This window comes from Myotis daubentonii, chromosome 1, assembly GCF_963259705.1.
Source record: "Myotis daubentonii chromosome 1, mMyoDau2.1, whole genome shotgun sequence".
NCBI lineage: Eukaryota > Metazoa > Chordata > Mammalia > Chiroptera > Vespertilionidae > Myotis > Myotis daubentonii.
In genome coordinates, this window is record NC_081840.1 from 77420771 (window position 1) to 77542666 (window position 121896).

Below are 121896 nucleotides of genomic sequence, written 5' to 3' on the forward strand. Positions count from 1 at the left end.
GAAGAAGAAGAGGAAGAAGAAGAACTTCAAATAAATAACAGAGCAATTAAATATCAAAATTCTGGTTCTGATTTTCTTTAGACTGAGTGTTGCTGTTTTTTTCTCATAATATAGAGGCCCCATGCATGAATTCGTTCATGGGTGGAGTCTGGCCCACCCACCTGACCGGAGCCAATCAGTGGAAGGGCCAGCCAGTGGAAGGGCCGTTGGGCAGCTGACCAGCTGCCCCCCCCCCCGCCCCGGTCGAACTCCTAGTTGAACTCCAGGTTGAGCAGGCAATTTGCATATTAGCTTTTTATTATATAGAATTAAAGTTTTGAGAAATGATTAAAATAAAGAATTGGGCAAAAGGAGGGAGGAATGGAGGGACAGAGGAAGGGAGAGAGGGAGGTATAGGAGAGAGAGAGAGAGAGAGAGAAGAAGAAAGAAAAAGAAAGCTTACAGAGAAAACTGAAGTCATTACATTAGTTTCGCCTATACCATTTTTCCCACCTATACCATTCTCCTCTCCAAGATCACGTCTTTACAAAAACTATTTACTAAATTACTGTCCTAACTTCTTTTTTCCTTTGGAGTTACAGCCAAACTTTTATTCTCTGAAGCAAAAGCCAAAAGGCATTGATAAACATTTTAAAGCAAGACATAATCAATGGCCCATCTCGCCTACCATTTCCTGTTCTGACAGTGATGTCACCGAGAACAGCTGGTACCCAACTTTCAGATCAGAACAAGACACTCACCCTGTAGAAGAGAGCTGCCACCATGGTGTGCCAGGGTGTGCTGTGGGCATTCGTGGTCTACACCTGCCTTGGTAAGGAACACATATTTGCTATTCAAGTACCCAGTAGGATTGGAAAGTAGGAGAAAAGATTAAAAACACAGGGATCTTACCGCCTCATTGATACCAGCTATTGGAAGCGAATAAGATGATGGATTTTGCCTGAAGTTTGGATCAAGAGGAAAGGTGGGGGGGGATGGGAACCAGCTGTGAGTCTGCCTGCTTTATCTCTCTGGTCCATTCCCAGTGCAGCCCTTTCTGTCCTCTTTCCCACAGGATTCAGCGTGGCCCAGAAGGTGACTCAGCGTCAACCAGAAATGTCTGTGCAGGAGGCAGAGACTGCGACACTGGCCTGCACATATGACACTAGTCAGAGTGATTATTATTTGTTCTGGTACAAACAACCTCCCAGCGGGGAGCTGATTTTCATTATCCACCAAGAAGCTTTTAAGCAACAAAATGCAACGGAAAATCGCTTCTCTGTGAACTTCCAGAAAGCAACCAAAAACTTCAGCCTCAGGATCTCAGACTGCCAGCTGGAGGATGCTGCAGTGTATTTCTGTGTTCTCAGTGAGGCACAGTGAGATGAGTGACAGGTAGAGGCTTACAGAAACCTCAGACCTCAGTGCCTGTGTCAGGGTTTGGGGAGGGGAGGTTAGAGTAATAGGAATATAGATAGAATATCATTGACTTCTCTGTTGAAAAGAAATACTAATCTATCTGACTATGGGAAACACAGAAAGGACATCTATAAGCTATAGTCCTCAAGATAATAATAAAAATAGTGAATGTAAGCAATGATGTATAGTTTTGCAAAGGACGTTCACATGTGTTTATTTCATTTAACCCTCACAACTCTGTGTGTTGCATAGGACATGTCAGTTCGTTAGTGTCACTGCTGACCAGTGATTCTCAGAGTTTGAACTAAAGCTATATTCTAGAATCGTGTCTTTATCTTTTCACTCTAATTATTATCTTTCTGCATGTTTCACAGTCACAATAAAGTCACCATATCCAAAATTGAAATTGCTATCTTCCCCACAATCTTATTTTTTCTTTATTTGTCCCTCTTCAGCCTCACTCAGAATTCAGGAGCACAATAAAATTCAACTGTTGCTGAGTTTTGAGAATTTCCCCACTCTCTACCATCCAACCCAGGTTATCTGATTTTTTGGTACACATCTTATCTCTTTCTAATTTCAAACAATGTGAAAATATCATATCTGTCACACTGTCTCCCAATTGATCTATCAGTCACTTTTCCTGACTTTAATTTCACCCACTATATCTTAAATTTTCTTAATGCACCATTTGTTTGACCTAAGAAGATGAGGAAAAATAAAGAACAACTGTCAAATAGTATTTTGGGTGCTGCTAGGACTCATCCCCAAAACAGTTAACTTCTGGTAATGCTAAAATTGCTTCTGATTGAAGCAACCATTTAAATGAACCAGGTCTAAAGATGGGGCCAAACAGCTGCCATCACCAGAGTCACCACCTCGAATCCTCTGAGAAATGGGGAGGGATGTCTGGCCCTGGAGAGGATCCCACCTTGCTTATGTTAAGGGGGTGGGGGGAAAATTTAAAGGGGAAAATAATACCAACATTTCTTTTTATGTCCACAATCCCCACCACCACCACCACCAAATACATAGTTTTTACTGTTAGGACCCCATGTGGAGCATTTAATTCCACCTGTCCACATTGAGTGAGTGGTAGATTTGGATAAGATACTCCATGGCTGAAATAGTTGTCTGATGAGTGGTTTCCAGATCTGAGGTTGGAGATATGTTTAGCCGGAGTGGTGGAAGTTACTGATGTTGGGAAAGACCCAGGGAAACCAAAGGCAGATTACTAAATAATGACAGAAAAATAAGCTTTCACAGAAGTAACTTGTCATCCTGTCATCCCTCAATTATTAGTATTGGCACAGGGGATAGAGCTGGTGACATGCAAAGGACCTTCTGGATTTCCTGTACTTCTCCACATCTTCTTTGAGAGTTTCTCTACTTCTATCATAGCCCATGCCCTCATAACTTTGGGCCATCTTCTTAGTCCCCTTGAACAACTTGAAGCCATCTGCAACACTCCCCTTTAGTTTCACATGTTGCAGACCAAGGGCAAGGTATACCTCCACAGTTCCCCAAATCCCATGCACTCCCACCACTCATTTGAAACACACCCTTTCGGACCTAGACTCCTAGAACACCATACCCTAGCCCAGGCTCAGTACCCTAGCTCTTGCTCCCCTGGAAAAGGGGATTAGAAACCAAACTCAGTGCAAGTATCACCTCTCACACAAGTCAGATAACTCTGGGCCATTCATGTTTTACCCTCTCGTTTACCCTCCAGGTTCTATTGGTCACCAAGACTTACAGATTCAGACCAGAGATGAAATTTCATACCAAAGCTTGTTTCTTCTTCTCATTCTTACTTTTAGTGCCTTCCTATAGCTCCTTTAATTTAAATTAATAAAGAATCATCCATCTAGTCTCACTGTCCTCAGTTTTGCCCCATTTCAAACATTGCTTTCCACAGCCACCTAAGTGACCATCTTACAATAGGAATCAGATTGTGTCCATTCCCCATTCAATAAAGACCCATTTCCCACAGAAGGAACCTGTGATTATTCAGAATGTAAGTCCTGTCAAAGCAGAGACCACTCAAAGGTTACAAACTTGTAGTTATGAGATGAATAAGTTCTGGGGGTCTAATGTACAGAATGGTGGTTATAGTTAACTAGAGGCCTGGTGAACGAAATGAAATTCATGCATGGCGGGGAGGCCCACAGCCTGGCCAGCACCCTCTTGCAATCCAGGACCCCTCCAGGGATGTCAGACTGCCAGTTTAGGCCATGGGATCAGGACTAAACTGGCAGTCAGACATCCCTCTCACAATCCGGGACTGCTGGCTCCTAACCACTCACCTGCCTGATTGCCCCTAACCACTCTGCCTGCCTGACTCATTGCCCCTAACCACTCGCCTGCCCATCTGATCACCCCTAACCACTCACCTGCCTGTCTGATCGCCCCTAGCCACTCTGCCTGCCTGCCTGCCTCATTATCCCTAACCACTCACCTGCCTGCCTGATCGCCCCTAACTGCCTCTGCCTGCCTGTCTCATTGCCCCTAACAATTCACCTGCTTGCCTGCCTGATGGCCCCTAACCACTCGCCTGCCTGTCTGATCGCCCCTAACCACCTCTGCTTTGGCCCCCGCTGCGGCTTTGTCTGGAAGAACATTCATAATGACATCCTACATCTCAAATATTCTCACTACAAATAAGAAAGGATACTTATATGAAGTGATAGAGGTGCTAGCATTTTGGTGGTCATCATTCTGAAATATATAAATGTATCAAGTCAACGTGTTCTACCCTTAAACTTACACAATATTATATGTCACTTATATCTCAAAAAAGCTGGTGCAAGCAAAGACCACTGCTCTACCCCAGCACCTACCATGCCCGACAAGGTAAATGATCAAGAGCTACCGATTGGGATTAATTAGTGCTCTGCTGAGCAATTCAGCCTCATTTGCTGCCGCACTCCCATTGCCCTCCCTCTGTTTGCTTCCATCATCTCAGCGCATGAAATTGTTTCCTGCCTCTCTGCCTTTGTGGACACAGCTCCCTTAGCATGGAACGCCCTTATCCACTCATCCGCTTCACTGTTGTTCAAGTTGTACTCAAGTTTCTGTTCTGCTCTGAATCCCTGTCCTGACCCTCTTGCCCAGGTAGACATGACCACTTTCTCTTTAACTTTAACGAAAACTCACAGCATATTCTTAATATAGCAAACCTAACACTTTATGGAATTTCTTGTATGTATTTAATGTGTATTTCTGTACCTGTATTTTTCACTGTATCCCCACTAAAACGCAAGCTGTCATCATCAAGGACTAAGTTTTATTCATTTATTGAATTGCTATTGATCAACAGTGCCTATAACATTCCTTAATTCACAGCTATGAATTTTTTAAGTTTTTTGAATAAAAATTAGTTGGTGACATTTTCCTCATTAAACATGATAAAATAAAAATTGATAACTTTTTTAAGTTGCCATACCTACAGCTATATTAAGTAGGAATTCTGGACAAACTCAGAGGAAAAAGAGACTATAAGGTGTATAGATAATTAATAGTAATGACAATATTATATTGGTAATAATAATAATAGTAGCAGTAGCTCATATAGTATTGAGTATGTAGAGGTGCTCCACATTTTGATAGGTGCATGGCATGCAATTTCATTTAGTAGTGTCAAGAAAACTAAGCTGTAGGTACTACTGACACTTATCTCATTTTATATGAAGAACTTAAAGCTCAAAGAGGTTAACTTGCCTAGGTTCACACATGGTATGTATGACTCATTAATCAATGGACATTTTTCTCCATTAAAGAGTGGCAAAATGCTACACACACTCAGTTCCATTAATTTGTTAGATATATAGATAGATTATGAAAAAAAAAGACATGCATGCAAATAATACTGTACTGAGCATATACCTGCTGTCACTTTTTCTAGGGTAGTAATTTCATACTACCTAATTTCATTTATCTTTGTTAATGAAGTTTAAAGTAAGATTAACACTGTTACCACATAGGAAATTTTTGCCTTTTAACATTAATTTATAATTTTTTGGTTTGTGAATATTTAATATTTTAACCTTCTCCAATGAATTTTTCAAAATAACACTTCAAATTTAAAATACAGTTTTTAGCAGAGGTGCAACTAAATGTTCCAAGTGTTACACTATGTAACAGGAGTTTAAAAGAGTTTCCTAACCTTTCCAAATTATCACAAGAAAATTATTTTGGAGCAAACTTCTTAAACATTATTTTTTATGTGGCTAGGTATTGCTATGAATGCTCTTTTCCAATTTTTTTCTCCAGCAAAAACGAATATATTCTGAATACTTTCCCACATAAATGAATAATTGTCTATAGCATGAGTTCCCGGAACTAAAAGTTTACATCTTTGGAATATACATTGGCTTATTCAATCAATATTTTTTTTGCAGGTGAGAATGATATGTACATTGTTACCAAACTGGGATTATTATAAGTAAAACTGAGAAAGAAAAAATGCTTTTACATAAATCTGTATGCAAGTAAGAGAGAGCCCAGATCAAAGTAACTAAAGCAAATTATATATATATATATATGGCTAGCTTTAAAAAATTGAAAAAAAAAACACAGATTACTTTTTTAGAAAGGGCTGGATGGATCCAAATGCTTAAATAAAGTCACTAATAGCATGTCTATCAGTGGTCCTCCTTTACCCTATTTTGGCTTCATTCTGAAGCACACTCTGGCCAACTCGAGGACAAACACACCACGGGAGCCTCAAGCTCATATCCTTCTGTTTTAGTGTCCTATAGCTGCTGTCACAAAGAACACAAATTTAGCAGCTTACACAATACTTATGTATCATTTTGTCTTCTGGAGGTCAGAAGCCTCACTGAACTAAAATCAAGACGTTGGCAAGGCTTCGTTCTTTCTGGAAGCTCTAAAGGAGGCCAACCGAATGTCCCACTCTTCTAACTTCTGAGGCTGCTGCACTCATCAGCTCATGGCACTCTTCCACCTTCAAAACCAGCAATCCCATCACTCTAACCTTTGCTACCATTGTCACATCTTCTTCTCTGACTCTCTTGACCCTTCTGCTTCCCTCTTACAAGGACCCTTTTGATTACCTTGGGCTCACCAGATATTCCAGCATAACCTCCCCATCTCGATATCCTCCATTTAAACAGATCTGCAAGATCCCTTTGCCCTGTAGGGTAACATATTAGCAGGTTCTGGGATTAGGGCGTAGGCCTCTTTGAGGGACCAGCATTCTGCCTATTATACCTGCCAATTTAACAACTCCAACAGAAGAAACAGGCTTCTTTCCCCATGGTTCCAGAAAACATCCTGAGGCTCACTTTGCTTGGTCTGACTTGTTCAGGTCTGGGGTTTGGGAAAAAGTGGTTACTTAAGGCAAAACCATGATGTTATTAGGAGAGGAATGAATAAATGCATATAGGAAAAAAACAGATGATCCCAATATTATTAATTTCCTTTCAAACTTCTTTTGCCATCAAAAGTAGTGATAAATCCACATATTAATTCCCTGTGGATATTTTGCTTCTTACTAATATGCTTTGCTAACATATATATCCTGCTTTGGTTGTTAATAAAACTGGCAGCATGGAGCTTTAATGCACCCTCTCTCTTAAGCTCCTTGTCTCACTTCCCTGGCAGCCTTATCCTCTCCACACCAGGAATCAGCACTTTTCGTTGACTACAGCAACAGAAGTTTAAATCTCTTTTGACAGAAGAAAACAATTTCAGCTTAATGGGGAGGCTGATAACCTCCTTCACAGCTTCTCGGAATTATACTGTTTGATAGTTTCTTGCATAGAACATCTGCAAATTCAGAAAGGTGAGTGCTATCAGATCTAAAAGTCTCTTGTTCTATCTTTCTTCATTTAGATTCAAATTAAAAACAAAAAAAAAACACCTGAGAAGCTACATGAATTTCAATGATGGATATTTTCCACCAGTCTGTAGAAGATACAAATTTAAAGAATGATTACAGGATTGAATATAAACACACATTGACAGTAATTCATTCAGCATTGTCATGAAAACATGTTCATGTTCATAAACTAACCAGTGTATTATATTAATGGCAGTCAGAATTTGGAAAACGATAAAACCTTCACACATTTTAAGATGACTTCTAAAATATTTTATAATTACTTTAAATATTTAAATAGCTGTAAAGTCTATAAATTCCACTGTATTATAAATATTGACATTTTCAAATAAAAGTCATATAATAGCTTTTAAATATATGCAATGAAATCTTAATATCAAAGTGATTTGATACCCACCAACATCCTATTAACAATGGAAGACTTTATATTGCTTCTTTCTTTCCTTAAAATCACATTTGATTCAACTTCTCCTACAGAATTTAACATAATATATTTTTTCTTTTAAAATATTTTGTTTTTATTTATTTATCCTCACCCAAGAATATTTTTAAATTGATTTTTAGAGAAAGAGGGAGGAGAAGAAGGAGAAGGAGGAGGAGAGGAAGAAGATTTTTAAGGTTTTTAACATAAAAGGCAAACATTTTTTGGAAATTAATTTCTTAGTAATTTGACCAGGGTCAAATCTATAATGCTTTCATAAAAGGAGGCTTTCCTGGCACCAATAAAAAGGTACTCTTTTTCCCAATACCTGAGAGGTTTTTAAACCTCTGCTACAAAAAAATATAATTCCTTCTTCTAAAAAGTTGGAGAACAGCTGTGAAATGAGAGATAGGAATTGAGAACCACAGTCAAGTTCCCAGGCAGATAATTTTTAGGGAAGAATACATAGAGAAGTTGAGGACCTATACATTTATTCCCTTAAGTCACTCTTAAAGATGAAGAAAGTCTGTCAAAGGTAGCATTAAGTTCTGTCTTACTGGAAATGACCTCACTAACTTATCCTGATATCCTGGGTACAAAAGCTCATATTGACTCATGTAGGGCATGCCAGGAGTACACATCATTAAATAATTTTTTTAAAATGACTTCTTCTAAAAATTATCCAGGATTTTTCTACCTTCCTAGCCACCTCTATTTTCTTGTCTCTTTGGAGGCTATACCTCCTCTACCAATTTCTTGAGTTCTGGGGTCTCTAATTCCTCTTTTATGCTACACAGATTCTAGGCTATCTCATCAACTCCTAAACTTCAAACACCATTTAACTTTTTAACTTTTCTACAGTGACAAATTTTGTACCTCTAGTCAAGACCCTTCTTAGTTCAGAACCACCTGGATGCTTCAACCTTAATATGCCCCAAACTGAGCTCATGGTCTCACTACTCTATGGTTCCTCCAGTGAAGGAAGCCATCATCCCATCCAAGGAATTTTCCTCATTGTAGCCAGAGTTATCATTTAAAAATGCAAATGTGATAATCTTACTCTTTTGCCAAAGTACAAAATACAAAATCATTACCAAGGCTAATAAAGCCTTCCTTACTCTGGCTTACTTCTCTGGCCTCATCTCCCATATCTCACCTTCACTCATAATTTCTCCGGTTTGCCCTTCGAGGTCCTCTCTCCATCCTTCAGCACCCTGCTCTGTGCCCCAGAATGTACCAATTGGGAATGTACCAATGAGCTCTCTTGCCTTTTGGTTATTAGTTGGTTTTGGCCCAAGGGGAGCACCTGCAGAGATCAGAGGGAAGGAGGAGCTCAGGTCAAAGAATATATTTTCCCCTCGCTTCCTCCCTGTGAGATTAACATAGGCTGACATTGACCCTCTATCACATGGTCAGCTCTTTAAGACAGACTCTCCAAGTGGTCTTTCTACCTCCAGTAATCACTCTCTCCCTCCTCTTTTAGGCCTGGAGTGATGCTATTCCCAGAGTACAGCACTATTCCTTATTTGTTCCCCACACCTTGTTTATACTTTATAATTAGTGCCCTATTTAACTTTCCTCAAATTTTCCATTTTTTTGTGTACATAAGTTTCCTGCTAGAACCCTGAATGATACTGTCTGCTTTTAGATCCATAAGTGTCAGTTTTTATTTAAATGTTATTTCTTCAGGGAGGTCTTTTCTAGCCCCCTATATTTAGGTATTACTCCTTGCTAAGCTTCCTTCAGTACCCTGTATTTCTCCTGTCTCAACATCCTCTGCACTCAGTGATGCTCATTGAATGAGTGTTGATGTTGCCTTCCCTAAGAGGCTGCACGTTCCACAACATCAGAGATTGAGTCTGTCTTACTCATTGCCGTAAGACTGACTCAGAGTTCAACCTGAGATCTGAAACATAATTGACTCTCAATAGTTATTTTTTAAAAAATTCATAATGAGCCGAAGCTGGTTTGGCTCAGTGGATGGAGCGTCGGCCTGCGGACTGGAGGGTCCCAGGTTCAATTCCGGTCGGGGGCATGTGCCTGGGTTGCAGGCATATCCCCAGTGGGGGATGTGCAGGAGGCAGCTGATCAATGTTTCTCTCTCATCGATGTTTCTGACTCTCTGTCTCTCTCCCTTCCTCTCTGTAAAAAATCAATAAAATATATTTTAAAAAAAAAATTCATAATGAATGGATGAATGAGTCAACTATTATTCAAAAAATATTGCATGCAAAAATATAAAGCAAAATTTGTTGAAAATGCAAGAATAATTTGACAATATGTTAATTATGGGATAGCTTAATATCTATTTCACAAAGAGAGAAAGAAAAAAAGGGAGATGAAAAATAGCCTATATACAGCTATGGAACATTTACCAAGACATGAGCATGTATTATGACTCAAAGGAACAATTAGAAAGATTCATAAAAGCCACATTCTCTGAACATAATGCAATAAAGCTAAATAATTAATAATTAAAAGATAGCTAGTAAATGAATGACAAGGAAATTAACCACTAAGTAATTTCCAGGTCGGAGAACTAAAAGTTAAAACTCTAAGCCATTAAAAATTAACACTAATGACAGCAGTACATATAAAAATCTATACATTTATTCAAATCAACATTCATAAAAAAGTAAAACCTTTAATACATTTATTAATAAAGAGTATAATAAAGAAGACAAATCAAGAAATTTTTTAAGTTAAGCAAAATAAATGAAAGAAGAGAAAAATCTAAAAGTAAAAGTAGAAATTAATTTAAAAATAAAACAAAAATTAGACTTTATAAATAGATCCAAAAGTTCTATAAAATCTGTGAAACAAAGAGAAAACACAAATACACATACACATTAAGAATGAAAATGGTGTTATAATCCCATCTAAGGAAGATATTTGTAAAATCATCAGTTAATACTTTGTATAAAGAGATCTTGATGAAATTAATGATTTTTAGAAATATGTAACCTTTACATTTGAACTTTTAAAGTTTCTAAAATTTTATATTATTTTATCATTCCAAAACTCCATCAAATCATAAGGAAAAAGTTTCCTGAATTCTGCCTCTCCCACCTTCTCCACTTACCCAGCACACAGATACTACACATATACCAAGTACTTTATCTCAACTCTCCTATGTTCCATCTTAAAAACCAAGTTCCATTCCACTGTTTGGGCTGAATTGTGTCCCCTCAAAATTCATATGTTGAGGCCTTAATTTCCAACACCTCAGAAGGCGACTGCATTTGAATATAGGGCTTTTAAATTAAAATGAGGTCATTGGGTGGGTGGGCCCTAATCCAATCAGACCAGTGTCCTTATAAAAAGAGGAGATTAGGACACAGAGAGACTCCAGAGGTGCTCAAGCACAAAGAAAAGACCATGCAAGGACACGATGAGAAGGCTGCCACCTGCAAGCCAAGGAAAGAGGCTCGAATAGAAATCACACCTTCTGATACCTTGATCTTGGACTTCTGGCCTCCAGAACTGTGAGAAATAAATTGCCGTTGTTTTAGCCACCCAGTCTGTGTTATGGAAGCCCTACTTTATTTTTAACAAACAAATGCACCTATCTTATGTCTATCATATGCTACATACTGGGAAATCAAGACTGCTAGGAGAAAGTCCCTGTTTTTAGGTAATTCACAGTCTAGAGCAGTGGTTCTCAACCTTCCTAATGCTGCGACCCTTTAATACAGTTCCTCATGTTGTGGTGACCCCCCAACCATAAAATTATTTCTGTTGCTACTTCATAACTGTAATTTTGCTACTGTTGTGAATCGTAATGTAAATATCTGATATGCAGGATGTATTTAGGCGACCCCTGTGAAAGGGTTGTTCAACCCCCAAAGGGGTCACGACCCACAGGTTGAGAACCATTGGTCTAGAGGGATGAATATATGTGTACACTGATGATAATACTGTGTGGCACATATGATAACGCATAATAATATCTGTCATACATTGAATTTCTGCTCTGTGTCAAGCACTTTCCATTTATCTAAAATTCTGTTCTTTGTCTCCAGCTCTCACTTGGCCATTTTCACTTAATACATCACTATCATTTCAATTTCAAAAACTTTCCTATTCAGGTTCCTTTCTATACTTTCCAGTTTCTGTAAATAGCACCATATTCTTCCTTTATTCAGGCTTGAAAATTAGAGCTTACAGTCAGGCACCAATTCTTGTCAGATTTTTTTTTTCTTTTAAGTGCTCTCAGATTCATCTTTTATTTAGCATTCCCATGACCAATACCTTATTTAAGTCTTTTGATTCCTCTCAATTCCTCTTGCAAGTTGAAAGGCATGTTCTCCTTGCTCTCTGTTATTGAATTTTTCTTTCTTGACCTTCTCCCCTGACCTACCAAATCCCATTCTCATCCTCTCTCTCTCCCTCCTGAATTTATATAGACCCTATTACCCCCCCAAAACAGATGCATCTTTTTTATTTCATTGTTAACTTTTGCTCTATAGATGTTATTTTAATCTTCCTAACTAACTTATAACTCCATTAAAACCAAGACTTAATCTTGTGAAATTATTTAATATTCGCACCCCATCATTCATTACATCACTTGATACTTGGTGGGTGCTTGGTATTTTTTTACTATAATGTATTTTACTTCTTCTATTATCTTATTTTTTTTCCCCTCAAGTGTTGTCAAGGAGAAAAATCAGCTTTGGGTCATTCTATTAGTTATGGAGAGTTCATGCAGGAAAAGGAATTTCAGAGGGAACTTGCTTGAGACAATAGGAATTTTTAAAGATTGAGAAGTTATATGAATAAAGTTGTCACACATTTGCTGCAGTGAGTGTAATGGCTGGAATATTACTGCCCCCAAATCTTAAATAGAAGCCTGTTAACACCCACACAGAAAAACCCAGGACTGGCCAATGCCCAGTAGTTAGTTGTGTTGAATCCCACTCCATTCTGTACCAGCTTCATGATCTTGTTTATTATTTAATCCCTATAAGCCCCAGTTTCCTCTTCTGTAAAATATAGATGTTCTGATAATTAATGGGATTATTCATTCATTTAGCACAGTGCTTGGCCTATAATGCAGCTCCATACATATTAGGTATTGTTACCATATTTTGTTTCTGTTTTTTTCTACAACTTTTTGAGAGGTAAGTGAGGAACTGAAGAAGCTATAATGGTGTCCTCCAAGAATTAACATGGTACAGAAAAAATACACTGCTTGTGGGAAGGAAACATGGTTCATAAATATACCCAGTTCATCAGAAGTAGCTACTCATGTTTGGGGGAGTCCTAAAGAAATACAAACCTTCTTAACCTCCCAACTTTCCGCCACTAATAGTTCACACACTGAGACAGCAATACTGTGCTGGGCACCTTCCATTTTGTCCACTCAAAACAGCAACTCCCTCCTTGTAAAATATAAACTCTAACCATGTGGTCCAAATGCAGGGGCTGCCATCTTCCTTATGTAGCCAACTTAGACCTCCTGACTGAACCAGGGATAGACGCCTGACCCAGCTGAGTGGATCATGTCACGTACACCCTGCTGCAGTCACAAATTGACCCCCTGGAGGAAAACCTGTCAACATAAGCAAAGCCTGAGCTCAGCATCCTTAAATTTGGAATGGGAAAGAGGGGTCCTTGTCCTTCTTTAGTTGCTGCACTGTGAAATAATCTCCAGAAAATGTTTGCAATCGTGTCTCCTGCTTTGTGGTGTCAATAAATGAAACTGATATACAGAGAGAAGTGGAATGAAAGAAGAGTCCTTACAGAATTCAGTTCCCTGGCACTCTGGATACCAGATGCCCATGTGCACTTCTGCACTTGCCAAGATCATAGGAGCCAATGCATTTCTCTTGTTGCCTTATGTGAATTACATTTTTGTCACTTGACACATGTCCTGACAAAATCAATGAGATTTGAAAAATTAATTTGCTAAGAAATTTTTAGAAGCACTTTGCTGGTTTACAAAAAGAAATTCTACTTGTGTACACAATTTTATGGATTACTTTCTCAGTAATTCCTCTAAATTACCTGAAGGGGGCACAGTTTCCATTCACAAGAAAAAAAAAACACCTTCTGAACAAAGAATTAAAAACAACAACAACAAAAGAGAGGAACTGAATAAATTGCCTGAAGTGATTCTAATTGGTTAGAGCAATCTATTAAACTCATACTTCTATAAAGAAAGAAAAAACTACCCTATTTTAAGACCCCTGGCTAGCTTTCACGGCACCTAAATCTGAGTCTTCAGTGAATTGAACAGAAAAAAGAAAAAAAGTAAAGAAGCTATTAGCAGCGATTCTGTGGTTTCAGCTAGACTGTGAGTTGAAGGTTTATTGGAAAGGAATCCAAAAGGATAACGGAATTGCCCTACAACGTCCTAAGGTTGAGACAAGGTTCAGTGAGACTAATCTGAGGTTCCCTGCGGAGGAACCGAATTATAAGGATAATCAGAACTCCTTCTGAAATGTTCTTTACGGACAGGGTAAGCAGAGAGGTGAAAGTGGAGCAAAGCCCTGCATCCTCGAGCTCCACACACTCTGTGCTGCAATCATTCAAGCACTTCAGACCGACTGCATGTTACAAACAGGATTTGAGGAAAAGCCTGGGATTTCTGCTTCTATTGGTCTCAAGTGGAATAGTGAAGAAGGAGGGACAATTACAGCCTCTCTTTATACCAAAGCCCATCACAGCCTCGTGCACATCACAGCCTCCCAACAAGGCCTCTCTGCCACCCACTTCTGTGCAGAGCACGCCCAGCGATCTCCACTCGCTTTGGGTCTCTACCCAGACCTGCAGCTGCAGCTCCCGGCCGCCCCTGCTGTGGGGACTACAGCTGTGAGCTTATTTACTTCCTGAAAGGAAAATTCTGAAATGAATGAGAAAACATGGGGTATTTTTAACTTTTATTTTCTTTACTGTAGACATTTTCTTTTTCTTTTTTTAAAATATATTTTATTGATTTTTTACAGAGAAGAAGGGAGAAGGAGAGGGATACAGAGTTAGAAACATCAATGAGAGAGAAACATCGATTCAGCTGCCTCTTGCACGTCCCCTACTGGGGATGTACCCGCAACTCAGGTACATGCCCTTGACTGGAATCGAATCAGGGACCCTTCAGTCCACAGGCCGACACTCTATCCGCTGAGCCAAACCAGTTAGGGCTGTAGACATTTTCTTAAAAGAAAAACAGATCCTGGGGAGGAGGAGGGGATCTTACACACGTCTTTCCTGAGAATATGTGCTCTCATTCTTTACTGCCTCATAGTCAAAACCCGTTAGTCTTCCACTACAGAACGATTTTACATTTAGTGCAACTGTCACAAATAATTCGAATGAAATATGGAACCGTTATTTGTTTTGTATATAAATATCACATTTACCAATGGTGGGAAAAAAGAATAAATGCTTTATAAAGAATATTCTGAGAGGCTCCTTACCAACCAAGTTTTTCCTGCAAAAAAAATATTGATTGCAGAAGTCAGGTAATATTCACCTTATCTTGAGATCTATTTAGCATAACGTGTGGAGATTCTTATTGAGGGGCTTCAAAAGTAAATAAAAAGGTTAATCAAAAACACCTGAACCCAAGTCTATTGAATGAAATGCATATGGCTGATCTATGAACCTAGGATACAAAGACTCTCATGTCTCTTTTATTTTTCATACTAAATTGTTAGACCTGCCAAATGAACAGGAAGGTCATTATTTCTTTCCTGAAGCCTTCTCCACACCTGCCCTTGACCTCGCTAAGAATCTGGGAGACCTCAGTAGTGTGGAAAGGAGTGGACCTCCCAAGCAGTGGACCTCCCAGTTAACTTTGGCCTTGTTTCTGGCTTACACCAGTCTCCCCCATATCTGAGAGGGAATACTGGACATGCTGATCCAAACCCTGAATGGTGACCCAGCCTCCTTTGGGTCAGCTTGGCCAAAGATGCCTCATGCCTGGGCTCCCCAGGCTGCAGAACTCCCTGTTGCTCATCTTCCTCATAGGCGTGCTTGGCCATCACCAGAGCCCCAGAAAACCAGAGAATGCTGGGTTCAGAGTGCTTCTTGCATTCATATCATTGGCCTACACAACATCCTTTTTTTTTTTTTTTTAATCTTCTGGGACCCAGACCTAAGTGATAAATACCTTTTGTTTTGTATGTCTCAGTCCCAAAGGGTCTGACTACACTCGCTTCCTCTAGAGTGGCTGTAGGGTTCTATGCTGACTCGCTCAAGGAAAGATACTCTTGGTAACCCCTGAGGATCCTGCAGCCTTTCTCTAATCAAGGCTACCATCAGTGACTCAGTGTGTTTATCCCCAAGTGAGATCCTCCAATTGACATATGCCAGTTTTCTGAGAGGCCAACCAAAATGGCTCCATAGTGTCAACGGAATGCTGGTCAGTGAATCTACATGGTTTTCTGGGATTTTCTTACGGTAATACCTAGAACTAACTCAAACATTATCACTGGTAGGCATCCGGCCATACACTTTGGTGAAACAAGTAAATTAAGTACAATCTAATATAATGAAGTAAAATTACATATTAAGTTCTAATCTCCCAGCTAAGACACAAGTGACAACAGTTTAATGACAAAGAAAATAGTATCTACTTTGGTGTAACCTAATTTTATCTTCTTCTAGGTCCTGCTGTGTCTCTTTTTGTCTTACAATATTCTTGTCCCAAAACAGTTTGCAATGAGAGGTCGCCCACTGGTTCAAGTACCCTTGTGAAACTCCAGACTCTTTCTGGTATTTGCTTATACATTTTTTCAAAGTCATAGTATTAATTCTTTATTGTTTTGGAGGATTTGCTTCCTTCTAATTACTCTGCAAAAATGTCCATGCCGGCATTTCTTACCGCCCAGAATGGTGCCACTGCTCCACACCTCTGCTCCTCCCTCTGCCACAGGCTGCGTCCTGAGTTTGCTGGTTTGCTCTGCTCCTCTCTTCTCTGTTGTGGCCATGCTGCCAGTGGGAGGGGTTCTTTACTAATTGAAATCCAATCTGAAATGAGATCCCTCCATTATATAGAATTATAAATCCCATCAGTAAAAACCTCCCAGGCCATGAAAACGGAGGGATTTTACATTTTGGCCATTGCAAACGCAATAGTGTTTGTATCTGTAACTTGCAACCCATTTTCTTCATCATTCAGGAATGTATGAAGAACAATGTATGGCTACAAAGAAATAAAATAGAGATTTGATTATATTGTACATTTTATTTGAAATTACAGTCCCTGAATAAAAATTTTAAGATGGAGTGTCCAACACAGCAGGACTACCTGGTCCAAAGGCATCAGTGCTCTCACCTCTCTGTTCTTTCCTTATATTTTCTCATTTAAACTTTATAGCAAAAGTACATGATGTGTGTGTGTGTGTGTGTGTGTGTGTGTGTGTGTGTGTGTGTGTGTGAGAGGCTCCACCTGGTTGATAAATACAAAGTAATAGACCCAGTTTAATGACTGGTGATAGGAGGAATACACTACAGGAGAAGAAGTTTTTTATTAAAATGTTCCCTTTTCATTTCAAATTCATAAATGTGGAAGCCTCACCAATGATTCTGTTTCTTCGACTGTGCTGCGAGTTGCAAAGATACGAGGGGCACCCATTCAGCTCAAGAACCTTATAGATACTGTGAGAAAAGAAATAAAGTCAGAAATTGATGCACAAATTCCTTATCTCTCACGTTTCACTGTGGCTATGACATCAAGAGGGAATGCAGAACAGGAAACAGAAAGGACACAATTATCTTCCAAAATTACTCAAGTAGCATTTTAAATAGATTCCTGTGAAAGAGCCAGGAGAGAGCTCTAACAGCTGATTTGTTAGCTTTTTAAAGGGAGGGACTGAATAAGAGGGCCATAATTTTGAGGGATAAAAGAAAAATGAAAGAATATAAGAAGCTTGAGCATGGTAGTGTCTCATCTCAGAGCAGCTGAAGCTGAGAAAAAGGGAGCTCTGTGTAAACACCAGCAGTGACTGTCTGTGAACATAGAACCTATTGTATTCTCTCCTCCACTGTGTTCACATCTGTGGAATGAGGTCAGGAGCTGAGCAACTTTCTCAGCCCAAGGAGTGATTCTGGGAAAATAAAATGCTCACTAAAGGTCCGAGTCAACAAAACTGTGCTGAAACAACTATCTAAACTTAGTTATTTTTTTGCCACTCGATCACTAGCAATTATGATCCAACATCCTGATGAGGCCCTTTTCATGCAGTCTCAAGCTCCTAACTTTATAGGCATGCCTCCTCAAGAACTTTCAGGGTGAAATCTCAGGAAAATTTAATCTTTGGGTCATACCAAGATCATACCAAGACTTGAGTAAATAGTAGAACTGACCAAATATTTTATTATTCTGTCAGTTCCCTCTTCCTTCCCCTCCATTTTTGTTAGCTTTTATTTATACTAAATTGTGAAATTTACTTAAACTTTGCCCTTTTTAGGCTAGATTAGAATAAACTTCACTGTCAGAAAAATCATCTTATTAGAAATACCAAATTGAACTTCATGTAAAAATAATTGAAGACAGGTTTTCCTGTTCTACCAGTGAGATGGGCAAGCTCTAATCAGCACCCAAGGAAACCAGTTTCATAAGATTTTCCTCCCAAACTTCTAGAAAAATAATAGTTTTTGTTCAATTAAGTCTTTTAAGTAAAAATATTCCAGAAATTATAATGTAATAGGAAGCTGGTCTTGACATATCACATTCAGGTCTTCCTAAGTAACAACACATTAAAAAAATATATTTCTCCAGTTGCCCCAGAGTTTTCACAGGCTACTTGGCAGTCACAGCAATTTGCTGGCCTGTTAAGGAAGATCAGCAGCAGACCAAAAGCTCCTGACACCACTCAAAACCTACAGCACTGACTGTAAGAACTTCCATATGCAGACAAAATAAAATTTGACGTGAAAAACTGACTTAGTTCCACCTTCCTTTGAGTCAAGCAGAAATTCCACTCTTGCCGATTAGGCTAAAAGAACTTTTAGTATAAATATTTATAATGTATCTTAAATTTCAATTTTCCTGAATTGTTAGCAAAGCAAGCTTCCTCGTTAATAACTGCTTGGCAGGAAATTTTTATTTTGCATTGATGAACTTGATCTCTATATTGTTACATAATCAAACAACAGAGTTTTCTACCAGATTTCCTATAACTTTTCTTTAGCATTTAATAACATATCACCACACTCTGATCTCAGTGTTGAATCATTTCACAAAGAAACCATTCATAAGATGAAAAAAAAAATCATTGCTCAATCCAATTGAATTTACTGAAGGAACAAATACCCTCTTGCCTCTTAGTACAAAGGACTCAGATTCTGAAGATTAACTTTTGGGTTTCTTAAGGTCAAGAATATAAGCAAACTCCAAAACAAATGAATATGACTCAGACATTTTAAAGAAATCTATTAATTTGAAATTTAAAACAAAAAGCTAAGTTCCTCTCACCTCCCTTACTAACTCCTTCCCAATTTAAGAGTGCATATATTTTTATTTTCCTTAGAATCACTTACATTCACTAAAACTGTGTCATTGAATGTTATACTAAAAGATGCAATCCAGGAATTCAAAATGGAACCAGCTGCTTTTAAGGGTATGGTGGTGTGATAAGAAAATATTGCCAGAGATAACAATTTCCAACATGCCAGAGCATGCTAAGCCAAGTATGTTCACCCCAGTGGGGCCTTCATGAACATTTCCAGTGATGTTAATCCTAGCTTCCATTAGTTGCTGCCAATGACCAGACCTTCTGCTAACAAGAATTTCTGCAAAATACTCAGAATTTCATCCTAACACTCAGTTGCCAGTTTTACTTATTGTAAGGACTAGGAAAGGAGAAACTTCTCAGTTATGCTATTTATGTCCCAAAAACAGCATTTAAGACTAATATTCTCTTCTAAATATACCTATCACTGTGTCTCAGAAGTTTTGGTGTGAATTATTCTTTTTCTTTACTTTCGGCATTCTTGGCTATTTTTTCTTTTGACTTTATCTCTGCCCATATTTATATAGAAATGAATTCCTTCATTTTAAAAGAGTTAATATTTTCACCTTTTTATATTTTGTGTTAATTACATTATGATCAAAGAATGTGCCTATAAAAGCTCTACTTTTCAAAAAAATTTTAAGATTTACCTTGAGGCTGAATATATAATCATAATTAACTTTCCTTGAAAGCTATGCATTTATATATGTGTGTGTACTTATGGGTCTATGTACTCAATTTTCTTCTATTGTACCATTAAATTCTTCTATGTCTTTGTTCCTTGCTTTGTTTTCAATTAAATCTGTTACATTCTGAAAGAGGACTATTGAAATCTTCCCTTTATTTTATTACGTTCTTCTTGCAAATTGTTTTTATTTCATTTATTTAGCTTCAGGGTTTGGGGCACGTATGATTTAGGGCACCTCTCTCCATAAAGTCTGTCTTTTTAGCATAATGTCCATGAAATCATCCATTTTTTCTAGATTTTAATTATTACATAATGTCCTTCTTCATCTGGTGTGGTACAACCTGCTAGCTTTTCCTCAATATCCATTGTGCTCTCTTTTCCTCTTTTATTCTGCTTTAGAATAAAATTTGTGTTTCCAAGACTTCCTTGCAGCTAGGTATTGGCAGGAATTGAGTTCTGGTCAATGAAATGTAGGTGTAGATATCATGTGGCAGCTTCTAGGAATTTCTCTAAGACACGGCATGCAAACGCTTCACTCTCTCCCAGCCACCTGATTCTCAACTCCTTTTTTTCTTGAATATTGATCCTCTAAGATTCAACCATGCCCTTCACTTTGTCTGTGCACCATGCACCTTCCTTAATGAGGTTTTCTTGTCAGGCACAGCAATTCTCAATTTGCAACTACTTTTCATAGCCTCCTTCAGGCAAGCAAAATATTTTCAGGTATTTTTGGAAGACAGTATTTAAATTGACCATAATGCTATTTCACCTTTACTGTGGCTGAAAATATGTTGAAGTTCATCATTTTGAAAAGCTGGATCCTCTCAGAATTCCAGACAGAAAATGAACAAAAGTTCTTTGACTTGGATAAGCAAACTATCTTTACCATCAGCATTACTAGCTTGGGATTTTAGATTCAAGATTCATAATTTAAAAAACTGCCCTGAGCCCAGCCAATGTGGATCAGTGGTTTAGCATCATCTATGAAATAGGAGGTCATGATTTGATTCCTGGTCAGGGCACAGGCCCAGGTTGTGAGCTCAATCCTACGTTGGAATATACAGAAGGCAGCCGAACAATGATTCTCTCTCATCATTGATATTTCTGCCTATCTCTCCTTTTCCCTTCCTCTCTGAAATATATATATATCTCACAGTAAAAACAAAATAAAACAAACACAAAAACCTGCCTTGAATCCTCAGGCTCTCTCTTAGCACACATATGATTGGGTGCTTGGTCCTTATACCTCAAAAATGCTTTATTGTTAGGATGTTTTCTCTTCTTAAGACTTTTTAAATCTATTTTGAAACATGAAGTCAAGAGTTTTAATCTTTGGTCTCATCAGATTTTTTTCAATCTCCCTTTTTTGGATCAATAAGATTCACCCCTAGAATTTAAGGCAAAAAGATTACAGGGGGGAAATTAATTTTAAAGAAGGAAAATATGTCAGATGATATTTGAAATGGTTATCTCACTGCATATAGAATTGGAGATTCTAATAATATAATAACAGGAAAACTAGATGTCAGAAGGAATTCCTTGACATTCAAACTCCTCTACTATGAGCTCAATGTCCTCAGGCAAATTACATAATGTACCTAAGCCTCATTTTTCTCATTGCCAAAGTTCTTATGACATTTAAAATAAAATAGAAAATATGTCATGTACCATTATAGCACACATACCAAACCTAAAACAGTGTTTATTGGAGGAAACTCACAAAGACAAGGGAAGGAGCAGTTGTATAATTTCCCCAGCGGCAGCAGCACGCACACCCACGTTTTGGGATATCACACAGCAATCTAGCAGGGCCAATGTCAGAGCCTAAGAAAGAGATCCTAGTTTTGAGCCATGGAGCTTTTAAACTGCATTATTGAGAAGCACCAGGCCTTACATTGGCAGAGGGACTGGGCTCCAGACCATGTAATTATAGTAAAGTGATGGAACCTGTGGCCACCTCAGCACTCTTCCAAAATTGATTGCCCTAAGCTCTAGGCCAGCGGTTCTCAACCTGTGGGTCACGACCCTTTGGTGGTCCAACGACCCTTTCACAGGGGTCGCCTAAGACCATCCTGCATATCACATATTTACATTATGATTCATAACAGTAGCAACATTACAGTTATGAAGTAGCAACGAAAATAATTTTATGGTTGGGTCACAACATGAGGAACTGTATTTAAAGGGCCAGAAGGTGTAGAACCACTACACTAGACTAAACTTTACAGGAAGCCAACTTTCTCCCTAGAAGGCCAGCCTGCAGGGAATCAATTATGCTTACCTCTGTGAAATCCACAAGCATAGTGCCTGGTTCATTGTTGGTGTAGATGTAAAATGAATGTGTATGGCCATAGAGGCAATGTGTTCAAAACCTTTGTGATGCAAGAAGTATGCTTGTTCTCAGATAAAATAATTTTTTTTCAACACATGTTTATTGAGTGTCCATTCTGTGTCAGGCTCTGTACTAGGCATTTGAGATACATGTGTTAACAAAATGCACAAAGATATCAGATTTACACAGCCAGTCGGAGAAAGACAAATATCACATGATCTCACTCATTTGTGGAATATAGTGAACAACATAAACTGATGAACAAAAATAGATCCAGAGACACAGAAGCACTGAACATACTGTCAAACCTCAGAGGAAAGGTAGGGGAGGATGAAGGGGTGGAGTAAGAGATCAACCAAAGGACTTGTATGCATGCATATAAGCATAACCAATGGACACAGATAGTAGGGGGGTGAGGGCATGTGCTGGGGGGTGGGTGGGAGTGGCCGGGGAGAGGTCAATTGGCGGGGGGGGAAGGAGACATATGTAATACTTTAAACAATAACGAATTTAAATTTAAAAAAGAATTAAACTTAATAAGTAATTTATATAATATGTTAGAAGATAAATCTGTGGAGACAAGTATCAAGCAGGATAAGAGGAATAGGAAGTTCTGGGTAGGGCCACAGGAGAACGGATCCCCTTGTGAATTTAGTTAAGATGGTCAGAGTAGGTTATCCCCTAATAATACTTGAGCAAACACTTGAAGAAGATGAGGGAGAGAACCTTGAGGCTTATGTGGGACAAGAACTTTTCAGGCAGAGGAGAGTCCAGTCCTGAGTGAAGAGGTGCCCACCATGTCCAAAAACTGGGTGAAATGAAGAGCCACAGAAGGGTTTTGAGACAGGAATGTTATAATCTGACTTCCATGTAAAAGTCTCACTCTTGCTGCTGTGTTGAGAATAGTCTACAGGCGGTCAAGATGAAATCAGGGAAGATTGTTGTATTAACATCCAAACTGATGTTGCCTGATGTTCCTCGGAGTTCAAAACCTTCCTCCACAAAAAGAACTCATGCTTGAGCAGCTGTTGTTTCTGCTTCGGCTGATGGGCAGATGGAGACACATCTAATGGCTTTTACAAATCTTCTGACTGCAGATGACCTATAAGTTTGTGAGAAAAAGATAAGAGGGAGATACAAGATTTCAGAGACAAGGTTCATTGTGAAGGCATCTCCCTGAAGACGAATATTTGAGCTTCTTCTGTTGTGTAAGATCCTTAATCAAAGTTAGGTGTGCATGTTAAGGACTTTACAAAATTGCCCTGTGGTGATGAGAATAATATGCAACTCAGAGCAGAGGGACAATAAAAATGCAACATGCCTCAGTGAATGGCTGCGAAATGAGGATCTCCACTGTCAGGCTCTTCTGAGCAGGGTTGAGTAAACAAATGGAGAAGCATGCTCCCGAGTTTCTAGGAGAAATAGGCTTGTAGCAGGACTGTTTTATAATTTTCAGGGCCCAGTGAAAAATGAAAATGTAATGCCTGCTGTTCAAAACGTATTAAGAATTTAAAAGTGGCTATAGCAGAGTATTCAACTAAGCATGGGACCTTCTGAGCATGCAGTTCCGTGAAACTGGAGAGATTTCACATCCACAAAGCTGGCCCTGATATTTAGCTTGAAATTGCATTACTCAAAAATTGTCCAGATATAGATGTTACAGACCAGCATGGGAAGTGTCTTGCATTAATTTGATAAGACTTCAACCTATTAAATTGTAGAGTGGAGAGTGAGGACAAACTAACTGTGCCACTTGGTATGGCACATCACATCCACCTTCTGGTGAGATTCCCCATCCTCTTAGTATCCAAATACTAAATGTAAAGCCATTAGCTAATACCCCAGCAGTGGCAGAGATGTAGCTACTAGAAGAGATCTATTGAGGGGAAAAATCAATAAATATATATGTGTGTGTGTGTGTGCATATATATATATATATATCCTATCTAATAAAAGAGAAACATGGTAATTGGCATACGACCGCTACCATTCCCATTGGCTAATCAGTGAGATATGCAAATTAACTGCCAGCCAAGATGGTGGCCGGCAGCCAGGCAGCTTGAAACTAACATGAGGCTTGCTTGCTTCAGTGATGGAGGACTCCAACGTTCCCCACCTGTCGCTGCAGGCCTCTGAGCTGGCAGTTTGAAACATAGTTACAAAAACAGAAGCTAAACAAAACCCCAGAAACCAGCCTTCAGCTAGCCAAGATCTCAAACCTGGAGTTGATACAGAGTTTCGATTGTAGAACCTAAACAAACCAGATACCTGCTTTCAGGAGTGGAGGCCTAAGAGTTGGAGCCTCAGAGCTAAAGCTGGCTCAGAATAAAAAAAGAAAAAAAAGAAAAAAAGGAGAAGTTGGGAGCTTCAGTCCCAGCCTGAAAACAGCCCTCAGCCCCTCACCCAGACTGGCCAGGCACCCCACTGGGTTCCCCCACCCTGAACGGTGTGTGACCAGCTGCAAACAGCCATCATCCCCTCACCCAGGCTGGCCAGGCACCCCAATGGGGACCCCCACCCTGATCCAGGACACCCTTCAGGGCAAACCAGCCAGCCCCCACCCATGCACCAGGCCTCTATTCTATATAGTAAAAGGGTAATGTGCCTCCCAGCACCGGGATCAGCGGAGCCGCGAGGTCTCCTGGCACCGGGATCAGCATGACAGGGGCAGCGCCCAAACCCCCTGATTGCCCTGCAGCTCTGTGTGTGACAAGAGGCGGGGCCCCAACCCCCTGATCGGCCCTGCTCTGTGCCTGATAGGGGGCAGCTCCACAACCTCCTGATGGCCCTGTGGCTCTGTGTGCGACAGGGTGTGGTGCCCCAACCCCCCCACCCCACGGGCCCTGCTCTGTGTGTGACAGGGTAGAGTCATAACCTCCCCATCGGCCCTGCCCTGAGTGTGAGAGTGGCTGCGCCCCAACCCCCTGATAGGCCCTGCTCTGTGGGTGATAGAGGGCGGCGCCCCAACCCCTTGATTGGCCCTGCTCTGTGCATGACAGGGGGGAGCTCCCGAACCCCCTGATGGACCCTGCTCTGTGTGTGACAGGGGGGAACTCCCCAACCCCCTGATCGGCCCTGCTCTGTTAGTGACAGGGGGTGGCACCGCAACCACCCCATCGACCCTGCCTTGAGTGTGACAGGGGGCGGTGCCCCAACCCCCCAATGGGCCCTACCCTGAGTGTGACTGAGGGTGGCATCGCAACCTCCCAATCTGCCCTGCTCTGTGCATGACAGGGGGCGGCGCCCCAATTCCCCAATCGGCCCTGCTCTGAGCCCTACCAGGGGCTGCACCTAGGGATTAGGCCTGCCCTCTGCCACCCAGGAGCAGGCCTAAGCCAGCAGGTCCTTATCTCCCGAGGGGTCCCAGACTGTGAGAGGACACAAGCCAGGCTGAGGGACCCCACCTCCCCCCCCGAGTGCACAAATTTTTGTGCACCAGGCCTCTAGTTTATATATATATATATATATATATATATATATATATATATATATACACATATATATGTATATATACATATACACACACACACACACACACACATATATATGAAACATATAAATTGACCGTACCTTTGCTACACTCACCAGCCAATCAGGAGTGAATATACAAATTAACCCGCCAAAGATGGCAGGTTAATTTGCATACGTAGGCGCTGAGCAGAGAGCAGAGCAGGAGAGCCAGCAGCTTGGGGGGACGTGGCTCCCTCAGTCGCTCCCAGCAGCACTGGGAGCACCAGGAATTCTGGGAACAGTTCTGATGGCAGCCCCAGGACCGGAAGCAGAAGCCCAGAGCACGGGGAGTACCAGGAATGCTGGGAATCATAGTTCCAGTGGCAGACAGATCTTCTCCAGCCATGGGCAAACTACAGCCTGCGGGCCGGATCCTGCCCGTTTGAAATGAATAAAACTAAAAAAAAAAAAAAAAAAAAGACCGTACCCTTTTATGTAATAATGTTTACTTTGATTTTATATTAGTTCACACAAACACTCCATCCATGCTTTTGTTCTGGCCCTCCGGTCCAGTTTAAGAACCCATTGTGGCCCTCAAGCCAAAAAGTTTGCCCACCCCTGTTCTAGACACTAAGTGAGCCTGGAGCAAGTTACTGTTGTGGTGGGGGATGGAGGGAAAGCAAAGGTGAGAGACATAAATAAAATCAGAGTGTCTAGGAAAAATTAAAGGGAAGATATCCTAAAACTTCCAGGAAATCTTCACCAATGAAGCAAAGGAAAAAAATGCCTCTATTATTCTGTGAGCAACAAACCAAACTGGGTTTTGGGTCTCAGACAATTCGCTCATATGATTGCAAAGACAGACAGAAACTCTCGGATTGGAGAGGGCTCCCCTGGGGGCTCCCAGATTGGAGAGTATATATATATTTTCAAACGAAAACGAAATAAGAGGCTGTTTTACCATGTTTTACCATGCATTTTTTACAACTTTACAGTGAGAAGCATTCATTTTCTTTCCCATAGATGCATAGGTGCTGTCTAGGCCTGATAATATTTAGAGTTCTCCCTTATTAGGAAAATTTTACCATCATTATATAGTATTATATAGCATAGCCAACCTGGACTTTTTGCTGAAAGCCTTGGTTGTCTTCGCTTCTAAGGCAAGGGGCAAAAATATAGAGAAATAACCCTTAGAAGATCATATGTTCTCGTTAAATAAATTCCCAGGCTTTGAGATCAAATACTTCATTTACTGATTGATTTATTCATTTCTATATGATGTCATTCATTTATTCAACAAATATTAAACTTCTATTATTTGACAGACTTGTAAAGTGTCTGAAACTTAGTGAATATCTATTGAGTAAACACTAAACTACACATACAAAACCGATACACAGGGCTTGTGACTCAGGGAATGGAGAGACAGATCTAGTGTTGAATCCTGGCTTCACCACTTTTGAGTGGTGTGTGGCCCTGGACAATTCATTTAACCCCTCTGCTCATCAGTTCCCTCATCTATAAAATGGAGATATTAATAGTATTAACACCTATTTTTATAGTCATGTAGATTAATGTATGCAAGGCCTCTGGTACAATGTCCAGCAATTAGTATGCCTCAATAAATACCAGCTATCATCATCATCATCATCATCATCATCATCAATCATCATTAATTTCTATTGATTTAACTAGACACAGAAAGGGCAGGATGTGTCTCACAAACCAGAACTTCCCTTTTCTTGCCACTAATTCAATAAGAATTATGAGAAATGGTCAAAGTTTACCCCCTAGCCCAAAGTAGTATGCCACTGTTTTTGCTTTGTTTCTCCCTCCATTGCAGAAGCACTTGTGTATCTTGCCATATCTAAGATGAGAAAGATTTCTATATGGAATCACAGTACTTGTGTCTACCACAAAAGGCCTAGTAGATTTAGTGAATCTCACATCAGAAAAAAACTAAAAGAATAACTCCCAAAACCAAGAGGGGGATTGTGTAATCACTGGTACAAGTTACAGCCTCAACCCTCACATGTGTTGTGTGGCACTTCCAAGGCAGGACAGGTCTTGCAAGACAACCAGCCCAAGCCAGGGAAAATGCTGCTCACCACAGTCCCAGGCCTGGAGCAGCCTGGGCATTGTTACTCCCTGGTGAGCAAAATAATAGTTGAAAATTCTGGCTGCTTTTACCATTTCTCTTACCTCTCATTTTACTAATTGAAGTCAATGATGTTTCTAGTCACTCTAATAAAAGCCTTGGTTTTTCAGGGAGAACCACTGGAGACTTGGAAAGCCAGACAGTGGGCCATGTCACCCTCCTTTAAGGGCTGCACCTGAGGCTGAGCTACTCAAACAAATTGTCCAGATACAGGTGTTACAGACAAGTGCATAGGAAGCATTTTGCAACAGAAGCATGTGTCTCTCTTCTTACTTTGATATGTTCAATCTCCAAAAAAAAATCTTTAAAGTCTCTTATCTCTGAGGCATAAAGAAAAATGAAAATAAAGATCACAAAGGTTTTCAGGCCCATCATATTAGGAGTAAGACCTCCTTTCACCTGCAGAAACTCTCCATCCAAGCACCAGGCACAACTATGTACGTCTGTGTTCCTAATGACACAGTGAGAAAGACTAAAGAAAAACTGGGAATAAATCTAATGACACAGGAGGCGCTGGGTGGGAGCCAGCATGGGTGAGCAGTTTCTCCTCTTAAGACAGAGGCCTGTCATTTGGGAGCATTTCTGGGAGGGTGGACAAACTTTATCATTGGCGGTCTCAGGGTTAAGGAGCATTGTGAGATTGTATCTTGGAAATGGGGAAAGGAAAGATTCATCAAAACCCTGTCCATGTCAGGCAGGAAACAAATTGTCCTGTAATTATAGCTCATTGATTGAACCTACAAGCCTAGTAATACAGTAAAAGAATGCTTTGTCGTCAGTTATTTTAAAATATGTGCCATGTGATTATACTGATAATACCTTTATAATTAAACTTCTTATAAATCAATAATAAAAAGATTAATATCCCTGAGGGGAAATAGGCAATTCAAAAAAAAAAGTACAAGTGGACAGTCAATTTATAGAGGTATATGAAGTCTTTAGCAATCAAAGAAACATGAAAAATAACAATGTCATTCATTTTTAACATCTATAAAAATAGTGAAAGTTTTACAGAGAGAAAGAGAGAGAGAGAGAGAGAGAGAGAGAGAGAGAGAGAGAGAGAGAATCATGGAATTCTTTCTCGTTCTTTTTCTGTTATTCCAAAGACTTCCCCTGAGCACCTCCTAAATGGGCACCACTAGTCCTGCACCACTCACTATTTAACCAGAAATACAAACTGCAAATATCCAACTCTTACGCTCAATCACATGTACTTTAAGTACTAGCTTATATACTTGAAGAACAAAGTTTCCAGTTCTGAGAAACTAGATAAAATGATGCCAGAGATGAGGAAGAAACCAAGGGGAGAAAACAAGCAATCAAGAAAACCAGAACAGTGTTAAATGTACAAAACATCTTGCAAAAAGGATGACTTTAATGCCATTGCACCAAATCTTTAAGTCCAGGTGAAAAGGGGGTGAAAGTATCATTGGAATTACCCTCTCCTAGAAGAACCAAAATATATCTTGCTTCACTACTATTTTTAGTAGAAAGTTTTGCAAAAGTGAAATATAGCAATAACAGGAGCAATGAAACAATAGACAGTTCCTGTACTATAATGCTAAATTTTCAAAATTTGAATGCTAAAACCTTTACTAATATAATTACATTTTGGATAAAATTTCAGATTTGTTCTTGATTCCTGAAGTTAATTCTATTTTGTTGATCTTCAGATTCAGCTTTAGCTTTAGCCAAATATTGACTTTAACACCTCAACATTGGGCATTTGGTCAAAATGTGTTTCCAGTGACCATATTTTAAGGAAACAATTAGATCTATGAACAAGGTTTATGAAAGCATATATTTATCACAACATTGTTTATTAAAATTAGAAAAAAAATAGAAACAACTGTCTAAAATACTGACATGGTGTGATTTCTAAGTTCTAGCTGTAGTTAGTCTCCCTTAGAATATGTGTCCTAGAGATAACAGACTTATTAAGGATATAGCAACTTGCCTTGTACAAAAGGACTAATTTACACCCAAAGTGTCTCTTACGGATGAAGACACTAGTGAGGACAAAGAGCAGATTTTGGAGTGCCAGAAGACTATTTTATAGCCTTTCCATTAACTTGCCACACAGGGGTACTGTTCATCAACAGTCATAATTTATGCATGAATTCTGAGCACAACTGTTGTTACTGTAGAAAATCAGTCAAAGCACCAGGGAGTTTCCCCCATTAGTCATGATGGTGTATGGGGAGGTTCTTACACCAAGTGTGCCAAGAGCTAGAAAGATGAATGAACAAGACCCACGTGCAGGGAAAGCTAGAAAAATGAATGGACAGGGCCTGAGTGTGCCAAAAGCTAGAAAGATGAATGGGCAGGACCCAAGTGCCAAAACCTAGAAAGATGAATGGACAGGACCCCAGTGCCAAAGGCTAGAAAGATGAATGAACAACCACCACCCCCCATCCCCCAAGACATCAAAAGCTAATGAGGTAATTGGGGGAAATGAAAAGCCCTCCCCTCCTTACCCTTATAAGAACCCAGGGCTTGAGCAGGAAGGAGGAATGGTCTTTGAGATGGGAGTCCACCATTCTCCCAGAACTCAGCACCCCTTCCTTTTGCACCAGCACCTGTCTCACGAGTTTGGCTTTCCTCGTAGCAGGCAACTGAACCTGTTTTCAGCTACACCATGACCCTTTTGTACCTTTACTTTGACAATGATCTCTCCCTCACTAAAATGAACACTTCTCTAGGCTCTCTAACTCTGATCTTAATGTTTGGTAAGTACATTTTACTTAAATGTTTTTTACTATTTAAAAATAATGAAAACATTCTCCAAAAAGTGCAACTCTGGTCAAACCCATAAAACAAGCAATTTTTTTCCCTACAGGAGGAACCAGTGACAATTCAGTCAAACAGACAGGTCAAGTTATTGTCTCAGAAGGAGGACATGTGACTATGAGTTGCTCATAGATGTCCACCAGGTACCCTACTCTTTCCTGGTATGTCCAATGCCCCAACAAAGCTCTGCAGTTTCTCCAGAGCAAAACAATGGAAAACAGCAAAAACTTTGGAGCCAGAAATGTGAAAGACAAAACTCCCCTATTGTGAAATCCTCAGTCCAGGTATCAGACTCGGCATATATTACTGTCTTCTGAGAGACTCAGTGCCTTGGACATGGGGAAGCTGTACAAAAACCTCAAGGGCCCAAGTGAGGTATGTAGCGAGACTGGGAACCTCAAGTTGAGGAGCACTGTTCTCTCTCACAGACAGCTTATTGGAACATTGCTAGGAAAAAAAAAAAAACAGAAGAAAAAAAAATCAGCTACAACTGCCTCTAATTCCAGGGGTGCAGGAGTTCTTTGACTGAAAATGGGTTAAGGGGGAAAGGTCTCAGATAATGTGCCTGCTCTCAGTTAGGTCAGGTCTCTCCTGTCCTTGAAGCTTCCTTGCATAATGTTTAGGAATTATATTCTAATGACTTGAATGCCAGTCCTGGCTCTATTAGTTATAAGCTATGTAAATTTATTACATTGATTGATGTCTAAGAGATTTAGTTTTTTCACCTGTGAAATAGAAATAAAAATATATTTCTATTTTTTTATTCCACAGAATATAGCATGGAGATAAAGTGTGAAAAAGTAGGCTAAAAGGGACAGATTAGCTCTCAAAGCATCATTTGGAACTAGCAAATCCCATCTTAGCAGTTCTGCCCTCTAATAGCAATCTCTCTGCCTAATCCTGCCCATTTCAACAGTGCTTTCCAACCCACTAGTTTATCCCACCACCCCATTCTAACCTCACATCAGCCCCAGTCCATTACGATCAATGTGACATTTTTTTTTTCTCATTGACCCCTTTCTGAAGGTCCCAATTAAAAAACTGAGTGGAGTATTTTTAAATAGACTAGAGGCCCGGTGCACAAAAATTTGTGCACTCAGAGGGGGGTCCCTCAGCCCAGCCTGTGCCCTTTCACAGTCTGGGACAACAAAGTTTCAATTATAGAAGGTAAATAAACCTGGGGATGACCACCTGCTGGCTTAGGCCCACTCCCTGGGGATTTGGCCTAAGCTGGCCATCAGACTTCCCTCTGGCATCCCCCCTCGGGGGATGTCCACTTGCCAGCAGGGAGCAGACCTAAGCTTCAGTTGGACATCCTTAGAGCTGCTGAGGAGGCGGGAGGGGCTCCCACCACCACTGCTGTACTGGCAGTCATCAGTCTGGCTTGTGGCTGAGCAGAGCTTCCCCTGTGGGATTGCACTGACCACCATTGCACTCCTGCATTGAGCGTCTGCCCCCTGGTGGTCAGTGTGTGTCATAGTGACCAGTCATTCCCAGTTGTTCTGCTGTTAGGGTCAGTTTGCATATTACCCTTTTATTATATAGGATAGAAGCCTGGTGAATGGGTGGGGGCCAGCTGGTTTGCCCTGAAAGGTTCCCTGATCAGGGTGGGGGGTCCCGCTGGGGTGCCTGGCCAGCCTGGGTGAGGGGATGAGGGCTGTTTTCAGGCTGGCCAAGCCCCCCCAGAAACAGAAGCTCCCAGCCTCTCCTTTTTTTCTTTTTTTTCTTTTTATTCTGGGATTTATTTACCTTCTATAATTGAAACTTTGTTGCTTTGAGAGGAGCTCAGAGTCAGCCAGGGTGGGCGGGAGGGAAGCCTCCTGATCGGTTCAGCTCCGTGGCCACAGCCGGCTGAACGCAGGTATCTGGGGTTTATTTACCTTCTATAATTGAAGCTTTGTTGCTTTGAGTGGAGCTCAGAGCTGCTGCGACAGGTGGGAAGCTTGGCTTTCGCCATCATTGGGGCAACCATGCCTCCTGCTTGCTCCAGCTCTGTGGCTGCTGGCCACCATCTTGGTTGGGTTAATTTGCATATAGTCGCTCTGCTTGGCTGGTGGGCATGGCTTAAGGCATAGCAAAGGTATGGTCAATTTGCATGTTTGTCTTTTATTAGGATAGATAGATAGATAGATAGATAGATAGATAGATAGATAGATAGATAGATAGATAGATAGATATAGATAATGAAATATCACTCTCTTCCTTAGGGTGGAAGAATTTTGTAATTCACAGAAATTACAATATTTATGACCTCATGCCACTAATTTTTGTGAAGTTATCTCTGCTTTATACATTCAAAATAATACATTTTGAATCAAAACAGTCAATATGGTGTTTACCTTTTCTTTTTTAAGGAAATAGAAATATCAGTATTCCAAGTTCTCTCAAATCAGGCTGCTTTCTTTTTTTCCACCTTCATATGGAGATAAAATAAGACAAAAAATAAGAAATGATCGCTTCTCGGCTTTTTGGCTAAGATCAAGTGTAGTAAAAAATAAGAAATGCCCTATATAATATTAAAAAGACAACATAAGCTATTTAGTTTATTCCCCAAACTGTCATTGATCATCTGAAAACTGAGGGATTTGGCCAAGACCAACACTTTGATAGGATGAATCCTATCTAATAATAGACAAAGATTGAAATTAACCATACCTCCGATACGCCTCCCATTGGCTAATCAGCAAGCTATGCAAATTTACCACCAACAAAGATAGCGGCTAATTTGCATACTGCAGGCAGATGCCCCTGTGCTGCCCAAAGCGAGATCCTGGCCTGCCTTGTCTTGGGCGGGGTGGGTGGGGTGGGCAGGGAGGGCAGGGTGAGCGGCAGCGTGATCCATGAGAGGGCACAGGTTGGGCTGAGGGACCCCCCTTCCCTGCCAGTGCACAATTTTTTGTGCACGGGCCTTCTAGTAGAAAATAAAGATGTAAAAAAAAATACATACATACATACATACATACATACATAAGTAAATAAAATTATTATGTCCTCCTGAGAAAAGACCAGACTCCACAAATGAATGAGTTAGAGATCTAATGTACAGGTATGATGACTACAAGTTATGATACAGTATTGAACACCAGAAACAGGCTGAGAGGTAGATTTCACATGCACTCATCACCAGAAAAAGAGTAGTAACTATGTGAGATGATGTGCTAATTATCTTGACTGTACTAATCATTTCATCATGAATATGTATATCAAATCATCATATGGTGCACTTTAAATATATGCACTTTTTATTTTAAAATATATAAAGAAAGAAAGGGGGGAAAGGGTAATAACTGAACCTACCCGGAGGATTGCTGTGAGAGCTAAGAGATAATGTATTTCCCAATACTCAATTAATGATAGCTTTTAATTTGAAAAAAGAAAAGACAAGACTTACCAAACTCCTGATTTAAGAAAGGAATTTAACACATCCTCTTATTTCCTCATTTTACTGAGGTTGGAATAGTAGAGGGAAGTGAAAGTAGTAACTAAGCAGACATGTCACATAATTGAGAACTGATAAGAAATACCACAAATCTCAGAGCTAAGCCATTGGGGTTGACCTCCGGTGATAGCATGAGGAACACCTTGGAGTACCCAACAATAAAATAACCATTTTCCTCATCATACCATGAGATACCAAGCTGACTTGTTTCTTATAAATTTACTAGTGGCCTGGTGCATGGATTAGTGCACATTGAAAGGAAATTAATTAGAAAAAGTATTTTAATATCGCTATTTGCCCTTTCACGATAAAAAAGTGTCAACCAAATTCACAATCAACAATGACAGATCGAAACACATGCGTGTGATTAGCACCAGCAAGAGCTTTATATACATAGATAAACTTTCTTAATTAGACCTGCTTTCTGAGTTAGCTAAACTTTTTCCAGCCCAGTGAAGCACCCCAACTTCTCTTTTAGGTAATTTTTAACAACACAGCAGTAAATATCTACAAGAAGCAGATTATTATTGTAAATCACACAGGGAAAACAAAGGGTAAACTATTTAACTGCAGCAGTGTTTGACTATATTCTGCACAGTGAGAAAACCGGAAGTCATTTTCAAGATCCACCATTTCTTACTTTTTAGTCAGGTCAAGTTTCTAAGCTTTCTAAAACTCTGTTTTCCAGCTAATGAAAAGAAAATAGGATTCCACTGAGTCTCCTATCTACCTACACCAGAACTTCTGTGAGGGTCAAATGAGATAAGGCACAGAAAAAGGCTTCACAGACATTTGATTAAAATGTAAAATGTTTGCACCTGGCTATAAAGCAAGTCATGTTTCTGGGCTGAAGAAACTGCAAGGAGGCCAGTCATTGCTAGGGAGAGGAAGCCAGGCATTGCTGCGTGACATCATTACCCAGTGCCCACAGCAACCATTTCTGGGCTACGCTGGGCTGTGGGCCGCATTTTGCGCCATGAGGTCTCAGCAGCATTGGCTGTGATTTGGTGGGCTGTCGCTCTGGGGTGGTGGCAGGACCTGTGTACCACTTGAGTGGAGCTCAGAGCTGCTGCGACAGTTGGGAAGCTTGGCTTTCTCCATCATTGGGGCAACCATGCCTCCTGCTTGCTCCAGCTCTGTGGCTGCTGGCCACCATCTTGGTTGGGTTAATTTGCATATAGTCGCTCTGCTTGGCTGGTGGGCATGGCTTAAGGCATAGCAAAGGTATGGTCAATTTGCATGTTTGTCTTTTATTAGGATAGATAGATAGATAGATAGATAGATAGATAGATAGATAGATAGATAGATAGATGGAAATGCATCGCATCTCGCTCCTGCCATCCCCAACACTCAGTAGAGACTACAATACTTAGAAGTTATACACAACGGCCATAACTGCTGCATGTCTGTTCATAACAAACAAACCATAGCATATTTATACTGTATCACATCGAGTGCTTATAGAAATCCATTTATATATTGCTTGTATAAAATCTTTTTTTGTAAAAAATATTTAAAGAAAGTATAAAAAACATGTGCAGTGGAAAGCCCTGCCAGGACAACCAGTCTGTACACATTCAGTGAGTATGTGCTTTGGAAGGGCGCCTGTGCCTCGTGCCCACAGCAACTCCAGCAGGGCCAGTGAGGGTGCACCCCGGCTGCCACTCCAGGCAGGACTGAGCTGGACCATGGTGGGCGGGTACAGCAGGGCCTGGCACTGTGCCCTTCTCCAGCCTTGTATCAGGGTCAGGGTCAGGGTCAGGGCTGACATATTGCAGTTTCACTCTGAGTTCCATACTCAGCCTAATTTTGGTTGCAACTCATGGCTTTTCCTGGCTGCTTGGAGGTCCTTTGGGTGGGTGCCCTGGTGAAGAAGCCAGAGAAGCGCCCACAGCTGCCTGGTTGGGTGTCTCTCCAGCCAGAGCCTCTGCTCTGCCTCCTGCAAGCCTGGCCCCAGGCAGAACAGGCCCCCCTCAGGACTACTTTAGTCTCAGCACTTGGTCCTGGGTTTCATCAGCCTGGGTTTCTTCCCCTGGTGTGGCTGATCTGAGTTTCACAAAAAAGCCCGGCTGATGCTGGCTGTGCTGAGCCTCATTGAAGACTTTTTCATAAAGAAGAGCAGCAAGGAAGAGCCCTCTGGGACCCTCCTCCTCCTCCTCCTCCCTCTCCTCATCTCTTCCTCCTCCTCTTCCTGCTCCCAGCCCATGGTCACTTCTTCTCCAGCTGCTCCAGCAGTGGGCTGCCTTCTGAGTCGGGGGTCTTAACGCTGTAGTTCCTGACGATGCAGGTGGGGCGATGCCGGCTGAGCATCAGGATGAGCTGCTGCCACTCCCGCCTCAGCTCCTCCATCTGGGTGTTCAGCTCCGCATTCATGAGCTCCAGCCACTCAGATTCCCGCTGCAGAAACTCCTTCCGCTCCTTCTTCTTGTCCAGCATGGGGCTGCCGCCACTTTGTTCTTTTCCCAGCGCCTTTTCCTCCGCACTACTTGTAAAATGCCAATCACATAAAATTTTCATGATGATTCAATGTTATATCAAATATATATCCAGGGATCTAAGTCTTAATATTTAGTGCCCATCCACTCCTTCTCAGCTCTTAATAATAAGATTTTAATTCTCTATTCATTAAAAAAACAACTATTCAATATATGAAAAGCTTTTTTCAAATTGATTTTTAGATAGAGAGTGGAATGAAGAAAGAAAGTGAAACATCGATTTGCTGTTCCACTTATTTATGCATTCATTGGCTCCCCCGAGCCTGCAGGCCTGGGGAAAGGACCAAGAGGCCAGTCCAATGGCAGCATGGCTCCAGTCCCCCAGAGCCTGCAGCCCAGGGAAGGAACCAAGATTCACCAATGGCAGCATGGCTCCGGGGAACCAGAGCCTGTGGGCTAGAAGGAGGGACCAAGAGTCCAGTTCGATGGCAGCATGGCGGGTTTCCTAGAACCTGTGAGCCTTGGGGGGGGGGGGGGCGGGGGGGGGGGGACGGGGAGGTGCTCCATGCACTTCATGGTGACCCGTCATTTGGTTGTTTTAGTCGTGATGCCTCTTGGTCTTTTATTATTATGATTTTAAAGTTATAAAAATATTATAATGAATAATGTATGTTTTATATAATATATATCATATTATGAGTCAGAAAATGAGTGAAAGTGTTCAGCAGAGTGATCAACCCAGCCTAGAGTTTAGGAGAACCTGGAAAAGAGGAGTATGGTGAGTATTTCAAGAGCTGAAAAAAGGCAAGCTGGTTGGAGCTCAGGGAGATAGATTGCAGGTCAGATAATGCAAGGCTTCATAAGTCATTTTAGGAATTTCAGTATTTAGCCTAAGAATAATGAATGTTTTAAAATGGCTTTAAGCTAAAAAAATAGCATCTTTAGAATTGTGCTTTTGAAAGTTGTGACTTCAGAGCCAAGACGCAAATAGTGCTGGGACAACTGGATATTTACATTCAAAAAATTTAATTTGGACTCCTACCTCAAATCACTCATACACACAAAAATAACTAAAAGTGGGTCATAGACCTAAATGGATAAACAAAAAATGCAGTATGGCCATACAATAAAATATTATCTACACTAATAAAAGAGAAAAATGGTAATTGGCGTACGGCGATACCGTTTTCATTGGCTAATCAGGGCTATATGCAAATTAACTGCCAACTAAGATTGGCAGTTAACTGCCAACAAGATGGCGGTTAATTTGCATATGTAGACACAATGCAGGGAGGCGAAAGGGAAAGCAGGAAGAAGCCCCCTGCCACTGACAGTGATCAGAAACCCAGGGGGGAGCTAAGAGCTGGGGGGCAGGTGCCTTTGCCGCCCTGGCCAGTGATAGCAGGAAGTAGGGGTGGAGCCAGCGATGGGAGCTGGGCACGGTCGAAGCTGGCAGTCCCAGGAGCTAGGGGTCCCTTGCCTGGGCCTAAAGCAGAGCCCACGATCGTGGGGCCACTGCAGGTCCCCACTGCCCGGGCTGGACACCTAGGCCAGAGGCATTAGACCTGGGCAGGGGCAGAGCCTGCAACCGCAGGGAGCTGGGGGTCCCCTGCCCAGGTCTGACACCTCTGCTGGAGGCCTCAGGCCTGGTCAAGGGGCCGATCCGGTGATTGGTGATCGGAGGGTGATGAGGGTCAACTCCTCTGGCCGAGGCATCAGGCCTGGGTCGGGGGCGGAGCCGGGGATTGGGGGGATATGATGGTCCCCTTGCCCAGGCCTGAAGCCTGGGTCAGAGGCGTCAGGCTTGGGTGGGGGGTGGAGCAAGCAATCAGAGGGAGATGGGGGTCCCCTGCTCAGGTATGAATCCTGGGCCAGAGGCCTCAGGCCTGGGCGGGGGCCAGAGCCAGTGATTGGGGGGAGATGGGGGTCCCCTGTCCAAGCCTGACACCTCTGGCGGAGGCATCAGGCCTGGGCAAGGGGCCGATCAGGCGATCGGAGGGTGATGGGGGTCAACGCCTGAGGGCTCCCAGTATGTGAGAGGGGGCAGGCTGGGCTGAGGGACACTCTCCCCCCCCCACACACACACCCAGTGCACGAATTTCGTGCACCGGGCCCCTAGTCTTAATAATAAAAGTTTAATATGCCAGACGACCTTCCGGACATAGCCAGGGCTGTGAGGGAAGCCCGGGTCCCAGGTGCCAGAAGGAAGCCAGTGCTGGCAGCCAGGGGAAGGAAGGCCTACTCTTGCACAAATTTCGTGCATTGGGCTTCTCGTTCAGTCATAAAAAGGAATGAAATACTGATACACATTACAACATGGATGAATCTTGAAGCATGCTAAGTAAAAGAAGCCAGGCACAACATGCCCATATTACATATTCCACTTATGAAAATGCAGGTAAATGATTGCCATGGGCCAGGAAGAAGGAATGAGTGTATTGCTTAATGGGGCAGGGTTTCTTTGGGGGATGATGAAAAAAAACAGTGGTGATTGTTGCACAGCAATGTGAATGTACTGCAAGCTAGTGAATTGTACACTTTAAATTGGTTCAAATAGTAAATTTTATGTTTTGTGAATAGTACCTAAAAAAAACAACCAAAATATCTAAATATGATTGTAGTTCATTGAATAAGAAGCTCTAAAGCAAATTAAATTTTTACTGTTCCATTGTAAACTATTCCAGTAAGAATATGAAAGATGGAGTTATCTCAGTAAACCTAGCAGCACAGGGAAGTACACTAACTCTGATTCTAACTAAAAATTATAAATATATGGACTGACTCATAGACAAAAGGGATTAGCAAAGATAGCATAAGCCTTTAAAGAAAAACATTAAAAAGTAAAAACCCAGAATGAAGTTAAAGCTTGAAGAAAATAGTAAGTGCATCATAATGGACTTTTAGAAGTTTGGAGAGAAGGGTAGGAGCAAAGGAGAAGGTTGATTCACATATTAAACAAAATAGAATAATGTTGACAGATAATAGAGAAAAGGTAGAGTGTCTGAACTCCTGTTTTCATTCCCTATTCTCTATCAAGCAGAATATTGCAAATTGAAAAAAAATGAAGAAATTGAAAATTATAAGTAAAGAGATACCAAGAGAAGTCTTAGAAGTTTGCAATATAATTAAGTCTTCTGGATCATTTAAATTCATTTCCAAACAAAAATAATTTACAGGCATGATTTGAGATGCATCGGGTAAAATTTTTGAAAACCTAAGGGGAATGAAGGAAATCCCAAACCTATAAACAAGCAAGACATGGACTGATGTCCAACAAAGTTTTAGAACATATTGTTAACAGATAATGTGTGTTCTCTTAGAAAATAAGTGATCAGTATGAACTAGAATACCTTTACTAAAGGTATTTTTTTAAAAGATTGCTAAATTCAAGGCATGTATATTTATTTAAATTATCTCAAATGTTTACAAGACATTTGACTATTTTGTTTCTCATTAAAAAGTAATAATACCACATATTCGTTGAGTGATATATTTATCACAGGAACTATTGTCTATCAATAATAATAACGACCAACATTTATCAAGTGCTTAACATACAGGATGGTGCAAAAGTGGGTTTACAGTTGTTTGCATGAAAAATAATAGAATAATTAATAAATAATAATACAAAAATAAACTCTGGCATACTCACAATTGTAAACCTACTTTTGCTCTACCCTATATATACAAAGTATTGTTCTAAGTGCATCCAATAACCTAATCTATTTGATCATCACCACAATCTCATAAGTACAATTATTAGCCCCAAGGAAACTGAGGTACAAAGAAATGAACAAGAGAACAGAGTAAGAGGAGCGCTGGCATACAGGTACAGATAGACAAGCCCAAAGCCTGCATTCTTAACCACTATACTTCGGTAACTCCCAAAGTTATCCATAATCCTCACCACAAAACCACAAGTTTGATAGGCATTATCACCATTTTACAGTAAATTGAGGATTGGAGTATTGTGGTAACTTCTCAAAACCCAGTATCTAGGAAGTGGCAGGGCTATGCCTCAAACTTGTCTATTTGTCTCCAAACCATAGTCATGTTTCACTTTGTCCTTCTGCATAATGCTACATTCATGGCTCCTCAGCTGAAAGAATATCCATATACAAAAATTCAATTTAGAAAACTGTTTCTACTGCTTATCACACAATTTTACCCTTCATTCTGACCTGTTCGCATAAGATATGCCCATCAGATGTGCAAATAGCATAATGTTGAGATAGGTAGCTAATATGTTCAAGCATATTGGACAGACTGAAACAGCAAAAAATGAAGTTTAGTGGGGATATATATATATTTCTGCACATTGTATTATAAAAATCATTTGTGAGATATAGAACAAAGAATTGTGGACTTACAGGTTTTGTGTGTGTGTGTGTGTGTGTGTGTGTGTGTGTGTGTGTGTGTGTGTGAAAAATATTCTGGCATGTAACTCGCTCAAGGAAAAGGAGATTTGCTGGAAGGATATAGATGAGTCACATAAATCCATCTGCAACGAATATAGCAGACCTCCCAAGAAAAAGGAAATCTCAACTGGCTATTTTTTCTAAACCCATTTCTCTCTGAACATATAACAAGTTCTCCTCTTGGGAGACCAGATTTCACTGTTAGCCTATTTATTTCTATTCCACAACAACTCGAGTTTGAACATATGCTGTTTCATTTGCCAAGAGATGACCATGGTTCAAACCCCATAGGGTTTTATAGCTTTAGTTACAAATACTGTCTAACTACTGTTTTTATATCCCTTGTCCAAATTAAATAAGCACAATATTTACCCAGACCCAATTACAGTCAGGGAAAGGAGGTCATTTGGTACAAACATGACCTCTGTATTCATCTCTTATGTGTAGGTCATATGGGCTTAAAGGAGTCTCAAAAGTGGAAAATGACTACAAGCTCAAAATAATTCAACAACATGGAGGAACCAAGATGGTGGCATAGGTAAACACCTGAACTTTCTGCCTCACACAACCACATCAAAACTGCAACTAAAAGACAAAACAGATATCATCCAGAACCATGGGAAGGCTGACTGAGTGGAAATTATACAATTAGAAGGAAAGAGAAAAGTGCACTGAGACTGGGAGGAGGTGTGGAAGTGTGGAGGTACTGAGACGCATGCAGAAACTGGCTGGCAACTGGATACGCTGTTGTCTTTTTCAATCGGGAGGGAGATACAAGTTCCTGACTGCTCTGAACTCCAGTTCCGGGTGAGACTCTGGGGACCCAGACTCACATGGGGGAAACTGGACTGTCTGGCATCAGGCTGGAACATGAGGGTGGCTTGCTCTCAGAGGTGCTCCCAGCGATCATTGTCCCTGCACAGGCCTGCGAGACAGAGACCCAGGGACCCATCTGGGGCAGGGCCGATGGGAAACCATTGCTGTTTGCACTGCCCCGTGATTCCCTGAGTCCACGCCCCACCCAATTTACAACCCCATCCAAGCTGTGCACAGAGGCTTTTGCATATAAATGGCCTGGCCTTTTGCAACCTAACCTAACAAACTGAAGCTGGGTCAAAAAACCCCAGAGCTTCCAAAAGAAAGCCTAAGGCTCATTAGCAGCCTGCATTACTTCACAGCTGTGCCTCATCTGGGCACCTCCAAACCCCAAACAAAGAGGATGAATCTGCAGATCTCTTTGTAGCTCCTGCTGGGTGACCTCAGGCAGTGCCTGACTTTGCACTTCCTTGGAGGTCCAAGAGCCAGTATACCCAGTGGGTCAAAGTGAGACCACACCAGATTACAACTCTTCAGATCCATAAGAGATACACTCAGTGGGTAGACTCAATGAGCACCAAAGCCCCACTGAAGCAAGTCTTGCCCCATAAGGGTGTCTCCAGCACAGAAGTTCTCCCATTGTAGACACAACTGGTCCTCACAGCCAGTTGGTCTGGAAGTCAATTCCTCCCAGTGATACCAACAGCAATCAAGACTTAACTACAACAAGACTGTGCACAAAGCCCACAAAGGGGTGCACCAAGAGTGTCCACCTCAGGTAACTGGGGAGGCTGAGCCACTGGGCCCTATAGGACACATAGCACACAAAGCCACTCTATCAACACAGGGAAGCAGCCAAAATGTGGAGACAAAGAAACATGTCACAAATGAAAGAAATGGAGGAAAGCAAACTACTGGATATAGAGTTCAAAACCATGGTTATAAGGTTACTAAAGAATCTTCTAGAAACCTCCAAGAAATTTAGTGAGACCCTCAAGGATATGAAAAAGGACCAATTAGAAATTAAGCATACACTGACTGAAATAAAGAATAATATACAGAGATCTAACAGCAGATGAGAGGACTCCAAGAATCAAGTCAAAGATTTGAAATATGAAGAAGCAAAAAACACCCAACCAGAAAAGCAAAAAGTAAAAAGAATACAAAAATATGAAGATAATATAAGGAGCTTCTGGGACAACATCCGAATTATAAGGGTGCCAGAAGAAGAGAGAGAGCAAGATATTGAAAACCTATTTGAAGAAATAATGACAGAAAACTTCCTCTACCTGGTGAAAGAAATAGACTTACAAGTTCAGGAAGCACAGAGAACCCCAAACAAAAGGAATCCAAAGAGGACCACACCAAGACACATCATAATTAAAATGCCAAGGGCAAAAGACAAAGAGAGAATCTTAAAAGCAGCAAGAGAAAAACAGTTAGTTACCTACAAGGGAGTACCCATATGACTGTCAGCTGATTTCTCAACAGAAACTATGCAGGCCAGAAAGGAGTGGCAAGAAACATTCAAAGTGATGAATAGCAAGAACTTACAACCAAGATTACTCTACCCAGAAAAGCTATCATTCAGTCTTAAAGGTCAGATAAAGAGCTTCACAGATAAGAACAAGCTAAAGGAGTTCATCACCACCAAACCGGTATTATATGAAATGCTGAAGGATATCCTTTAAGACGAGGAAGAAGAAGAAAAAGGTAAAGATAAAAATTATGAACAACAAAGTGACAACAAATACACATCTATCAACAAGTGAATTTAAAAATCAAGTGAATAAATAATCTGATGAACAGAATAAACTGGTGAATATAATAGAATCAGGGGCATAGAAAGGGAGTGGACTGACAATTCTCAGGGGGAAGAGGGTGTGGGGGTTTGGGGGTGTGGGAAGAGACTGGACAAAAATTGAACACCTATGGACGAGGACAATGGGGAGTGTAAGGGCACGGGGTGGGGTGGGAACCAGGTGGAGGGGAGCTATGGAGAAAAAAAAAGAGGAACAACTGTAATAATCTGAAGAATAAAGACTCATTTTTTAATAAATAAATAAATAATTCAACAACATGATGAAATCACTGAAACAGTCACAGGTAACAATCATAGATGTGTGGAAACCAGAAGAATTAAGAACCTTTGAGACATGTCTGAAGAGATATGGACAAATGTAACAAGTCCAGAAAAGAAAGATAAGACTGGGGAAGGAGTCTGAAATAATATCATGTGGAGAAACAGGGATGTCATGTGAAGAAACCAGAGATATTTATAAGAAATGCCTTTTTTAAAACAGAGAACAAAACTGCCCTTGGGTTTCCAGAAAGATACAGTGTGAAATGCACAGCTTGTCACCAACTCTGCTTGACCTAGCATAACTGGCTGAAGTCTAAGGATCATGGGGCTTCTATTCCCCACTTAACCCCACTCCCAGGATTCCTAGTTGCTACTTTTGATTCTAGATTTATCTTGGGGTTTTTTTTCATCAGAGTATTTGACCTACATAACAAATGGTTCTGTATCTTGCCACTAGGTGGCAATGTGGGCATTTTATTTAAAAGATCAGCCAGTTCCCTGTGCAGGCAGCCTTAGGATAAATGCATTAAAACTAATGCAAACGTGTGCATTTGTGCTGCCTCTGATGGGCTGGAAATCCCGTTTGATTTGTAAAGTAAACACCGAGGAGTTATAATAATAAAAGACTCCTTTGACAAACTAACGTATATTTCAAATCCTCTCACAGAGACCTGTGTGAGCCTCAGCTACAATAACAATGACGAAGACTTGGCAAATTTTGGTGGCTATTCTGTGGCTTCAGTTAAGCTGTAAGTTGGGGGTTTTCTGATTATGGGAACAAGAAGACTAAAGGGATACGTTTTCAAGACTCTGAGGCGGGAGGTAAGGGACTCCAAGAAGCTAAACTTTAGTGCGCTCTGGGAAATGGGTAAAGGAAAGAAATTTGTAGAAATTTTGCAATAATGGTAATATTCTGTGCTTGACCATGTCTTTGAGAACAGGGGTCAATGGCAAAAATGGAGTGGAGCAGAGTCCCCAGCACCTGAGTGCCCAGGAAGGAGAAGTTATCACAATCAATTGCAGTTACTCCATAGGCATGACCACCTTACACTGGATGCGACAGAATCCTGGAGGAGGCATCGTCTCCTTGTTTATACTGAGCTTAGAGATGAAGAAGAAAGGAAGAATAAGTGCCACAATAAACACAAAGGAGAGTCGCAGCGCCCTGCACATCTCAGCCGCCCAGCCCAGAGACTCTGCCGTCTATCTCTGTGCTGTGGAGACACAGTGCTCCCCAAGCATCTGGAGGCCGTACCCAAACTCTGAAGCTGAGACATCATTTCTTCTCATTCTTGTCTTTCCAGACTTGTCTGCCTCTTTCCTTGGACAGATGATGTAAGTTTGTTAGGTTTATTAAAAGTTAAGATGTTCTCCCTGTGGGCCACCTATAATCTCTAAAGCATTATCACCACTATATTCTAATAAGTGTATCAGGATATACTAATATACTATGTTAAAATACATAGATTCTGGAGCTTAATTGCCAGAATATAAAAATCCTGGTTCTGCCATTTATTAATTGGATAATCTTCTCCACGTTACTTAATTTCTCAGTTTTTCCTCAACTATGAAAAAGGGAACCATGTTGATCACAGTACCTAACTCCTAGAGGGGCTTACATGAGATAATATATGTGAAGTGCTTCAAACAGGCCCCAGCACATGGTCAGTCTATTATTAGTACAGGCTTATATGCAACATGAATTTGTTAATACTCACCTATAGGTTAATATTTCAAATCTTTGGAGAAATAAATGGAACATAAATAACAAGCACCTAAAATAACTTTATTTTCCAAATTCTTTCCTCATTTCCAGAAGTAGTTGGCCTTTGCAATTGTATGGGCAAAAGCATCGAGTGTATTCAGAAAACCTGGAAGAAGGATGACTCTGTGGTTTGGTTTGTGGCGTGGAGATGAAAGGCTGGTAAGTGTGGTCCTGGGGAAGCTCAATGACTTCTGCAGAAAAAAACAAAATACAGCTTCTAAGTGTCTCACACAGAGATCCCTAATGGAAAACTGCAGTTATAAAAACTTATGAAACAAACTCTCAAACACAGTGGTTCTAAATCATTGATTCTCTACCTTTATAACACCAGGGACTCTTTATATTATCATTCCCACCACAATGAAATTCTTAATGTTGAAACGTAAGTATTATTACTATCATTGATCTTGTTAGTTGACAAAATAAATTGTACATATTAACTTATAATTAAGTCTTTTTCTTTTAAAATCAAAGTTTTTTGTAGAACTACTACCTGCACATATCTAAAAAGTATTTACAATAGTGTTACAAAGGCCTGTTTCCCTCATCAGCTGCACCACCCCCTCAAAAAAAAAAAAACAGCAATACTATGCTCTATCCCCACCTTCCAATCCAACTCCATGTTAGCAATTTCTAAATAATATGCTTATAACCTTGATTTATCAATAGTAGATATTATCTATTTACTTCCTTTTATGGTAGTATACTAGCACTCTCACCTTCCCAGTATAGTTATATCACAATATGGGATTAAGATGATAATCAGTACATATATGATTACAACCTTGTGAATATGTCACTGAATAGCTAAAATGAATGCGATGAATACAGTTCCTCTATGTTACAACTCATTTATTTAACAACTGCCTCAGTTTCTCATTTATTTTATATCAATTTTCTTGAGTTCTTCAATAGGTTTTTATAAAAATTTGTTAATAATTTCCCCCAAATGCATCAAACATATCTAGTATCATTGTTTTTCTTTTTTCTCTACAGAGTCCTTGTTCCTTGGCCTCTATCCTTTGCCCCATGTGCACTAATTGCTCTTGCAAATGCTATTCTAGGACTTTTTTACTTAACTTACCTTGTTAACTATATTGCATCTTGTAACTCACATATCTTCATTTCTTGGTTTATTCCTTTTTTTTTCTTTGCTACATTCTCCAAAACCTTCATAGTAAAGGATATTTGGGATTTTTTTCATGTCTGAAAATATTTTTATTCTACCCTCACACGTGGCTGATATTTTAACTGGATATAAAATTATAGGTTGAAATTCCTTCAGTATTTACAGTGTTTAGGATTTTATTTATAATGGGCTACCATAAGGGAAATAGTTTTTATACTATTTTTACTGATTTTTTTAATGTGAAGAAGAGTAGATGGACATTCAGTTCCATTCTTAGTGTTTCCCTCAGTATTTTGAAAACATCATTCCACTATTTCCTAATTTCCAGTGTTGCTGTTAAGAAGTGTGATGCCATTTTGACTCATTCTCTTTTATGACCTTTTTATTCTCTCTGAACAGATTTAGGATTCTGTTTTCCCCCTAGTTTTCTAAAATTCCACTTCAGTAACTATGTGTGCATGAGCAGGCAGATGCCGTGAACAAAATGTGCCAAGACAGTCTGGCATCAGAGAGCAGCAGCTCTCACCGCTCACCTCACAGCTCTGTTCACTTTGTAGTGTCCTCACTCTTCGGCCTGAGTAAGACTGTTGTCTAAGGAAGTTGGAGGCACAGCTTGCTGTTCTGCATCTACCACATTTGTGAGAAATTGAAAGGATGAAACATTTCCTCAGCAAGAAAAGTTTCTTCATTAAAAAAAAGAAGAAGAAGAAGAAGACAAATAATGCTGAACCATCTTTCCTGAATGGGAGTCAGCACATACATTTTTTTTTCAAAGATACTAGGTATCTTAAACATGCTATTTTATTCATTTAATAAATATTGATTGAGGAGCTATTGTGGATGAGATACTTTTCTAGACTTTGCATACACAACAATGAACAAGACAAAGCCCTTCCAACCATGAAGCGCATGTCTGTAGAGTGCAGAGAGAATCATAAAAATACAGGAATAAACAAATAAATCCAGTCATTACACAAGTATCTATTGTGCACCTATTTAGAACATACTATTTACTAGGTATGTTCTAAGTCCTGAGGTTGTAGCATTAAACAAAGTAAACCAAAACTAATCTACCCACATGGAATTTATATTCTAGTGAATAAATGAACAAGGTAAACCAGATATAAATGTTCAGAGGAAAATAAATGAGGGTGATATGATAGAGAGTGGGGAATACTTTCATTGAGTAGTCAGAGGAAAAGTTTACTGAGGTGATGTCTGAGCTGAAACCCAAATGGAAAGAAAGAGCACGTTGTAATGATATGAGGAGAAAGCATTCTAGGAATAGGAGAAGCAATTGCAAAATGGGGGAAGCCTGATGTAGTCCAGGACCAGGAATTAGATGAGCAGAGCCAAGGCATAGTGAATGAGATAGAGGCTGATACAAGATGATTCCTTGGGGTGTCATGTAGAGTCTCATAAAAGCCATGGGGAGCTACATTGGGAGTTATAATAAGTATAATGAGAGTGATAAATAGGTCAGTGGCATGGTTTGATTTACCTTTCTTACATTACTTGGCTCCACTGTGGAAAGTAGATGAGGAGAGTGGAGGCAAAAGGGTGGGTAGGGAGGCAGGGGGTGGAGCACAGAGGGAGGAGGAGAACATTTAGTAGACTGTGGAAATGTTAAAATAATTCATGTAAAAATGATATTGTTTTGGACTATGATGGAAACAGTGGCAATAAAAAGAAATATGACATATATTTGATAGTAAAATTAATAGGATTTACTCATGGAGTAAATGAGGGGAAAGGCAAAGAAAAAAGAGCAGAACCAAGAATGACTTCTTCTTAAATGCCTAAACAAGTGAATACATCTTGATATGAGTTCCTGACATACGTTAAGACTAGAATAGGAGCAGGTTTGAAGAGAAACCAAGATTTGTGTTTTAGCCACGCTGGGTTTATGATTCCCATTAGAAATCCAGGTGAAGAGGTCATAGAGGAAGTTAGATAAATGGGTTTGGAGCTTAATGGAAAGGTCAGGGATACAGATAAAACTTCAAGTGTCACTGACATGTAAAAGGTACAAAGGCCAAGGGGCATGTGAGACAGATTTTCTAGGGGAAAATAGTGAAGAAATGAGACGTTGGGTCAGACTCGCACTCTAACGTGAAGAATGTGAGCAGAGAAGGGAAAGACAGCGGCAAAGGAGACTGTGAAGGAAAAGCCAGAAGTTAGGGAGGAACCAAAAGAGTTAAGAGAGGAGACTGTACCGGTGTAGCATAGGGCAGTGACAGCGAACCTCTGACACGCGAACTCATTTTTTTGGTTGATATTTCTTTGTTAAATGGCATTTAAATAATATAAAATAAATATCAAAAATATGAATCTTTGTTTTACTATGGTTGCAAATATCAAAATATTTCTATATGTGACATGGCACCAGAGTTAAGTTAGGGTTTTTCAAAATACTGACACGCTGAGCTCAAAAGGTTCTCCATCACTGGCATAGAGGATACTGGTCTGTGAGAGGCTGAGCAAGATAATAGAGAGGTGACCAATGGATTTGCAACAAGGAGGTTCTAGTGAATTTGACAAGAACAGTTGCAGTGAGTAGTAGGAATGGAAGATGAATTAAAATTGGTTTGGGAGCTAATGGGAAGTAAAGAAATAGAAGCAGAAAAAATAGTTCATTTGAGAAATTTTGTTGGGAAAAGAAGCAGAGAAATGGAGCAATAGCTGAGGACACAGAGGTTAGGGAACAATTTGTTATTCTATTGGTTGGTTTATTTTTTAAAAAGTAGACAACAGAGTATGATTTCTGAAAAGAGATCTATTTTAAGGTGCTATTTTATTGTTGCTATAGGTAGAAATTCATATCTAACTTATAAAACTGAAGATATTTGAGATAAATCACTAAATAAATGCAAATGACTCACTTGCAGAAAAGTGACCTCCCGGGAAATTGCTTAACATTCTTACTTATAATTTAAAGTATCTTCTGCATCAGCCCCGAGGTCTGAGTAACTCAGGTCTAAAAATTTTTAGTTGAATTAGCATATGTCCTGGTTATATGCCTTATTAAAGCAGTTCCTGAATCTCTTGTAGGATAACAAATATATGGAAAACTAAACGGATGACTGTGGGAAGACTAATATTGTATCAGCCAATGTGAAATTCTGAAGGGAAAGGAGACATTTTCAATCATTTTCTAATAAATCTCATGAAGTTAAAAACTAAGTTCTTATAGAAAATAACTGTCCCGGTTTATGCATCTGAGTAAATTGCAAAATGTTTACCCACTACATTTTGAGTCACCAGATCAGCCATATTCAATGTCTTTTCTGCTCCTACACAAATGACTAATGGCTTTCACATGTATTACAAACCCGCCCCCCACCCCACCTCATGCCTAGTGGGGGTCATATGCTGTTTTTAAGCCCAAGAAACAAAATACCATGACTGAAAACCACTAACCTGGATACTTACTAGAATAAATAGCTTGGGTTAATATGGAATTTGGAGTAACCTTGAAATATGGGCATTTGTTAGTAGAGGCCTCAGAGGAACACACATTCCCTGTTCGGGAGCCCTGCTGACAGCATGTTAGAATGGAGGCAGTGATTGGCAAACAGTAGTTTCAAATAGGCACATAAACCAACATTGAGAAACAGTAAACACATAAGATAATTCATTTGGACACTTTTATATGCAGCATGTATAAGATTTAAAATAACATTCCCAAGTTAAACTGAAAACATTACTATGTAAATGCCGCAACTAAGTCAAATGAACGAATAAATACCAGCCTTGCAAATTGGTCTCTGTTAAGGGCACTCAAAGGCACAGGATTGCATGCTGCTCTCTAAAGAAATGTCTCCTCTGTATCAATCTTTTCTGTTTTGACAGCAAACCCATTGACCAGCATGTGTTTTGGAATTTCTGAACGATTGACCTTCAAGGCCTAACAAACATTCGGTCTCCACCTTCTTAGAAACCTCAGAGGAGCCACCATTGCCAATAAAAAACATCATAAATCTAACCCAAAAACTGCATCACTTCGAAAAGAGAATAGGCATCTCATTCCCTGCATTGTTTGTACACATCTGTGTCAGTGGTCCTGTCGAATTGGCCACGCCAGCAGGAGGTCATCAATCAGCTGGTGTCAGCAAGCACAAGTACAGAATGGCTTAATGGAAAAATGGGGCCTTTTCTTATTCCCTATTGTCACCTACTGAAATGTAAGTTGCTTGCTGATCTCATCACATTGAGTTATGTTTTAGTGAAGGATTGAAAAGACCCAGCCTGCACATATTCCTGAGGTTTTTAAATAATGGCTCAGTGAACAGATGTGTGTTTGCTCCCACCAGCTCTTTGTGGAAATGAATTTTTATGAGCCCAAAACATCCTTGATCCAGCCCTGATTAAAAGTCAAGTTAAAACTAAATACCATTATTTGGGGGGAGGGGATATGTTAGAAATCTCAGGAAGTTATTGACACAAGTACTTCTGAGACTAAAAAATGCTGGGTTAACAATAAGCCTTTATTGAGTAAAAAGAATTAATAACACAAGACAGATAAAAAGCACAGGCTCCAGGTACAGACTGTCTACATTTATGTCCTTCATATTTTAGTTCTGTGACCCTGAACAAAATACTCCACACTTCAGTCTTTTTGAAAAATTGAAATAGTAAATAATATGTACCTCATAGAGATGCCAGTGCCTGGCACATAATAAACCTTCAATTAATGCTAGTTGCTATTTGCAATAGGTAGGTAAGAGGAGCAATTAATGAATAGTTAAGTACCAGAGACTATAAAATGTAAGCTAAACCCATGTTTGTGTCTTATATAATAATAATAAAGTTTTCTGTTTACCTCTGTTAACTAAAAAGAGCCAAGAGCTTTCCCATAAGTTTGAAAATTCTATCCTAATGGTTCCAAGAACTGTTAACTGGGAATGTTTGCTACAGAAACCTTACTTGTGAGATGTTTGTTACAGAACACTGATTATTGTCATTATAAATTGTGTTTACCATGGGAGGCTCTGCTGACTCACCAACTTGTGATTAGTAAACAGCTAAATGTAGCTTTGCTGATTTAGGTCTAACTTATTTAATCAATGTAAAAGGACTGTGCAGAATCTCCCACATTTAGGAATACAGCTAAAGGCATTCTTCATTGTAAAAGTGAATTTGAAGAAGAAGAAAAAAGATGATTCTAACAGATTTACTTTAAATCATAATACAATATCTCTACTTGAAATGACAAAAATACCTTCTGTCTGACAACATTCAGCCTACTTTCAAATTTATTCAGTGTCTTCTCAACTTCAAAAGCACTTGAAAACCCATAAAAGAGGGGGGAAATGTCTTTTTATACTTTTAAGAGTTACATAAAGGATATTTTTCAAAAGTTTTTTATGTTTAGCATGTCTTCAATGAGTAACTCTTACAATACTCTGAGAGTATGATAGTGATGACAAAAACAACACCATTCCCTTCTCATCTTTAACTGCATGGAACAATGTAATGTGTTCTTTTCCTAAACTCTCTGACTCCACCAGGATGAGGAGATGGGGAGGACTAAGGGACTCTTCGGTTGGTTTCCCATGGCCTGGAGTGAACAAAAAGGGAAGAGAGAAGAGTGGGAGGGCCAATGCTGATGACAAGGCCCATTTCCCGTTGTGCATAGGAGGTCAGCAGGTGCCCAGATGTGTTCCTTCCTCCACGCACTCACTTTTTGTGGGGAAGCACAGGGCTTGGTTGGAAGGTCTGTAAGGAGGAATCTCTGAAAGGTCAGAGACCTCTGGGGGACCTTGTTGAAGGCAGCAGCCCCTGCCTTGACTTTTCCAAACAAATCTGACCCCCGGGTGTTTTACTAGAATCTTTATGCTTAGACTTCAAAGACACTACAGATGCAGGTGCTTTCTCAAGGATACTTACCCTGCTGAGTGTATCTAGAGGTTAATTTTAGTTCAAGCTGTTGCGGCAATAAAAGCCTAAGGAGGCAGGTGAACAGGGCTATTTGCTCCTAAAGCAAACAGGGCTATTTGCTCCTAAAACAGCCCCTTAGCCTCTCTTTCACAGAAATGTGTGTCAGAATAATCTATTTATCCATTGCTCGGGGTCTGCTGGTCAACCCTGACAAAGTGGTGCCCTGTGTGAGGAGACAAGTGGTGCCCCATGTGAGGAGGCAGGAATGCAATGAAATGCAATGGAACTCTCAAAAACGAAAAGTAAGAAAATGAAAGCAACTGCACAGTAAGTCATTGGAGCCCACTTGGAATTTCCAACTTCGAGGCAATTGTTTCTCAGCTAAGGAATTCACTATCTCTGTTATGCTTCTTAAGAATGTGAGTGTTGGGGGCCAGATATAAGCTGGCAAGGTCCTTGCACCTGAAGGGGCTAGCAAGGCTGGGACCCTTACCCACACAGTTTTCCCAGACTTGTTTGGATGGCGATTATCAGTAGAATGAGAACAGCCTTTCATGGCTTACCAAGAAGTCTGTAACTATTTACTGAGATATGCTGTACCGAGAACTTGTCCTTCTGCTGTGTCTCTCCCTTAGAGATTAAGAGGAACAAAGAATACATTCCTCTTGACAGACCTCCTATTCAGTGTGTTGTGTATAAATAGGATTGTGTGACTAATAAAGTTGCTGTAGTTCCTCAAATGAGCTGCAGTCCTCCCGACCCCGCTTTCCTGACTTTCTTTCTTTTCTCAATTCCCACCTCCCTGCCTCAGCCCGGCTCAACCCTGTCAGGCTGGCCCTGACATGTGAGTATGTTTTCCATTCGAAAAATAAGCCCATTTCTGAAAGTAAGGAAAAAATGTTTTTCCTGTATTTGCCCAGGAAGCAAAGGTTTTATATTTATTATTATATGTTAATCAGGAACTTGATTACTTTAAATAAATAGATTTAATGCTGTTTAATAATAATGACAACAATAATAATATATTGTAATATATTATTGTTATTATTTTAAATCAGGGTTTGAATGTTAAGATTTGCTTTTCTACTTATGAAGAAAAATTTTATACTTAAGGTATATGGGAAGTTCTGTCAAATAAGAAAATAATAATTATATTCTATTTAAATATGCATATTAAATATACTCTAATATGCTTTCATTTATAAGTAATTGTTGTAAGTTATAATATTGTGGAATATTGTGTTTTATAGAAAGAACAAGATTCCATGTCATTTATATTACTCTATAGAGTATCTGGGTTTATAGAAATACTAGCAAGAAAAATCAGGAGAAAAAGAATTTAATTATAGGACTAAATGAACTAAAAATAATTGTGGTTTTGGTAATTATTGTTCTCATAGCAATGTGTTTGTTTGCATAGATCTAATAAGAATCTGATTTCTTCATAACAGGACATGAGTCAGTTTCCAATTGTAGTTTTATTAACCAAAACTTTGCTAGAATATCATGTCTGAAAAAGAGACATGCCAGGACTCTGGATGTCACCAGAAGCTCTAAGGAATAGAGATTAACTTTGAAGCCAATAAGCCCCTTGGATAAACAGCCTGGTACCTTGCTTGGTCACGTGGTTCGTGGCAGTCTTTCCAAGTAAGGAACAAAGATTGCTTTCCTGAGAGATGGCATGAAAGAAACCTCAAGGCACCTGTAAGGACCTCAACTGGAGGAATACACCCCAATTCTGTAGGTATTGCAGGCAAAGCTTGATGGCAGCTGTGTGGCTTGGCTTCTTTGCCCTGGAAGAAAACTTTCTCATGAGATTCCAGCAAAGTATATTTTTTTAAAAAATAGCCTATATAATCAACTGTTATTCTTATTATGTTTATGAAAACAAACAGGCCAAATTATAACTAGACTTAATACAGTAATTAAACTAGTCTTTAATAAAAATAAAGGTGATTTTTAGGGAGAAAATTTATTTCAACAGAAAATTATTAAAAACTGTTCTAACTTTTGCCCAATAATACTAAATTTTATACCACAGTTTGTCTCCACCAGATTACAAGTCCTACTTACACCTAGGAAATACCACCTCTAGGCACCATTGCCACCTCCTTCTGTGCCCAGGCCTCATCGTCCCTCTGACAGAGAGCAAGGATCTCTTGGCTCTGAGAGAAACTTTCAACCCACCTCAGCATGAAGCAGTTACAGAAGAGACTGGCATCAGAGCCAAGATCCTTAATGGGAATATAGTAGGCAGTTGGACAGACATGAGCAGAGCAAGGAGGATAGGTCCACTAGAGAAGAGAAAGACTCTGAGACATACTTCTCTCCACTCAAATTGCTCTAAAGCTAGGAATAAAGGAACCTGTGCAACTAACCTTTAATCCTAACTAATTAGAAGGAATTTATGGTTTTCATGTAACAGAAGGTATAGAGATAAAGGAAAAAGAAAGTGAAGTAGACGAACTGAAAGGGTATATGTAAGTTGCAGAGGGTCTGTATAAATTGCAAAAGGTATGTAATTTACAGAAGGTATATATAAATTGTAAAAGGTATGTATAAGTTACAGAGGATCTGTACAAGTAAAGAAGAACTAGAGTTAAGGAAGTAAAAATTATAAGAAGAAATATAAAGAAAGGAATATAACAGGAAGAAATGAAATTAGAGTAGAAATACATAAGAATAATTGTGAAAGTTAGAATGTTTATAATAGTCATAGAAAGTTTATAAAGAGAAATATTAAAAGGAATTATAAGTATATTGTATAATAAATCTGATAGAGCACCTGAATTAATCTAAAAATTAATCATATTATTTTAAATCTTAGAACACATATACTTATATGTGAATAGTGGGTTAAGTTTTTCTTAAAGTTTTCTTTTCAAGACCTGCATGAAGTAATTAGGAAGGTAACTCAGCTGTGAATCCAGCAAGCAGAACTGATAAGCACAATCAGACTGACCCACCAGGAGTCAACATCATCTTGTCAACATCAGCTCATCGCCTGACAATAGCTGATGTCTACAGTCCCCAGACCTGCATGTAGCTACATTCCTCACCCTAGCCCCTTTCCCTGTCCCCTACACCTTGCTAGAAGGCAAGATCTAATGCCTGTAAACACCCTGTCTTCTTAATAAAACTAACCATTGCTGTCATAATAATGCTCTTTGTTTTTCTTATAGTCTACAAAATCGAACTTGAGCAGTAAATGTGCTTTGTGAACCCCGACCTTCCAAAGCATAAAGTTCTCTGCCTCCCTCTGTCTTCTGCAGCCAACAAGACAAAAAGGGGGGCGACATGGGGAAGCATGGGACTTGGTTGGAAGGTCTGTAAAGAGGAATCTCTGAAAGGTCAGAGACCTCTGGGGGACCTTGCCAAAAGCGGCAGCCCCTGCCTTGACTTTTCCAAAAAAAATCTGACCCCCCGGGTGTTTTAGAATCTTTATGTTTAGACTTCAAACGTCCTTTTTGAAAGACACTACAGATTCAGGTGCTTTCTCAAGGATACTTACCCTGCTGATAGCATCTAATAGTTAATTTTTGTTCAAGCTGTTGTGACAATAAATGCCTAAGGAGGCAGGTGAACAGACTGCTCCTAGAGCTAAACAGCCCCTTAGCCTCTCTTTCACAGAAACATGTGTCAGAGTAATCTATTCATCCGTTGCTCAGGGTTTGCCGGTCAGCCCCAGCAACTTTTGACTTGGCTCTTAACTTCCCCCAACCCGCACTAAACCTTTGTAATAGATGTCCAGAATTGCCTACAGGAACTAAGTGAGCCACCAGACACCCGGCAAGCAGGCTCCAGAGGAGACTGTGAATGAAGGCTCTGGTCCCCCAGTAGGAACTTTGCCCCTCCTGCCAGGCCTGGGAACTCAAACTGAGCACCAAAGAAATGAGGACCATGAGATAAGTCCGGGTATCAGGCCAAAAGGTGAGATTAAAGATGGTGTTCAAATAGCTGAATTCCTGACTCTTATTTTGCAACTGGTCACATCCCACACTTTTAATCTTGCGCCAATCCTGAGTAAGATATGTTCTATTCCTATGTCCCATCTGTTGGTGGGATGTCCCAACCTGTTTAAACATGGGCAACTCCTTCTTAAAGTCAAAAATTTGCACATAGTAATAAATTTTTCATATTCATTGATTAAAAAAAAAGTATCATGACGACAGTAACACATTTGAATATTTTTTTTTTTTTACTAAACACAATACATCCATGTATATTTAACCTAGGACAGTGGTGGGCAAACCGCGGCTCTCGAGCCACATGCAGCTCTTTGGCCCCTTGAGTGTGGCTCTTCCACAAAATACCAAGTGCGGCGCACACATACAGTGCGACTGAAACTTTGTGGCCCATGCGCAGAAGTCGGTTTTGGGCCTGGGCGAGTCTATTTTGAAGAAGTGGCGTTAGAAGAAGTGGGGGGTGTCGGTCGGTGGGGCAACGGGAGGGAGACGAGGTGCAGGCTGGCCGCGGGATATGCAGTGCCAGTGCGGGGGAGGTACATTGTTTTGAGGTACGTTTGCTGAGGTCGACCCCTTTCAACTCTCCCATCCACACTTGTCTTTCTGAAACAAGTATACAAGACAAGACCAGTGTGGATGGGAGAGTTGGAAGGGGTCGACCTCATCTAACGTACCTTAATCAGACTGAGGATGTTTTTAGCAAAGGCCAGCTTAGGAGTACCCTAATTAATTTAATAACAATGTACCTAAATATATAGTTTAAGCTTAAAAAAATTTGGCTCTCAAAAGAAATTTCAGTCATTGTACTGTTGATATTTGGCTCTGTTGACTAATGAGTTTGCCGACCACTGACCTAGGAGGACAAATATGCATTAAAAATTATCACAGTGCCTGATACAGTGAAAGCACTCAATACTTTAGCTATAATTACTGCTGTTGTTGATGTTTATTCAACCCATATATAATGCTTGGTGCACATGAGGGGTTCTCAGATCCCTTATAGTTACTCAAGGACACATAAGCTATATTACTAGATTCTAAATTTTTATTGGCAGGAACTTTGATTCATATTTCACCACCACCAGCAGCAGCACCTAGCACTGTGTCTTGCTGATAGGTGATTCTTGATAAATTACTTGAATTGAATCTACCTCCCTAAGATGCCATGAAGACATGAAGTATCTTGATTTTGCTCCTCAGCATTTTTAACTTCATTTTCTTTTTCAAATGTGTAGGTTTCTGCTTTATAAAAACAAAAATAAGAAAATTGATCCTAATGTTATCCATGAAAGGTGATAAAAGTTTTCTAGGGAAGGAGTAGGTATGGCAGAATTCTGTCAGAATTGTTTGCAATATGGCCTGAGGATAATTTTACTCTAGAAACCAGGATGTTTTCTAAGAAGGACTCAGCTTCTGCTTACCCCAACAACAAACAAAATTGGCCTGATAACTTGAGAATAATCTAAGTTCTTGTCCTTTTATAGCAAATCCGGTTTGTGTCCCCCAAAATAAAGAGCATTTATAAATAAATAATAAAATTAACACCTCAATAGAAAAGCAAACAAATGTTATGAAAAAGAAGTTCTTATAAGAAACAATAAAAATGGCTAGTAAGTATTTTAAAATATATTCAACCTCACAAATAACTAAAAATATAAAATCAAATAATAAAGATATACATTTTATACCAAAATGATAGGGTTTGAGGGGAGAAAGATCCTTTCTAGAATAATGAGAGGGTGGTGAAACACACTATTATATAGTACTAATTATCATGTAAACAAGTACAACCTTTTTGAAAGCTAATTTTGCAATATTTACTAAAACCCTTAATTAGGTTAGTATTATAACTTGAATACCCATCAATAGTAGACTGGTGGGCTAAATAATGGAATGTCCATATGTGGTAGTTTGCAAAAATGGGCACAATTGCATGTATCTCCCTGAATTCATAGCCTTTACAACTTTGCAGCTCTTCCATGAAGAGATAGACTCTATTTCTTCATCTCTTAAGTCTGGGCTGGCATTGTGATTTGCCATGGCCAATAGTATATGGCAGAAATGACAGTGTGAAAGTTCTGAGTCTACACCTCATAAGAACCTATATTCTCCTGACTGCCCTCTGGGACCTCTGTTTTTAGCATGTGGATATACCAGTGATGGCGAACCTTTTGAGCTTGGCATGTCAGCATTTTGAAAAACCCTAACTTAACTCTGGTGCCATGTCACATATAGAAATTTTTTGATATTTGCAACCATAGTAAAACAAAGATTTATATTTTTGATATTTATTTTATATATTTAAATGCCATTTAACAAAGAAAAATCAACCAAAAAAATGAGTTCACGTGTCACCTCTGACCCGTGTGTTATAGGTTCGCCATCACTGGGATATACCCAGACTAGCTTCCTGGAGGATGAGAGACCACATGGACCAGAACCAAGTTAGTCCACTCCCACTGAGGCCCTGGATTATGTGAGATAACCCAGCCAAGATCAGCTAAGTTGACCTGGAGCTGATCACAGTGGATCTCAGATGCATGAAGGACACTAACCAAGATTAGAAGAAACACCCCGTTGAGTCTCACTTAAATTATTTACACAGCCACAGCAACTAATCTAGAATATCATGATTATTATGTAGCCATTAAGAGGAATATATTAGAACAATGTGCATTGGCCTGATGTTTATGATATATTGGAGAAAGAAAGTTAAAAAATATTGCTTATAGTAAGATTCAACTTTCTACAAGAGCAAGACAAAATAAAACAAAAGCCTAATAGTAAGGCATGTGTGGACATGCACCATTGTTACTGCAGGAAGGTAAGCTTGGCAGTAGGAGGATGAAGGAGGGAGCAAGAGGACAGAGAAGATTAACTTTTTGCTTTACCCATTTCTGTAATGTATGATGGTAACAGTCAACATGAATCATTTTTGTAATTTATATATTTAGCTTCTTAAGAAAAGTTATAATGGCCAATGTGAAAGTGAAAAGCTAAGGAGTGCTTTGGAGCACCCAAAGGCTTCTGATGGAAAACACGGTGGTGGGAAAAATATGTGCTTTAGACTCCAAGCTTTGCTAATGGGGTGGAGAGAGAGACTATGCGCTTGTCCCATTAATTCTACTCCTGCAAATTTAATTCATAGGACATAATCATAAGTATGCATAAATAATTATACAGAAGTATTTTATTGCACACTTTATTATGTCAAAAATTGAGGAAAATATAAATGTCTATTAGTAGGAGAATGGTTAAATAAATAAATCATGGCAATTTCTATCCAAATGCAGCCATTAAAACCATGCTAACGATCTGGAAATATTATTCCTCTTAAGGGAAAAAAACACAATAAACAGAAGTGAATACATCACATTGTTATGATTTTGTAAATGTACATATATAAAGTTAATACATCAAGTTGTCAACTAAGCTTGTCTCTTTGATTTAAAAGGTGATTTTTATTTTCTTTATATTTTCTCTGGGTTTTCCCATTATAGATAATGATTATTCATTCTTTTGAAATTAGAATTAAAAAACACATACTACTATAAATATTTTAAAAGAAAACTTGGAGGGTGTGGAAGGAGAGACATAGTAGAGAAAACAGTGAGAAAATACTAGAAAATCTACTTTTACTTAACTTCAGTGACACTGAATTAAAGACTGTCAAGCAAGAGTCATTCCATCAGGGGTATGAAACAACGTAGATAATAATCTATACATATAAAAAGCTAATGTGCTATGTGTCCATCCGGGTAATGACATCATGTAGCCATGCCTGGCTTCCTCTCCCTAGTGATGACTTGCCTCCTTGCAGTTTCTTCAGCCCAGGAACACGACTTGCTTTATAGCCAGGTGGAAACATTTCACACTTTAACCAAATATCTGTGAAGCGTTTCCCATGCCTCATCTCATTTGATCCTCACAGAAGTCCCGGAGTAGGTAGATAGGAAACTTGGTGGAATCCTATTTTCTTTTCATTAGCCAGAAAATGGAGATTTAGAAAGTTTAGAAACTTGATCCAAATGAAAAGAAGTAGGAAGTGGTGGACCTTGAAAATGACTTCAGGTCTTCTCACCGCGCAGAATATAGCCAAACACTGCTGCGGTTAAATATTTTACCCTTTGCTCTCCCTGTGTGATGTTCAATAATAATGTGCTTCGTGTTACATTTACTGCTGTGTTGCTGACAATTACCTGAAAGGGAAGTTGCGGTGCTTCACTGGGTTGGACAAAGTTTAGCTACATCAGAAAGCAGGTCTCATTAAGCAATTTTATTCTATATACTAGAGGCCCAGTGCATGAAATTCGTGCATGAGAAGGTGTCCCTCAACCTTGCCAGCACCCTCTCCAATCTGGGACCCCCAATTGGGCCTAAGCTGGCAGTCGGACATCCCTCTCACAATCCAGAACTTCTGGCTCCTAACCGCTCACCTGCCTGCCTGCCTGATTGCCCCTAACTGCTTCTGTCTGCCGACCTGATCACCTCCAACTGCCCTCCCCTGCCATGACCCACCTCCTCCACCGGGACCCACCTTCTCCGTGTGAGGCGGCATAGACCCCGGGACCGGCCTCCTCCACACCGCACAGAGCCGCAGGATGCCCAAGCCTCACCGCGCAGAGTGACCACTGGGCCCCACCTCCACTGTGCATGTGACCATCCTGTGGCGGCCATCTGTGGTGGCCATCTTGTGGTGGCCATCTTGTGACGATGTCACACTAGGGTGTCACACAAAGGCGTGACACCACCTAGGCTTTTATTATATAGGAAGGATATAAAAGGCTAAGTTGACTCGTGCATGCGCGATACATGTAAAGTTCTTGCTGGCACCAATTGCACATGTGTGTTTCCATCTGTCATTTTCAATTATGAATTTGGTTGACACTTCTATTATAGAGAAAAGGCTAATAGCAATATTAAAATATTTCTTCTAATTAATTTCCTTTCAATGTGCACAAATTCCTGCATCAGGCCATTAGTATAGAATATTTATATAGAGAGAGTTGGCCTCAAGATAAGCAAGGAAGTTCCATCCATTAAACAGAAGGAAAGGCTGAGAACATGGGTACAGATGCAGTAGAGTTGGAAGATTTGGAGTGAGAGAATGAAGAAATTGTGCTTCAGTTACTTCTATTTTCTTAATGAAATAAGATGTGAGACTATTAGTTCTCCAGTTGCAATGCAATGAAAAAGCCCATATTCAAGAAAATTTCTGATCACTCTTAATGGTTATCTATCCCTTTTGCGGGGATGAGTGAAGAAATAAGATTATAGAACAAAGTTTGTGGTCATATTTAGCTAACATTTGTGTTTATTAAATAAAACACATATGAAATGATAAAGAAATAATTTAGTCAATAAGAAAATGGTTTCCAATGAAAAGACCTACTAAATAAAACAGGTATACCATTTATGATACCAATAATAGTACTCTAAGACAATGGACATTATTACCTACTAGAGACCCAGTGCACGGATTCGTGCACTAGTGGGAGGGCATGGCCTGCAGGGATCAGCCCACTGTGGGAATGCCGCTCATCCTGGTCAGCTGAGCGGCTGTGGACCCACCCTCTGAGCGGCTGCTCCCACAGTGAGAGCAGCCGCTCATCCCAGTCAGCTGAGTGACACGCTTACTGTGAGAACTCACTGACCACCCTAGGACTGGCCCATGATCAGATGTGGGCATCTTCCCCAGCTGCCCATGGCTGGCCCCACCCCCTGCCACCACACACCCTCAGTTCCCCAATTGATATCAGGTGACTGTAGCCTGACAGCCGGGGGAAGGGACTGAGAGGTTGGCTGTTCCCTCCCGTTCGCTGGCCCTGCCCCTGCTACAGGTAGCCCTCTCTGTGTGGGGCAACTGGCAGGGTTGGGGCCTTCGCCTGGCACCACCCACATCCCCCGCCACCCACCCCCAGTTCCCCGTTCACCATTGGGCGATAGTAGCCTGCCGGCCAGGGAAAGGGACTGAGAGGTGGTCAGTGTGCCTCATAGTGACTGGTCAAGCGGTTGTTTTGGTTGTTCCCCCATTAGGGTCAATTTACATATTACCCTTTTATTACATAGGATAGAGGCCTGGTGCACAGGTGGGGGTTGGCTGGCCTGCCCTGATGGGGGCCCCGGATTGGGGTGGGGGGTCCCTATTGGGGGTGGGGCTGGCCAGGGCAAGGGGCCACAGGTGGTTTGTAGGGCAGCCACAACCCTGATTGGGGTGGGGTCCCCGCTGGGAGGTGGGGCCGGCAGGGGTGAGGGGCTGTGCTTATTCTGGTCTCTGGTCATTCTGGTTGTTCTGCTGTTTTGGTCTCTGGGCTTTTATTATATAGGATAATAAAAGCATAATATGCTAATTAGACCAGACGTCCTTCTGGACGACCTTCCAGAAAAAGCCTGGGCTGCAAGGGATGCCCGGGTCCTGGGTGCCAGAGGGAAGCCAGTGCTGGCAGCCAGGGGAAGGAAGGCCTCCTCTTGCATGAATTTTTTGCATTGGGCCTCTGGTCCTATCTAATAATAGACAAACATGGTAATTAACCATACCTCCGCTACGCTTCCCATTGGCTAATCAGCAGGATATGCAAATTAACTTCAAACAAAGATGGCTGCCGGCAGCCAGGCAGCTAAAGCTAACATGAGGCTTGCTTGCTCCAGTGATGGAGGAAGCCAAGGTTCCCCATCTGCCTCGGCCTGCTCTAAGCTACACTCTAAGCAACAAAGTTGCAATTATAGAAGCTAAACAAGCTCCAGATACTTGCTTTCAGCCAGTTTTGGCCTCAGAGCATGGAGCAGCAGTGATGGCAACAATGTTTCAATTATAGAAGCTAAACAAACCCAGATACCCGCTTTCAGCCAGCCACGCTTCAGAGCTGGAGTCTGCTCTCAGCTCCAGTGACAGCTATAGAAGGTAAATAAATCCCAGAATTAAAAAAAAGAAAAAAGAAAAAAAGGAGAGGCTGGGATACACCCAGACTGGCCTGGAACCCCAGTGGGGACCCCACCCTGAAGGGGGTGTGACCAGCTGCAAACAGCCATCAGCCCCTCATCCAGGCTTGCCAGGCTCCCCAGCGAGACCCCCACCCTTGTTTTTTTGTTTGTTTGTTTGTTTTTTAACAATCACATAAGGAAGCATTTATTTGAGGTTTAACATGAAATCATACAAATAAAATTTGTATAAACACAAATCCACATTGAATCATAACACAGATAGCAAAAGGCAAAGTAAAAACAAAGAAAACTAATTGGCGGCTATATACAGTTGGACACAGTTGTGGCTTATACACTAGAAAGTATTTTACAAAATAATCATCTTAGAGCAAGAGAAGATCAATCTTCAATGGCGTCCTGACAGATGGGTTACTTTAGCAATCCCTTCCTGTTTTCTCCAATGTCCTCCTTTAGTATGGCTGATAATTATTTTGGTGATTGCCTCCCCCTCGAGACGCCTTGCCATAAGTGCTCTGTTGGCCACTGTAGTCTACATACCCCTGTCCATATCCATAGTTCCCATAGTTATACCCAGTATAATCATAGCCGCCATAGCCACTATAGTTTTGATCACCACCATAGGCACTATTGTAATTTCCATATCCTTGATCATAATAGTTATTAAATCCTTGGTTCCAGTTTTGGCCCTGACCTCGGCCTCGACCCCTAGTACCACCTCTTCCACCAGCTGCAGCACCTCTTCCTCCCTTTTGTTGTTGCTGTTGTTGCCTATATACCTCTTTGGGTTGGGCAACTTTGATTTCACACTTCCCAGAACCAATTTGATGATATCTGCTTTCTAACAATTTCTTTACTGGCTCCTCATCTGTATATGTGATAAAACAAAAACCTCTTCTTTCATTTGTTTTTGTATCCATGGGAAGTTCAATATTTTCAATCTCTCCAAAGGCTCCAAAATATTCTTTAATTTGTTCTTCAGAAGTATATGGGCTCAATCCACCCACAAAAACCTTTTTGGGGGGCTCCTTCCCTTTTAAAGCCCTGATCCAGGACACCCTTCAGGGCAAACCAGCCAGCCCCCACCCGTGCATCAGGCCTCTATCCTATATAGTAAAAGGGTAATATGCAAACTGACCCTAACAGCAGAAAGACTGGGAATGACTGGTCACTATGACACACACTGACCACCAGGGGGCAGACACTCAATACAGGAGCTACCTCCTGGTGGTCAATGCGCTCTCACAGTGGGAGCTCTGCTCAGCCACAAGCCAGGCAGATGGCTGCCAGTACAGTAGTGGTGGTGGGAGCCCCTCCTGCCTCCTCAGCAGTGCTAAGGTCTGCCCCCCGAGGGCTGCCGGGCTGCCAAAGGGATGTCTGATTGCCATCTTAGGCCCAATCCCCCAGGGAACAGGCCTAAGCCAGCAAGTGGTCATCCCCCAAGGGGTCCCAGACTGCAAGAGGGCACAGGCCAGGCTGAGGGACCCCTCACCCCGAGTGTACAAATTTTTGTTCACCAGGCCTCTAGTCCCATATATAAAAACCCTGGGTCCATCACAACCAGAGGCTCAACCAACCGGAAGTCAGTCCTGGAGTCAGCGCTGGGTTGCCATGGCGACCCAGCACTGACTGCTGTGGCTACAGGCACAGTGACCCAGCACTGACTGCTGAGGTGGCTGCAAATCAGGCCTGGAGAGAGGCCTGAAGAGAGAAACAGGGTCTGATCCTTAGCCTCTGTGGCAGCTGTTGATCAGCACTTGCCTCTCTCTTTCTCTCCAGCAGCCGCACCTCCATTTCTCTCCAGGCCTCCACTGAGGCTGCTGATCAGCCCCACCTTTCTGATCAGGCCTTGTTCATAGGACCAGAGACGCGACCGGTATAGAAACTGACCAATCAGCCAAAACCGGTTTGGCTCAGTGGATAGAGTGTCGGCCTGTGGACTGAAGGGTCCCAGGTTCGATTCCGGACAAGGGCATGTGCCTGGGTTGTGGGCACATCCCCAGTGAGAGATGTGCAGGAGGCCGCTGATCGATGTTTCTCTCTCATCGATGTTTCTAACTCTCTATCTCTCTCCCTTCCTCTCTGTAAAAAATCAATAAAATATACTTAAAAAAACAAAAAGAAACTGACCAATCAGAACCAAATCTAGGTGAACTGTGAGGAGCCAATGGCTGCCTAGGAGGCAGAGCTTTTGACACTGACTGGCATAAAAACCAACCAATCAGAACCAAATTGGCCAGCAGAGGAGGGCAGTTGGGGGCTAGATCAGGCCTGCTGCAGAGGAGGGTAGTTGGGGGCAAGATCAGGCTGGCAGGGGAGGGCAGTTAGGGGTGATCAGGCAGGCAGGGAAGGGCAGTTGGGGGTGAGATCAGGATGGCAGGGGAGGGCAGTTGGGGGCAAGATCAGGCCAGCAGGGGAGGGCCATTGGGGGCAAGATCAGGCTAGCAGGGGAGGGCAGTTGGGGGCCATCAGGCAGGGATCAGGCCTAAACCAGTAGTCGGACATCCCCTAAGGGGTCCCAGATTGGAGAGTGTGCAGGCTGGGTGAGAGACACCCTTCCTCCAGTGCACGAATTGCATGCACTGGGCCTCTAGTATTCAAATAATTATCTTTCTAAACACCTTCATGAGAGACCCTTTAAATGCCAATTGATGTCTGAAGCAAGGACAGCCTTGCAGAGGACTGTGCCCTTACCCAGTGAGGGCTGGCCTAACTCCTAGTGGTGGTATCAGAATTCACTGCAGGACTATTCCAAGGGAAGCATAATTTCAATCCATGGTAGCTGACACCTGGAGTTTTTTACCGTACCCTAAGACAGTGATGGCGAACCTATGACATGCGTGTCAGAGGTGACATGCGAACTCAGTTTTTTGGTTGATTTTTCTTTGTTAAATGGCATTTAAACATATAAAATAAATATCAAAAATATAAATCTTTGTTTTACTATGGTTGCAAATATAAAAAAATTTCTATATGTGACATGGCACCAGAGTTAAGTTAGGGTTTTCAAAATGCTGACACGCCGAGCTCAAAAGGTTCGCCATCACTGCCCTAGGATGCCCATCAGGAGATGCCCTCTGCTCTCTTCTCTTTCCTATAGGTTCCAGCAAGGCTCCGAGGGACATCAATTCCAAGGATGTCTGTGCAGGCGAGAGGAGCTGTGATTCTAGTCTGAAAGAACACTATCTGTGTTATTGATTACTATTTCAATTCTACAAATAGCTTTCCAAGGGGGAAGATTTATCTTATTTTTCTATGTAATTAGGATGATTATTCAACAAATGGATGCTATTCAGTGAACTTCTCAATAGTTAAATTTATCAACCTCATCAACTCACAGTTACAGCCGGGGGTCTGTATCATTGTGCTCTCAGAAAGGGCACAGAGAGCAGAGTAATGGAAAAAAATTACCCCAAACAGGCCTGAGGCCGCAGAAGCCTGAAGACACACACACACACACACACACACACACACACACACACACACACTCACTCACTCACTCAGGAAGATGCTGGGAAGTAAGAATTGCAAGTGGTTGGTCTTCTGGGGTCTGGGGAAGAAACTACTGATTATTTTAGAAAAATACTCCCATACCTGGGCTCAAAGCATAGATAGAGTAATGGTGTTCAGATCTCCTCAGAAGCATTCTCCCCCCCTGAATCTAGTACCTGAGACAACTGGTTAGCAGGTAAAAATAGCATTTGCTCAAAACAAAAGAAATCATTTTAAAAATAGCCTGCACTCTGAACTTTGTCTCCCTGTGGAACTCAGAGACCAAGCCAATCCCTCTAGCTGTACACACTAGCTAAATGTCTCAAATGGAACATTTTTTACTTCATTCCCTCCTCCTCCTACATCACACAGTAAGGAGTTTAAGCAGTTAAGACAGTCGCTCTTACAGCTGGTTTTACTGCAGTCACCCAGGCCCCTCAGCCACAGCCTGAGACTCTCTCTACCTGCTCTAATTCATCCCTCCTGTGGGACCAGACCAACCTTTCGGACTGTCTGTCTCCTCAGTACTATCCCAGGGTTCCTCTGGAGACCATGTTTTCCCTGAAAATCCAGTGTGCTTTGCTACTTCCACACTCTTGCTCAAGCTACTTCATTTGTCTCAGAGATACTCCGATTTTTAAGTACTGAAATCTTACCCCTCATTTACACCTATGTGAAGGCAACCTCCTTCACCCTTGCCAACTCTAAACCTTACAGCAATCATGTTGCTTTAGGTTGCATTTATTTATGGAGACTTCTCAGGCATTGTGTTAGATGCCAAAGATACAATACTAAGGAAAAAATATACCCAACAGTCAAGTGTCTTATATTCTAATGGGAGAGATAGGATAAACATATACATAAACAATATATATCCAAGTCAGGATGAGTGTTATGAAAACAATAAATGAGACTGAGAAGAGATTAAAAGGTTCAATTTCTTTATTTTAAAAGACTAGAGGCCCGGTGCACAAAAATTTGTGCACTCGGGGGGAAAGGGGGGGGTCCCTCAGCCTGGCCTGTGCCCTCTCGCAGTCTGGGACCCCTAGGGAGATAACGACCTGCTGGCTTAGTCCTGTTCCCGGGTGGCAGAGGGCAGGCCCAATCCCGAGGTGCAGCCTCTGGTCGGGCTCAGAGCAGGGCCTATTGGGGAGTTGGGGCACCACCCCCTGTCATGCACAGAGCAGGGCGGATTGGGAGGTTGCGATGCCACCCTCAGTCACACTCAGGGTAGGGCCGATTGGGGGGTTGGGGCACCGCCCCCTGTCACACTCAAGGCAGGGTCGATGGGGAGGTTGCAGCGCCACCCCCGTCACACACAGAGCAGGGCCAATCAGGGGGTTGGGGCGCTGCCCCCTGTCACGCACAGAGCAGGGCCCATCAGGGGGGTTGGGGCTCCGTACCCTGCCGTGCACAGAGCAGGGCGGATTGGGAGGTTGTGATGCCACCCTCAGTCACCCTCAGGGTAGGGCCAATTGGGGGGTTGGGGCACCGCCCCCTGTCACACTCAAGGCAGGGTCGATGGGGAGGTTGCGGCACCACCCCCTGTCACGCACAGAGCAGGGCCAATCAGGTGGGTTGGGGCTCCTTACCCTATCATGCACAGAGCAGGGTCGATCAGGGGGTTGGGGAGCTCCCCCCTGTCACGCACACAGCAGGGCCCATCAGGGGGGTTGGGGAGCTCCCCCCTGTCACTCACAGAGCAGGGCCCATCAGGGGGTTGAGGAGCTCCCCCCTGTCACTCACAGAGTAGGGCCAATAGGGGAGTTGGGGCGCCGCCACTGTCACACTCAGGGCAGGGCCGATGGGGAGGTTATGGCTCTACCCCATCACACACAGAGCAGGGCCCGCGGGGGGGCGGGGTTGGGGCGCCGCCCTCTATCACACACAGAGCAGGGCCGATCGGGGTTTGGGGTGCCACCACTGTCACACTCAGGGCAGGGCGGATGGGGAGGTTATGGTTCTACCCTGTCACACACAGAGCCGCAGGGCAATCAAGGGGTTGGGGAGCTCCCCCGTATCAGGCACAGAGCAGGGATGATCAGGAGGTTGGGGCGCCTTCCCCTGTCATGAACAGAGCAGGGTGGATAGGGAGGTTGTGGCCCCGGCCCCTGTCACACACAGAGCCGCAGAGCGATCAGGGGGTTTGGGCACTGCCCCTTGTCACGCTGATCCCGGTGCTGGGAGGCCTCGAGGCTCCGCTGATCCCGGTGCTGGGAGGCCTCGCAGCTCTGCTGATCCCGGTGCTGGGAGGCATATTACCCTTTTACTATATAGGATAGAGGCCTGGTGCATGGGTGGGGCTGGCTGGTTTGCCCTGAAGGGTGTCCTGGATCAGGGTGGGGGTCCCCACTGGGGTGCCTGGCCAGTCTGGGTGAGGGGCTGAGGGCTGTTTTCAGGCTGGGACTGAAGCTCCCAACTGCTCCTTTTTTTCTTTTCTTTTTTTTATTCTGGGCCAGCTTTAGCTCTGAGGCTGCTGAAAGCAGGTATCTGGTTTGTTTGGGTTCTATAATCGAAACTCTGTATGAACTCCAGCTCTGAGATCCCAGCTCGCTGAAAGCTGGTTTCTGGGGTTTTGTTTAGCTTCTATATTTGTTACTATGTTTCTTAAACTGCAGACTCAGAGGCCGGCAAGCCAGGTGGGGAATGTTGCAGTCCTCCGTCACTGAAGCAAGCAAGCCTCATGTTCAGTTTAAGCTGCCTGGCTGCCGGCCGCCATCTTGGCTGGCAGTTAATTTGCATATCACCCCTGATTAGCCAATGGGAAGGGTAGCGGTCGTACACCAATTACCATGTTTCTCTGCCGGGAGCCGGTCCATCCTTGCTGTTTCAAGGGACCTGGCATATATGGCATACGGTTCTTAATATGTTTGCTCACCTTCTTGGCGCTGTGTTTTAACCAAGGTCACCTCTCCGAGAAAGGTTGTTTCCCCACGTAGGAATTTTTCCCTGAAGTCAGGGAGGGGATGCCTCTCCTAGAAAGGTTGTTTCCCCAGGTAGGAATTTTTCCCTGAAGTCAGGGAGGGGATGAAACTCCTTAACTAAGTGCCAGGCGGGTAGTTAATCACTACAAACAATCATGCTTAAGCTACATAATCTTTACTCCCTGGAATGGAGATAAGAAACGCCCTAACCTTTGTAATAGAGATTGATAGGATTGAATCAACTGGTATAAATACAGATGTAATAAGACAGCAAGACACAGAACTTAGAACACAGAACTGAGAACACAGGGCTTGGAAGACAGGACCAAGAGAGACAGAGCCTAGGCACAGAACCTACACAGAACGTTCTCTAGAGACAGAAGAACTTCGCTGGAGAGAGCATGCCTGAGGATCCTGGACAGGGACTGGCCTCGGAGCTTGGAGGCAAAGCCTGGCGAGAGAGCATGGCAGGGGATCCTGGACTGAACCTGACTGCGGAGATTGGCAGGAGAGCCTGACTAGAACCTGGTGACTGAACCTGACTGGAGAACCTGGACAGAACCTCTCTGGAGATCCTAAGCAGAACTTCTCTGGAGATCGAGACCAGAACTTGGCTGGAGATCCTGGCTAGGCTGCTGATCAACCGAACGCTGTCTCTGTGTCATTCCTTCTTCGCCGACTCCGTCCACACCTTTGGGGACCCCTGGACCTGCTGGGGCTGGACCCCGGCATTTCTCTTTTATTAGATAGGATTTTTTTAATTTTTCAATTACAGTTAATATTCAATATTATTTTAGTTCCAGGTATAAAGTAAAGTGACTAGACATTTATAGAAAAGCACAATTTAAATAGGGATATCAGGGAGAAGTGAATGAGCAGGCTGACAGAGAGAAGTCGGAAGTGCTACACTAATGAACATTCCTCCACTTGAGAACACGAAACAAGGGGAAAGGAGGTTCCACCCAAGTGGGGCATAGAAACACATCAAGGACATGGCCCGTGAAAGGGGACCCCTGCACACCTTGCTGATGCTACTCCACAGAGAATGTAATTTAGATTTGTACCCACCCTCTACTCCTCCACTTCACTGTCCCTGAGATAAGATGGTATTCATTTGCACCATGTGTGTGTAAGAAAATTGTATTCTCAGCAGAATAAAGCACAATTAGTTGATTTTCATGAACATCAGACTCTCCTTATATTGTGACACTAGAGAGCTGTGCTAACTGGCCAGCCATCAGGATACAGATGAGAGGATGTCAAGTTAACATCTGAACCTCTCATGACCAACCAGGTTCTAGATTTCTATTCAGCTCAGCAGAACAGAAATTTATTATGTTCCTGGAGTTAGACCTCTGACATAAGGGAGATATTCTCTATCTAGAATTGCCACATTTTAGGCAAAGCCCCTATTGACATTGCGATTGTAAATTTGAAAAATCCAGGGCATTTTCTTTAACTTTTCCTGGAAGTTTTAGTAAGATTCCAGGAATGTTTATAGACGTACATTCTGGAGACAGCAACTAATGTAAGTGTGACATGATATGAAATTAAGCAACCTTGATGTTCTTATGCAACTTCTCAAACTTCTGGGAGATTCTTTGGAAATCTGTGTGATACCATATCCAAACTAAAATAGCTCTATCGTCAGAAGCCCAATAAAGGTTGATCTTAGGGTTCACCTGAGCTGCGATGTGGGTCCGGTGTGGAGGCCTGTTGCAGAACCAGAAAGAACCACGGGACGCACAGGTGTGGCCAGGCTGCAGTCATGGCTTCTAGGAAAAGCCATTTCTCAGCAGCCGTGGCTTTCATCAGCATCTGCTCAGCAAAATGATCACAGCCACCTCTGCGATCACTGGCACAGAAGCACTGCTAGGAATCTACTAGCTGCTTCTGTAATGGGAATCCCCATGAACTGGCGTTACCTTTGAGGATAAGGATACATTGAGCTAAAGGAAACTTTTAACCATTCATTCAAACACATTCTTGAACATCTACCGTGTGGCAAACACTATAGTTAGTGCCAGTGATATAATTTGAAGAAGACAGTTTCTGCCTTAAGAAACTCACAACTATTTTGACATACCAGGCACAAAAAATAAAATTATAATACAATGTGTCAGAAAGGAGGTATGGAGGGGCATTATAGAAACACAGAAAAGGTGCTGCTTTGTTTATTTAGAAGCTAGTGGCCCTCCCCAGAGATCATTGGTCTCCCAATACATCTCTGTGGGGTTAAAAAACAAAACCAAATAAACAAAACCTCAGCTTTTCCTCTGTGCTGCAGTGTCTTAATTTTAACATCTTTTTCCATCAGAAGAAAGTGAGAATTTTTAAATTCATCCAGTGTTGGTTCCTTTTTGTTGGATAATTCTTTCCTCAATTTATCGCTCTCCTCTTCATTGCACTATCAGCAATAAGAAGAAACCCAGTAGCACCTTCGTATTTTGCTTAGAAATCTCCTTAGTTCTACAACCAGTTCAGCCAATTTCCCAAAGTTTTCTATACAAGACAATTTCTCAAAGTTTTCTACCACTACCTAAAAGAATTTCCCCTCCCCCAGTTCCCAGTAACATGTTTCTTACTTCCTTCTGAGCCTTTATCATCAATAAAGTGTCCTTGAAGTCCAGATTTCTACAACAGTCTGTTCAAGATAATTTAGGCTTTTCTGTCATGCTTCTCAAAATTGTCTCTTTTAGCTATTTGTTACAGAAGCTCCTCACTTTCAGATGCCAAAACCTGTATTAGTTTCCCACTGCTACATAACAAATTATCCCAAACATAACTTAGCACAACACACACTTATTACCTCACAGTTTCTGTCAAGAAGGCATGCTCTAGAGACTCTCCCTGTGGGCTTGATGAAGTAAGCAATCATGTTGGAGAAATCCAGATTGCAAGGAATTGCGGGTGGCGATTTTTTCATTTTTTATTTTCATCATACTGACACTAGAAAATACAGAAAGTCATGAAGACTGCAAAAACACTGAGGAATAATGCTATCAGACAACCTAGTACCAGAATCTGAGCGGCATCTCCCCTCCATTATAAGGCAGATAGAGATGTAGTTAGAAAAACCTCTGCCAGGTTTTATCTCAGGAAGCCAGGAGCATTCAGCAAGTCCCTTCATCAACTTGAAGACTGGCCAATGGGCACAACTCTGAGAGGTGTTTCAAGGACTGTTTTTCTCCTCCCCCGCCTTTTCCCAACTGATCCACAAGCACCATGTTTTTAAATTCAGAAATAGAAACCTCCAGAAACAACTTAGAGAAAGTCTGTAGGACCACTAGTAGTGACTTGCCTCTTTTAGGTAGAGAGTGGGAGGAAAATTCTCTCAATATATATATGTATGTGACTAGAAATAGGAAGAATTCCCATGTGATACAGCCTGAGAATTTTTTGAGTTTTTGTACCCCATCCATTCAGAGTATGAGAAGCCCAAGTGATAGGGATAGAGAAGAAAATATTGAAGTATGGTAGCTATCCTTTTTGTTTGTTTGCCAAAACTGAAAAGCTCTATTGGCTGGTTTCCTATTTTTTTTTTTAAATAAGGAGGTTAGCCTGGGTGGACTCAAAGGGCCTTTTAATTGCAAGTTTTTGTAATGCTATGATTTCAAAAGATAAATTTTTTTGTTTGTTTTATTGCTTAAAGTATTACAAAGAGTATTACATATGTCTCCTTTCCCCCCCACCCCTTGACCTTACCCAGGCCTCCCCTACACCCCAGTGTCTTATGTCCATTGGTTATGCTTATATGCCTGCATATAAGTCCTTCGGTTGATCTCTTACCCACCCCAACTCTCCCTGGCCTTCCCCCTGTAGTTTGACAGTCTGTTTGATGCTGCTCTGCCTCTGTATCTATTTTTGTTCATCAGTTTTTATTATCCATAAATGAGTGAGATCATGTGGTAATTTTCTTTCATTGACTGGCTTATTTCACTTAGCAAAATGCTCTCCAGTTCCATCCATGCTGTTGCAAATGGTAAGAACTCCTTTTTTACAGCAGCATAGTATTCCATTGTGTAGATGTACCACAGTTTTCTAATCCATTCATCTACAGATGGGCACTTAGGCTGTTTCCAAATCTTAGCTATGGTAAATTGTGCTGCTATGAACATAGAGATGCATATATCCTTTCTGATTGGTGTTTCTGGTTTCTGGGGATATATTCCTAGAAATGGGATCACTGGGTCAAATGGGAGTTCCATTTTTAACTTTTTGAGGAAACTCCATACTGTCTTCCATAGTGGCTGCACCAGTCTGCATTCCCACCAGCAGTGCACAAGTGTTCCTTTTTCTCCATATTCTCTCCAGCACTTGTCGTTTGTTGATTTGTTGATGATAGCCATTCTGACAGGTGTGGGATGGTACCTCATTGTTGTTTTGATTTGCATCTTTTGGGTGATTAGTGACTTTGAGCATGTTTTCATATGTCTCTTGGCTTTCTGAATGTCCTCTTTTGAAAAGTGTCTATGTAGGTCCTTTGCCCATTTTTTGATTGGATTGTTTATCTTCCTTTTGTTAAGTTGTATGAGTTCCCTATAAATGTTGGAGATTAAACCCTTATCGGTGATAACATTGGCAAATATGTTCTCCCATGCAGTGGGCTTTCTTGTTGTTTTGTTGATGGTTTCTTTTGCTATGCAGAAGTTTTTTATTTTGATGTAGTCCCATTTGTTTATTTTCTTTTTAGTTTCCAATGACCTAGGAGCTGTATCGGTGAAGAACAATAGATAAAATTTTAATTGTTGTTGGTGTAGAAGTGTAATTCTCAAAATGCTAGTCTTGACACTGAGGCTGAGCCCTTGAAGTTTTAGTTGGTAGCTCAGAGTTGTTGGCCACTGGTAATACTCCAGCTACTCACAGCCAAAAGAAAGCTTAGTGAAAAGTAAAGGTTTGAGAATTAGGAGGACAAACTTGGGTAATCAACAGTTAACTCATATATATGAAAATGATCACCTTTGTGGGAATGTCACTAACATACACCTCAAATCTACCACATTCAAATTCCAACTCTCAGTGGTAGATTATATAAAACTAGAGGCCCAATGCACAAAATTTGTGCAAGAGTAGGCCTTTCTTCCCCCAGCTGCTGGCACTGGCTTCCCTCCGGCATCCAGGACCTGGGCTTCCCTACAGCCACTGGCAGGCACCCGGGAGCCAGGCTTCCCTCACAGCCCTGGCTTCATCCGGAAGGTTGTCTGGAAGGATGTCTGGAAGGATGTCCACTCTAATTAGCATATTATGCTCTTATTATTATAGATTCATTCTCTTCTAGACTTGGAAACCTACAAAAAAGCAGTGTCTCTTTTTTCCCTCCCCCAACATCTTCTTTAATTCACCTTCTTGCTATTAGCAATTCTGCCTCTGTTCATGCTTTGATTTATGGCAGAGTAGCTGCTATCATTTTTTTACTTTTTCACTTCAATGTAAACTTTAATGTGGTGAGACTGGATATGTGTCCCCACATTGGTCTAGGGCTCAGGAATCAGAACGTTCTTTATAGCTCCCCAATTTAGTCTAATGTGCAGTCAGCCTTGAGAACCACTGGCCTAGAATACTTTAAGAAGGCTGCTCCTCTGTCTGGCCTCAAGGGGACACTCCTTCCATTAACCTAACTATGAGGACATGCCTACACTACCTGGGGATTAATGAGAGGTTTAAATTTAAGGACAGAAAATGATAGGGCTGAAAATTAGAAACCTGAATAATGTTTAGGTCAGCAAGGACAAAATCTCTTTAAAACCCTTCTGAACCTTAAGAAACTCTGTGACCAACTGTTTCCTTCTCCTACAAGTCCAATTTTTCCAACCTCTATTTTACACCCAATCTCAGATTGGACACCTCTTCATTCTGAGAACCTCCCATTCCATTATCATGTCTTTGGATAAGATTCCTTTTATAATAGGTTCACCCTATGTAACAAACACCTCTCTGAAGAATGATGTAGCCAAAAAAGTTGTTCCCTTTTCTGAAGAAATCACCCTAACTTTTACATGCACCCATTGGTACTCATGTCATCCTTGTCTCTTCTAAAATGACACTTCCAGCAGCTAGGATCTCAAAATCTTCTGAAATATTTCTCAGAAAGCAACCGAAGTAAAGTCCACAGAAGTTTTGTGGTTTATATGTGAGGTTATATCAGGGTGTCAATGTAAGAAATGTCCAAATCTTTAGAAAATTTTTATTAATTTATTTGAACCAAACTGATGACAATTGCCATGAAGCAAAAATCTCAACAGATTGAGAAAATGCTCCAGAGAATAGCAGTTTTGCAGCTTATTTTATACATTAAAATCAAAGGAAGAGATGTAAATAAGGTTACATGAAATCCACTGTGGTAGATTAAGGGGGCAGGAGAAAGCAAAGTGGGGAAATCTCTGGGATTGGATAAAAAGGAAAATGGAGAGACACATACTACTTTTACATTGGTGGGTACAGGATAGTTAATAATTAACATTCACAGCACATAGAGATGGTACATAAGGAACAAGATAACAATGAGTGTTTCTGTGGTCTTGTGCTCTGGTGTGGAGGTTGTGCCTTGAGGGGCCTGGAAAAGTTTACTCTGACATTTCAAAAGAGTGTTATTTTAGATGCAAAAATTATAATAGACAGGTAGAGTAAGGGGGCAAGAGAAAGCAAAGTGGGGAAATCTCTGGGATTGGGTAAAAAGTAAAATGAAGAGACATACTATTTTTTACATTGGTGGCTACATATATACAAGAAATATTACTCAGCCATAAAAAAGGAATGAAATCTTAACGTACGTGACAGCTAGACGTATGGATGGAGCTAGAGAGGATTAAGCTCAGTGAAATAAGTCAGTCAGAGAAAGACAAATGCCATATGATTTCACTTATGTGTGGAATCTAAAGAACAAAATAAATGAACAAACAAAACTGAAATAGACTCATAGACACAGAGCAGACTGGTGGTTGCCAGAGGGAGAAGGGTTCACGAAGTTGGAGAAAGATATAAAGGGCGTAAACACTGCAAATTAGTAATTACAAAATGGTCACAGGATGTAAAGTACAGCATAGGGAATATGGTCAATAATATTTTACTAACTATGTATGTACTAATTAGGTATTGGAAATATTGGGGGAATACTTCGTAAAGTATATGATTGTCTAACTACTGTGTTGTACACCTGAAACCAATACAAAATAATATTGAAAGTAAACTGAATGAAAATTTTAAATTTTAAAAATGGTTAGCTGAAAACAATTAGAAAGTGGACAAATATCTGATAAGCTCTGTGAAGGAAATAAAAAAATAAAAATATTGTAAAAAAGAAAATTATAATTTCAAGCTCAGTAAAAAATTTAAATAATTACAAGAAAATGCAAGGAACAAATTCATACAAATAAAGTTGAAAACTTGGACAAAATTTAAACTTTCTGAAAATTACAATCTAGAAAAACTGACAAAACATTAGAAATTCAAAATTCACATATAAATTAAAGAATTGTAAAACTCTATAAATATTGTTTTACAGACAAGTTACATCAAACCCAAGACCAATACTTTCCATGTTATACAAACATAATACTATACCTGAGTATTAAGAATAATAAAAAGGAGAAAGCTACTCAATGCATTTTATGAGACCAACAGAAGCACAATGACAAAAATAAACAAAGATAAATGACAAAGAAAATTATGAAAAACAATGATAACTTCTAAAAATATTATCAAACTAGTATTGAATGTTATATAGTAATAGTAGTACACCACGATTAATTGGGATTTATTCCAAGAGTATAAAGAAGGTTTGATGTCAGTGTAACATACCACATAAATATATTAGCTATTAAAAAAAAAGTCACTAAATGCAGAAAAGTAAATTGGTCAAAGGAACTTCCTTAATTTGACAAAAGGAATCTTTGAATTTGTTTTTAAAGTGAGAGATTAAAAGCATTCTCTTAAAAACTTCAAAAAGACAAAGAGTTTTAATATTATCCTTTCTATTCTACATTGCACTGAATGTCTTAGCAAGTGCAGTAAAATAATATAATCATTAGCACTAAAAAGAAAAACACAACTATCATTAGTCATAGATGGCCGATTCCATTTCTGGGGGAGGAAATGTATGAAGTGAGCCTAGAATATCTTGTCATCCCAGAAAACTAGGAAGCTATTAAAAACTACAGAGGCCATGTGAAAAAGGCTAAGAGCCAGACTGAATGATTTTTGTGGTCCAACGATGGAATGATTCCTGCATCAATAAGATACTGAATCCAAGATACTATAACACATCAAATATACTTAAATCCATGGATTCATAAAAGAATCCTCAATTATTTGGGTGGATTTAACCTGGTTTGCTTGGGATTTGCCTGGAATTATTCAGGTGTTAGCTCTGAAAGACTTACGTCCTGGAAAACCCCATTATCTCAGGCAAGCAGGGATGATTAGGCACCCTATGTTGGGGTCGCCAAAGGAGGAGCGCACAAGGCCAAAGTGGTAAAGGATTATTAATTTATTAGGTCATCTGGATACCAGGGAAAAAGAGTCAGATATTTTAAAGGACTCTAGAGGGGCTTTTCCTGGACAGAGACTTCTCTGGGTGGGTCCTGAGAGGAAAGATAATGGTTTTAGCAAATGGAGTGTGATCTTAGCAAGTGGAGTGTGGTCTTAGCAAGTGGAATGTGATCTTAGCAAGTGGAATGTGGGCTGTGAAGTGCTTAAAGGTCAGTTACCCGGGGAAGGGGTATTGATTCAATTATTTGATCAAACTAAAACCTTACAGGGGAACCAACTAATTATTCCAAAAACAAATAAATGGAAAGAATCATACAGTTAACCTCAGAATGATTGACAAGGAAAATATTATCTTTACAGAAACATTTCAGTTAACAAATGAAGCAGAAATGATATAATTAAAATGTCACTATTTTGCCGACCAACTTCCAACCAAACAATAGATCAAGTCATTGCTTATCACTAGTCACTAACAACATATCCAGTCACACATATCCAGAGAGAGAGAGAGAAAGGGAGACCAATAGACAGCAGGACATTATGTATCCACATACCTCTGGAATAAAGGACACATTATGATGTGGGGGATTTGCTTCAGTAATGGGGATTGTGGGAGGTATGTAGATATGCAGGGTGGTGGGGGTATATATTAACAATATTGGCCATGAGTTGATAATTGTGAGAGCTGGATGGTAGATCTATGTTGTTTCATTACACTAGTCTTTCTTCTTTTGTAGATGTTTGAATATTCCATAATAAAAACTTTTAAACGAATACAGTTAACAAATAAATCATCAGAAATGCAAAGACTTCTATTTACAATGTCCCCTGAATATTTTTTAAAATAGTAAAAACGGGAAACAAAATAATGTCAAACAATGATGTTTTAAAAATTAAGGTACATTTACACAACAAAGTAATATGAATCTATAAAAATCACATTTTCACATACAATTAAATGACATGATGGCCTATTCATACACATAATGTTCAACAGGGAAAATACTTTTAATATGATCCCAATTCCTTTAAAGTATGCATATTTGCATTAAAAAATACTGAAAGCAATTGTAACAAAATGTTATCAGTAGCTATCTCTGGGTAATAAGATTATAGTTGGATTTTACTACCTCCTCTATACTTTTTTATTATGTCTACATTTGACAAGTTTTCTTTCATAATAAAAATCTATTACATGTTATATTTTTATTGAAGAAGAGGCCTGGAGAAAGAGAGGTAGAAGGGCAAACACAAGACAGCAGGTGAGGTGACTAAGTTTGCATATGCAGAAACACCACTTCTGGCTCTACAGCAGCAAGGTCACAGAGCCAACTAGCTTCAGTGACACTGCAAAGGCCTGTCAGTGGCAGCAGAAGGAGAGCCATTTTGCGAGTGGGAAAAGCCACAAGGATGCACCCAGGGCCACCAGCTCTCATGCACAATTGCAGCCTTCATCTCTCTTGGTAAGGATCCTGCTAACCCTGCAGCCGGCCCTAAAAAAGGAGGTTTGGGAAAGAATAGAACTGGACTGTTTTTCTTTATTGCCAGGTCAAAACCTGGCATTTGTGATACTTTCTTGTGAGCAATGTCAACAGATAAGTCTTTTTTTTTTCTTATTTTCTACAGGTTCCGGAAATACTACTCCATCAATCTACAAATGCAGTGTATAAACAAGAGAGGAAATCTGTGACCTTGAACTGCGATTTCACAGTCATTTATAATTATTACATGATGTGCTGGTATCAACAGCCTCCCAATGACAAGACGGTTCACATGATTTGTCTTCTGAAAACATGAAGTCAAGAAAAGGGTGCTATTGTTTGGTGATCAGGAAAAAAGACAAAGCCCTAAAACTCACCATCTCAGCCTTGGCACCTGGAGACTCAGCTTTCCGTGTTGTCACAGATTCCATGGGAAGGATGGTGATAGGGAGAGCCTTACAAACACCCCAGGCCTCTGTGTAAGCCACCACCTGTTCCAAGAGCATAGGAAGCAACCCACAGGACAGGAAGAGGGTAGACACAAGGCATGGTGGGAGGCACTGGTGGGTCTAGAGAGGTAGCTAATGAATCTTCTAGGAGCAATCTTCCCACATTTGCTATCAAAGAAAGAATCATGGTTATAAGACCCTAGCTTCAGGAACGTTTTCATCTCTGAATCTGATGTCTAAGGACAATAGCAGAGCTGATGGAGGTTGCCTATGTCTTTTCTGTCTGCCCAACATCTATCGCCCCTTTTCTGGTGACAACATCTTGATTTGCCCTGGATAATTAAGCCTCACCTCCTCCTACCTAATTGTTGAGTTTGGATGAAATTGATCCCACCTTGGACCCCTGGTCAATTAGCAAAGTCCATTTCTCTGACCACAATGATTGGTTCAAGAATGAGTCCATGACCAAAGCCCATATCCCATATTACATGATGACAAAATGTAATGTGGTATCTTAGGTGGGATCCTAAAACAGAAAAAGGACATTAGGTAAAATCTAAGTAAATCTAATGAAGTATGTACTTTAGTTAATAACAATATATCAGTGCTGTTTTATTAATATGGTAAATGTATCTTTGTATGATATTAATAAGAAAGTAAACTGGGTATAGAGTATATGGAAACTATCTTCACAACATTTTTATAAATCAAAAACTATTCTAAAGTAAAATGTTTATTTTAAAAACTTATAAAACTGGCCAAAAAGGTTGCAGGTTTGATTTCCAGTCAAGGCACATACCTAGGTTGCGGGTTTGATCCCCAAACAGTGCACATGTGGGAGGCAGCCAATCAATGTTTCACTCTCACATTGATGTTTCTCTCTCTCCCTTTCTCTTCCTTTCTAAAAATCAATACAAATATTTTTAAATAGAAGCTATAATTATTTCCTTCAAGGAGTTCACAGTGTACTTGGTAAATTAGGCTTGTAAATAAATATTAGAACACTATGTGGTCAGTAATACTGCCATGATTCCTATAGGGTCAACTCTCCTCTCCTTCCTTCTTTAACTGCTGTTGTTTTCCTGGCTCCAACCTTATTCTGTTTCTCTCCACACTATGATTGCAATTAATATGCTTGCTTCTAGCCTTGCTTTTGCTCCAGACCTATGTATACATCCAACTTCCTTTTGGTCAAATGATCCTCGGGCAGTATAAACTGAACAAAACTAAAACCCATTGTCTCCTCCCCTCCCCTACTCCAAGCTCTTTTCTGTATTTCTTGTCTTAGTTAATGACACCACCATGCCTAATGGCTCTGTGTAAAAGGCAAATTAAGTTACTTTACTTCATTTCTCAAAATTTCTCAGACTTCGCATGACACAAGCCAATATATGATGTGTGCTTTTAGCTACCAATCCAACCTCATATCCTGGCACATCTTGCATCAACATTGACTTTCTAGAAATACCAAACTGCTAAACGGGGGAAATATCATGAGTTATTACCTCCTTTGCCTCCATCTCTCCCTGTCCCCTTCTCTTTGTTTGGAATTTCCAACCTCATCACCACCTCCTCCTCATGGTCCCAACATCTCCTTCCTGAAGCCTACCTTGATCTTCCAGGCAAACTTAAGGTCTTTCCTCCAATTCCCTTTGAACTTGGTACACATCTCCAGAATAGCAATTATCTCTTTATATTATAATAGCTGTTTCCTTTAGAGGACTCTAATTCACGATTGCAAGGATTATGTCTCATTCACATTGATATCCACTGCATGACATGGAATATGACAATAGAAGGCTCTCAAGTTTACTGTGTATTTCTTATATTGGTTCATCTTTCTCACTCAGTTGTGCCATACTTGCCCCCTAAGTGACCTAGGTGTTCCTTAAATGCCCCAAGCAGGCTACCACCTCTGGGTCTTTGTCCTTGAACAATCATGACCCAGATGGCTCTCTTCTGTACACCTATGTACAGAAATCTACCATTCAGGTCCCTGCTCAAATGCCACTTCATCATAGAGGTCTTTCCTTCAGTCCTATGAAAGATAGTACTCACCCACAAATCCCTCTTTTTCCTGCCTCACATTTTTATGGCAATCAACATTAGCAGACATCATATGATATATTTGGTGGTGTATTTCTTTTCTGTCTATTCACCAGAATATACGCATAAAAAAAAAAACACAGGGGAACTTGTCTGAATTATTCAACAAATGAAAAAGATCTGATGCATGTATAATTGAAAGAATGATGTTATTTATCACCTAGACATGATAGTGTCTTTCTGAGTTTCATTTCCTCTTCATCTGTTTTTATTCTCGTCAAGCCATAAATCCGGGACACACACACAAAAATTAAGACACAAAGCTCTAAGAGTTGTCAAGTATAATAAGGATGAGTAAGCAATGATATAACTTGAAAAGAAGCAAAAGTTAGCAAATCATATATTAGATTTGTTTCAAGAATGTGTTTTATCTTCTAATTCATTTATTCAACAAATATTTATGTGCTGGAGAGGATGTGCAGAAAAAGGAACCCTAGTACACTGTTGGTGGGAATACAGACTGCTGCAGCCACCATGGAAAAGAGTGGGGAGTTTCCTAAAAAAAAAATTAAAAATGGAATTTCCATTTGACTTAGTGATCCCACTTTTAGGAATGTATCCTAAGAAACCCAAAACATCAATCAGAAAGAACATATGCACCCCTATGTTCATAGCAGCATTATTTACAATAGCTAAGATCTGGAAGCAGTCCAAGTGCCCATTAGTAAATGAATGGATAAAAAAGCTGTGGTACATCTACACAATGGAATACTATGCAGAGGTAAAAAAGAAGGAACTCTTACCATTTGCAACAGCATGAATGGACCTGGAGACTATTATGCTAAGCGAAATAAGCCAGTTAGAGAAAGTATCACATGATCTCACTCATATGTGGAATCTAATGAACAAAATAAACTGATGAACAAAATAGATCCATTGACATAGAACCATGGGACAGACTGATGAATTTCAGAAGGAAGGAGGGAGTGAAGGTTGGTGGGGGAGAGGAGAGATTAACTGGGGAACTTATTTGTATATATGCGTAGCCCATGGACACAGACAATAGTGTGGTGAAGGCTTGGGAGGGGTGAATGTGGGGTGAAGGGGGGTCAGTATGGGGGAAAAACAGCAACATTAAAAAGAGAAATCTGAAATACTTTCAATAATAAAGATAAATAAAAATTTAAAGATACATTTTAAAAAAATAATATTTTATCTTCTTATTCATTTATTCAACAAATATTTATGTCACATCTACCATGAGTTCTTTTTGAAAAGTTAAAAGCTGTCTCCTACATTTGAATCACTGTTTATTATTTACAAGGTCCTTTCTGACTCTTATTTCAGTGTATCCTCATAAGCAATTCTTTGAAGTAGGCAGGTCTTAGGAGGAATGAGTTGGTTATCAGATTAAGGATCATTGGGTTGTGAAAATTTTGAACTAGGAAAGTATTCCATCATTTTATTGTTGAAACAACTATGTACAGAAGTCTATTATTAAGCTATTTATTTCACCTCAGAGAGCTATAATGCACACACTGTCCATCAGTACCAGTACATTAATTCTTCCTTCTGGGATTCCCAGCCTGCTCATAACTTCAGTGCTAATATGAATAGTTCATGATAGAATGTACAAACTTTGAGAATAGGCACAATGCCTTCTCTGCTTCTTATACTTACATTAAGGTTCTCAAAACACTGTGAGTTCTCCATATAATTAGTAAAGAAAACAGTTATTAATGTAATAAAATCTCTATTTAGAAAGTATTTTAAGACTGTGGCAGCTAGTATCCAAAGATGGCCTTTCAATGAACCGTGCATCTCAGTATTCAGATTCTTGTGTGGTCCCCTCCCCTTGAGTCTGGACTGGCTGTGTGACTTGATTGTAACCAGTAGAAAGTAGTAGAAGTAATGTTATGTAACTTATGTGACTTATGGAGAGAAAAAAATGATTTTCCATACTAATACCCAAATCAAATGTCAAGAGATTTCTTGATTTACTCCTGCAATAAAACTACATCTGGAAGAGCTGTTGCAATTGTATTCACCATCTGATTAAATTTACAATAATCTTTTGTCACTTTTCAAGATCCATCTATATTCTGCTCAGGCCAAATAGATGAGTTGAATGAAGATATGTTGAAAATCAGCAGCCCTGCATCTTTTAAGTCCTTTATGGAGGTACTAATCTCTACCGTTTCTCTAGGAATTCAGTATTACTTTGGATTTACTATTTTGGAATACAGAGGCACTTCTAATGTTTTCTACTTGTCTCCACTCCACTCAGATCAGATAGCCAATATAGTGGCCTTGCCATTTGCTGAGTGTGTCCTTTCCATTAGGGATTCTAAAACTTGGGAACTAACCATGAGGTGAGTTCAGAGCCCCACTGAATACACTGTGAGATGGACCTGAGCCAAAATACCATTAATCATTCGACCTCAATAAATTCCTATTCTGTACAATGAAGATCATTCTGTATAGCTATAGAAGAATCTCAGGATATATTAAGGAAAAGGGGGAAAATGTTGTAATACTCCACATATAGCGTGCTACATTTTTATGTAAGAAAAGAGAAAAGGAGTATATAATCACATGGCATTTTTATTTGTATAAAGAAATACTGGGCAGGTTTTTTAAAAGGAATAAAAATGTTCACTTGAAGATAATAAGTAGGGGCAAAGTGAATGGGAACAAGGGTTGAAGCAAGATTATTCATCTTTTCCTCTATGTATCACTTTGATATTTAAACCATAAAAACATATTAATTATTTTAAAACTAAATAAAGAGAATGTTGCCTACACATGGTAAAAAAAAAATGATGATAATAAAAATAAACTCCTATTCTGATAAGTAGACAAGAATACCAATTGGGTTTCCAAGATTTAGTATCATTTCAGAGCCAGTGTCCAGAAATTCCCCAAAAGTCTGGTTATTTTCTGGTCCCCAGTGTTTTGTGTGTGTGTGTGTGTGTTTTGTTGTTTTTTTGTTTTTGTTTTTTTGTAAATAGCTGCAGGTCCTTTGGGGAAAGGGAAGAAGGAAAACTTACAATACAAGCTTTTGGTGACATAAGTATAAATTTTAAAAATTTTTCAGTTCTTTTGGCATTATTATTATTGTATACCTGCCCCATAGGGCCTGCCAGGACTTGAGTCTGGTTATAGATATAGGAGCAATAAAAGGTATTGGAAGTGGGTCTCGAGGAGTCTCAGTATTTCCCTGCAGGAAACGTTATCATGGGTTCTTCAAGCAAAGAGGGACAACAGACAGCTTTTGTTGGTGGCAAAGGAGACTGAAGGGCTTCAAGGACCTCAGTGTTTCATCAGAATCTGCCCACATGTTGCCGTCTCAATTTTCAGGGTCCTAGCTTGCCACTATCAATGCCCTAATTTTAACCATAACAGACCTTGAGTTAAATTGGTACTGGAATCCAGTAACCCATGGGACTAGTAATCCAGCTAGTCTTCAGGTTTGGTTTTCAGAAATATCAGACCCAACAGCCACAAGAAATAAGGATTTCTTTCAGGGAAGTCACAGAAACTTTCCAGTTCCTTGCCTGGACCTTGGGCTGAGAATGTACTGCCCTGAGTTCATTATTTCCTTCCTCCAACTTCCCTATGGCACTTAAAAGCAACACACGGTCCTTATACTTTTTTTAAATATATTTTTATTGATTTCAGAGAATAAAGGAGAGGGAGAGAGAGATAGAAACATCAATAATGAGAGAGTGCCGAGGTCCAACCTCAGCAGGTCCAGGGGTTCCCAAAGGCGTAGACGGAGTCGGCAAAGAAGGAAGGACACGGAAACAGCGTTCAGTTGATCAGCAGCCTAGCCAGGATCTCCAGCCAAGTTCTGGTCTGGATCTCCAGAGAGGTTCTGCTTCGGATCTCCAGCCAGGTTCTGTGGCCATGTTCCCTTGCTAGGTTCTCCAGCCAGGTTCAGTCACCAGGTTCTATTCAGGTTCTCTTGCCAATTTCTGTAGTCAGGTTCCGTCCAGGATCTTTTGCCATGTTCTCTCCAGCGAAGTTCTTCTGTCTGTAGGTTCTGTGTAGGTTCTGTCTTCTTGGCTCTCTTCTAAGTTCTGTCTAGGATCTGTCTTCTGAATTCTGTGTTCTAAGCTCTGTCTCTTTCTGTCTTGTTACATCTGTGTTTATACCAGTTGATTCAATCCTATCAATCTCTATTACAAAGGTTAGGGTGTTTCTTATCTCCATTCCAGGGAGTAAAGATTATGTAGCTTAAGCATGCTTGTTCATAGTTAAAGTGATTAATTACCCGCCTGGCACTTAGTTGAGGGGTTTTATTCCCTCCCTAACTTCAGGGGAAAATCCCTACCTGGGGGATTCAACCTTTCTCGGAGAGGTGACCTTGGTTAAAACACAGCGCCAAGAAGGTGAGCAAACATATTAAGAACCGTATGCCATATATGCCAGGTCCCTTGAAACAGCAAGCATGGACCGGCTCCCGGCAAATTCCTCCTTTTTTATTTTTTAAAAGCAGGCATTAAAAAGAAAAACCCAAAATGCTCTCTTGTATCCATTTTAAGAGTAGGATTGGCGCTTTCCCCTATTACCTGAGTCCTGATCTATCACCCTAGGGAGAGCTTGCCAATCCTGCACTTTCCCGGGGTGGAAAGGCTGCAGTGGGGTTAAGGATAAGGCTCCTTGGGCCTACCTTCTCCCATGCCTCTACATTTACCTTTCCGGCACCTTTCCTTCCTCAGAAAAGCATGGACGTATTTCTTGTATAAAATGTTCCATCTGACTGGGAGTAACCTTAACTCCTCTGCTAGCAAGCATATGTGTTAAAAGATCAATACGGAGTCTTTTTTCTTTAGACTCAGTATGGCACATCTTCTTAATCTAAAGATCAATACAGAGTCTTCTTTCTTTGGACTCAGTATGGCACACCTTCTCAATCTAAGTTCTGTACTATCCACCTTCTTACCCTACTTATCCTCTATAGGGGGGTCTGCAGTACCCTGGTGGAGTCCTATCCATCCCGAGTGTGGGGGTTCTCAATGGCGTGGGGACTTACCTAGGGGAATCCTTTTCCAGGGATTCCCAAAGGTGTGGACGGAGTCGGCGAAGACTATCCACCCTCTTCCTACGGTGGAGTCCGATCTGTCCCGAGTGCAGGGCGCTTACCTAGGGGTCCCTGTTCGGGCACCAGATGTTGGGGTCCAACCCCAGCAGGTCCAGGGGTCCCCAAAGGCGTAGACGGAGTCGGCAAAGAAGGAAGGACATGGAGACAGCGTTCAGTTGATCAGCAGCCTAGCCAGGATCTCCAGCCAAGTTCTGGTCTGGATCTCCAGAGAGGTTCTGCTTCGGATCTCCAGCCAGGTTCTGTGGCCATGTTCCCTTGCTAGGTTCTCCAGCCAGGTTCAGTCACCAGGTTCTCCAGCCAGGTTCAGTCACCAGGTTCTATTCAGGTTCTCTTGCCAATTTCTGTAGTCAGGTTCAGTCCAGGATCTTTTGCCATGTTCTCTCCAGCGAAGTTCTTCTGTCTGTAGGTTCTGTGTAGGTTCTGTCTTCTTGGCTCTCTTCTAAGTTCTGTCTAGGATCTGTCTTCTGAATTCTGTGTTCTAAGCTCTGTCTCTTTCTGTCTTGTTACATCTGTGTTTATACCAGTTGATTCAATCCTATCAATCTCTATTACAAAGGTTAGGGTGTTTCTTATCTCCATTCCAGGGAGTAAAGATTATGTAGCTTAAGCATGCTTGTTCATAGTTAAAGTGATTAATTACCCGCCTGGCACTTAGTTGAGGGGTTTTATTCCCTCCCTAACTTCAGGGGAAAATCCCTACCTGGGGGATTCAACCTTTCTCGGAGAGGTGACCTTGGTTAAAACACAGCGCCAAGAAGGTGAGCAAACATATTAAGAACCGTATGCCATATATGCCAGGTCCCTTGAAACAGCAAGCATGGACCGGCTCCCGGCAAGAGAGAATTCTTGATCAGCTGCTTCCTGCACACCCCCTACTGGGGACCAAGTTCGAAACACCAGCATGTGCCCTGACTAGGAATCGAACCGATTCATAGGTCGACTTTCAACCACTGAGCACACAGGCTGGGCATCCTAAATTATTTAGTGGCAATGGGATCACTAATGCCTAGTCAAATCAGAGTCTCAATACAAACTTCCCATCCTTAAGGTTACGTTCTTCTGAATCAGTTCCAAACCAATAATTGTATCACTTAAGGATCAGCCAGGTTAGCAGAACCACTGTGAATAAAGGACTGAGGACTTATTTCAGAAAACAGATCTTACAAATGCAGAAGGAGCTGGAGAATCGAAGGACTGGAAGAAGGAGTCAGAGGATCAGAAAAAGGTCATTAGCCTGCCTGCCTAAAGCAGTGGCACAGAGAAACGAGTTGGGACTTGGAGGAAAATCCAAGAACCTAAGCGCTTTCAGCCACTGAACTGGAACTGTGAAAAGAGCTCATTGAGAAGTGAGTGGAGCTACCTCTGTGAAGCTACCACTTCAGCCAAACATCTGGTGATAGGCCTGGGTCACTGTTGGTCAGCAGGGCCAAGAGTCAGAAAGATTAGCTGGGCACAGGCGGGAAGAGAGCAAGGACAATGTGGGGCCTGCTGGTATCTCTGCATCTGTCACAGTGCCTGACCCAGTGACCTTCTAAGTGGACTTGTTACTGCTTCTCTTCTGCCTTCCAAAACATGTGCAATTTCATTCTGTGGTCAGCTCTAAGGCATAACTACACATACAAGGTGATTCTGGGAAACAGAATTATCCGCTAACCTAGGTTGATCAGTGTGACCCAGTATCCCTAAAGTGCTTACCCCAGATCTAGAAGCAGCAAGTATGGGCAGAAGGAATGCAGAGAGAAGTGTCTGGAGGCTGACCCGTGGTCTTGTCACTGCAGCTGAGTCACAGTCTTTGGGAGGTTTGGAGGCAGCAGTCAGGGCGCACAGGGAATGTTCCTCTCAAAGAAGAGAATGTTAACCGTAGCTACTGGCAGCCCTTTTGGATACAGTGAAACTAAAAGCAACACTAGAGGGTATGGTGAACAAAAGGCTCATTTCTTGTAGCAACTTGGTTTTTGGAATGGGGGTAAATCCCCAAAGGGGAGTGAACAGAATCCCCAGGCCTCCTCAGTTCTAAAATGTAGGAAACTGTATTCTGAACTATTATACACAGACAGTGCTTGCCTTTCAGTGGCTCAGGCAGGACTTCTCAAACGAGAGAGAGAAAGAGAGAGAGAGAGAGAGAGAGAGAGAGAGAAGGGGGCGGGGGGAGGGAGACTGATTCATAATACAGCTCCCTAAATATGCTTACCTCTTCCTGCACATGATTCCCAGATCAAAGTCTCAGCCACTTATCTCAGTGCAGTGGCTACACATGCTCCCCAGCACCTGCCTCCTGTCCCTGAATTCTATGACCTAGGTCCCAGCCACACTCCCAGCCACTGACTGGGCCGCTGCGATAGAGCCGGAGAACACAGCGGGGAAACTGTCTGCAAAAGGAAATTCAGAGTTCCCGGCACACAGCAGTGCCTTGCAGCTTGGGTCAGATACATCTCCTTTAAAGGACAAATACATTTCACAGGCCCCAGCGTTAACTACATTATTTTTAACATAGAAACATAAAATGGCATTTAAACGCTACATGCTTAGTACTCTTTTACCAACTATAAAGAAAATACAAGTGAAACATGCACAAAACTTCAAAACTAATAAAGCTTTAATGATTTTAATTCAATATAATAAATCATGTTTTGCTGAAACTAAATCATTTTGAACTAAGAAGATGAAAAATATATATGTGATGTTGGGTTCTACTTATCAACTTGATCTTCTGATTTTATGCATGATTTTTCATCAATGTTATTTTTCCTTTGTTCGAAAATAAATTCATATTGAATTGTTAATCCATTCCCTTGATGGGCCAATCAATTTACTATGCATCAACAGTAAAATAGTGAAAGAAAAACTTAACTTTTTTATTAACAATTTTTAATGTTGGCATTATAACAGATGTCCCTCTTTTTCCCCTTTAATGAAACATTTTTTTTCATTACATAACTACTACTATACCTATTGCTAATCAACTGTAGCTAAATGGTTTATACAAAAGATGAGCTCTAAACAGTATAGCCATGTAAATGGTGAATGCAATACTGATCATACATTGAGTTTTACATGCTTATAGCATCTAACTTGTGATGACATTTTCCTGTAATTGTTTTCTATTCAAATTACCTGACTTTCATTTTATTTGGCCTTCATTTAGTGAAAATATTACTAAACAAGCAAAGAAGGACATTGGAGTCTTATGGCAGTATTTGCTTATAAGATCAGTATTAAGATAAGCCTCACCATGAGTCAGTTGCATTTTAAAAGAAATTCAAATTCCTACAGTTTTGCATAATTCAAGGTTCATTTTCCCCTTAGGGAGGAATTGGTTTACAGAGCATATATATCTACAACTTTATAGCATATTTCTGTATAGATGCCACTCTTTATTTTCCTAGCATTATCTATAACTAGTGGCCCAGTGCACGAATTTGTGCTCATTGAAAGGAAATTAATTAGAAGGTGTCCTGCAGGGCAAGACTGGGTGGGGCCAGACATGCCCTGGAGCCAACCTACCATGGTCCCTTCCCCAGAGTCTGAGGAGTGAGTAGGGTCCCTCCTGCAGATGGGGTCCCTTGGCCTGGCCTGTGGGGATTGGGCTGAAACTGACTGTCCGACATCCCCCGAGGGGTCCCTGAGTGCAAGAAGGCACTCTGCAAAGTTGCTGTTGTACAGGGTGTAGAAAGCAAATGCAAGTGTGCAGGACTGACAGTGCCCCAGCAACACCATAACTCATGGCTGAAGGTGGAATCGTGAGGCTCCATGAGGAATCGAGCTCCCTCCTCTCTGGTTTTGGGGTGTGTCACCTGAGAACCACTACTGCCAAGTCACTACAGCTCGGCAGTTCCTGCATTGAACATCTGCCCCCTGGTGGTCAGTGCATGTCATAGCAACCGGTCGGATGGACAGAAGGACACTTAGCATATTAGCCTTTTATATATATAGATATTAAGCAATTGCTTGTCTTTAATTTAATGGTAAGATATATGAAGGCAGTTGTCTGGCTTTCTTTGTGGCACTGAATTACAGCTAACATCTGTTTAAAAGTTATGTATTTGGGTGTACAGTTTTCAGCATGAGCTCTGGTACCAACTCTTAATGAATGCTAATATAAAAAAAAATTTTAAATTATTTTTACGTGACTGTAAAAAATAATAGCACAAAAGTAACCCATATCTCTTAAATAAATTCTCATAAATCAAAAGGTGAATCACAACATACTTTACAAAAATGTCCAGTTACTGACCGGCTGGCATGGCTCAGTGTTTGAGCATCAACCTAAGAACCAGGGGGTCACATTTCTGGATCAGGGCACATGCCTGTGTTGCAAGCTCAATCCCCAGTGTCGGGGGTGTAGGAGGCAGCTGATCAATGATTCTTTCTCATCATTGATGTTTCTATCTCTCCCTCTCCCTTCTGTCTGAAATCAATAAAAATAGGTTTTAAAAAAATGTCCAGTTACTTTCATTACAACTAAAGTGACGCCACCATGTGGCAGGAAAAACTCCAATTTACATTTTTTTTAGTTCACCAATTAAAATTATGTAAATCTTAATTTAAGTTTGGTGAGAACCACAATATAACAAATTTTTCACACAATACATGGGGTATTAATTTTTATATCACACCACTTAAATTTATGCTGTCCAACTGCATGTTTTAGACTCATTCTATTAAAAACATTTTTAATTCTCATAAAAAGTCTATAGATATACACATTCCAAGTATGATAATTATAAAGCATAAATAACTTTTAAATCCAATGTTAATATAATCTCTGTTGCTATTATAACTTCCACACAATGTCATATTAGTAATAACTTTGTCTCTGTATAAGAACACTGTTCAAAAATGGAACAAAAAATAAAATGTGGCATACTGTCCTTATCACGAACATATAAAATTCACAAGTTCTTTGCTTTCTAAATTTTTCAATCAGAAATTTAAATAATCTAAACTCTTGATATTTTTAAGCCATAATGTATTACTCTGTTAATTTAAAAACAGCATAATGGTAATTTGTCATTAAAATTAGTCATTGCCAAATTATAATTGTTTTAATTCTGTGGGAAAGTAGCTCATTATTATGATACTTTGGAATCCAAATTATTGCTAATAAATTTGCATGCTGAGAACATGGGAAGTTAAATGGCTTGGAAGAGGAGGTGTTATATTTCCCCTGAACTCTAACAAACCACTGTCAAGAACCCACCTCCCAACAAAAACACCTCTCTGGGAACTGGATTTTACATGCATTCATAGTTTTAACATCTCTATCCTGTGGATGGTGCTGACTACAGTCCTCCTGTAGATTATTATTTCCTTAGAGATATAATGTTAGAGTTGAAACTCAATCATTTTTCTTGTGGAAGTGGGAGGCATTGTGTCTCCTCTCTTTGTACATGAGTTCACTTGGGCAAATTTTCAGTGTCTCCCTATCAGCCTATAATCTCTCTACCTTCTCAATCCTGTGAGAAGCCTTATCACACTGGGAAAAAATGGTATCATATGTTATATCCAGAGGGAGTTCCTATAGCACATTAGCAGTGAAAAGACACCTGCTATTACAGCAGCTAATACAACCCACCTTTAATCCAAGCCCCAACCACGTCTTCCTCCCAACACACACCATGCTTCTATTATTTGTTGTTCCTTCCATCTGAAACAGAATAGAAAGTTCTAAGTGTAAAGACAGTAGCAATGTTATCAGAGATAAAAATGCATATATATGTCTACATAAATTTGAATACATAAAGTTAAAGGATTTTCATGTCTAAAAATGATTTAATGAAAAGATTAATAATAAATTAGTTTTTAAAAAGTACATGAGTTGTATAACAGTCAAATGTTAATATAGTTAATATATAAAGTTTATATAAATAAATAAGGGAAACACTTGCCTGATAAATATAGAGCAAAAATGAAATTAAAAAATTACATATAAATTGCTAATGAATATTTGAAAAAGATTGAACCACACTTAAAATTTAAAAAGTAAATGAAAATAGCTTTCATATCAAATAATATAGATTTTTATGAAATAATCACTATCAAAAATTAGATTTTGAAGAATTTTAAATCACCTATGGGGAAAAAATCTTGCTCTAAGATAAATGGATAACAAAATTTAGTATACAATATGGTCTCAACAAAAAAATATATACTTAAGACTAAAGACTAAAAGGAAATATAACAAAATGATACAGTTATTATAGCTTGGTAGTGGGATCATGGGTGATGTCCTTCTTCTTTATAATAATATGTAATTATAATTTTACCTTCAATGAACCCATATAATGAGAAAGATAATCTAATAAGACCACCTTTGAAATACTAAGTTATATGCACTTAAAATATTCCTAGTTTCCCTTGAAGTTGGTTGTCTAACATAAATTTGCCCAAATCTCACTAGGTCACACATTTATATACACCAACCCCAGATTAAGAAGTTCCTAAAGTCTGCTGCCTACTATGTAAATTAGAACTACCTTTACTTCGGGGGGGGGGGGGGGTTCTGAATCTAACTGTTTTAAACATCAAGTAAAGCTCTATAGTCTTTTTGTTCAACAATTCAAGCTACATAGTCTATTGAACCATTTTTAAATAAGAATAATGCTTTGTTTCTAAACAAAGGACAAGGCAGAAAAGATGTCTAATGCTAGGGGACAGAGGAAGCAATCTAAATGACTGCAGAATCATGTTTGGCCACTGTCCCCAAAAAACTCAACTGAATTCAATCACTCTGAGTGACTATTTACACCAAGTGCTCTGCCAGGTCATGAGAATTGCAATGAGGGGAGTTGAAAGATTAGCAAGACATAGAGCCATAAACATTCATCTTGGGTTCCTGCCTTCCAAAAAAAAAAAAAAAAGCCAATGAAGAAGAAGAATTGCTTTACCAATTATTTCAGAGCAAAATGGAATAACTTGCAAACATTTCTATAAGCAAACATCCACTTGAACAAATCTACTGGTTGGTAAATACTCCAGCCTCCCTAAAAAACAGGAAAAACAAGAAGAGATCACAACGATGCTCTTTTGGAAATAAAAACACCCTAAAAACTGTAAAAACACCCCTGTCCTGGCAATCAAAAACACCTTGTTCAACAATTCCTTTCCCCAGAAAGAAAAAGAGTGAGAAGACCCTACTGGAAGGCAGAAAATTTGCCTTTTAATCATGACCCTCCAGAGCTAATTATGAGATCTTTGCACTTGCTGGCATCAGTTTCCCACCTATAAAATAAGTGCGGACTAAAAGACTAAGGTTTCTAATTTAGCTCTAACATCTATGGGTCTAGGAGGAGCTCTCTCTGGTTGGCCCCTGGAGGCACCAGAGACTTTGGGTTTAGTGAACTCAGGAGTGTCAACACTGAATGAGGGTATAATTCTTCATGTAGAATTTTGGACACTCTGCAAGTACTTTGGACCTTTAAAATAATTACTTGGTCCCTGGGCTCTCTCTTATAACTTTAATATTTACACTATGACAAAGTAAGTGCTCATTAGTGTTTGAGCCAAAGCAATACCATTCTCTTTATTCATTCCAATGAGCTTATTTTATATTTGCAAGAAAGAGCTGAAGAGGTAGAGGCCCGTGGGGTATTTGCCTAGCTGGAATGGATCTCAGATGGAAATAAATTTGAAAAGCACTAGCATAGGACATTGTGAAAGTTTCTTCTTACATATGACCTTCAGAGAGCAAGGTCCAAATAAATGACTTCCAACAGGCCCTGCCCTGTTTCAGCCCAGAGGTGCCCACGGCTCCCTGAGGGCCCCAATCAACTCATTCTCCAAATATAAGACCATCAGAGAACATGGGGAGTGATGGTGAGCAAAGGGCCCAGTGAACAATGATAGCAAAGATCTCTTCCAAATTTCTACCTCCTCAACAGTCTAGGTCCTGCTTAGGATTGCCTTTTCTTAGCTACATTCTTTCTAAAAATGATGACTGTCCCAAAAAGGAAGACTCCCCCACACATGAATTTGTGATATCTTCCACTTCATTCTCAGTCGAGTAAGTAGCAATTCCACTTAGAATCCACCCAAAGGCACATTCTCTTTCAGTAGACTGCCATGAGCTCTCACCTCCCTGGATCAGCTGTGATTTTTGTGGAGGGCTGGGGGCACTTAGCAGCTGGGTCTGAAGTAAGTGCTGTCACTCAAAGGGGCAACTTCATGTACTTGAGGCCAGTGTTCCATCTGACCTCTCTGAAACATAAAACAAGGAACAATCTGGAAAAGCCCAGCAGAGGTCTCTGAGGATTCATTCTGTAAGATCTTCTTACACAAAAGGGAATTCTCCTCCAAGGGAGGATGCTGCTCTGCACTTGTGGGCAGAGCCTGCAGCCGAGGGTGAACAACACTGCCCAAGGCCAGGGAAAAGTTGCTCCTCTGTATTTCTGGGAAATGGCCAGAGGGACAACAGTGCTGTTCCAGGTGGATGTTTTCTCTAACATCAAAAAATGAGCATGAGTATGATTTGCACTTGAAATTTCCCAGAATTCCTTATTTTAGCTCAAGACTGGCTTTACCTATAGGTTAATCATTTACATAGTAGAATTTGATACACACACACACACACACACACACAATTCCTCCACTAAAAGAATTACATCCCCACTAACCTACTGTGAGATCTGAAATTATTATCCATTAGTCACACTTTGGAGTTCAGCCATTTAAGGTGCAGATTAAAATGCAAATTTGTTTCTTAGAGAAGAAGCTTGTGGAGCCTTTATTGACTATTAATGCTTCAATATTGCCAGAATGTCAGATCAAGATATTTAGGTTAAAAATCAACATTCCAATAAATGAAGATATGACTTTATATAATGTATTTAACTTATGCAAACGGTAACACTAAAAGGTGTTTCTAAAATAGAAATAGATTCCAGATCATTTGGGATGAATGAATGCATGTCAGATCCCTGATATTCTACTAATGGAAATTAGTTTAAGGATACGTTTAACCTTTGAGATTTCTGTCAAGAAGAAGGGTTATCTCCCATGCTGCCCATGTCAGAAGAAGAACGTTAGCAGGGATTTCCCATGGATCAGATGCAGATTGTAATTTGGTGTAATTGGCGTATATGACAGAGCAGAAAGATGTGATGTTAACTTTTTATAAGATGCGTGACCTTGGCCAAGCCACCTGAGCTTCAGTTTCCTCAACTATAAAACTGATATGTGGACAAGAAAAGTGATTGTGAAGTTTTTATTCAGTAATTCTTTATTCAAGAATCTCTCCCTTTCCCTAACTGGTTTGGCTCAGTAGATAGAGCAACGATCTGCAGACTGAAGGGTCCCAGGTTCGATTCTGGTCAAGGGCATGTACCTTGATTGTGGGCACATCCCCAGTAGAAGGTGTGCAGGAGGCAGCTGATCAATGTTCCTCTCATTGATGTTTCTAACTCTCTATCCCTTTCCCTTCCTCTCTATAAAAAAAAATCAATAAAAACATACATTTTTAAAAAAAGAATCTCTCCTTCTTTCCTCCATTCACACCCATCAGAGAGAGGAATAGGCTGCTGACCTGGCCAAGGATCCTATTGCTGAGCCATTGTAGCCTGACTTTGGAACAGGAATCTCAGGGTACGCCCATGGTTCATCCCTTGCTCACCTGTCCACAGGTTACTCAGAAGGGATAACTTTTTGGTGCTTTTGCACTAGGCCGTATGTCTGTCGGCCTTGCAATTAACCCATCTTAATTCAGACTGGAAGCTTCAAGGAGGCAGGGCTTCTTTCCATTTAATGGGTTAATTATGCTGCCCAATACAGAATCACTCATCAGGATTATGATTATGATGCCATGATATTAAAGGAGATTTCTTACAACTCTCCTTTCTCATGAATCACTACCTCCCATATCCTATAACAACAAAACCAAACTGCAAACACCACAGCCACAGAGGAATCTGGGTGCGCTGGCCAAGTGACTAAATTCCATTGTCAACCAGGGTGAACCTTAGAAGCCTTTGGAGCCTGGAAGGAAACCTTTCTGTGATTCCCCCCACATTTTTAAACAGGGAAAATCAAATTCAGTTTTTATTTTTTACTGTAGCCAGCTTCCAGAAGAAAGGTGAATTAACAGCCTTTGACTAGTTCTATAAATGGTCTTTGTCCTTTGGACAGGGTTTACACCTGTCTTCTAACCGGAAGTCCACAGCACTTCCTACACCCAGTTGCTTTGCCCTTGCCCTAGCTTTCACTGATATGCCTTGCTCTGTGGTTTAATTTCTGTGGCTCGCTTTTGCCACACAAACATTAATTATTCTGACTTGATCCAGAACCAACATAGCCTATATCAGTGGGCTAGTCCCCCACAGAGCCTCTGGGGGTAGCTGAGGCTGAGAAATTTGAAGATCTCAGCCAACTTTGTCACCCCTCTCCTCTGAAAGGGTGGAAATCCCTAACCTCTCCTGGTCCCCTGTGATTGTGGGGAGTCCTGCAACAGTGACTCCCACTCCAGAGGAGCCCATGAGAGACTGGTGCAGAGCAAGCTGAGACTGCCCCGTCCGCTGGGGAAAGTGAACGGAGGACAGAGCTTGGCTGGAGGTCACTCTGCCATTGATTTTCCTCACCAGGGTCCAGCCTGTCAGGGGATAAAGTGCAGCAGTGGGTCTGGGTATGTGTGGTTCTCCCTCCATCCTCCTTCTTGGAGATTTGATGGTCCCTGGGAGAGAGATTTAGTTAGGGTTCCAACCCTAAGACACGGAGGGACAGCTGGTGGCTGAGGACTGTGATAGTGGCTGTGAAGCTCCCTGCACCCTGCCCTGCCCAGGGTGCAGCCCCAGCCTGGATCCCAGCTCCTGCTGGAACACGAATCTGACGACACTTGGTGGAGGACCTGGGGTCTTAGGAGTGAGGCTTTAGGGCCATGGGACACTGGGGAGGAGTCTCCCACCTCCAAACAACTCCTCAGCCCTTTAGCAAAGACAGTGGTGGGTAGGAAAGGAACAGAACTGGCCTATCCTTCCCTCTTTGGGGCATATGGCCATCAAAATGGCCAGAACTTAGACCCAGACTCAAATTCTGTCTCTGGCACTTTAGGGAAAGTTATTTAACATTCCATAGCCCCCCACTCCCACCCCCGCCCCGGCTCATAAGATGGGAATAAAACACATATCATGGTTGGTTGTAAACGTTAAATGAGTCAGTATTGTAGTAAAGTTAAAGGCAAATGGTAGGTGCTCAATGACAATTAAATTGCATTCCCCACTTACTGGATCTCAAGTTTGAGGTTAAACTCATTTAACCCCAGAGAAGACGTGATGGGGATGGAGGGAGCAAGTGGAAAGTTCACAGGTTGTGGTTTCCATGAATCTGTGTCAGGCAACAAAACACCCTCATAACCTCATGAAATTCAGCAGAACATTCCTTGTTTGTGACATTTTCAGAAATGAGGAGAGATCAACCCAAGATACAAAGACTCTGGTCATTAACTTCACTTAGGTTCCAAGACCAGGATCTGACCGAGTTTGGAGGGCTGTTTGGTTGTGCAGGGAGTATGGATAATACCGGGGTACCCAGCCCTTCTTCAGGACACAGCCGAAGCCTGACAGTGGCTGTGCCATGTTCTGGCATCTATGGAACTCATGCACTACCTGGTACCTACTCTTTCCTGGCAGTCTGTCTAGAGAGCATCAGCCCCAAACAGCAGGACCAGCAAAGAGACTAGGCTCTAGTCTAGGGTATGTCTACTTCAGCTCTTTATTTCATGTGGTGTGCTGAGAGAGGGAGAACAAAAGACAAAGAGATGAGTTAAAGTAATAAAAGCTTTGTGACTTTATTTATAACTCAGCTAAACAAATTATACTGCCTACGCAGACATTCTGAGGATTCAATGAACACTACAATACTTTTTGAGCTCTTTGTGATCACATGCTTTGCCTTTAAAAGTTATTTTCCTGGGGAGTTGATATCAAAGCTTCTTGTTCCTTGTCTGTAAACATAAGAAAAGGCCAATCTGTGTAAATTTAAATTACATAAGAACTTCCCCCAATTGTCTGGTCTCTTAACAGCCCCTTTTCACTGAGTTCTGCGTCATCCGATATAAATAACTTTATCTTAGTAACACAGACTTTTGGAAATTTGACATAATAGTTTTCTTTCTCACAAACTCCACTGCAAACTAGAGTCTATTTTACTTTCAACCAAGACTAAATTAAAGGGTCTTTTCTTGGTTTCTTAGTTAGACTTTCTGTTTCCACATGGCCAATAACGTGTTCTAGCATCCCCGCCAACAGAAAGCCCTGGGAACCGGCCCAGTCACTCCAAAGAGAAGAGTGTGAAGGGATTGTAAGGAAATGCCACAGGACATTTGGGGCTGCACCTCTGTCTGAAGTGTTCTTGGGGGAGGAGAGAAAGGCGAGAGAGCCATATGGACAGATATCTAATGGCAATCAAGAACCAACAGATGAAGTGACTAAAGATGGAGACAAAAGTGATTTTAGTTTGTCTCTGCTCTATGATGCTCTACTCAGGAGATTTATCTCAAGAACTCTGGCACTAGAACAGTATTATGTTTCTTGAATGAATGAGTAAATAAAATTAAATGCCAATCAAACAATGAACAGTAATATTGAGAAGGAAAGGAAAACTATTACATATCAATAAACAGAGCCCAGGGAGATTCCCTTTTGTCTTCTGACCCTGGGAGAGGGACTGACAGCTGGAGCAGAGTCCTTAGGCCATGGGGCCCAGGAGCCACACACCTCAGAGAGCATTTCACCATCGACTGCAATTCCTGGGGCGGTTTGAATCTTTTACTTCCATGACACATTCCCCAGCTATGGTAACCTCTAGTGATCCCTGCCTTCTCAGAATGCCTGCGTCCTCTGTTAGATGTTTTTCTCATCTGGAGAATTCATCAATACTGCCTTGACTGCTGTGCTTCTTCCTTCTCTGGGTAATAAGATCCTTAGAGGTTGAGACCGTGTCATATGCTGCTTTTTGTGTTTACTGCACTGCATATTCTGGAGATGAGTACAAATGGAAGAATAAATCAATTCATGAAATTAAGAGAATGTGCCAAGTCTTAAAGAGAAGGACGTTAACCACTTGGTTTAATGACAAAAAGAACATTGCTGTGTGTCAGTCCCCAACCAGAGGTACAGTTCTTCCCTTGTGTTAGGAGCCCACGGTGGTACACAGGCACCTGCAGCCCGTGCTGAAACCCTGCAGCTGCCGCCTGCCCCATCTCCTCTTCATGTGCTGCTCTCTTGAGTTGTAATAAGTTGGTTCATGTTGCATAGTGTCTTCCATCCTGAGAGTGGTTCGCAGCTATCCACATCCCAGGGTACCTCCCCAAGCCCCATGCTGATGGCCTAAAGATACTCTGATGCCATCACAGACAACGGGGCAAATGCCAAACAAAGTCAGTCTTGGGGAATATGGGCCCTGAGCTGAGACAGTGGGACCCAGACCGGAGGGAGCTTCCATTTTCAAGGACTTCATGTGGAAATAGGTGGACAGGCAGCTAAAATGATCCATGCTATTCCCCTTCCATGGATGGGGAGGCTGTGTGCCCTTCTGCATCCCAAACTGGGGATTCCTCAAGATCTTAGGGGAAATTTCAGCATGGAGTGTGGGATTTTGTCTGCCCCCAGGTCATATTATTCATTCAGCTATTGGCCAGAGGTGGCCAGTGTGCCAGGTTTTCACGACTTACATTTGGAGTCTGGAAGGTGGACAGATTTATGAGAAAGTCAGCGGAGAAAATCTCTCCAGAGGGCAAAGGGCCTTCTCAGGCTCCAAGAAGACAGTCCCAGAATGGTCCAGGCAGACATCAGGAGATGGATACCACCCCTTGGTTGCAACAAGACATCTAGGGAGATCCATGATGGTCCTACCCGTTATGCAGGGGCCAAGACTTCAGCCCATAATGAAACTGACAATGAAAAAGAGTCAGGAGGCCACTAGATGGCAGTACAAGGTAAGAAAAGTGAGTTGCAGGCAGCTCAGGGAGAGTTAGATTCATGGTCCCTCCATTTTGCTTTACATCTTTAATGAGATATGTGAAGAAAATGAGTCCCTTACATGCCAGACACAGATGCCACAGCATATGGAGAGATGCCGCACAGCAATATTTCTCTGGTTATTAAACAGGAGGCACCTACCCAGTCATTCACTGCATCATCATGCAGAGTTGTCCTTTGTGTCTTGGATACTGCTGTTGACAAGGTAATAACAGGAGAAAGCAATTGAGAAGACTGATGTAGGGACCTAGGCCTCTGGGCTCTCGCAGCATCACCATGCAGGATGCCAGATGGATTGCCAGTAAACACGGCAGCCCAGCTCAGTCGGGCCACCTGGCCAAGGGACCTGTGCAACCTCTGCTCCCAGACTCAGTCCGGGCACAGCGTGGGGGCTCTCAGGCCTCTCTGGCTGTCCCCAAGGGCTCATTATTCAGAACCCAACTACCACCAGGCAGCTCTGGACATTTAAAGACCAAGCCATGCTTGCTGTCCTGGCAGAATTAAAGATAGATAGTGTAATGAAAATGCATTCAAATATACATAGATAGGGGAGCACTTAGTTGCCTCAAACTAAGGTAGGGAGTCCAGTCCTGCTGACTGAGAGGCCATTTTCTCCTGACAGGCTGTTTGTTACCAGGTCTGAGAACAGGTGCATGTTGCTATAATTTTATTACTATATTCCACCCACTTTCCCACTCTCCACACTTTCCCTACTCCCAACCACTCAGACTGATCATTCCCTACTTAATTCCCTCACCCTCCCAAGCTCAGGGGCTTCTTAAGGCCTCAGTGGTGACTGGGGAACTAAGAACAGGTTAGTCAACCCAAACCAGGAACCCACCCCTCCCAGAACCTATTAAAAGACTGTTCTCTCATCCACCCGAAAGCCCAAAGCTCCCAGGACTTCTCAAAGTCACTCACAAAGCCCCTCAACAATCCTGAAATGACGGTAAATAATGCAGCCATTTTTCACACAGAGACACTGAGGTGCAGAGCTGACATACAGCTTTAGGCCTCCTGGCCCCATCCCTTTCCTAATGGCTTGACCCTGTGAAGCAGCCTCCAGGCCAAAAATAATAGCAAGATTCACCGTGCCATTATTTCCCTCCCTCATTTAGAAAGTGGCTCTATAGAAGATCCTCACTCATCAGTGTGATCTTAGACAAGTCACTCACCTCCCTCTGCCTCGTTTTCTCATCTGTAATTTGAGGGACTAGAATTGGATGATGACTAAGGCCCCTTCCAGCTCCATGATCTTGAGGCTTTAATTGCACAAGCCTCTGCCAGCCCTCAGGGTGTCACACATGAGGCTTTTTCCAACAATAGCCAAACTCAACGGGAGTGAGCAGAGTTTCCCCCTCCAGTTGAGAAGAAATGTGGTCCTGGTTAGAGTCTTGTTAACGTCCTTTGTCCTCAGAACAAGGGAAACAGGGAGGTTTCAGATGTTATTGACACTAACAGTAGGGCCTGGCAGTGGCCACACTGTTGTGGAAGAAGCATGCAGAGCTGTCCCTGTGGGCAGCGGAGATGCATAGCCAAGACTGGAAGATGTTTTAATAACTATTTCTCAGTAAAAATAAAAATAAAAAAAAGACCCATTTTGTTCTGCACAGGGGTCTGGGGGCAAATCCAGGTCTCCCTGGAGGATCTGCTCTGGCCCATAATGGGGAATTGGTTCAGCTCAGCTGCTCTTGCAAAGGGCTGAATACAGCACCCGGTGGTTCAGGCAGCTCCCCGCAGCTCCATGTGAAAATGACTCACGGCAGTTCTGACTATCAAACCTTCTTTGAAGTGTTCCCAGACATGAGGAGCAGCCGGGGGAGGAGGGGACTCTGGACGCTGCCTCTGTGGGTGGTGCACAGAGGGCCTGGACACATCTGGCACCATGGCGAAGCTCCAGGAGAAATCCAGGCTGAGTAATTACCCTAGGACTTTCTAGGGAAGCCAAGCTCCCTTTCATCTGTCTCTCTCTCTCCCCCCTCCCCTCTCTCTCTCTTCCTCCTCACCCCGCCCCCCTCCAGCTACAGAAGAATTAGATGCTCCAAGAATTACAACCTGTTTTTATACCTTCACCCTTCCCGAGGGGATAACAATTGAATTCCTTGAATAAAACTGGTTTTATTGAGCACAAAATGAATGCACCCTCTCACTTGCCATCTGCACCGATCACTTAAAAGCCATAGACCTGGCCCCAGTCGCCAAGTGGAATGGCTATTTCTAACTCTCGGCCTTTTGAATGGCTGCACGATACCGTGTTCTCCTAATAGGCTCTCAGTGATGATTGAATACAAAGCCTCCAAGTCTCTCTTGTGGCAGCTTCCAAGACCCAGTCAATCACACTGTCCAGAGCAAGAGTCAGGCTCCTGGCAGAAAGGGAGGGTCAGCCACCACCATGCTACATCTGTTTAACTGAAAACGTATTTATATGCAGAGGGTTCTCCCATTCTAGACAGGGTTCAAGGGCATGTTGGTTCCTGGAAACTTGGGCAGAGCCTTTATAGCTATAGAAGGAAGTGGCAAAGGGTACGTTGGGAGAGGATTGTTCCTCCCCATGCCTGCACGTTTTCATCTTCTGAAATGAGGCCGATCCTATTTTTATAGTTAAGTTGGGCTTTGACTGAAAGATTCTCATGCTACTGCAGCGTTCCGTACATGCACACATGGGAATAGTAAGACTACTCTTTCCTGGGCACTGACCATGTGCCCAGCACACTACCCAGGGCTTCCCGTGCCCCACCTCCTCTAATCCTCACAGATGCCTCTCATGTCGGGGAGTGGGGCTGCTGTTATTATCCCTGCTTTACAGATGAGGAGCCTAAGGCCCAAAAATGCCAGGAAACTTTCCTAAGATTGAATGACTAACGTAAAAGGACTTGGGTTCTGGGTTGCTAGATTCCCCTGACCACTGTGCTATGGGGCAGTAAGCTTATTATCATGTGCTTACTCCATGTGAGGCCCTGATGTTATGAGGGAGGGTAGGAAAGGTCCAGTTCTTGACTTCAGAAAGCTTTGGTTTAAACACATACCAGTGCACACAAGCTACACACACACACAAAGTTACTCTGACTGATGGCATCTTCCAAGAATCCTACACCCAAGGTATCCATGTTCCATCCTCCCCTGTTATCCTACTCTCAGACCTTTATTCACAGTTTGAACATTGTTCCTACCGTAAAGATGAGGCTTTTCTATAGTAGGGCCTGGAATGCCGGAATTTCACAGACAATTTTGACCATTGAGCATTATGCTACATTTACCCAGCTCCTGAACTGGTTACTATTTTGATCAGGAAGTTTCTCTAACCCAGCCGTGGGCAAACTACGGCCCGCGGGCCAGATCTGGCCCGTTTGAAATGAATAAAACTAAAAAAAAAAAAAAAAAAAAAAGACTGTACCCTTTTATGTAATGATGTTTACTTTGAATTTATATTAGTTCACACAAACACTCCATCCATGCTTTTGTTCCAGCCCTCCCGTCCGGTTTAAGAACCCATTGTGGCCCTCGAGTCAAAAAGTTTGCCCACCCCTGCTCTAACCCATTTCTCTATCGTTTCAGGGGAGCAGAGCAGTAGAGCAACAAGGTCAGGGACAGGCAGGATTTCAAGCTTGTTGAAGGTTCACAAAGCCAAGTCATAGGTCAACTGAAAGAAATAAAGCAGGGAAGATTCAGGGTGTGAAACCCATTGCTTCCATGACCTCATAAGGGAAGTGATAATATATCTAAACAACACTGTGTGCTATGGTGAAACAGGAAGAAGGAAGCAAACATTGTACTAGTTGCAGATTTTGCCAAGCGCAGATTGGCTGCCAGGATTCATAGTCCTGTGCTAGATATCTTCCAGTGGCATTAAACCAATGAGGGTGGGGCGGGGGGCTGGCGGGGGGGGCGGGCAGAGGGCTTCTTGTTGCTAAGAAGGAAAAACTTCCCTCCAAAGCCGAGTTACTGAACCCCCTACATGTAACACAATGAGAGACTGAGACCATTGAGCCCCCAGAGGAATGTTGAGAGAAAATTTACCTTCCTATGTAAATCTAATTTTTCAAAACTTCATTACACACAAATTTGCATCTCATTTCATTTCAGATTTGTGCTCATTCTTGGACTGCCCATCAATCTAAAGATAATGATTCTAGATCAGAGATTTCCTGGAGCCTTGACAAGGGTGGACTGAGAGGACTCAAGGTCACCACCACATGTTCTAGTCCCCTAGGTCAGTGATGGCGAACCTTCTGAGCTCGGCATGTCAGCATTTTGAAAAACCCTAACTTAACTCTGGTGCCGTGTCACATATAGAAATTTTTTGACATTTGCAACCATAGTAAAACAAAGACTTATATTTTTGATATTTATTTTATATATTTAAATGTCATTTAACAAGAAAAATCAACCAAAAAAATGAGTTCACGTGTCACCTCTGACACGCGTGTCATAGGTTCGCCATCACTGCCCTAGGTAGCCTGTTCATCTTGTCAGCCAGTTCTTATCCTCCTGACAAAACCTAGATTGGGAAACAGATTTGGTCTTTGTTTCTGATTCTCTCTACACATACCATTCCAGGTGTCCAGTCATTGATGAATCTTAATCCTTCCTTTAATTCCTTAGCTATGGCTCCCAATTCCTGCCTTCTCAATCTCATCTGGGAAAAACATTCCTGAGCCCCCTCATTAATCCTCAAATACCCACCTCAGAACTTCATTCCAGGAATTCTCCATTCCCCACATGCCTGCATTTGACCACTTGAGGGCAATGCTGGACCGGCCAAATCTCTTTCCATGTTCCACTCCACCTTTGTCCCCACCTTGTCCTGCCATTCCAGGATGCAGCCTCTAGTTAGAAGCAAAAACCGAGGACCATTGGGGCACCCTGAGAGCAGCAGCACAGCCAGGCCAATTACAATGGCTTTCCTGCACCTGGGATCATGGGAATAAAAGGAAGTTCACTAGAAAGCAGATTTGGCTCCATGAGTGAAACAACCCCTATGGGAAAGAGACTGAAAGGAGAACTTGCCTCATTATGTCATTAACCAGGAACAAGCTGTCTCTCTGACTAAGAGATGAAGAGCACTACCTGTCTCTTCCTACTCAGATGTAAGCTCCTCAGGGTAATGTCTTAGTAAGCTCTGTATTCTTGGCAGTAAACACGGGACTTGGCAATGAATGTTTGTTGAATGAATGGATGCATGCATGCATATATATGCATAAATTGGAATTGCCTATTCTCAGATTTGTTGCTGTTTTCCAGCTCTTTTAAAGCCTAAAGTTTAAGCCATCAATTAGTTGCTGGGCATTATTAGTCTTAAAGACAGCTAAGGATAGTCAGGTCATTAATTAAAGCAGTGGTTGTCATAGTACAAATGTTTTTTCAAGCACCACTTCAAGAGTTTCAGATCTCTTACTTTTAGGAAGTCCTTCATTATGTCACCCAGCTATCTTCAGACCTTACCAGCCTATAGATTTAAAAATACAGACAATCCTTGATTAATATTAAATTTACAAATACCTTCAACCTCTATCCTGAGACTATGGAGCATCCATTCTGTCCCCTAAGGATGGTAGTCTGCTCCTTTAATCATTCAGAACATAGATCAGTGCTTGAGGGGAGAAAGAAGTATACATGTTGAGACCCCAAAACCCAACATGAGACACTCCCTGTCTCCCACAGGCTGCCACATAGCAAGGACAAGTCAGTGCCCCCAGTAAAAATCTGCAGGCAGCTCTGTCTCAGTTTGTTGATTGTCCCGTGCACCAAAAGTTTGCCAGTTCAGTTCTGGTCAGGGCATATATCTAGGTTGTGGGTTTTATCCCCGGTTGGGGTTCATATGGGAGGCAGCCTTCTGATGTTTCTCTCTCTCCCTCTCTTTCCTCTCTCTCTCAAATCAATGAAAACATTTTTTTAAAATCTGCAGGTATCCTATCTCCCAGTGCAGAGTCTAAGGCTAGTCCTTTACCATCCTGGGATGACTGACAGTGGGAAAATATCATTTCCTCCCAGGAAGCTCTCCACCTGCCCTCCACCCTCAGGTGGAGTCTGGCCTTCATGACCCAACTAGGCAAACTAGGTATATTAGATATTAGAATGCCATGTATGGGAGACCAAGAGCCTTGATTAAATTCATATTGGTTGGTGGAGAAGGGGTATATGTGCCTAATTCTAACTAGAAAGACACCAATTAACTTTTCTTAATAGAATATTTACCATCTTAGTCTACAACATCTGCATTTAGTTTTACACTGACTTCATAATCTCCACAACAATGAGTAGATAGTTGTCTTAGATGTGAATAAACTCATTCTCAACTGTTCTCTAGTTTTCTCAACCAAAGAGGAGTGCTCTAAAGGTAATTTCGAAATTCTACTGATTAACAAGGAGCAGTTTTCCTGCTAAAGGAAACTCTTTCTTTTATAAGGTATCCCTATTATAAAAGTTTCTACCTTAAAATTTATCCTTACAGTTCAAATCTATGTCCTCACAGTAAATGGTCCTCATCTTTCCCATAAAAAAAAAAAATCTATCAGAAGATACCTTTCCTGAGAGTAAACAGAAATTGAAAAAAAATCATTCTAAAATAGCATTTTTCTATCATTGTCCACGGGAGTTGAGTTGACCACATGTTAAGCATGGCCTATACCATGTTCTTCCTTAACATGCCTTCAGTGTGATTAAGGGACAACCCTCTAGGTGTTCTATTCCTGGAGCATCTCAATTCTATACCTGGAAAAAATAATGCACAGAAATTCCATTAGAGGGGAGATTGACAGACAATATATAAGGCTCAAATGGCAAGGAATAGTCACCAGGGTTAGCTCACTGCATTCAAATAGACCTGCTTCACATGCTCTAATCTCCAGGTTTAGATCTCCAGTGGGCGGTAATGCCTAAGGTCTTGATACCAGGTCCGATGTTCAGGTTTGACATTGACAGCAGGCCACAGACCTTACTGCCTTGTGATTTTAAAAAACCCAGATTTTTTCCTGAGTTTTCAAACTACTGACATTCACTTTTTCCCACGTGAGAAGCATCTGAGATTGTTTGCCTTAAAGCCATAGTCCTTTCTTACAACTCCAATGCCACACAGCCCCGGTTATTAGCTCCTAGAGTGGGTTTTTCATGCAGCTGTGGCTGTGGAGGAGATATTGGTCAGTCCCTCCAAACCACACACATTGGGTTACTCCCTAGGGAGATGGTGCCACTACACTACCTTGTTGAACACAAGGATCCCAATAAGGACTGTTCCCCAAATATCACCAACATAAGGGCCAAGCCTTTAGTACATTTACCAGAAATTATCCAACCAGAAAAGTTTTCTTTTAAGTTCTGTTCAGGGGTTCTGGGAGACTATTGCATATCAGCAGACTTTGGACAGAGCACATGGGCAGTGCCTTGAAAATCAGCTTCTTGGGATATCTACCCTTCCCTCAGGCATATGATCTTTCCTGAAGGCAATGAGAGAATGAGAGGGGCATGTATTATTCAAAGGGAGACATATACAGACCTTCATGTCATTAGTTTCTAAAGTCAGACCATGGTAGTGTTGGTCAGAGTATACATTGCACAGTTGCCCAAAGGAGAAAGAGATTAGTTTGGTTTAGAAGGACGTGGAAAGGCTCCCTTGTGGATGTTACAGTTGAACTAATTTAAAGGATGAAGGATTTTGATCAGTAGAGGGACTGGAGTAGGATGTGGCAAGAAGTGCAGCTTGAGCAAGTCAGGAAGGTGGATAGAACCATGTTTGGGGATCAGCGTCCACTCTGTGGAAATGAATCTGCACTGGCTGAGGCAGAAGAGTGGCTGGAAAGGTAGTATGTGGCCTTCTTGAGAAGGGTCTTATGAACCAGGCTAAGTGATTTGGATTTTGTCCTATGATAAATGGGCAAAAATCAGAGGCACATAAGATTTCCTCTTGGAAATGTATTTGGACAGTGTTTTAGAAAGATCACTGTGGATGGGAGGATTAGTTCTGAGATTAAAAGTAGTGAGATCAGATATAAAGTTAATACAAAGACTGAGGACAAGAAGAATCAGAAATAAGGACCTGGAAAGAGAAACATTCAAGAGATGCTTCAAAAGTAGGTGAATAACATGTGAGGGTGAAGGAGAAAAGAGAGATGGCCTCTTTGTAGCATCCTGGTTGAGTGCTTGAAGATTCCCTAGTTCTCTGCTACAAGGTCTTGCCATCAGAAATTAATCTTTATTCATTTTTAGTACATTAAGGCCTAAGGTGTCAATCTTCCTAGAAATATTTTTCTGTTTTTATGGCCTAAATGATTAAAGTCCAAGGAAATTTAGGAGCAGGGGTTTTCTTGGGCCCTTCAAAACTCATATAATTGACTGTCCAGTTCTCCTATCTTATCTAATAATAGAGAAACATGGTAATTAACTGTAACTTTGCTACCCTTCCCATTGGCTAATCAGCAGGATATGCAAATTAACTGCCAACCAAGATGGCGGCCAGCAGCCACGCAGCTGAAGCGAACATGAGGCTTGCTTGCTCCAGTGACAAAGGAAGCCAAGGTTCCCCGCCTGCCACAGCCCAGCTCTGAGCTCCAGATGCAACAATGTTGTAATTATAGAAGCTAAACAAACCCAGATACCTGCTTTCAGCCAGCCATGGCCTCAGAGCTGGAGCCAGCTCTCAACTCCAGTGACAGCTATAGAAGGTAAATAAATCCCAGAATTAAAAAAAAAAAAAAGAAAAAAAAAAAAGAGGCTGGGAGCTTCAGTTGCCCACCAGCCTGAAAACAGCCCTCAGCCCCTCACCCAGACTGGCCAGGCACCCCAGTGGGGACCCGCACCCTGAAGGGGGTGTGACCAGCTGCAAATAGCCATCAGCCTGTCATCCAGGCTGGCCAGGCACCCAAGCAGGACCCCCACCCTGATCCGGATCACCCTTCAGGGCAAACCAGCCAGCCCCCATCTGTGAACCAGGCCTCTATCCTATATAGTAAAAGGGTAATATGCAAACTGACCATAACAGCAGAAAGACTGGGAATGACTGGTCACTATGACACACACTGACCACCAGGGGGCAGACGCGCAATGCAGGAGCTGCCCTCTGGTGGTCAGTGTGCTCTCACAGCGGGGAGCTCTGCTCAGCCACAAGCCAGGCTGATGGCTACCAGTACAGCGGTGGTGGTGGGAGCCTCTCCTGCCTCCTCAGCAGCTCTAAGGATGTCCGACTGCAGCTTAGGTCTGCTCCCTGCTGGCAAGTGGGCATCCCCCAAGGGCTGCTGGGCTGCCAGAGGGATGTCTGATTGCCAGTTTAGGCCCAATCCCCCGGGGAGTGGGCCTAAGCCAGCAGGTGGTCACCCCCGAGGGGTCCCAGACTGCAAGAGGGCACAGGCCGGGCTGAGGAACCCCCTACCCCCGAGTGCACAAATTTTTGTGCACCGGGCCTCTAGTCCTATATAATAAAGAGGTAGTAAGCAAATTGACTGTCACACCCTCACACAAGATGGCCGCCCCCATGTGGGCAAAGATGGCCACCCCCATATGGTCACAAGATGGCCATCACAAGATGGCCGGCAGGGGAGGGCAGTTGTGGGTGATCAGGCCAGCAGGGGAGGGCAGTTGAGGACAACTGGGCCAGCAGAGGAGCAGTTAGGTGTCTATAAGACTGGCAGGGGAGTGGTTAGGGGGTGATCAGGCTGGCAGGCAGAAGTGGTTAGGGACAATCAGGTAGGCAGGCAAGCGGTTGGAAGCCAGCAGTCCCAGATTGGAGAGGGTGCAGGCTGGGCTGAGGGACACCCCACCACCACCCCACCACCAGTGCACAAATTTTGTGCACCGGGGCTCTAGTTTATAAAGTATGAATGAGCACCCAACTACTATGCTTGAAACTATTTGAATACTATTTAAATATGAAATCTAAGCTGAAGATCTTTTATACTTCTTATTCTCTGAATTATCTTTTCTCCTCTCTCTTCAGGCTAGTGTAGGGACAGACCCAAAGAAAGCATGTTACAAGTTCTTTCCCTCCCTTTCCTGTTAGAGTCTCTTTGAGTAAGGCATTCCCCCACCACCAGGGACAGCTTCCCGAGGAGTCCTGTTGGTGAGCCTGTGTAGGACCACCATGCACACATCCATCTTCCCAGCCAGCTTTACTGTCCCAGCATCATCCTCACTGCTATGGCCAAGCCTCTGGCAGACTCCTAGACTCTCCTGTCACACTTCCTGCTCTGGACAGGCACACCTACAGCCATGCCACTGGCCCTCCCCCTCCACATGTCTGTCTGTGTGTCTATGTAGCCCCAGCTGTCCCCAGCTCTATTTTGTGTACCTCTAAATCCAAGCATTCTAGGGTGCCTCCTTATTTCTTTGTCCATTGTCCTATTATATGTACCTTTGAAGTTGTTCATGAGAGTATCTTGCAGAAAGATAAATAGTCTTAGAAAAGTGATGAAATAAGATAGAAGCAGAGGTGGGAGTAAAAGCTTTGAGAAAAGTGATAAAAGAGAAAGAATCCTTGACCTCCATCAGCCCTGACTCTCAAAACTCTCAAAATAAGATTGGCCCTAAAGATAGCTTATTATTTACCCCAAATTAAAATTTACTGGCTCTGCCGTCATTGTGTACACAATGAAAAGAAAGCCATCACACAAAAGATGTAGTTATCCTCACAGTGGGAACAATCACAGCCAAACTGATTCTGCTCCAAGAATAGAATGATAACAGTGCTAAGTCAGGAACTCCAAGACTTTGAATTGTCAACAAATAGAATGATTTCTTGATGGGAGAATGGGTATAAAGGAAAGTGAATCAAAAGGAGCCCTCTGACTCTTGGGTGGAGCATGAATTACCAGGGAAAATTCCAAGTCTGTGCTCCTTTATGGGTAGCTCACTACCAGCCATGTTAACTAAGAGGAAGTCCTGTGTGCAGTATGAGCAAATCCAAGAAGACCCTTGACCTCGCCCCTGCCCAGCTGTACCCCTTTCTCTTCCCTGAAGTTAAATTTCATCACCATGCTTTAAAATCAACTTTGGAAGGCATTTTAGCTGCAGCTTTTTCCATTGTATCCATAGCACTCAGCAGAAAACTTGTGTATAGTTGGCACTCAATATTTAGTGAATAGATGGTTAATTGATTCGATTAATTAAAAATCAACAAATTATTTCCTGTCTGACTTCTGAAGAGTGAGTCCCAGGACCAGAAATGTCCAGATGGGCAACAGAAGCCTTAGTGCAGTCCTCACCGTTCTGTGCACCTTACATTCCTGAAACTCAGGGACACGGACCCAAGAGATCATAACCCTCCAAATGTCTTTCAACAAAAGACTATCTCCCTGGTTGTTTCCTTTCAGAGACTAAGCCTTCTGGGACTGATAAGGGAACGGGACCATATGCTGAAACACAGAACCCGAGTGGCGGAGGGGCACCCAAGCCTTCTCTTAAAGGGGCCTATTGGATTGCTGCCTTTGAACAAATCTGAGTGAGTCTTTCGATAGCACAAGCACCAACTACCCCTAAGGACCTCTTTCCTTTATTGCTGCAGCAATGAAGCAGCCACATGGCTGTTGCAGATAAGGTGGTCTGAGTGCATTGTGCATGCAAAATAGGCCACGTGGCGCACAGCACTGAAGAAGAACTTCAGAAGCACCATGTACCAGCTTCTCTGCACTGTGCTGCTCTTCCTCTGTACGTAGCTCCCAGGTAAGCTGGTGCGGTTTTCCACCACTTCTCATTTCCTATCCCTTTTCTTTGTCAGACAACTCCTGCAATTACATAATCTTCCAACGTAGTTGCCATGATTGGGACAGATGTGACATTCTAATGCCAATATAGCATTCCTAATGGGAATGATGGCTCTGTGTACTGCATCTACAGAGAGCTAATCAAAGGCTCACCTATATCTACCATGCCTTTCAAGGCACCATAGAACTGGAGCACTACCACTTGTCTGTGGGCAGAACTGTCCTCCAACCATTATACACATGCAGCCAAGAGACGATGCCATTTACTAGTGTGCAGTACAAACACCATGATGCATGTTAATATCATACTGAACAAAAGCTGTAAGCCTCAACACAGAAAATTCAGAGAGGTTATCCAACAAGACAGAGGTTGTTCAGTGTCATCTTGAATTTCTCCCTTTCATTCATCAAATCATTCATTCAAAACTAAGTGCTGTGGAAGCACAAAGATATCCAACAAGCACTTCTCAAATAATAAAATGTATTCAGCAAGTATCTCATCCTCACTTTTATCTTGCTGAATAATTAGTAGTGAAAATTAAATCCTGTTGAATTGCTTGAATCTTTTACCTGACAAATAAAAGCACAGTCCCTAATACCCAGAATGACAAGTGAATTGGACACACATATAAAATTAAAGCCAATAATTAACATCTTAATCACAGACCTTAAAACCCTATCAACATTTCTAAAGCCTGAAAAAGTATTAAATATTTATGTATACTTATATAGAAAAGCCTAGTAAATTACATAGATAGATAGATGATAAATAATAGATAGATAGATAGATAGATAGATAGATAGATAGATAGATAGATAGACAGATAGTTATATAAACATAGAGTAGTTGAGATAGTACCAATGATTAAGATCAAGTTCAGATTTGGAAGCCAGACTTCTTGAATTTTGAATCCCAGATCTTTCTCGTACAAACTCACTGCCTAAATGATCTTGGACAAGTTACTTTATGCCTTGCTTTCTTCAAAACAATGGTAAGAATAATGCTTACTTAGAGGATTTCTGCAAGAATTAATGGACTATTACATGCAATGCACCTAGAGCAACAGTTGGAACCTAGGAAACAATCTGTAGGTATCGGCTCCTCTTGTTGATGGCGATATCATAATGATGATTACTACTACAAATCCACATTCCCATTATGCAGCTAGGTTATACCTTTGGAACTTACTGGTAACAAATAAGTCAACCTCTTGGATAATTAAACAGCCTTTTATACATTAGTATCCCATCTAATAAGAACTAATATTAGAGACATACAATTCAAAAGACCTTCAGGATCTTTTCCACTGGATGTTGAAAAATTATTAAGGGCTTCTTACAAAGAAAAAAGTAAAGCTAGAGGAAAGTTAATTTCTGCTTTACCCTCATAAAACAAATATATGCTCTATGAGGTATTAAAATGCAACAGTAGCCCCACTTATTAAATAGACAGTAGGATCATTTATAAATGTAGAGCCAGAAATAAACTTGAAGTTGTTTATAAACATAATCATAAATAAGGTATTAGTTCTATCAACATAACAGAGATATTACTGAAAAAGTTCCCACCTCCAAGAGGATTACTAATTAAGTCAAAGTATACCTGCCATCCTAACAACCTGTCAAAGGAAGATTATTCCAGATTCCAGAACATATCCAGTTGCACCTCCGTTCATTCATGGAAACTCCTTGGTGTGAATTACTGAGCTGAGAGTAAGCAGGACTTTTTTCTCTATTTTCTCTTCTGAAGGTACATGGTCTCCTGCTGCTTCAGATCCTGCATTTATTCATCAGTAAAAAACCTAGTCCCCTGCTGTCTTGCTGGCTTTCTCATTTGCAGCCAGCATATAGGCACAGAAACACACAAAACAGAAGGCTTTTCTTGGAATAAAGAACTAGAGAAAGATCCTTTGCAGAATTTGGCTTTGGGGATCAGATTTCAAAGTTTTAACCCTCCTGGGACAGACATAGGTCCAGAGAGTGTTTGCTGAGTGAGTAAGTCACTTTCCTCCTGGGCTTGCTTTTCTCTGGGTCACCTTGGGGTCATTAGTGATGCATCCCCAGAATTGCTGAATGTTAACGTGGAAGAATCATATAAAGGACACGCACAACTCCAGTAACCCTGCTGTATTATCTGCCAGTAAGAAGCCATTCAGTAATTCCTCCCTAGAGCCAAAGTTGAAAGACCAATGCCATGTCACATGCAATAGGGAATTAGGAGATTATATGTGACTCTGACACCCAGGTCTCTGATGTCACCATGCTAAGACTCTCAATGAGAGAAATAATCTTTCCTCCTTTTCAACACCCATTAGTATCAAATGTAAAGGAAAGTTTGGAAGAAGAACCAAGTCATCAGAGCATTACCCATTGACTGAAGAGACCTGCCCAAGGGAGGGTTTCCTGGTAGCGAACAATAGGAACAAAAATAAAAACTGTGGTGGAGTTGATGATATCTTTGAGAGTATCTGTCTCGGCCACCTCATCATCTAACTGAAAGCCCTCCAATCTTCCTATGTGATCTTTGAAAAACAATCATAGGAGAAAAGCCAAGCAGGAAGATTAAGCTATTTAACAAGTACTCATCACATATCAGAATAGAGAAGTGACGTGGTGTTTGTTTTTTACATAGTTTATTTTTAACTCAACAATATATATTGAGTGTCTACTAGGTGCCAGACACCATGCCATGGGCCAAGAACACCAAGGCAAGTAATACAAGCTTTCTGCTTTTCTAGGCTTCACATAGTAGTGGACTTACACCCTAATAGAGGAACCAAATCAGACATATGTAGAAGCAAGAGAAGTACTTGCTGGTAACAATTATGGGAGTTTTCCAGGAGGAAAGTACAGATTGGGAATTAGAACCTTTAGATTTCAGGATGAATTGGATGATGGGAGCCAAAAAACATCTTAAAGGAACTGAGCTGAGACTAAATATGGAAAAGTTTATTTATGTACATCCCAAGGTCCCAAGTCAGTAACAGAAGCAGAATTACAACTCAATAGAGTCCCAACTTCTCTCTATACTGTTTTGCTTGGCAGCTGCTTCATTCAGTGCCACACAGCTGGGAAAGTGAGTCACAGATGGAATATTGGCAACCAGAATTTTTTTTTTAGAAACAAATGACACCGTGATTTTTCTTGACACCCATTGAAATTCCTCACTAATTTCTAAAAATACCTTGTTTGCTTTAAAACAGCTCATGAGGCCCAGGCATTTCAGTGAAAACAAATCAGAGAAACAAAGTAATCCCAGCCATTTGAGCATTTTGAGCCCAAATCAATCAGACTGAGAAGAATCACTTACTTACTGAAGGCCGTCCTGGGACACCAGGCAGCTGAGATCCTGACCAAGGGAAATAGAAACACAGCTTTTTCTCTTTTCATTCACTTTCATTCCTGTTGTTTTTCCAACTAGCCAGTGCTAGAGCAGAGAAACCAGAGAGCAAAGACAGCAACTAGAAATAGCAAACATCTGATAACCACCAGGCCTACATAGACATAAATCACAGGCACACATCAGAATCTGCCGGCACGGTTGCTTAAGCTTTATGTGTGAAGTTTGAGGGTAATGAGCAGGAGATAAAGCAAAGAAAGGACTGGCACTAAATTTATCTCTTTTTTACCCAAAGAATTCAAAGAGGGTGGGGAGAGAGTGGATATGTTCTCAAATCAAAGGCAAAGCAGGTCCTGAGACTTCCAACTAGAGAGAAAATCAGTGGCATTCTCCCTCACTGATACTCGGATACATGTTTGATACCAAAGCCCCAGAGTGACAGAGACCTTCAGAGAGAATGGCACTGGGCTTGGGCAAGTAGTGCCCAGGATGGGTTGATTTACGCTCACCCTGAGGTCTTTTTGCTTCTCCAAATTCTCCTATACTTTCTTCATCCCAGATGGACAAAGAAAACTGGGGCTGTAACTCATATGTGGCCTCCATCCTTAACTGCAGAGACAGTCCTTTGCCTAAGGGCATAGAAGTTGTTGACACTGCCCATTCATCTCTAACCCAACTCCATTTGGCTCATCCATTTACTTGCCCAAAGTCCTAACGTAGCTCAGCCAACACTTCCTTCCCACAGAGTGATGTTCTGTAACCGGCTTGAAATTATAAGCTCTGCTTCTCCCCGGTGACTGTGGCAAAGGTAAGGAGCTTTGAGTAGGGCACTAACCCAACCATGGCAAAGCGGAAGAGATGAGGCAAACAACCAACATCTGCAGTGGGCCTACAAATGTGTGCCCGGCACAGGAGTAAGTGCTTCACCTGTGTTCTTTCGTTTCAACCTTACAACATCCCTGCAAGGTAACTACAATTACCCTATTTGCAGCTGAGGAAATCAAGATTCAGAGATGTAACTTGCACAGCTGCTGTAAGTTGCAGGGCAAGATTCAAAACCCAGGGCTGTTATACCTGCAAAGCCAGTGCTCCTTTTGTATATATGATGTGGGTAGTGATACCACCTAAGCTCCAATGGGTGATATCAGAATATTAGCCACAACCAATTGCAAGCAGATTCTAACCAAGCGGGAGTTATCCTGCGCCTGCAGTGTCCCGCCTCTCACTACACCTACAACAGTGGGAAGAAGACCTGGCTTCCTCAGGTTTTGGTTGCTGACAAATCCTTTCCTAATCTCATGTTTAATTAGTTAAGCAATTCACAAGGCTCTTTGAGGCAGGAGGCTACAGACAGAAATCCTGCTTGCACTAGCAAATATCTGCAAAGTTCCTAATATTGACACTGAGAACACAAATATAAATAAGATACATCCCAGTTTTAAAGTATCTTACAGTCCAATGCAGAAAACAAATAAATTATCATATAATTATAATAGAGGTGATAAGTGCCTTGACCCAACAAGTTCAGGGAGCCCAGGGGGAGACCTCTCTCAAGTAGGGGTTGGGAAGGGAGGAGAAGGAAAGTATAGTTTTACCAGGAAGAAGAAACAGGCAATACAAAAACTGGGTATATGAGGACTATAATAAATCTTTGGACCTATAAGAAATTTTGTGCAGCTGACATATTCAGAGCAAGTGGGGAAGTAGGCAAAAGTGAGGCTGGAGAAGGAAGCAGATCAGGAGTTCAAATAGCCGGGACATAGGATCCTTCCATTCCCTAAAGGCCAAGGGGAGCTACTAAAAGAGTTTCAGCAAAAGTGTGACCTGACCTCTTTCAGTCTGAAGAAATATCAGTGTGGTGGCTGCTTGAGAACGGATGAAAAGGAGGGAGGGTCTGAAAGAAGGAAGACTTCTTGGAATACTGTAGCAATGGCTGGCAACAGGTGAAGGATGCTCAGACTGAGGCAGGGGTGGCAGAGGCCAAAGGGGAAGGGTCTGCCACACGATTGTATGGAGTCAGAATAACCATCACTTGCAGGCTGGTTTGCCCCTTGAGCCTTTACTCATGCCACTCTCTCTCCAGTGAATGCCCTACTCAACTCTCACAGCTCAGTTCAGGGTTCCTCTCCTGAGCATCGCACGCAGAAGCAGCTCTTTCCTCCAGGCTCCTGAAGCACTTTGTACCTACCTCTTTCAGCACTTACCACTACTCTGTAATTCCTCCATGTCTGTCTGCCCCAAAACTGAGTTCTTTGAAGGCAAAAGCCATGTTTTGTTCACCTTCGCGTCTCTCAAATAGTACCTGGTCTGCAGTAGGTAGTTAGCCCAAGTTTATTAAATAAACAGCCTAGTCTGTGACCTTGCAGGCCTGTCACACCTATTTCTGAGGAAGTGACTCACGCCCAACCACCTTTATAACGGACAAAACTTCTCATGAGCAGACCGTGGCTGATCTGGGCAGGGGCAGCCAGGGAGCAGCAGAATACCCCAGCATCACCCCCGGTAGAGCCATGCAGTGGACCTGTCCCCTCTTCTACCTCACCATCCTCTGTGCAGGTAAGGACAAGTCGCTGGGCCTTTTACTCTCAGGGAAAAGTGCAGCAGGAACAGTGTGCTGAAGGGGGAGGGGGCCTAACAGGGAAACACGCCAGCCCCTTGTGGGGGAGGGAGTTCTCCACAGCCGCTCTAACTTTGGGCTTTCCCTTTCAGGGGTCTCGTTGGATATAATTTTGGAATCAGACACCCAAACTCTGACTGTTCTAGTTGGGGAGGCTGCCACCTTCCACTGCCGTGTAATAGGAGCGGACCTGAAAAATTATCAAATGAGCTGGTATAAGAAGCATGAAGATAACTCCCTGACTTTAGTATATAGACTAAGCAACAACTCTAATGACCATTTAAGGAGTAATATCAAAGGGAAAATTGATATTTTGACCAATCAATATATACTTGACATTCAAAAAGCAACAACAAAAGATGTTGGGACTTACTACTGTGGGTCCGATATCCACAGTGCTGCTCTTCTGCTTCTGACCACCTCAGAATCCCCAGGGTCAGACTGGGGTGGCAGATCCAATTAGAGACCCTCTGTGGTTAGAATGTGTGCCACACCTGAGATGAGACCACACTGATAACCTCAATAGTAACATCTGATAAAAGAGACAAAAGCTGAGTTGGGGCAAGGGCCTTATCTTTATCAGCCAAAGAGACAGAAAATGCTGTTAGGGTTTATGTAGAAAGACCAAGAGGCCCTGCCTTCGACTCTCCAGACTCTGAGGAAAGGTTGAAAAAACAACTTTCAGTACTGAGAAGGCCCTCTCATTGTGAAGGCAGCTGAGGTGAACAGAATTTCCACTATCATGAGTGCTGTAGCTCATTCCAGAGTCTTTATTGAGAAAGCGTTCATGTGCATAAACTAGATAAAGCAAGAATGGTTTCCATTACCATCCTAATCAAAATTTCCAAAGCCATTAAAGATAGCTTTAACTCTTACTCTGTGAAGAAAGATGAATAGAGTCATTTTCTGAAATGCTCCCATAACAATTTCAGGTACTGAATGTTTTATATCCTCCCTTAGCTACAGAGGAGTCCTGGGGACCTACAGGGATGGCCAGGGAGGGGTAACACATGGGCTTCCTTCCTTTGTGTGATTTGCTGAGAAAGATCTTGAAGACAAATACTTGTGGCAATGTGGCATTTCTGAATTGGTCATGAATTAACTGAATCAAAAATATAGATCCCCCAGTCCCAAGTTGAAATGAGTGAGCCAAAAGTGTCTGAGACTACAGGGAGTCAAGGCCTGGAGGAACCCACTGAACTGGCTGATAGGTAGGAGGGTGTAAAAATGCAACCCTAGAATAATAATCATCAAGGGAGTGCTCTCATCCTGTTGGCTCTGATATGGCACTTATATTTATTAGGGGCCCAGTGCATGAAGATTCGTGCACTGGGGGTGGGCCCCTCAGCCCAACCTGCACCCTCTCCAATCTGGGAGCCCCCAGGGGAGCCCTCTCCAATCCGGGAGTTTCTGTCTGTCTTTGAAATCATATGAGCAATTTGTCTGAGACCTCCAACCCAGTTTGGTTTGTTGCTCACAGAATAATAGAGGCTTTTTGTTTTCTTTGCTTCATTGGCGGAGATTTCCTGGAAGTTTTAGGATATCTTCCCTTTAATTTTTCCTAGGCATTCTGATTTTACTTATGTCTCTCACCTTTGCTTTCCCTCCACCCCCCACCGCAACAGTAACTTGCTCCAGTCTCACTTTGCTCTAGTGTCTAGGAGATCTGTCTGCCACCAGAACTACGGTTCCCAGCATTCCTTGTGCTCCCCAAGCTCTGGGCTTCCACTTCAGGTCCTAGGGCTGCCACAAGAGCTACTATTCCCAGAATTCTTGGTGCTCCCTGCACTCTTGGTTTTGCCTTCCTGCTCTGTGTCCGTCCCACAGCCTCCCACTCTGCCAAGTCCTCCAAGCCGCCAGCTCTTCCTCTCTGCTCTCCATCTGGTAGCTTGGGGAGCCAAGTTCCCCAAGCCGCTCCACTCTCTGCCGGCTCTCCCTCTCTGCTCTCCGCCTGGCACCTGTGCATGCAAATTAACCCACCATCTTTGTCTGGTTAATTTGCATACTCACGCCTGATTGGCTGGTGAGCATAGTGGAGGGATGGTCAATTTAAATGTTTCTCTTTTATTATATAGGACTAGAAGCCCGTTGCACGAAGATTCAGACAATAGGCCTTCCTTCCTCTGGCTGCTGGCACCAGTTTTCCTCTGGCTCCCTGGACCCAGGCCTTCAGTCCGGCTGCAGCTGTAGCGAGGTTTGGCTTCTCCGCTGCGGCCGCAGTAGAGAAGCCAAGCCTCTTCTGTCTTCAGTCTTCAGTCTTCAGTCTTCACTCTGCACCTGCATATGCAAATTAACTGCTATCTTTGTTGGGCTAATTTGCATAGTCACTCTGATTGATTGGTGGGCATAGCGGAGTGATACCAATTTGCATGTTTCTCTTTTATTAGTGTAGACTAGAGGCCCAGTGCACAAAAATTTGTGCACTCGGGGGGGGAGGTGGAGTTCCTCAGCCTGGCCTGTGCCCTCTCGCAGTCTGGGACCCCTCTGGAGATAGTGACCTGCTGGCTTAGGCCTGCTCCCAGGTGGCAGAGGGCAGGCCCAATCCCTAGGTGCAGCCCCTGGTCGGGCTCAGAGCAGGGCTGATTGGGGAGTTGGGGCACCGCCCCCTGTCATGCACAGAGCAGGGCGGATCGGGAGGTTGCGATGCCACCCTCCATCACGCTCAGGGTAGGGCCAATTGGGGGGTTGGGCACCGCCCCGTCACACTCAAGGCAGGGTCGATGGGGAGGTTGCGGCGCCACCCCCTGTCATGCACAGAGCAGGGCCAATCAGGGGGTTGGGGCGCCACACCCTGTCACACACAGAGCCGCAGGGTGATCAGGAGGTTGGGGAGCTCCCCCCATCAGGCACAGAGCAGGGCTGATCAGGGGGTTG

The 121896-nt window shown here is 41.6% G+C and overlaps 2 protein-coding genes and 1 gene segment (V, D, J or C); 1 reads left to right on the top strand and 2 right to left on the bottom strand.

Annotated features, from left to right (window-relative positions):
• Positions 1-36153: 36153 nt before the first annotated feature.
• On the bottom strand, positions 36154-36456 carry LOC132240144 (jun dimerization protein 2-like). The gene has a single exon (XM_059707492.1). It carries the CDS (start codon positions 36432-36434, stop codon positions 36207-36209), a length of 228 nt encoding a protein of 75 aa, XP_059563475.1. The 5' UTR covers positions 36435-36456; the 3' UTR covers positions 36154-36206.
• Positions 36457-44351: 7895 nt separating this feature from the next.
• Positions 44352-45666, top strand: LOC132240070 (T cell receptor alpha variable 41-like). The segment is given in 3 exon segments: positions 44352-44499; positions 44692-45085; positions 45567-45666. Coding segments are annotated over 3 exon segments (516 nt in total).
• Positions 45667-63599: 17933 nt separating this feature from the next.
• LOC132228087 (heterogeneous nuclear ribonucleoprotein D-like) lies at positions 63600-117008 on the bottom strand. Its single transcript, XM_059683947.1, has 4 exons — positions 116915-117008; positions 115433-115587; positions 106062-106204; positions 63600-64487 (listed from the first exon to the last, which is right to left on the bottom strand). Exons 1-4 carry the CDS (start codon positions 117006-117008, stop codon positions 63881-63883), a joined length of 999 nt encoding a protein of 332 aa, XP_059539930.1. The 3' UTR covers positions 63600-63880.
• Between the last annotated feature and the right edge of the window lie 4888 nt (positions 117009-121896).

Coding starts and splice junctions, on each gene's coding strand:
- LOC132240144 (XM_059707492.1), bottom strand. CDS start 36,434: ATGCTGGACAAGAAGAAGGAGCGGAAGGAGTTTCTGCAGCGGGAATCT.
- LOC132228087 (XM_059683947.1), bottom strand. CDS start 117,008: ATGGAGGCCACATATGAGTTACAGCCCCAGTTTTCTTTGTCCATCTGG. Junction 115,588..116,914: donor AGAAGCAAAAAGACCTCAGG/GTGAGCGTAAAT, acceptor TGTTTTTCAAAG/ATCACATAGGAAGATTGGAG. Junction 64,488..106,061: donor TCCTGGAATGAAGTTCTGAG/GTGGGTATTTGA, acceptor TTTGCCCTGAAG/GGTGTCCTGGATCAGGGCTT.